Source organism: Artemia franciscana, chromosome 5, assembly GCF_032884065.1.
Source record: "Artemia franciscana chromosome 5, ASM3288406v1, whole genome shotgun sequence".
NCBI classification, from domain to species: domain Eukaryota; kingdom Metazoa; phylum Arthropoda; class Branchiopoda; order Anostraca; family Artemiidae; genus Artemia; species Artemia franciscana.
The window spans coordinates 10,202,650-10,346,828 of NC_088867.1; the positions used below are offsets into that span (position 1 = coordinate 10,202,650).

At 34.7% G+C, this 144,179-nt stretch overlaps 1 protein-coding gene across 7 annotated transcripts; it reads left to right on the top strand.

Annotated features, from left to right (window-relative positions):
* Positions 1-30,822: 30,822 nt before the first annotated feature.
* Positions 30,823-93,946, top strand: LOC136026965 (E3 ubiquitin-protein ligase NRDP1-like). 7 transcript variants are annotated; one of them, XM_065703831.1, is made up of 5 exons: positions 30,823-30,905; positions 40,092-40,329; positions 55,490-55,632; positions 78,306-78,696; positions 93,678-93,946. In XM_065703831.1, exons 2-5 carry the CDS (start codon positions 40,240-40,242, stop codon positions 93,759-93,761), a joined length of 708 nt encoding a protein of 235 aa, XP_065559903.1. In that variant the 5' UTR covers positions 30,823-30,905; positions 40,092-40,239; the 3' UTR covers positions 93,762-93,946. The 7 variants fall into 7 exon arrangements, 6 of the variants coding, with proteins under 6 accessions (XP_065559903.1, XP_065559902.1, XP_065559904.1 ...); XM_065703830.1 differs by having other exon boundaries at positions 40,101-40,329; XM_065703832.1 differs by having other exon boundaries at positions 30,836-30,954; positions 40,101-40,329.
* The last annotated feature ends 50,233 nt before the right edge of the window (positions 93,947-144,179 follow it).

Below are 144,179 nucleotides of genomic sequence, written 5' to 3' on the forward strand. Positions count from 1 at the left end.
TTCCAAAGCCCTATAGAGCTGACTTGTGATTATCGACGAATTGTATACATGCCACCCACTGATCCCCCCCCCCCCCTTGCAAAGAAATCCATGTTATTCTAGTTTGTAAAACGGATTGGGTTCAAATTTTTGCGTTAAAGGGTAAGTAAATTTTATGTGAAATTATGTTTGTTGATGTGTAATTGCGTATCATCCATCATAAAAGGGAGGGCGAACCATTGTGCAGGGGGGGGGGGGGTAGCTGGCCTAAAAGAACATATTTGAACACCAAAACTGATCTTTATGAGCCTTAAAGAAAGAGGTAAGGGGCAAGATAGGAATTAATTAAAATATTTCTGTATCTAGAATAAAATGTTACAATTTAATGGTTAGGCCTACTTACATAAAGGCACACTGTCTACATTAAATATCAGTTCTGAATTTTCTATGCGTTTTTCAAATTCCCCCTCCCCCCAATTTAAATTTAACAACCTAGGTATTATTATTTACTTTTCTTGTAAATATAGTGGATGCCAAATGTTCACCAATTGATAAATACTTCGAAATTCCAAAGCCCTATACAGCTAACTTGCAAGGATTGAAAAATTGTATGCTTACCCTCCTCCCCCCTCCCAAAAAAATACATGGTAGTTTCAACTGAATCCCTCAGTTTTAAAATAACACAGGGTGATTTTATTCAAAATGCACATAAAACTTGTCAGATTTCTAACAGAATATAATATAGAATCTATGATATTTATTAAATAAAAAAAAACTATAAGTAAGGAGTGACATCAAAACTTAAAACCAACAAAAATTATTCCATATATTAAAGGGGTTGTCTGCTCCTCAACGCACCGCTCTTTACGCTAAAGAATTTATTGTTTTGAAAAGTAGAGTTGTGAAGAGCGGGGCATTGAAGAGGGGACAACCCCTTTTATCTACGAAAGAATTTCTGTTTGTTATTAGTTTTAGTGCCGCTCCTTACTTGCAGTAAAAAAAAACTTTTTTTTTATTTAATTTCTGACAGTTTTTGGATTAATTCAGATTTTGATTTTGGCTCAACGTAGATGAATAATTAAAACGTGATTTGCATATTAATTTTACTTTTTTGGACTAACTAGCTGACTCAAAGCTTTGATCGGACGGATTTGAGAAAAAAAGGGGCGGGGAGGCGGCCTAGTTGCCCTCCAATTTTTTGGCTCGCTTAGAAAGCCCAATAGAACTTTTATCTTATTTACGAACGTTTTTCTTGGAAATAAATATATGTAACTTACAAAATGAAAGTTACGTAACAAACTTCTATATTTGTATATTTTTATTACGTAAATGAGGGGGGTCACCCCCTCGTCAATACCTCGCTCTCTACACTAAAGTTTATTTTGTTCCAATTCTTTAAGAATGGCCCCTGAATAACAAAAGCCGTTGAAGAAGAAATAGCTCTTTTGAAATTACTAAAAAAAAATCTTTGGCGTAAAGAGCGAGATATAGAACGTTTTTGAATTAATGCAAAACGTTCTGAAACCATACTGGTTATGCATGACGTATGAAAACAAAGAAAGGAAATAATAAATGAAAAGAGAAAATTCAAATAGGTGAAAAACGAGGATTTTATCAGCCAGTAGCAAAATACGAAAAACAAGCAAATATTTCGACAAAGACCTCCGCCAAGTCGTCCTCAGAGCAAAAAAAAAATAAGAAAGAGGAGAAAGACAAAAAAAAGAAACAAAGAAAAACAACAACAAAATCTAACCTTCTTAAGTGAACTGTACGAGAGGAAAAAAAAGACACTGAATCACACAACAAAAACATACTTGAAATCAATGAAAGAGGAGTTACCAATTAGATTGAAAAAGTATCCTTTGCCTTGCAACAGATTTTGCCTATCCACAATTTCTGTTTTCATTAGATATGCGGACAAGTTGCTTTAAATTAGACTTGGCAAAAGTATTCATAGAGTCTTTTAATGTTAAACTGTTATAAATTGGGCTTAAGGAAATATCTCCCGTGTCTCTATTTATAGCCAAATTTCTATTTATATATATTTTTTTTTCTCAATTGCCTCTTTAAAAAATTGCGGTAGGCCATTTACGGTAGATATTAAAGTTGCCTCTTCAAAAAGAACTAAGTGGTCAGGATTTTCGTATATATGCTGGGCCAGAGCTGAATCAAAGTTGTCATTTTTATTTTCCAATCTCAGTGACTTATCTATTGAAATTTTGTGATCATGCACTCATTCCCCTAGTTGTTGATGGGTCCTACCAATGTAAAACTTTCTATATAAATTGTAGACAGGCGAAATCTCTTGCAAGGCAAAGGATACGTATTCAATCTAATTGGTAACTTCTCTTTCATTGATTTCAGGTTGGTTTTTGTTATGTGATTCAGTGTCTTTTTTCCTCTCGTACAGTTCACTTAAGAAGGTTAGATTTTGTGGTTGTTTCATCTTTGTTTCTGTTTTTTTTTTCTTTTTCCTCTTTCTTCTTTTTTTTTAGCACTGAGGACGACTTGGCAGAGGTTCTTGTCGAAATATTTGCTTGTTTTTCATATTTTGCTACTGGCTGATAAAATCCTCATTTTTCGCCTATTTGATTTTTCTCTTTTCGTTTATTATTTCCTTTCTTTGCAATCATACAGGAATTAATGCATGTTTTGATTTTTGCTCACCACATATGAATAATTAAAATGAAATTTGCATATATTTTTTTTGCTAAGGCGCTTTCTCATAGTTTTGATTGGACGGTTTTTATTTAAAAAAAAAGGGGTTGGGGAGAAGGCCTAGCTGCCCTCCAATTTTTGGTTATTTAAAAAGGCAACTAGAAATTTAATTTTTTTACGAAAGTTTGTAATAGTAATAAATATACTTAATTTACGATTTAACTTACCTAAAGAACTTCTATATTTGTATGTTTTCATTACGTATATGAGGGGGTTTGCCACCTCGTCAATACCTTGCTCTTTACACTGAAGCTTGAATTTTGTCTAAATTCTTTAATAATGGCCCCAGCATCTCAAAGGCCCTAGAATAAATTGTTAAAATTGCTAAAAAATATTTTAGCGGAAAGAACGAGGTATTGAGGAGGAGAAGAACCCTGTTATATACGTAACAAATTCTGTCCGATTTAATTTTTAATGCTGTTCATTACTTCCAGTTGAAAAAACTTTTTTAATATCTATTTCCCCATTTTTTAAATAGTGCTAGAAAATCCTACGCCCCCAAGGTTTTCAAGGTTCAAGGTTCTTTTAATATAACCAAAATATACAAAATATTAGGTAACTCAAGGCTGAGAGTATAGCTTGAATGCAATTGAGCTACCTTTAAACAACACTAAATATGCAAGAAAATTAAAAATAAATAGTTCTCTTAACCAATCTTGGCAGAAATAAATAAAAAACAAATCCCGTGCCGAACGATACCATTTCCATCCTCCGAGCACCATTTTGAGACACAATTAAAATTACAACTTAAAACCACGTGAGTCATAAGACATCTGGAGGCCTCATGGGCGAACCCCGGAGACCAACCCAATACTCAAAAAAATAATAATCATCCTCAAAAAAAAAACATTTTTTCATATTATTTAGATTTATAACGTTCAATCAGCACTCTTTACAACTTCCGTCTTATAGTATCTATGCTTACATTAAAATCAATCTCATTTTTCAATCTTTCCTAATGTAGAGGAATCAAATATCTCAGGCAAAAACGCGACCTCTCTGTAACTACCTTAGGAGTCCGCAGATTATTTTACCACGGGTTTCAGCTTGTGAAGATGAAGGAGAAGAAATAAGACCCATCGATGCAAAATATCCGGGGAGCTTTTCTCGTTCAAGCTTAATCTTAAACATAACACTTAAAAATTGGATACTTTGCCGAACAGGAAGAATATTATGAAGTGAAAAAAGGGTCTCTGTTGTGGATTTTAAGGGGAAGTTTGATGGCGATGGCAGAAAAGGTTTAAGGATACGAACCGCTTTATTTTGGATAATCTGTAAAGGGGTAATATTACTTTTAAAAGTGTTCAAAAAAATAATAGATGCATAATCAAAATGGGATTGCACAAGGGAAAGGTAAATGGATTTAAGAGCGAAATATGGAAGAAGGTTTTTCAGTCTTCACATTATACCATCTCCACAGGCAGACTTTGCTCTAACCTGATTAATTTGCTCTTTCCATGACAAATTCTCATCAAACACAACTCCCAAATATCTTATAAATATCCCCTTGGTGGAATTTTACTGAAAACGTTCTGAGACCATACTGGCTATGCATGACGTATGAAAACAAAAAGGAAATAATAAATGAAAAGAGAAAAAACAAATACGTGAAAAATGGGGATTTTATCAGCCAGTAGCAAATAATGAAAAACAAGCAAATATTTCGACAAAGACCTCCGCCAAGTTGTCCTCAGTGCTAAACAAAATAAGAAAGATGAAAAAGAAATAACAGAAACAAAGAAGAAACAACAACAAAATCAAACCTTCTTAAGTAAACTGTACGAGAGGAAAAAAGACACTGAATCACACAACAAAAACCAACTTGAAATCAATGAAAGAGAAGTTACCAATTAGATTGAAAAAGTATCCTTTGTCTTGCAATAGATTTTGCCTGTCTGCAATTTCGGTTTTCATTAGATATGCGGACAGGTTGTCTTAAATTAGACTGGGTAAAAATATTCATAGTCTTTTAATATTAAACTATTATAAATTGGGCTTAAGGATATATCTCCCGTGTCTCTATTTATAGCCAAATTTCTATTTATATATTTTTTTTTATCTCAATTGCCTCTTTAAATTTTGCGGTAGGTTATTTACGGTAGATATTAAAGTTGCCTCATCAAAAAGAACTAAGTGGTCAGGATTTTTGTATATATGCTGGGTCAGAGCTGAATCAAAGTTGTCATTTTTATTTTCCAATCTCAGGGACTTACCTATTGACGTTTTGTGTTCATGTAATCATTCCCCTAGTTACTGATGGGTCCTATCAATGTAAAATTTTCCATATAAATTTTAGACTGGTGAAATCTGTTGCAAAGCAAAGGATACTTATCCAGTCTAATTGGTAACTTCTCTTTCATTGATTTCAAGTTGTTTTTTGTTGTGTGATTCTGTTTCTTTTTTCTCTCGTACAGTTCAATTAAGAAGGTTATATTTTGTTATAGTTTCTCCTTTGTTTCTGTTTTTTTTTGTCTTTTCCCTCTTTCTTATGTTTTTAGCACTGAGGACGACTTGGCGGAGGTCCTTGTCGAAATATATGCTTGTTTTTCATATTTTGCTACTGGCTGATAAAATCCTCGTTTTGCACCTATTTGATTTTTCTCTTTTCATTTATTATTTTCTTTCTTTGTTTTCATATATGAATTAATGCATGTTTTAATTTTTGCTCACCGCATATGAATAATTAAAATGAAATTTGCATATTTTTTTTTGCTAAAGCGCTTTCTCATAGTTTTGATTGGACGATTTTTATTTAAAAAGGGATTGGGGAGAAGGCCTAGCTGCCCTCCAATTTTTGATTACTTAAAAAGGCAACTAGAATTTTAATTTCTTACTAACGTTTTTAATAGCAATAAATATACGTAATTTACGATTTAACTTACCTAAAGAACTTCTATATTTGTATATTTTCATTACGTATATGAGGGGGTTCGCCACCTCGTCAATACCTGGCTCTTTACACTGAAGCTTGAATTTTGTCTAAATTCTTTAAGAATGGCCCCTGAATCTAAAAGGCCGTAGAATAAATAGTTAAAATTACTAAAAATATTTTAGCATAAAGAGAAGTATTGAGGATCAGAATTCTGTCCGATTTAATGTTTAATGCCGCTCATTACTTCCAGTTGGAAAAAACTTTTTTAATATCAATTTCCTCATTGTTCTTTTTAAATAGTGCTAGAAAATCCTGCGCCCCATTAGTGGAAATTTTCTTCTCTCATGATGAACTGTCTGAAAAGGGTTTTCACTTGTGTGCATTCTTCGGTGCTTATTCAAATAGCCTGATAAGAAAATTTTGTATCACACCTCATGAACAGGATGGTAAGTCATTGTGCAGGGGGGCCCAAAATGCTCTTTATGAGCCTTCACGTAAACAAAGAAGGAAGTAGGGGGACGAGTTAGAAATTAATTAATATATTTCTATGTAAGATAAAATCGTGCAAATCCATAATTAAGCCGAATGATACAGAAGCCTACTGGCTGCATTATATATCAATTTCACACTTTTGATGTGTTTTTAAAGTTTATTTTGTGCCCCCCCCCCAAGTTAGCACCCTATGTATTATTATTGGCTTTCCTTGCAAATATAATGAACACCAGATGCTTACCAACGGATAAAATTTATTTCTAAGTTTCAAAGCCCTATATAACTGACTCTCCCAAAGAAATCAATGGTGATCTAATTTTTAAAACGGATTGGCTTTATTTTTTTGCGTTGAAGGCTAAGAAAACTTTTATATGAAATTTTGTTTGGTGATGTATAATTTTCTATCATCCATCATGGAGGGAACGGGAGTCATTCTGCAGGTGGGCATGCCTAAAAGAGCGTATTTTAATGCCCAAATGTTCTTTATGAGCCTACAGGTAAACAAACGAAGATGTAGGGGGATGAGCGAGATAGGAACTAATTAAAATTTGTCTCTATGTAAGACAAAATATTAAAATTCCATGATTAGGCTACTGTCTAAATTAAATATCAATTTAAGACTTTTGATGTGCTTTTTAAAAATCTTTTGTACAACCCCTCCCCAAAAAAGGTCTGGGATACGCCCCGGTGGACTATGCATCAATTTCTACCTCCACCCCATCCCCCTAGTCTCTTCCTTAGAATTAATTCTGTATCTATTTGAATGTTCACTGAGAGTTGAAATGTTTGGTATTAAAATGCAACCTTTGAGATATTTATCATCCTCCCTAGCTACCCAGCCTATTTTAAAGATCTAAGGAAATTCCCTGTCTTAGGGTTTTTTCGTGTTGTTTTATAATTCCAAGTATTTACATATGAGGGCTTTGATCCTCTACAATGAGATTTCCACGGGGGTATTTTTTGGGGGCGGTGTAAACGCTGGTTCTCATCTATATGATTCATAATACCTATAGCTTATATAGACAACAGTTGCGCAGAGTCGTATCTTGCCCATAGAAGGATTTAAACTCACATCTTTAGACTATTAGTTAGCCTTGACGCTCCTACAGCCAATCAGTGCGGAAAGATCTTGTCTCTATTCCGGGAGTGAAAACGGATATTTCTCTTGTGACCACCGTGGGTGTGAAATGTTATCAGAAGAAAGCAGTAAAGGTCTTATATTTATTGTAAAGGCATGCGAAAAGAATAAATGAATTAAAGAGCATGGCTTTTGTTGTATTTTTTGCGACTGTCATCTGAATTGTCAAGCCATTTTATACTATCACGTCGCACATGATGCCTCTTCTGAATCCAGTTTCCAACTGCGAGAATGTTCTGTTTTGACGTAGTGCCAATTAATGTCGTGACGTTTGAAAAATGTGTGTTACTTTTGAAAAATGTTTGTGCAACTCGTGTTTATATAAGCTGTGAGAATACCTTTCTTCGTCCACCTAAAATCCTGCATTAGAAACATTATTAAGAACTTGTTGAACAAGATGCTACTGATCGGAAATTTTAAAGTACATCCAAATTTGTCCAAAATTTCATTTTCAGTCCAGCATTTTGAACTTTCAAGCAGAAGAAAAAAAGATAAAAAATTAGGGTGAGATTGATCGATTCGCAAATATTAGTATTACATATTACATGTAACAGCAACTAACCAGTGGTTTAAGGGGCTGGTACCCCACACTATATTTAGGTAGGCCTTTGAATCATTTACTCTGTACTTGTACCTGGGTCACGGTCGAACCTTGTCCAGGCCCATCGGGGTATCCAGAATTTGTCGATAAGCGTCCCTCTATGGTCCTCTTTCAAGTGCGACTGGCTGGATCAAATGAATTCATTGTCTGTTCCAGTAATACAAGTTCTTCTTGAAACCTCTTATTAGTTTGAGGTCGGCTCTAACTGTCGATAACCATGTCTTTTTCTCTCCTCCGGACGTCTTCTTCAAGTGCGTAAGGGCTTGGCATTTCAAGCACTGTTTGCTGAACGAGTCACCCGGTCGACGCAGTGTTTACCTGACCCACTGTAGACGTCTCGCTTTGACAACATCTGAGACAAGTGGCTTATCACCACATCTTGTTTTGATGATATCATTAGAGACGCGGTCATAGAGATGCAGGCCAAGAATACAGCGCAGACACTTGTGGAGGAAAATGTTCAGGTCATTAGCTTCCCTAGCTCTGAGGGGCCACGTTTTTCAACCATAAAGAAGTACAGAGAGGACCGACGCATTATATATCTAGAGTTTTGTTCGACGGGAGATTTTATTTCGTAACCAGGGAAACTTCTGAAGCTGAATGAATGCTGCCCAGGCTAAGGAGATACGGCTTTGTATTTTGTTTAGAGCTTCACCCTTGATATATATTAGGGAATGGATCTCCTCGATTGGGACGCCATTTAATGTAATCAGAGTTTCATCTAGCCCAGAGGTGCGCATTGATTTTGTTTTCAATTGGCTGATCTTTAGTCCGGTAGCAATGAATCTAGCAGCAACGTCGCCAATAATGAGCTGTCCTTCCCCAGGACAGACTCAGCCAAGATATCTACATCATTGGCGTAGTAAAGGTCTGTTATTGATAGTATTGGACTTATTGCCACACCTTTGTATTTGTTAAGAGTCTTCATGATCTGGTCCATGACAAATTTAAATTGAATGGGTGATAGGGCACAACCCTGTCCTACTCCTTCGTCAATTGATAGTCCTCTAGAAATGTCTCCGTCTCCTCTTACAAATACCCTCGTTCCCTTGTTATAAAGCTTAATTAAACGAACAATTTTTCCCGGCACTCCATCATCCCTCATTGCATCCCAGATAGCGCTTTTCTTCACCGAGAAAAATGGCGTTACAAAGTCGATAAAGACTTGTATTGTTTCCTGTTTGTGTACAAGGTGGCGTTCCGGGATCTGTCTCAGGCTAAAAATGTGATCGCAGTATCCCATACCAGGTCTAAATCCTGCTTGATTTGGTCTCGTCCGACTGTTCCTTATATTTCTGAACCTATTTAATAATTTTATTTTTTTTTAATTTTGTGAAATTCGGTATCCGGGAAATTCCTCTATAATTTATACAATCGACTCGATCCCCTTTCTTAAATGCAGGAATTATTACAGAGGTCCTCCACTCTTCAGGAATGTATTCATTGAACCAGACATCCGTAAGTAAGTTGTGGAGCTCATTGATAGTCACTTCTGGAAGGGCCTTGAGAAGTTCAGTTAGTAATTCGTCAATGCCAGGGCTTTTATTATTTTTCATTAGTTTTATGGCATGGAAAATTCCTTCTTTGCTTGGAGGGGCGATACTGCATTCTTCAAACACGGATGGTGACTCAGAACTGTTATGAGATGGAATGGGCTTGCTGTGGTCATTTTCTGGTGGGTGAAGGAGATCCTGGAAGTGAGTACGCTAACGTTCGATACGATCTTCTTTGCCCGCGAGGAGCTTGTTGTCCTTATTAAGTAGCGCGGGAGTAGATCTTTGCTTCTTGTTCCCGGTTGATTCGCCTAGGAGCTGGTAGAGTTTCCGTGAATCATTTTGGGTGGCAGCTTTTTCCGTTTCACAGGCTACATTAGAACAATATGCTTGTTTATCTGCCTTAGCAGATTTGTGACAATCTTTGCGGAGTGCTTTAAAAGAAGCAGAGTATCTATCGGTCTTTTATTTCTTCATTGAAGAGAGTTCTATTGTCTTCTGTGAAATACATCTTTTGGTTTTTTGTCCCTTACGCCGATAATCTCTGTAGCTGCCTCTTTCACTTGATTTCGAAACTTGTTCCAGCACTTTTCTATATTTAGCGATGGGATAAAATTTTCTTGCACGATCATGGCTCTTGTCTCGGTCTAAAAAATTTCTTGATTGGTCTTAAATTCTCGGTCATTATCTCGCAACACGGTAAAACGGTTTGTGAGTTCCAGCATAAATTTCTCTTTAATTTCAGGGATTTTGAGTCTCTCTTTGTCTAGGATACATCTAGGTGCAAATATTTTTTTTATAGCTGAGTCTGAATCTAACTTTAGCTTTTAATAAAATTGGTTGGATCCACTTTTTGATCCAGTTTCCGCCACTCTGTATACTCTTGAGTCTTCAATTATTGACTTCTACTACTACTACTACTACTACTAATAACTCACTGCAGCACCAAGCCGCCTGAGGCCAACACAGCTACGCACGCTCCTCCTCCAACCTAATCTATTTAAAGCCTCCCTCTTTACACCCTCCCAGGAAGTTCCCATTTCCTTTAAATCCTTATTTATGACATCCTCCCAACCCAGACAAGGACGACCTGCTTTCCGTGTAGCCCCAGACGGTTGGCCAAAAAGGACAATCTTCTGTAATCTGTCATCCTTCATCCGTAGAACGTGGCCTAGCCATCTCAACCTTTCTTTCATTATAGCCCCAGAAAGCGGGATTGAACCACACTTTTCGTACAACCTACTGTTTGAAATACGGTCAGTCAGCCGGGTACCCAGAACAATCCGTAGGCAATTTCTCTGGAAAACATCTAGTAAATTTTCATCTGCTTTTCGGAGTGTCCATGCTTCAGAGCCATATTTGACCACTGTCATCACTGTAGCTTCCAATATTCTAATCTTGGTTTGTAGGCTTATCTTTCTATTCTTCCAAACTTTTTTTAACTGTGAAAAAACACCCTGAGCTTTAGCTATTCTACTTTTAACATCTTCACTGCTCCCACCATCTTTACTAATAATACTACCAAGGTAACTGAAGCTCCCAACCTGATCAATCTTTTCGTTACCTAAGGTCACCTGTTCATCTTCACTTATTCCTAACCTTAGTGACTTAGTCTTCTTAACATTAATTTTCAAGCCTATTTTAGCACCCTGAACTCGTAAAACCTCTAAAAATTCATTCATTTTGCTCACACTTTCATCTAATATGCTTAAATCATCAGCATAATCTAAGTCCAGGAGCGTTCTTCCTCCCCATTTGATTCCATGGTCTCCAATTGCCTTTCCTGTGCTCCTTAAGACGAAGTCCATCAAAATGATCCATATAAAGGGGGATAGAACACAACCCTGCTTAACTCCTGATTTAATACAAAACCAGTTGCTAACCTCATTTCCTACCTTAACCGCAGCAGTATTATTCTCGTACATAGCGCAAATCACTTTAATGTAAATTTCTGGTATACCATATAACGATAAGACCTTTGTTAACGCTGTTCTATCAACAGAATCGAAAGCTTGCTCATAATCGATAAAACTAAGGACCAAAGGTGTTTGACAACGAAGGGACTTCTCAATTATTAACCTAAGAGTGAAAACATGGTCGACACATCCTCTACCTTTTCTAAAACCGCATTGTTCTTCCCTTAAAACTTTGTCTACAGCATGTCTCAGTCTAAAAAGTATCATATTACTCAGTAATTTGCTACCTACAGAGACCAGACTAATGCCTCGATAATTCCGACATTCACTCTTGTCACCTTTCTTATACAGTGGTTTAATTAAGGTTTTCCTAAAATCATTGGGTACTTCCCCTTTTTCAAAAATCATGTTCATAATCTTCAGTAGCTTATTCCTAACCTCAGAGCCACCATATTTAAGGAACTCATTAATCATACTATCAGCACCTGGGGCCTTATTATTTTTTAATCCTTCTAGTACTGTCGCTAATTCTTCCTCACTAAACAAATCTTCCTTCACATCCAAGGTATCACAAACTCTAGTGATGAGAAACGAGTAAATAGTCAATTTGGGCGCAGGCTCTACTATCGAGGGATCTCAAAGTTTAAGTGTGGCACGGTTTGTATTTAAACCATGTATTCGCCACACTGAGATTATTCAGCATAGCAAACATGATTAGTCTAACTCCATTAATACATCGGTCACCCAAACCGTGGTTGATAATGGCCCATTCAGAATCGTTTAGTCTCGTGCCAATCCTCCCATTGAAGTCACCACCAATTACGAGGATATCCTTGCGAGGAATTTTGTTCAGAGTCAGTTGGAGGTCGGCATAGAATTTGTCTTTCAAGTGGTCAGGGATGTCATGAATATGGGCATATACAGATAGTATTGTCAGGTGACCTTTTAAACGGGCCAACACAATTCTGTCAGACACTGCTTCATAGTCCATGAGTCCCAATGCAATCTTGGGTGTTATCATTATTCCCACTCCTGCGAGGCCGGATCCATCCATTAGGCCAGAACCGAACACAATGGCATTTTTACCCGAAGAGGCTAGTATTTCAATTGTCCTTCGTCCATTCAATCTGGTATATCTAGGTTATATAGATAAAATTCTTCAGCTACGAATGCTTGCGTTAGTGCACATTTGATGGAGCAGAGGCTCCAGCTGCCGATTTTCAGGCCTTGTCTCCTTGATAAGATGGTAGCTAGATCTCTTTTCGACGAGGTCGCCAGCCTCGACGCATCGCTTAAAGCCGGGAATACTGTAGCCAAATTCGCTCTCATTTTAGACATATTTGACATAATTCTGGATATTTCTTGGATACGATTAACCGCAGGGGCCTCAGTCTTACGGCTCTTCCCGAGCACGTTGGCTGTCACGTCACCTGGCGTGAAGCTAGGTGACGTTTACACCCTCTCACGGCTATGAGTTGTGGTGGTGGGTTTCCTCTAGTGCCTAGGGACGGAAGGGGGAGAATCCTTGCTTGTAACGCCACCACCGCCCTGGCAATTTACAAGCTTAGATTCCACCTTTGCTCCCACCTAGAATCAGCAAAAAAATCAGATTTGTAAAAACTCTGAATTAAAACTTAAAAGCTAATTACATTAAATGAAAGTAAGGAATAGCTTTTAAACCTATTTAAAGAGAAATTATTCGCTATATCAGGGGGCTGTATCCTCATTACCTCGCTGGTCTTTGCTTTAAAGTTTTGACTCTTTGTCCCAATATTTAAAGAAAATTTACTAAAACACAAGGGCCGCTGAATTGGAAAAAGAAGGTTTTTCAAAGCACTAAAAACTTTAGTTTAATGACCAAAGTATTGCGAAGAAGGGAGTCCCCCTTGTTTACAGGTAAATTTCTATAAATAAGGGCTGAATCCAGGATTTTGTTTGAGGCTATTTTTTTTACCGCGGAGGAAGAAAAAAATTACTTTTAGAACGAATCACAAATTTGAAAATTATATTAAATCCCTCTTGATTTCTGTGAATATTTCTAGTCTACACTGTCATCATAAAAATAAAGACTAGCATTAAGCCCCAAAATCAGCAGTGTTTATTTTAAATAGGATTGGGACTTACCCTTATTCATCCCCAAATCCACCTTATTGTTGCAAAAGCCATGAAATGATATTTAAACACTTTTTTGAGAATATTTCTGGGAACATTCTTTTTGGAAATATCTAAATTTGAGACTATTTCTTGTCTTCTCTGTCATTAAAAAAGAAAAGAATAAAATTAAACCCTAAAATCAGCAGAATTTATATTGCATAGAATAATATATATATATATAATTTATATTGTATCATTTTTAATCCCAACCTCCTCCTCATGGTTGAAGAAGCCTCAGAAGTAGTGCTTCTACTTTCCCAAAATTTCGGGGATTTCTCCAAATATCTAAAAAAAAACCTGAAAATGGCGTTCCACGAATATCTTCTTTTGCCTTAATCTACAGGAAAATAAAGATAGTGAAGGCTTACTATTCAATCCACGATTTTTAATACTGTTTTGCACCTTTATACTATGGTACGCTGGCGAACGTATGAAATGGAAATCTATAAAACGGAATTGAGTCGGGAATTCAAATCTTCTAAGCATTGGAAAGCCGTCACAAGAAAGGCTGTGCTAAACCACACTGGCCTGCTGCTGTTGCTGCTGACCTATCTGACAAGGTAGTTTAAAAGGTAAATTTATAGCAAACAGTATTACTGGCTTTCGTATAAAGTGAATATACCACTCAATGCCATTTTTATGCTCTTTACAAATATAATAATCGCTTCTACCGGAAATTCAGATTTAAGCACTTTTTGATCTCTTAAGAACGACCTAAATATGGGTATAAAAAAGACTTAAAACATTGTTCTCAAACTTTGTAACTTTGGACTCAAACTTACCGTTTCATTATGAATTTATTTTTTCTTAAATGTTATATTATCTACAACCACTGATTTTTCACAATTAAATTGGATAAATAAATTTTTATCAATGTTATGGCGTTTTCTTCTTCCTTGTTGCCGAAATTTTAATCAAAGCATGCGTTTTCGGTCGTTTTGTTACAAAATAATAGGATATTTGAAATCGCAAATCTGTAATAGTTTAGAAACAAATTTGGGCTATATATTCGCACATCAGGGGGGTGGGAGTAAAGCATAGCATATATTAAATATGTAAACTAACCATTGCTGTATTTAATATAGTTAAAATTAAAGCAAACAGTACAACTGGCGTTTGTAATAGCCAGCTTTCATATTTTTATTTACCCAATTTAATTGTGGAAAATCACTGCTTGCGGATAATATAACATTAAAAAAATGGATTTATTACGAATTAAATAAAAAAAAAAACTAATTTTTTTAGCTGAAAGTAAGGAGCGACATTAAAACTTAAAACGAACAGAAATTACTCCGTATATGAAATGAGTTGTCCCCTCCGCAATCCCTCGCTCTTTACGCTAAAGCTTTTAATTGTTTCAAAAAGTAGAATTGTGGCAAAGAGTCAAACTTTAGCTTAAAGAGCGAGGGATTGCGGAGGGGACAACTCATTTCATATACGTAGTAATTTCTGTTCGTTTTAAGTTTTAATGTCGCTCCTTACTTTCAGCTAAAAAAATTAGTTTTTTTTTATTTAATTTCTGAACGTTTTTGAATTAATGCATGTTTGGTTTTGGCTCTCCGCACATAAAATATTAAAATGAAATTTGTATATTAATTCTTTTTTTGGCTAAATGGCTTTCTCTTAGTTTTGATCAGACGATTTTGAGAAATAAGGGGTGGAGAAGGAGGCCTAGTTGCCCTCCAATTTTTCGGTTACTTAAAAAGGCAACTAGAACTTTTAATTTTTAACGAACGTTTTTATTAGTAAAAATATACGTAACTTAAGAATTAACTTACGTAACAAACTTTCATAATCTTATATTTTTATTATGTATACGATGGGGTTTGTACCCTCGTTAATACCTCTCTCTTTACACTAAATCGTAGGTTTTGTCCCAATTCTTTAAGAATGACCCCTGAATCAGAAAGGCCGTAGAATAAATAGTTGAAATTACTAAAAATACTTTAGCATAAAGAGCGAGGTATTTATCTCCTCCTAAATACCTCGCTCTTTATGCTAAAGTATTTTTAGAACCCCTAATATGCGTAATAATCTTTGTTCGTTTTAAGTTTCAATGCTACTTCTTCCTTTCATTTGAAAAAACGTTTTCATGTTTATTTTTCATTGTTTTCTTATAGTGATGCTAGAGAATCCTGCGCCCTTGTCATTGAATTTTTCATCCCCCATGACAGATTCTTCCAAGGAAAGATCCTCCAACATAGCCTCCTCTCCTCAGCCCCACCCCAAAACAAAATAAAATCCCCCTGAAAACGTCTGTACGCTTCCCAATAACCATTACTTTATGTAAACACTGGTCAAAGTTTGTAACTTGCAGCCCCTCCCCCAGGGATTTTGGGGGAGCAAGTCATCCCCAAAGACATTGTTATTATGGTTTTCGACTATGGTGAACAAAATGGCTATCTCAACATTTTGATCCGTTGACTTTGGGAAAAAAATGAGCGTGGGAGGGGGCCTAGATGCCCTCCGATTTTTTTGGTCACTTAAAAAGGGCACTAGAACTTTTTATTTCCGTTAGAATGAGCCCTCTTGCGACATTCTAGGACCACTTGGTCGATACGATGACCCCTGGGGAAAAGAAAAATAACAAAAACAAATTAACACGCACTCGTGATTTGTCTTTTGGCAAAAAATACAAAATTCCACATTTTTGTAGATAGGAGCTTGAAACTTCTACAGTAGGGTTCTCTGATACGCTGAATCTGATGGTGACATTTTCGTTAAGATCCTACGACTTTTAGGGGGTGTTTTTTCCTATTTTCCTAAATAAGGCAAATTTTCTCAGGCTCGTAACTTTTGATAAGTAAAACTAAACTTGATGAAACTTATATTTTTAAAATCAGCACTAAAGTGCGATTCTTTTGATGTAGCTATTAATATCAAAATTCAATTTTTCAGAGTTTTGGTTAATATTGAGCCGGGTCGCTCCTTACTACAGTTCGTTACCACGAACTGTTTGAAAGGCAAGTTTGAGTCCAAAGGTTTAATGTCTGAGACCAATGTTTTAAGCCTTGTTTTAAGCCAAATGTTTTAAGCCAATGTTTAAGTGCTTAAATCTGAATTTCCGGTAGAAGTGATTATTGTATTTGTAAAGAGCATAAGAAAAGGTATTGAGTGGTATATTCACTTTATACAAAAGCCAGTAATACTGTTTGCTATAAATTAACCGTTTAAAATAGCTAGAGGCTCATAAAATCACAGGTATAGGATGTAGTGTGCCATAAATCGTTGAAATTCACAGTAATATTTCTTAGTCGGAGCAAAGCTGTCATTATTATTTCTACTAGCTAGTAGGCTATTCCACTAAAAATTGTTTTAAATATAGTATTTCTTCAGGTAACTCTCTTAGTGGTACTGTTAATCATGTTATTTGCCTAGTTTTAGCATTATTCTTTTGCATTTAACAGGTTTGATTGGTTTTACAGTGCTGTAGGTTCACACCCAGAAAACTCAACTTGACTGGTCAGGGCTCTCCTGCACCATTGCGCCATTCCTTAGCGCTGGAAAACAAAACAATTGGCAACTTTCTAACAATAAACTTTTGCTGCTTTTCAGAGTGGATAATAGAAATATCAAGTCTTCTTAATACTTTGAACTGTGCACAGGTGTGTCATTATAGTAGGGGGGCAGTAGATTGGGATTTCCACTGTCTTTCCTTGATCAGCTGATCAGAAATCCTAAAATTTCCAGGAGATTTCCAAGCAGTTTAGCCTATTGGCTAACTTGCATGACCTAATGGCTATATTTCCAACAAAAAAATTAACTACTTTTACAATTTGGTCTTTAAATTTTAGTCTAATGCCAGAGCTGTGTGCACTCATCCCCATAATTTCTCCCCCACTCTAAGAAAGAAACATTAACCGTAAAAACTACTGTGAGTTCATTTTTAGTCCATGGACTGTTTCAGGCTTCAAGGTCAAATGCAAGTAACAAGTACTAGAGATAAGAAAAGGGCATAAACACTGGCAGATTTCCCCCCCCCCCACCTCACTGAAAGATTAAGTAACTTCCGTTTTAACAAAGTATTAATTATAAATTTTATGTCCTGACATAAAACCAATCAGTATTTTGCTAGTTTGCTTGGCTTACTTTGCTAGTTCATGAAAGCCTGTTGTTTCATTTTCATTTGATTCCAAACATGCAGAAAGTGATGAAGGAAAAATAAATGGTGTAGATATCATCAAATTACAAATATCAACTTCATACAATTGCAAGGAGTCAGTGAGTGAGGCTGTCTTTTTTGCCTTCATTCTGTGATACATAAACAATTAGGATTGTAGTTTAGGATAATTGTTATGGATAAGAAATACCAATCAGCAAGATAAATGAGGATATTTTTGCTTATATTTAATACTTCTGGGATCCAATGCTACAGCAATGTAGGGAATAATTTCTGTCCGTCCATCTGTTTGATTTTGAAAGTGGGTGAACTACCAAGGGGATTTGAATGAAAATTGGAAAAAAGATGCCAAACACCCTAATGCAAGATAGAGAAAGTTTTAAGAATTAAAAAACAGTAGAGTCTTTGTTTGATTTATTATCACTGATGAAAGTGTCCCATTATTATGGAAGTTTGCAAAAATATACATAGCAAAGGGCTGCTGCATTGGATCCCACTATAAATTGCTAGACTAATTACTAATAGAACATTTTATAGCCTTTAAGACTTATTTTGTCCAGAAATTCAGCGTTTTTGGACCTTGGCAGAATTTTCCAGGATTTTTGAAGATCCAGGATTTTAACAGGATTTCTGGACTCATCCAAATTTTTTTTTTATCTCGAGTCCTGTTCGCAGCGAGAGTTAGGAACTTTTCATGAAATGTAACCATAATAAAAGCTGGTGATTGTTTGTCTGTTTTGTCTGTATCCCTAAAAGACAGTGGAAAAAATCCAAAAATCTGTGAATTACCTGGACTATTTTACCACATAAAAAAGCTATAAGCAGGAGGACTCTAAGTAAAAATAAAATACAGCAATACTTACTTTTATTTTATTTTGAGCTGAACTTTATGTCAAGGTTGTATAAGAGAGAAAGATTGTCTTAACTTTATTTTCGTTTGCTCATCATAAGCATTGCTGGCACATCATATAAGGCCTAGAACCTATTTTTTATGTATTGCCAACTCTTAGTCCATTTGTTGCATTTCTTAAAGCAGACAATAACTGATGTTTTGATTTATGAAATTTTCCCATTTCTCATGGGTAATTCCTGGCTATGAAATAAAATATGATATTCTTGGTAAGACCTTAGTTGAACAACTGAGCTATTAAATTTCTGTAAAAGAAGAGTTTTTACAGGATTTTTAGAAGAATTTTCAGATTTCTAGAGCATGATCCTTTAGAGTCCTGGCAGGATTTTTGAAGAGGAAAAGTGGAAGCACTGCCTTTAACAGCAATAAGAATCTAGATTACCACTTTCATAAGCTTTGTCTTTAAGCAGCACGATTTGCTTTTCCTTCCAATGCACACAGTCACACTATCAATTTCCTTGTCTGTTTCATCATTTACTTATTTTTTTTTTGTTCATTCTTCTTCTTTTTAATTCATTGTACTAAGCAACAATTAAAGCTCTCTGTCACTTCCAAGATTGATTTGGTTTTGATTCACTGTAACGGATGAAGAATGTGAGAGCTGGGATGGGAATATGTCAGATTTGAGTGAAGGAAAAGCCCTGTTGAGAAAAAGAAAGGCTGTACCAGAGTTTGTGTATATTGAAGGCAGTAGTGGCAAGTTCGAAAGTGTGTTCGGCCATAATAGATATGCAACAGCTTTGAGTACTGCTTCCTTGAAAGTTTCATTGAAGAGTTCCAAGAAGGGAAAACGCTGAAACAACTGGTATGTTCAGAAATATCTTAAATCCTGGGAAATGAAGATATGTTTAAGAACTGGCTAACCAAGAAACCATATGAAAATTTAGCCATATGCTTGTGGTGCAATGCTGAACTCACCAACAAAAAAAGAAGGAACAATATAGCAAAACATGCAGCTTCCAAAACTTATAAGACAAATGTACTAATCCTTAGCAATGCAACAGCTGCTATTAGTGAGCTTTTGAGTAAAGATAGCTCCGCGAAAGTTCTCGAAACTGAAGCCAGAATTGCTTTGTTTCTCATCCAGTGTGACCTACCCTTTGCAAATGTTGACTCCCTTGTTCCTTTCTTTCAAACCTTCTCCCACCAGAATGTCCTTAAGAGTGTCTTCTCAGGTCTACTTATTTTAGATGGTAAGGTGAAGATGATTGTAGGACAGTAGCTGGAGTTATTTGTGGATTCTTACTTTGGGCGATAACTGGTTGAATAAGATGTTTTATTCAGCCAATTTTCGTCGGTTGATCAATCATGATAGTTGTTTCTCAATTCTTGACCATGACGCATCGTCGGTTAATGCCAGAGTGTGCCAGTTTCTGTAATAAAAATTTCTTGGCAGAATCATATGGTTAACTAACGAAATAATAATAACATTACGTAATTATAGAAGCATTGTTATAACATATATAATTTCGCTTGTTTCAAAGGATGATTAAATTTATGATAAATTTTTAGGTACATTAGAGGTAACGTTAGAGGTATATAAGGTCATATAGCAAATAAGAATATTATCTTATGCGTTACTATTCTAACATTATCTGTGCATCATTATTGTGACATGTACATATAAAAGCACTGTTCAAAACGGACGGGTAAGCACATGATTACTTTAGAGTTTTTTTTTACTTTGGATTGTAATTTTCTCCAATTCTTTAAACTTCCAATGCATGTTTTCGTCGAAAAGAAACACAATCAAAGAAGAAACACAATCTAAGAAAGAAATAGCATCATAGCCTTCTGACTATAGTGCATTTGGAATATTTTTGCCTTGGGAACAAAATATCAGAATTTACAAGAGATAACCTCTATTCTCTTGTATATCTATAAAAATGGACAAGTATTCTGCACTTGTTAGAGGTCTAGATTTTACTTAAAATTTTTCTGTCAAATGGTTTATATTTGTCATGTAATACGCTAAAAAGAAACACAATGCATTGCATCATAGCCTTTCAGCTGTCATACATCAACAATATTCTTACGCTAGGGACGGAATATATGAATGTACTGGAAAAGACCCCTCAATTTTCCTGTATTATTATATCCTCCCAGTTATTATGGCTTAAATATCATCAGGGGCATTAGGGTTCAATTGATGCATCTCTTGTGCCTCAATTATATCATTTTTCGTCCTTATTTACTTTAAAAGTTTTCCATAGTTTACTGTTAATAGCGCTTTTATTGTTAGTGAAATAAGAAATACCATAAATATGGTTATTATGATATTGTACCATGAATTTGACGAGAACAATCCGTACTGAATTTCCACATATTTTAATCTTTGATCCTCATTAGTGAATAACAGTATTTGTAGATCTAACGCCTCTTTAATTTTTGTTAATTGCATTGTACCTTTAATTTTTCTATCTTTGGCTATATTGATGTTTCTGATTCTTTTTTGTTTATATTTGGGATTGTGAAAGACAAGTTTATTCCTTGAAAGTTTATTATTTTTGGGCTCATGATGTTAGTGCTAGTTGTGATTAAAGATGTTTGCACAGTTGTGTCTTTAGTTACAAGTCAGAAACCTTGTTTAAATGTAATAGTTCCAACGTCCTATAGCAATATTACGGTTCAATAACGTGGGTCAATTTTCTCCGTATTGTTGTAGAAGGACAGAGTTCCTACCATCTTTTTCGGTACTGTAAATAACCATAAATCGTTTCGTAAGTTAATAAAGGTTTCTCATTTTGTGCTTCCTATCAGAGCATCACATGAGTTAGGAATATCTTGTTGTTTTGATTCCTTTAGAAAAAGAACTAGCATCCCTGACCCTATTTTCACGTTATATATGGATAATTTAAGTTGGCAGACTAAATTTTTAAATGACACACATTCCTTTAATTCTTGGGCATTTGCTAGTGCGTATTTTCTTATTTCCTGATATATTAACATATATTCTGCTTCTGGGATGATGCTCATGATGGAGTTTGTCTTTTTTATGTTAATGGGGAAGGTTGATATTTTGTAAAGGTCATATATGGACTATTGATTAATTAATGAAATTGTGACTGCTGCAAAAAGTTTTTCATTAATTTTGGTGATATGCTCTTTTAGTTTGGTATATTATAAGAATAGGTTAGTAGCTTCTGGTTCTACTGGCAAATGGAGACCAATTGTTAAGTGGGTTTCTATCTCGTTTAGAAGCATCACGGCTGTATTCACGGCTGTATTTAGTCTTTTAACATTATTTCTTAATATAGTTAAATACCGAACAAGCGAGAAGCAAGTTTTCCAATTACTAGAATTAAGCTTGTCGATCTTTTGTATTTACTTCTACGGAAAAATACTTCAAATATACGTGTTGTACTTTATTTAAGTTTCCGTATTTCTGCATTAAATAGTTAAAATAATGCTTCTAGCCTTTCCCTGTACAATATCTGGAATTCTTGATGAGTAGATATCTTATAGGCATTTTCTATAGTTAATTCCGGGAAGAGTTCTAACTCATTTTTTGCTGCTTGTCAGCCATGGCCAGTCGTGCACAAGTTTTCTTACCATCAATTGTCCAAAATTCTCTTCTGTAATAATATTCTTGACAATTTTGTCTCCATCTCTGCATTGCGTCCTACCATAGTCGGCATCAACAAAGGGGATTTGCACTCTCATATTTACCCTTCCTTTTCTTGTAGAAGTTCACGTCCAACTAGTAGGTCTTACTGGCTGTCTTACTGTTATCAAGATTTCATCGTTGCTATTTAGTATTAATACGTTAGGGATAGTTTCGTGGTAATTTCTGATATCGAGGTATATAATGCCATTGGTTACGGGTCAGTAGTCTTGGATATTGGTGTGGGGAATGTTTTTTCCACTTCAGTTGTTGGAGTATATTCTGTTTTGGATGTAGTTCCTTCATTTTGGGTACTGGATTCCCAGAAGGTAGTTGTTTCATATTTCTTCGATGTACATTTTGAGGTTTCCAATACTTTGTTAGTGGTTACCTCTATATTATTATTATTAGTAATATTCAGAATATGGGAGGTCGTGTTGATTTTTGTAGTTTCCGTTGTAATATTTATTATCCTACAGAAGTACTGACATTTAAATTTGTGTTTCGGTTTGGCAATACCTTTAGTAGAATTGGATGTTACTTCTATGTTTTCTATACCCTTTATTGTTTCTGGTATTTTATTTTTTCGTGTTACAAGGTTGGACTCAATTATAGTTGTTTGGATTTCAGTTGGAGCAGTTTCTTGTGTATTTACAGGAATATTTGCTACATGTTTTGTTTGAACCTCTGCTGGTTATATTTCAGACAAATTGATCTCTTCTTTTGTTGGTTTCTTTTTAGCTGTATTAGCTGATTTTGGTCTATTCCATAATTCTTTGAAGAAATTCCATTCTGTGGGTAATTCGTTTAATAATGCGTATTGTCCATCATAATATTTCCTTTGTCTAAATTGGGTCTTAATTGGTTTATTTATATTTGGGGTCTCTATATTACTGATATTTGGGTTTTGGTTTTCATAAGTCGATCTTTTTCTTCTCTTTTCTATGGTTTTTCCAAGTCCTATGGCTTTATTAATGTCAGCAATTTTTACGTCGGAATCATCTATTATTTTCTTCGTTTTGACTTTGGGTTAATTAAGGGATGGCGTATCTTTTTTCTCCTTATGGGTACTTTTGCTTGATTGTAGTCCCTTGTAATGAAGAAAATAGAGCTCAAGAATTTGGGACAGCCCTCCAACGCATCCAGCGAAATGATACGTTGGCGACTTAATCCAGTCCCTTGTAATGAAGAAAATAGAGCTCAAGAATTTGGGACAGCCCTCCAACGCATCCAGCGAAATGATACGTTGGCGACTTAATCCCAAACCCTAGCCGAAAACAGAGTAGAATCTTATGCCGTGGGGGGGGGGGTTCATATGACAGGGATAACTTACCAAATTAGTTTGCAATAAGGAAAAGACAATTGAAAATTACTGGATAAACAAATTGAAACATATTTGGTTGCTCAACAACGGCTCGTGAAGGCGCTTGTCGTCACCTGACTTCTTGAATCTTTTAAGCATAATAATAAACTTTAATTAAATATTTGTTAGACGATGATTTCGATAGGTCATTTTATTTTAAAAAGTTATAAGGTTATGTTAAATGACAAGATTGAAATGCCTGTTGGGCCGGTGTTAGTTATAGAGGTATTAATAAGCTTTAACGGTAAGGAATCATTTTTTTGCGGTAGAATATGTTAGTAGAAACAGGTTTACTTTATAATTATATTCTTGTTAGAAAGAGATGATCCGAAATTCCTTTTTTGTAAGTTATTTATATTGACGGAACTTACTTAAAATATTGAATACCTTTGTTGACAAAGTTTTTTTCTCAATCTGAGCTTTTGCACACGTCCTGAAAAGGACTCTTTTTAAGGATCTTTTATCACGGAATTTTTCCTTGATGACAAAAGAGTGTCTTGATGAGTCATTTCTTTGTTTTATCGGTAGATGATTTATTCATTGTACCCCTGGCTGATCAACAGCTTATTAAAATTCTAATTTATCTGGCTTTTTGACTATTTGGCCTGACTTGGTTGTTACCTTTTCCTCTTTAGGTTGAGTATCCTTTTTCTTTGGTTTTGCTAGCGATAATAAATCGAATTTTTTATATTCTTTTCTTGGGAACTTTCGACCTTTCAGCTCTGCCTTTTTGGTCTGGGTAGTAGCACTTTGTGGCCACGCTCTTTGTGAGTCCTTGAGCTTATATGCGTCTGATTCACTTTCTGTTTCTGAGGGACTCGTACTTGTAGATTTAGTATCTTGTTGTTTAGAAGAAGACGTTTGAGATTTTGGATTTGACCCTCCTTGACCTACAAAATTCCTTCTCCTCGCGAAGTAGAGGGTTTGATAATTGATTCATCTTGTTGATTTTTTTGCTCGGGGGAGTTGAAGGATTCTTGGGAGCTAGGGAAGGAGTCAAACTTTTTCTTAGGGTGTCTAAATTGTTTAAAAGCCATGTCCTCACGAATATGGGGAATTGATTGCATCATGGTTACTTTTCAGGATAGCCAGTTCTTTGGTTTTGCTTAGAAACGGTTATATCATAGTACTAGTGTTTACTGGTGGCCGGGCTTGCTTCAAATGTGCTTTGTCTGGCCTCACCTGGATAATTAGTAAAATCCATGGCTTCTCGCAACGTCTATCTTTGGGGCTGGTTGACCTGTTCCGCCTTTTGTCACTGGGTGTATGTATGGCCTTATTTAATTCATCATACAATGTTAAGGGCCTATGGGTGTGATAGGGGGTACTGATTCGTCAGGGTATTGTTTAGGGGGGCAAAGAGTTGAAATCCTTTCGAGGAAGACCTGGGTTTTTGGGGAAATTGTATAGTCCAATTCATCCGACTCTTCGCTTGAGGGTGAATCGCTTTCTTTGTATTTTCTCAAGATGGGAGCTATATCCTTGGGAGTAATAATATTGTTCATCGTTAGAAATTCGTGAAATTTTTCCTCTTTGCTGCTATTTTCAAAATATCCTTGTTTAAAATTGTTAGGTTTAAGTTCACTCAGTCTCGATTGCGCTGGTTGATTTTCATCTTCTGAGGAATTTGATGTTGACAGGTGTGGGGTCCATGTTTCTGTGAATTTTGCTCTTGTCATACGACTAATTTGAGTTTTTTAGGTTTTTCCAGATTTAGGTTTTAAGAGTTTAAATGTAACGTTATTGTCATACTTTTTATTACTCTAAAAAGTCCTGACTATCGATCAGAGAGCTTTTTGCCGTCGACCTTTGTTCCATTTTTAAGTAAACGCAATCTCCTATTTGAAAATTCAGTCCCCCTTTAACATTTTGAATAGTTTTGGCTTCTTGTTTTATTTTTGATTTTTCGATTTCTTGTTTTACAAGTTTATAAGTTTTTCTCATTCTATTGATAAATTCTTGTTTATATTCTTTGGAATTATTATAGTATTGTCTTGACTCTATAATTTCATCATACAGGATTCGAAAATCTCGTCCAAATAATATATAAAATGCATTATCACGTATAACTGGGGAGAAAGCTGTATTAATCACATTTTTTACATTTGCTAAATATTTTGCAATTGGCTTGGGGGTTGGTATGGGGTTGTTACCAATGTATTTATTTGAAAGAGTGACATTAAATCCTTGGTTACTTTTGATATGAAATTAGCACCTTTGTCACTTAAACCTGTATTGGGGATCCCGAAATTAAGAAATATTTTAGCGAGTACTTTGCTTGTGGTATAAGTGCTTTGGCTTTTTAACGGCTTAGCAAACGTGAAACCAGAAAAACGATCTTTTACTGAAAGTACGCAAGTATGTCCTTTGTTGGATGTGGGTAATCCACCACTAGAACCATACAAATCAAAAGAAACTATATCGAATGGAAACCTGGCCGTAGGGGGTTCTCCCTATTGTCAGATTAGGGTAGATTCGAGGATTTTTCTTAAATTACATGTTTCATAACTATTAACATAATTCTCCAACTTTAAGTAAATCTAGACCTCTAACAAGTACGGAATACTTGTCCATTTTTAACAATATGCAAGAGTATAGAGGTTATCTCTTATAAATTCTGATATTTTGTTCCCAAGGTAAAAATATTCCAAATACATGATAGTCGGAAGGCTATGATGTTAAAGATTGTGTTTCTTTTCGACGAAATCATGCATTGTAAGTTTTTTCCTTGCGTCAGGTTAGATACACAGTTTGCTTTACGTCCAGAACATGTCCGGTTACGCTTGATAAATTGGGACCTATATTACTCATTCGTCGTTTAATATAATTGGGCAATTTGTTAAATACGGATGTGTTTACCAAGTTTACCGTTGCCCCTGAATCTATAAGGGCTGAAAAATAAATATTCTCGACATTAAAATTTTCGAATATTGGTAACATTTTATTATTATCTAAACGTAAAAATGGTATAATTACTGGCGAGGACCTATAGGAGCATCTCCCACCAAATTTTGGTCCTACGAATTTTTGAGGCTTGTGTCATTTCCCTGTGATTCCCAAATGTCAGGTGTAGAATTTTTATTTGTTCCACTTTGGTTTCCTTGATTATTATTAGAAGTAGAGTTGTTATATTGTTGCCGTCGGCTAATATAACTACCTCTTGTATTCCTATTCCAACCGGTAATAGGTTGGTCTGTTCTCCCGCGATACTGATACGCATTGCGTTGGAAATTTTGGATTCGGAATTTGGGAATTACCTCTTGTTAGTAAGGTGTTTCCTCATTTACCTCTGGTGGCGTGCCCACTTTAGTTTGTCCCCCTGGACAAACGGTTGCTCGCTCCCCTAAAGTTAGGTTGATAATTGTTGTTTACAAAAGAATTTCTGGCTATGTGGCCTTGTGAGTTACAGGTGTAACATCTCAGTGTTTCATTATCTGTTTTTGATCTCAATTGATTATTGGGGGCGAAACGTACTTGTCTTGGAGATGCTTGGGTTCTATTTTGATTTTAAACGGGTTTTGGCAATGATTCTCTGGAAAAAAAATTGCAAAGAAGAATCTCTTTATTTTATTTGGGTTTTGTTTTCTACCGCATTTATTGATAGTTTTGGTGTTGTAGGACGATGGAGTCTATTTCACAGGCTCTTCCTACCTCCTGAACTGCCAGTTCTAAGTTATCAATATTTTTGGAAATTAATAGACGATATAATTTTGGGTTGAGTCTCTTTTTAAATGCATAAAGTATTATTTTTTCGTATAATTCCTCTTCACCTGGACCGTATTGTGCTTCAGTTGTGATTCTAATCTTGTGTAAATATTCCCTTACGTTTTGAGTCTGTTCAAATGTTACTAGTCTATGTTTTAGTTTATTCAAGGAACTAGGTTCAATGAATCTTTTCTGGAAGGCCTGTTGCAATAACTCTATTGAATTAATTGTTGAAAAGGCTTCTGTGCCTATGGTATTTTCAATTTGTTTCAAAAACGTCAATGCCTGTCATTTCAGTCTTAAAATTAGAATGTTTTTTAATACTTTTATGTCAGTTTTGTCATTTCTACAAATTTTACTAGTTGGAAGTTAAATTGATGAACATCCATATTCCCTTCATATTCTGGTAATTATTTGCAATTTCTTCTGAAGTTGCAATTATTTGTTGTGCTTTTATTAGTTCATCTTGTTCCTGGGCCATTCTTATTATTTTATTTTGATTCTTTTTAAAATATTACTGAAGGTATTCATTAAATTACAGTTTATAATTTGTATTAGCTTGTAAATTTTACTGGTATCTCATTTTTAAATATTAAAGATTTGGATTATTTTGGAATAGAGTACATATATAAAGAACATGAAATCAAAATAAAATTGCACTGAACTAAAAATCAAGAAGTAATTTGTAAATAATCATAATTGTCTATGTTAGTAGGCAGTCATATTGTCAGGTACCTAAGGTTTCTTTTATTGTATTTCTTTTGAGGACCGCGCCAACTGTTACGGTGGGGGAGTTTGAGAGATTAAGTTATGGGTAGGTTTATTCAAAGTAGGATCGTCGGGGGTTTAAAACTATGAGGTAATTTGGACTTTTGTTGGTAGTTTAATATCGATATTCAAATCTAGATATGGGAGCTAAGTGGCTAAGGTGCATAGAATAAGAGAGCTCCGTAAATAAACCCCTATGACCTTGGAGACAGGATCATCGCAATGATGTTCGGATCTCCTGAGTTGTATAGATTCCCTTGGGAAAGTACCGAATGACTTTAGGAACTTTACCTGACAACTCGGTTCACAGACAAAAACGATTAATGGACAATAATTTTATTTATTTACTCACATACAGCTATAGATAAGACAAATTCAATAATCTCTGGCATTGAGTGGCATACATTGACGCCTGAACTAAATTGCCTGCTCTTGCTGCCTGCGTCGAGTTATATTCAGACTAAAACCGGATTTCTAAAACAAAAACTGGGCAGGTGACCTACCTAATGACCTCAACTCAAAATGTTGCAATACCACTGGTATTTCCTAATCATGATACATTGCCTAGCCTCCACTCCAAAGTGTTATTTTTATAACAAGGATTTTCCCTTTTTTGTTCGCTGAGTTCAAATAAACCAGTAATAGAGATTTGATTTTGATTGGCTTATTCAAAAAGTAGCATTTCTGCTTGCAGTATCGTTTTTGCTTACTGTAACAACAAATAACTCGACTAGTGTCAAAAGAACGTATCTTACGGAGTATTGAATTTAACTTTAAAACTTTTAGATGCTTGAAAGATTCTTATTTTAAAATTTGTTAAAGGGTTATGAATGAGAGATTTGGTTCTGAATTCTATAGGGGGGTTGCTGGCCTGTATGTTACAGAATGAGCCATCCTCATGATGATATTCCAACTGACGTTCATAGCCTAAAAGTTTGAAGTTGAATTACACACTTGAAAATAAAATTTTCTTTGAATTTAGGTGATTTTCAAGGCGACATTTTTTCAGTCCTCCGTTATGATGGTAGTTTCTGCTGATAATCTAGGAGTTTACAATTTATTCAAGTGGGTGTAAAGAATATTTTCCTGATTTTATTTTGTTTCTCATGAGACATTTTTCATAGATATTTCTTTCCTTCAAGCAGGATCAATATAAGATACTAGGGTATACTGGAGTGCGGTTATTAATGTTAAAAGTAAAGATCACCATCCAGTGGTATCTAGGGTTAATTTAAAGATGAAATTTCGGAAGGGTAATTTCCTCCCGGGAAGTTGTGATATTGGTAGACTCCAGGATGACAATTAAAAAAAAAACTTTCTAGAAACAGTTGAATACTAAACTTGGGAGTTTGAAATTTGATAATTTGGAAGAGTGTTGGAAAAGTATTAGAAAAACAAGTTATTAAATTGCTGATGGTGTCTTAGGGAGGAAAGTTGAGAATGCAGCTAGAAATATTAGTGAAAAGGCTTTATGTTTGATAAAGAGGATAAGGGGTTTGTGCAAGAATTATCTGAAGGATAGATCGTATGAACACAAAAGGAATGTAAAAAAAGTGGAGAAAGTATTAGAATATAAACTAAGGAGATGTGAAGTGGAGGCAAAGGATAAAATTGCCGAGAATCTGGAAGATGCAGCTAGATTGAATAATAGTAAAATATTGTACTGACATGTTAATAAATTGAGAGGGATTAGTCAATCCAGACTTGTCCCAGTAAAAGATAGGAATGGGGCCACACTTAGTGACAAGAAAAGAGTTAAAGAGAACTGATAAGTGAAAAGATAAATTAAAGCTTAGACCCAGCAGAATTAAAGTCATAAGATAGTTGAAACTTAAAACGAACATAATTTCTATGATTCATTAAATGAACCTCAAAAATTGAAATGAATAATTAAGTGAAAATAAAAAGAGCAGATACTTGTACACGGAAAAAGGTAATTTTTTTCGTGAAATTCTGATTGTTCTCTTTTTATCTACTCAAATCGTGAACTTCTTTACAGCTGTAAAATAATAATGACATAAGAAGTTTTAAAGCCCTCCATCTTTCAGTTCCAATAAACAGAAGAAATTCCAAAGCTGAAGGAAAAATATCGTGACTTACAACAAGGTTTAGAAGAAAAATAGCGGAATTTAATGAAGGCCTCTCTAAAAAAGTACTTCGTTGAAAAATGAACACAATTCGGGTCAAGCGGTGGAAGCTGAGCATTCTTTGAAAGAAGACTTACAGCAAGAACCGGACCAACTATCTGTAACGGTCAAAGACAAAGATTATTTCTGACAAATAAGTAGCCTTGTCTCATATCGTATTGAAAAATTTGAGTACACTATCTTTTAGACTGTGTTAGTTGAAACAAAAATCTTAGGAAATGATACTGGTTTATTGGAACTTATCTTTTCACTAGTTCTTGAACTTATCTTGCAACCTCTCCTCTTAAAACCAACAAAATCCTTCGACTTTGCTAATATTTTTTTATTTCGGAAACCCAAACTATTCGCATAATTTAAGTCTATGACGGTTTTACAAGAATGATAAAAATGATAGGTAATGGGATGGGGAACTAATTTGCAGTTTTACCAGGTAGTATGGAAGAAACCTTAAATGGAAAATAAAGGGTTTTGAGCCACTAAGGACCGTGTCCATTTGTTCTATCAGTATCAAATCTTCTATGGAACCCTTCAAAACTGGGACCCTAATGTCCTGGCTTGATAGGACAAACAGTCAAAAAGTAAATTAAAAAAAAATAGTTTTTTTCTACTAAAAGTAAGGAGCATAATAAGAACTGTGTTTTGTCAACAGGAGCTCGATAAGGTATATTCTAAATATTTGCCTAGGTTGTAGTTACATATAGGTAAAGCTATTCTATCAGATATTAATAGTTCATAGCCTAGGATTATAATAAATACCTCCTTTGTGTTCTGTTTATCAAACAAAGGCTTATCACGAAAAAACATCTTGCTATACTGATAAACTTTTTATCTAGAAGTCATTCGTTCAAAACACTTAAACCACTAGTTTATCGCAGAGATTAAAAAAAGTATCAAAAGAAACAACTCGTTTTGAATTCTATTGAAGGTATTATTTTGACTATGCAAAAATTAAGGGTTCTCGCATGGAGTCAAACGTGAGTTTATAATAAATTATTAAGGGAGTCTACTTTTAAAATCTTTGCAAGGTCACTGTATTTCCAACCCAAACTCTTGAAAGTAGGAGGCTTAATTTTAATTTTATTTATATTCCGTATGTACTTATAACCGTTAAAAAGGTTTAAATAAATTTCCAACGTTATATCTACAGTCAGTTTGTGTATAAGTATGCTGGTAGTTCAAATAAAAGATAGCTTAGTTCATAAAATCTGTGACAAGATAATAATGAAAAAAGTTGCATCTATATTACAGTATAATCTGATGGTTGCACTTCTTAATCAAAGTTCACAATTAACTCCGATTCTAACCATATGTTAGGTGTATTGTTAGTATGTTTCAACCGTAAAACTTGTTGTTTATAACTAATTGTAAGTGTAAATGTAGGTCTCAAGAACCTCGTAAGATTTTGTGATTAAGATTTTTTCTACCACGTTTAAATTTTTTCTGTGGATCTCGTCGCAAGTTTATCTCACAACTATATCGAGCATTAATCTGCAGATGAAACTAATTTTTTAATGAAATCTGAAACAACCTTAGAATTACACTTAGAATATGGTATTTGTCTAGAACAAAAGGGTAATTTTTTCCTCTCCATGAAAAAAATAGTGTATAAATTTATTATCCCTTAGAATAGTAATTCGCCAGCTGAATTGTCAACTGATAACAATTTTATAAGGAATACCAGTTAATTTTTTTCTTACCAATAGACCAAGCAGGTTCATGGCTTAGAAATGATGAATAAATTTGTGGTAATTAAAATTAGTTTGTAATAATATATAGCTAAAATAATCAAATTGTTCTTCAAAATTCTGTATTCCTTCTGAAAAGAACAAAAGTATAATAAACAGCCTTATAGCTGCAAAAGAAATTCACAAATCATAATCCCCTGAACGGTTTCGAATAGGAAAAGAACAATCTTGTTTCCTTTTTGTTACTTTTTGTTTTATTTTTTCATCCTTTTGCCTAACAAAATATAGCAGATCACAGTAGATATGGCTCATCCAATTACAAATTTCGGTCTATGGAAATTTTTAAGCAATAGAAGCAGTATTAGCAGTAGTTGACCTAATGGTTGTGTCTATAATAGCGTGCCGTAGTAACTACCATTTTGGTCGATTGATCATCTCTCTTATTATTTCCTGAAAGTTCCAAATTAATATTCAACCTTAAAGTTTCAACCTTCTAAGTTTCACCCTTTCGACAACCCATAAACCCTACATATAAAAGGTTTTAATTTAGTTTAGCACTCCCCTAATTCATTTTATGAACAGCTCACATGAATACCATTCATCTTCTTAGCGAGTGATGGTCAAACATACAAACTTTTCTTAATAGCACATATACTATATAAACAATTAATAAATTACCTAAGTAACAGCCCTTTCCTTGATAGTTAGTGGGAGAGGGTGAGATTTGCCATCCCTAAAGGCTTAATTCCAGAACCTTTCAACAATACTGAAAAAATAGATGCATCAAAATCTTGATTGGCTGTTTGTATTGAAAAATTATGGGCGCAGAAGAGAAGGGCTGGCTGCCCTCCAATATTTGACTCTTAAAAGGGCACTATAGCTTCAAATTTCCAATCATTGCTACTACTGCTATGATAATACTACTATTAAAGTTCCTTGTATGAAGGTGAAACTTTGACAGGAGTTTGAGGGAGGCTTTGAATTAAATAAAATATACTGTATGCATACTATAAGCATCTATTGTTTTTGCTCATACTACCACTGCTTCCGCTACAACTACTGCTACTCGTATTATTGCTTCCAGTACTACTAACGCCACAAAAGCTTAGGCTACTATTATTAATTTTACTGCTACTGCTACTGTTGCTATTGCTACTACTGCTGGTAATACTATTGCTCCTACTTAAAATAAGAGAATTAAGCAAACAAACTGCGAATTATTGAAACTGTATTGAACTAAATCAAATCACGCTACTCCCAAACAAGTCATCAAGAGGATATATCAGCAATATTTAAAAGCGGTTGATGCTTTTAAGTTAACATTTTCGATATGTATTGAAGGGGATGTTGATGAAACCAAAGCTGCTAGATGCAAAATACCACGAGCACTTTTACTGTTACTGCTCAGAACAAGAGCTAAGAGCTCAAATGGCACTTGTGACGAGTCAAAAAGGGCTAAGAGCCAAGAGCTCATATGGTATGAGCTCTAACAAAATTCTTAGAACCAATAGATTGATTTAAAAGGAAAGTCAGAGGCTTAATGCCGGTCAGGATTTAAAATAAAAGCTCTGAGTCACGATGTCCTTCGAAATATCAAAATTCATTAAGGCCCGATCACCCACTCGTAAGTTATAAGTACCTATTTTTTCTAATTTGTCTTCTCCCTTTAGCCCCCCCCCCAGATGGTCAAATCTGGGAAAAGGACTTTATCAAGTCAATTTGTGCAGCTCCCTGAAATGCCTACCAATTTTCATCGTTCTAGCACGTCCAGAAACACCAAACTCACCAAATCACTGAGCCCCTCCCCCCAACTCCCCCAAAGAGAGCGAATCCAGTACGGTTACGTCAATCACGTATCAAGGACATTTGCTTATTCTATCCACCAAGCTTCATCCCGATTCCTCCACTCCAAGTGTTTTCCAAGATTCCCCCCAACTCCCCCCAATATCAAAAGATATGGCCGGGATTTGAAGTAAGAGCTCTGATATACGAATTCCTTCTAAATATCAAATTTCATTAAGATCCGATCACCTATTCTTAAGATAAAAATACCCCAATTTTCACGATTTCCAAGAATTCTGGTTTCCTCCTCCAACTCCCCCCAATGCCACAGGATATGATCGGAATTTAAAATTAGAGCTTTAAAGCACAAGATCCTTCTAAATATCAAATTTCATCAAGCTTTGGTCACCCTTTCGTAACTTACAAATGCCTCAATTTACAAAATTACCCACCCCCAACTCCACCAAAGAGAGCATATCCGGTCTGGTTACGTCAGTGAAGTATCTCTGAGACATGAATTCCTTCTAAATATCAAATTTCGTTAGGATCCGATCACCTAATCGTAAGATAAAAATACCCCAATTTTCACGTTTTCCAAGAATTCCGGTTTCCCCCTCCAACTCCCCCCAATGTCAAAGGATCTGGTCGGAATTTAAAATTAGAGCTTTAAATCACAAGATCCTTTTAAATATCAAATTTCATTAAGATATGGTCACCCTTTCGTAACTTACAAATGCCTAAATTTCCAAAATTACCCCCCCCCCCAACTCCACCAAAGAGAGCAGATCCGGTCCGGTTATGTCAGTCAAGTATCTTAGACAGTTTTTTATTCTTCCCATCCAGTTTCATCCTGATCTCTCCGGTTTAAGTATTTTCTGAGATTTCTGGTCCCCCCCAACTGCCCCCCCAATGACGCTGGATGCGGTTGAGATTTAAAATAAGAGATCTGAGTTACAAGGTTCTTCTAGATATGAAGTTTCATGAAGATCCGATCACTACTACGTAATTAATAAATACGTCATTTTTTCTAATTTTTCATAATTGACCCCCCCCCCTCCCAATAGAGTGGATCCATTCCAATTATATAAATAACGTATATAAGACTTCTGCTTATTTTCCACATCAATTTTCATCCCGATCCCTCCAATCTAAGCGTTTTCCATGATTTTAGGTTGCTCCACCCCAAACTCCCCTCAATGTCACCAGATCCGTTTGGGATTTAAAATAAGTGCTTTGAGACACGATATGCTCTAAATATTACATTTCATTGAGATCCGATCACCCATTCGTAAGTTAGAAGTACCTCGTTTTTTTCTAATTTTTCAGAATTAACCCCCCCCAACTACCCCAAAGAGAGTGGATCCGTTCCGGTTATGTCAATCATGTATCTAGGACTTGTTCTTATTTTTCCCACCAAGTTTCATCCCGATCCCTCCACTCCAAGTGTTTTCCAAGATTTTAGGTTTCCCCTCCCAACTCCCCCCCCCCCCCCCAATGTCACCAGATCCAGTCGAGATTTAAAATGAGAGCTCTAAGACACAATATCCTTTTAAATATAAAATTTCATTGAGATCCGATCACCCATTCGTAAGTTAAAAATACCAAATTTTATCTAATTTTTCAGAATTACCCCCCCCCCCAACTATCCCAAAGAGAGCGGTCTTTTTTTGGTTTTGTCTATTTATTTATTGTAATTTTTGGTAGTTTTAAATCTGGAACATTATTTAACTTAATTTTTGCCAATTTTCGGCTGATCGAGCTCTTTACTTCTCTTTAACAAACTCGTTTTGTGGAATTTTTTTTTTTTTAGTTTACTCTACACTAACAGGAGAGCTACTAACTAGCAGCATCCATATTAAAAGTTCAGTTTGAAAATACCCATGGATATAACAGAAAATTATATATTTACTTGTATCCTCATCTACTCCTTCTTCAATATCTATAGTTTCTTAAGATCTTTGAAGGGACTGAGCCTCAAAATTTATTTTTCGAGGCTTCAAACACTCAATTTTCTGTACTGAACAAAAATGCAACCACATCTCAGTCTGAAATCCCTCTTTCCAAGAATCCAAATGGTTGATTCACAATTCTTTACTAATGCATATATTTTGATACATATTTAAATGATTTAACTCTTTTAGAAATGCTTTCAAATCGTAATCTATTTCAGATATTTATTTTACATGGACTACGTGTAACCTTTTGAATGTGCACAAAGTTATTTTGAAGGTTTTAGACACTAGTCCCCAAACATAACAATCCTCGAACTGAAATAAAATAATAAACTTGCCCTAATTAATACCATTAAAAGATCGCCTCTTGAAGGCTAGAAACATATTTACTAATTTAGTTTCCAAAACCGCCCAATTTTACTGAATGGCTGGGAAAATGTTCACAAGATCTTGGTGCTAGAAGACGATATTAGGCAAAAAATTTTATTTATAAGGCATGGACCGACCAAAAATTGGCTAACAATTAATTTTTTAATCAGAACTGAACCTATTTATATATCTTCCTTGGTAACAAAGTAAAAAAAAATAGATTGATATTAAATTTTTATTGGTCCAGTAGATAGACTCAAACTCTCTGAGCAATTAAAAAACTAATAAAGTAGGCAAAAAACAAGGCTAAGATTGAACTTTTGGCACAACCAAGATCCCTAAAGCGACTAATAAGAAAAAAGTTAAAGAATGAAGTTACTTATGAAAAGGTTGAAAGTGGAATTTTGAATTCCTATTTACAATTTTTTTTTATAGTACAGAGAGGCGTTTTTCTAGAAACAAACTTTTGAATTGAAAACTTCCCCACAATGGGGTCACAAACTGGCCACGAAAACTTTTATTTGTGAATAGCTGTAACGTTTAATTTACATGTGCCTATGTGAAGGAAATGCCAATACAAGAAAAAAGCTGAATTATCTGTTACCGGAAAATGAGACCTATAAGCGATTTTATTAAACGCATAGGAAGAAGATACTGATCAGTAAAACTCCTTAGTAGGTAATGGACATCTTTTAAATAAGTTTCTACCAAAAGACAGAAATAATTATCAAGTAAAAAAACAAGCCTAGACATTTCATCTTTTTGAGTCAAGCTCAAAATTCAGTTTTTAAGTTTTGAGTCAAGTAAACCTTGGGTTTGGGAGAAATATTGAATTCAGTTTGGCCGACTGACTCATATAGTTTGAAAGTGGACAAAAATTTTTGTTTCTAATCACTTTTAAAATAAAAAGTGTTAAGATTATCTAAGAAAACCCCAGAATGATAATGTTCGAGAAAAATCTCGGTTGTATTTAAACTTGAATCTTTAATAGGCTTGCAAATTGAACGGCATACAGGCTGAGAATAAGTAACCACGACCATAAGAAAATATTTGGTCTATTAGTAAGTTAGCTGTTATATCTCTTCTATTCATTATGTTCAATCTTTACTATTAGTAATACCTTCTCCATCCGCCGAAGTTTTTGACTTTATGTTATTGGTCACATTGAACAATTTCACTTTATTTTTAAAAGTATTGGTTTATATTATGAAATTTTTCATATCATTGTAAAGCTCAGATTTTCAAACGTCAAGGAGCTATTTTGTACATGATTTTTGTAATTTAAGAACGCCGACAATCATTCTGGTTTATTAGCCTTGTTTTATTTAATTTTTACTATTTTTCACATTTCTTTCAAATGTATAAATTTTATTTGGCGAATTCCTTAATGATCCACCAAATCACATATTGTTCCCATAAACTAATTGTTTTCAAAAAATAGCAATTCTTGTGTAAGAAGTTTTACTTTGATGTCAATTTCATACACTTTATAATGAAGTAAACTTTAAAAAGATGGTAAAAACTAAGATTTTGGAATTTTGTTACAAGCAATTTGTGCTCTAGGCTAATCTGCAGGTAGAAATGTGTATTTTTGGAGAGGTTTTATTCTGTGAAATGGCAGTGTTCTTTTTCAACTGCAAAATATTTAGGACGGTAGAGATTGTCTAAACAATAGAAAATATAGCTATAAAATTTGTAAGACTATCCAAGTAAAAATGTCAAAATAAAATATTAATTTTTGAAAATAATTATTTAGAATTTTTTTTTATATAAAATGAAGAAGAATATAATAATCCAAGAACATCAGAAGTAAAGTCATATAGTATATCAAATTTAAGTTTAAACTATCAAACTGTTCGTGGCAACAAACACTAAGTAAGGAGTGACCCGGCTCAAAAGTAACCATAACTCTAAAAAACAGGAATATTCAAGGAATTGGATTTTTATGGTAGTTTCAATTATATACGTTTCATTAAGTTAGGTCTTTCCCATCAAAGGTTACGAGTCTGAAAATATTTCCCTTATTTTCCAAAAAAGGGGAAACATCCCCTAATAGTAATTGACTTTAATAGTAGTGATTTTCAAGAATCCTTTTGAAAATCACACCCTCAGATTCAGCGTATCATAGAACCCTGTTGAAAAGGTTTCAAGCTACTATCTGAAAAAATATGGAATTTTTAATTTGTCAGGAAAAAGATCACGGATGCGTGTTTATTTTGTTTGTTTTTTGTTTGTTATTTGTTTCCCAGGGGTGATTGTATAAGCCCATTAGTCCTATAACATCACGAGAGGACTTACTCATACGGAAATTAAAAGTTCTAGTGCCCTTTGTATGTGACCAAAAAGATTGTAGGGCAACTAGGCTCCACCACCACATTTTCCCCAAAATCGTCTGATTAAAATTGCTAGATAGCCATTTTGTTCATCATAGTTGAAAGTCGTAATAACTACGTCTTAGGAGATAATTTGACATCCTCCCCCCCCCCTCAGCCGCAGGGGAAAGGTCTTTGAGTTATAAAAATTGTTCATTGTCTACGCATTGTATTTATTATTGTGTTGCATACATTTTGCAGAATGGGGAAATGAATTTTCTGCTTGATTTTTTTTATTGGGGAGCTTTCCAGGGAAAAAAAACTTTCCAGGGGCTGAACTTGTCAGAGTAAATGATACACTGGGGGAATTTGCCAGAATTCCTATACAAAATTCTGTTTATATTTCTTGCTTTATCTTTTCGGTCTCAATATTACTCGTGGATTTGTTAAGGGTAATTGCCCTAGGTAAATTTTCACCGGGATAGAGTTATCTATTAGATATATCCGTGGGGAGGGTATTTCTTCGTCGTGGTGGGGCCAGATTTTCTTGGACTATTTAAAAACGATCAGAAATTAAATAAAGAAGACAACTTTTTTTTCAACTGAAAGTGAGAAGCAACATTAAAACTTAACACGAATAGAAATTTTACGTATATGAAAGGGGTCGCCTCCTCTTCAACACCTCGTTCTTTACTCTACAGTTTGAATCTTATTCCAATTCATTAAAAACGACTCCTGAAACTCAAAGGTTGTCTAATTGTAACAATTAGAAGCTTTTTTCAAAAGTACTAAACAACTTTAGCGTAAAGAGCGAGGTGTTGAGAAGGAGGCAACCCGCTCTCTATTACGTAATAATTTCTGTTCGTTTTAAGTTTAAAGGCTGCTCCTTACTTTCAGATGAAAAAAACTTTTTTTTATGTAATGTGTAGAATGATCCAACGATTGCCACCTAATACAAATAGAAATTAAAATGAACACCCAGGAATACTAAACAACCTAAAAACACAGAATATCGAATAGTGTTAAACCGAAATGAACTGAAATTAGCATAAATAGTCACCTTTTTTAGTCCTGTAATTATCATTGATTCAACTACGCTCTAAAACAAACAAAATATTGAGATCATAATATAAGACTGATCAAACTTTCAGAATTTTCTCCACTATCATTTATGATTATTTTCAATTCTTTTCTCAATTATTCTCTAACAATCATTCTGGTTTATTAGCCTGGTTTACAGTCAGGACTAATCTACACTTTCTGGGTATTATATAAATTTTGTCCAACTAATTGCAAATCATCTGGTAATTCAGTTAATAGTTGATTCACTCCAAATATTGTTTTAACAAAATACACTTCGTCTTACAAAAGGTCAATATTATTTTTAAAAGCATTATCTATGAATACATTTTTGCTTCTTTTGAATAAATTAGAATTACAATAAAATTATGACATTTCATTCAATACGTACCCTCCCTCTTCAGTGTCATATCATAAATACTTCGACACTCGTGAATTTTAGAATATTTGGTGGGCATTAATCGCCAGGCTATGGTTGTGGTAATTTCTGTTCGTGACAGTTAATTGTGTTATTTCTGAGATTGAAATATATTACTTATTTCATATCTGTCTGTCTTTGGTTTGATATATGCAATTTATTCCCACTTGGAAATTTTTTTTAAGCTTTTTAAAATTAGTATTATTTAATAAGTTTTTACCATTTTCAGGTACAAAATTGTTACTGATGTAAAGATCATCCAAGAAAGAGGCATTTATTTTCAATCTATTTTGAGCCAAGTATTTTAGTTCAATCGAGCAATTACAAATTTGCATTCAGCAGAACTTTTAAACTGGTTGTATATTAAGATGGGAATAAATATTGATAGATTTACTGGAGATGTTGACATAAATCTATGATATATTATATATGGTTTGATATATGCAATTTATTCCCACTTGGAAATTTTGTTTAAAGCTTTTTAAAATTAGTTTTATTTTAATAAGTTTTTAGCATTTTCAGGTACACAATTGTTACTGATGTAAAGATCATCCAAGAAAGAGGCATTTATTTTCAATCTAGTTTGAGCCGAATATTTTAGTTCAATCGAGCAATTACAAACTTGTATTCAGCAGAACTTGGAAACTGGTTGTATGTTAATATGGGAATAAATATTGATAGATTTACTGGAGATGTTGACATAAATCTGCTCTGTTCAATATGCAATGATGTTTTAGAAGGTCCACTACAGGTTTGCTTATGACAATTCCTGATTTGTAGCAAATGAAACATTCTCAGTTTGAAAAAATGGTTATATATATATATATATATATATATATATATATATATATATATATATATATATATATATATATATATATATATATATATATATATATATATATATATATATATATATATATGTATATATATATATATATATATATATATATATATATATATATATATATATATATAAATATATATATATATATATATATATATATATATATATATATATATATATATATATATATATATATATATATATATATATATATATATATATATATATATATATAAATATATATATATATATATATATATATATATATATATATATATATATATATATATATACATATATATATATATATATATATATATATATATATATATATATATATATATATATATATATATATATATATATTATATATATATATATATATATATATATATATATATATATATATATATATATATATATATATATATATATATATATATATATATATATATACATATATATATATATATATATATATATATATAAATATATATATATATATATATATATATATATATATATATATATATATATATATATATATATATATATATATATATATATATTGGTTTTTTCTTTTCACCTATTATTTAGTTATCTTAAACATGAGTTTACCTTACATCTTTTTCCATTTTGTATAAATATTTTATATTTTTGATTATGGCTTCTTTACATTGTATTTGGATAAACAACCCTGTTCAACAGTGGAATAATGTCAATTTTTTCTTTCAAATAATCGGCTTCTTAGGCTACTTTAAATACATGATAAGTTTACCATTGAATACGAAATTGTTTACCATGATGAAATCTGTATATCCTTAATAAATGGTGTAAGTTGCAAAACAAGATTTGAAATCTGGAGAGAAACTGTTCCACAGAATGCTACGTGTCCAACATTTAGCATTATATATGCAAAATTACTAACAACATTTTCTTGGACTTAGGAAAGTATTTTAAAACATTTTTCAAAAAATGTTTTTCAAGGAGAAGTAAGAAAATTATTGAGACTAAACGTGAATAGGACTAAATTCTTATGATAATTGCAACTTGAAACAAATAAAAATCACCATGAATAAATAACTAATTGCCTTAGACGAAAACAAACCAAAGTTAATGATCTGGTCAAGTTTAAAAATATCCAGTTTTAATATAAATTATGAATAATGCTGAAAATGAAGAATAAATAGAAATAAATAGTCAAGTTGAGAAATAATCCTCCGTGTTTAACTGAAAAACGTGCATACTGACCCAAAATTATATTTCTTAGTTTTTGGCACTCAAAACAAAAGGATTTCTTTGAGGGGGGGATTTCATTTCTTGCGTGTATTTAATGTTGTTTTTGTTTATTTCTCTATATCGTTTTTGTGTGTGTGTGCGTTCATTTATGTTTTGTGTTTATTTAATGTAAAAATTTCCTATAGTTATTATTTTTCGTTTTTTATATGTTTTGGATTTTTTTGTGGGTATTTAATTGTGTTTATGCCACATTTTTAATACTTCTATAATCTTTTTTGGGTAAGAAATAAATTATCATTATTATTATACACTGTCGTCTATACTATTCGTTGGTGCGCAGCATTGATGTATTCTCTAACTACTAAATCTATTGGGGAAATGATCTGTAAAAGTAATTTCTCTTTTCTTACCAATTGAATATTTGATTATGAATAGATTTACTATCACAATCGTAGTTTACCGACATTAAAAATAGAAATAGCCATAGCGCTGCCTAAGTAAAGAATGACGTGTGCATAACATATTTTTGACGTTTCATTTTATTTTATTTTCACCAAAGCACTTCAGATGGAAAGAGGGGTTATAGAGACTGCAAAGAGGGCTCCTTCAATTGAAAATTATAAATTCGAAATCCCCTTTTTAAGAGTCAAAAGTGATTGGCCATTCAAATTAAGGCCATTCATTTGAAACTATCAGGGGATGTTGAGGGGAGTGTTGAACTAAAAAATAAATAACTATGTGCTTACGGGTTTTCAAAGGGGTGTATCTCATGAATAACTTAAGTTATAAAAGTATAAAATTGTAACTTATAGGGAATAATAAGAGAGTAATAGTGAACTAGACCTACGTTGCCTGAGCAACCTGAAGTGTTGCGGCAACCTTTGTCCGGCTTCGCCGAATAAAGTGTTGCGAGAGCAACACTTTGGTTTTTGTTTTTTTGCTATCGATTGAATGTTGAAGTTGTCAGCCTATCAAAGCTTTTAAAACGTTATGTTCAAAGAATAACGCAATCAGTAATCACATTATCAAAGGCTGTTCCTCAGCGTTGAAAAAACAAGAATAACCAAAGAATATTGACAAAAGGGACTAAATTGACTTTGCAGCGAGTTGAACTTTATCCTTTTCAATCGTAGACATCGTGACGGATGAAAGTTTAGAACAATATCCTATATAGTCCAGTTGGTACTATAAGGCTATCCGTAACTTTTCAGGATCAAAATACCATAGATGACAATCTATTAATTATTACGAAACTCCCTCGTTGTTTTACGTTATCGTTTGTACCCGTTGCGTTAACACTTAATTTTAGGTTACAGTGAGTATAGGTACACCAACTAGCAAAAGTTATAAACCCCTCAGTGCTTTCATTCTTTTACGTTATCGTTTGCACCCGTTGCGTAAACACTTAATTATAGGTTACAGTGAGTATGAGTAGGCTACACCAACTAGCAAAAGTTACAAACCCCTCTTCACTGAAGATGATTGTAGCCTAACAGACGATTATTTCTTACAAGTCCTCTGCAAGTCTTACCGATGAAACCAAATTGGTCTTACCATCAAATTCACCGGAAAAAATATAGGTACACCAACTAGCCAAAGTTGCAAACCCCTTATTGCCGAAGATGATTATGGTCTAACAGCCGACTGTTGCTTATAAGTCCTCTACTTGTCTCACAATTAGTATTGGCCTATTTTTGGTTTCAGTGTGTACCCCACTACTGAAGTTGTCAACCCCTTGAAATTTTTAAACTGGTATATCTCATGAAGGAATTTTTCTACCAAAAAATAGATGACATATACTTTGAACAGCACATCAAGAGCTATCGATTGCCGTCGAAAAAAATTCTATCTGTCTTAGTTCAAAAGTTAATTTTTGCCGTAGGCCAACTTTTTAACGTCACTACTTAGAAAGGAGCAAAGGACAAGCTCCAATTTCTTTAACAATGACAGAACTTTTAAAGTTTAAGAGGTATATCTGATAACCTTTCTCTACCTCAATCCCAGGTCCGAAAAAAACAAATGATAAACCCAGCCGAAATCACGGCAGCACTTTCGGACCCGTGGGAAGAGTCCGCTTTTTTGCTTCTGTAAATTCTTTTATTTATCACTTAAAGAAGGTATATTGGCTGTGGGGCCGAGTAACTGCCGCTTATATTTAACACTTATAGATTTTAGTCTATCTTCAATTTGAAAGTGGTGCCTACCTGCTTGCCTACTAGAACGGAGCTTTCCACTGGAAAGCAGAAACATAGTTTGATGAAACGAAAGCTTGGCTGCACAACTTCAAAACTCCTCTCTGACATAGCCTATATAACTCCACTTCACTTTGCACACCATAGGCAATGGCTCGTAGACAAGCATAAACCAGCTTTTTGGCCCCAGGCAAGAGTTCAGCGGAGCTTTCCAACATGTAATGTCATATTCATCAATCCTGCCTGAGGTTCACACTTTCCGTAAAAACCATCCAGGTTAAACCTTTACCAGTTTCCAGGAATAAGCTGAGATCGGCGGCAAAGGAAAAAAAAAAAACAAAAACAAAAAAACGGGACAAAACTGAAGTATTGCTCTCGCAACACAATTAACCAAAAGCCAATACGTACATTCTACTACCAGCATCACCACCATGCTATTACTACCTTTGCGGTTACTACTCCTACAACAATGACTGCTACTACTGTCATTACAACTACTATTTTAAGCTGATTGCTACTTAGACTAAAGGTATTAAGGTTGAAATCTCAGGAATTTTAGGGGAAAGATCTACTAAATCAAAACATTTTATGTCCATACTGGTTGTTAAAAGGGTACTTGAGCAGTATTGCAGAAACAACTTGATGTACTACGTTGCAGCTTCCATGGTATAGTGTTGGAGATATTCAACTGAACAAAGGGCAATATTTGCAAAATACCACTGCTACTACTATTACTATTACTAGCACAGCTATTATTACTACTGCTGTGACAAAAACTATTATGGCTCCTGTTACTACTATTAAGTCTTAGGGTATGCTACTACTGCTACTACTAACAACTCACCGCAGCACCAAACCACCTGAGGCCAACACAGCTACACACGCTCCTCCTCCTCCATCCCAATCTATTCAGAGCCTTCCTTTTTACATCCTGCCAAGAAGTTCGCATTTCTTTCAAATCTTTCTTTATGATATCCTCTCACCCCAGACGAGGATGACCTGCTTTCCCTTTAGCCCTAGAAGATTGGCCGAAAAAGACAATCTTCGGCAGTTTGTAATCCTTCATCCGCAGAACGTACCGTAACCATTTCAACCTTTCTTTCATTATAGTTCAAAAAGTGGGATTGAACTGCAGTTTTCATACAGCCTTCTGTTTGAAATATGATCAATTAGTCGATTACCCAGAACAATCTGCAGGCAATTTTTCTGGAAAGCATCGCGTAAATCATCATCCGCTTTTCGGAACGTCCATGCTTCAGGACCATATCGGACCACTGTCATCACTGTACCTTACAATATTCTAATCTTGGTTTGTTGATTTATCTTCCTATTCTTGCAAACTTTTTTAATTGTGAAAAAACGCCATGAGCTATGGCTACCAAGGTAAATGAAGCTGCCAACCTGACCAATACTTTTGTTGCCCAACGTCATCTTTTTATCTTCACTTTTTCCTAGCCTTATAGGCTTATTCGTCTTGACATTAATTTTCAAACGTGTTCTACCACCCTGAATTTGTAAAACCTCTATAAATTCATTTATTTTGCTCAAAATATCATCTAGGATGATTAAATCATCTTCATGTTCTACGTCCAGGAGAGTTTTTCTTCCACATTTGATTCCATGGTCTCCCATTGCTTTTCCTCTGCTCCTCAAGACAGCGTCAATCAAAAGAATCCATATAGAGGGGGATAGCAAACAACCCTGCTTAACTCCTGATTTAATACTAAACCAGCAGCTAACGGAATTTCCTACTTTAACCGCAGCAGTATTATTTTCGTACATATAACCTATCACTTTAATTTATTTGTGTAGCATACCATACAAGGATAAGATCTTTGCTAAAGGTCTTCTATCAACAAAATCAAACGTTCGCTTATAATCTATAAAACTGAGAACCAAAGGTGTTTGAAAACTAAGGTACTTCTCTTTATTAACCTAAGAGTAAAAATTTGTTTGACACATCCTCTACCTTTTCTAAAACTGCATGGTTCTTCTCTTAAAACTTTTTCCACAGCATCTCTCAGTCTAAAAACTATCATATTACTAAGTAATTGGCTACCTACAGATACCAGACTAATGCCTTGATAATTTCAACACTCACTCTTATCACTTTTTTTATATCGTGGTTTAATTGAGGTTTTCCTACAATCGTTAACTACTTCCCCCTTTTCAAATATCATACTCATAATCTTCGATAACTTATTTCTAACCCCGGAGCCACCATATTTGAGAAACTCATTTACCACACTATCAGCACCTCGAGCCTCATTATTTTTTAATTCTTTTAGTACTCTAGCCAATTCTTCCTCACAAAACAAATCTTGCTTCACATCTAAGGTATTACAAACTTATTCATTTTCCGTTATATATTTTCCTGCAACTGCATCTCCGAGTAGCTCATTTTCAAAATGTTCCACCCATCTCTCTTTAACTGTTTCCTAATCACTAGTTGTGGCCCCATTCCTATCTTTAACTGGGGCAAGTTCGGATTGACTATTCTCTCTCAATTTATTAACAAGCCAGAACAATATTATACTATTATGCCGTCTAGCTACATCTTCCAGATCCTCGGCGATTTTATCCCTGGCTTCCACTTCTCACTCCCTTAGTTCATATTTTAATGTTTTCTACACTTTCTTTACATACCTTTTGTTTTCATATGATCTATCATCTGGATAATTCTTACACAAACCCCTTCTCTTCTCTATTAAATATAACGCTTTTTCACTAATATTCCATGCTAAGGTCTACATTTTGTAACTTCACAAATTGTTTTCAAAAATTATGCCAACCATCTTCATTATTGTCAAATTTTAAACTCTCAAGTTTAATATCCAACTGTACCTTGAAAATTTCTCTCAAATTATCATCCTGGAGTCAACCAACATCATATTTTCTTGGAGGTAGCTACACTTCAGCTTTAAATTAACGCTAGACACTACTAGACGGTGATCATTACTTTTAAGATCAATAACAGCACTTATATATACCCTAGTATTTTTTTTTTATCCTACCAGTTATCGGTTTACTATAACACAATCTATAAGGTATGCTGTTTTTCCATCGCGTGAATACTTTGTCAACTTATGGGCTATTTTATGACCAAACACCGTATTTCTTATATCTAGATTGTTATACCTACAAAATAGCAGAAGTCTGTAGCCACTACTGTTTTCTCTTCCCATACCAAATTTACCTAGGCTAGGATACAATTTACCCTTATTTATATCGACCTGGGCGTTGAAATCTCCTAGTAAAAACACCATATTTCTACCTGGGATCCTGTTTATTTGCTCCTGTGACTGTTAGTAACATCTGATTCACTAGTATCTTTGTCAGTCGGTTCAACAGGGGCATTTACTACTGGAACTGATACCCTGAACTTTTTAGTCATAAAATGAGCAATTTGAATTCTATTATTATTACCCTCCCAACCTAAACAAGACTTAGCAGCTTCCTTTTTCATCTTGAGCCCTACTCCCCTGTCTATGTACCCCATCCTTCCTGCCTGAGTAAACAATTTCTATATCGCCTGATTTCATGCTTCCTACCCCTGGGATATAAGTTTCTGAAACTCCTAACAAGTCCAGTTCAAATCGTCTGAATTTTTCAGTCAAAATGTCAATACGATAGTCATTTTTTTACCGTCGTGACATTCAAAGTTCCAATTTTCATGTTCTTTTAATTATTGAAATTATTTTGGCCTCAGGCAAATCGATGATCCCAGATTCCAGTGCAGGACGGGGAACAACAATTCTTATCAAGTCTACACAGAAGCACTTAAGCTGGTCTAAAGTCCCAAGCTTATTACCTCTAATTCATTATACAGTCATTCCTACAAATACTATGCTACTACGGGGAGGCAACCCATAGTAGATAAAATAGCTGGGAAGAGGTTTTCAGCCCAAAAATGCCCGTCAGAAAAAACCAATCCAGGAAGAACTATCCATTAATCAGAATCCCTTGCGAAGGCTGTATCATTTAATAGAATATAATTTCCTCGAGGGGCTCCACTCCTCAAATGGGAATAGAGTTGACTGCAAGGTTCCCAGTCTTGCAGGTTCCTCAAAAGAGTCAAGGCAGTGCTTTCCAAAGGCCGTTGTCCATAGATCTGTATCTTCGCCCTGCCGCAGTTGTTCTCCTATAGAGGATCCTCCCACGATGATGTTCTGCGTCACCATGCAATTGAACCCATTACTGGGAGACGGTTTGTAACCCATGGGGTGTCTGGAAACACCTTTGGGCACTATTGAGTGTACATTTGAGGGGCTTTCTTCCTGCTTTACCTGTAATTATGGCCCTGGGTGAGAGTACAGCAGTTTCTATTATGGATCCCCGGGACAAGATCTCCCTTGGTCCGTGTCTCCCATGGAGGTATTCTAGAAATCTGTTGGGCACTCCCCTATCGCCATCTGGAGCCATGCCGAATGGCCTGGGGCTAACGGTATGAAGAAAAAACTTGAGAAATACTGATGTAAAAGTTAAACTTAATCAAAACACAATGCGCTCAGAAGGTTTGAAAAATGCTGTATCTCAGGATTGTCTTAGTGTGTCAATTTGCAAATTTCAGAAAATGATGTGGGGGGTTATCAGTGGACGAAAAGGCATTATGCACAACCTACTTCTAATACTACTGCTATTAACACTAGTTTTACCTTTACTTCTACTACTACTACTACTATAACTACTACTTCTATTTTTACTACTGCTAAGGCTTAAAGGCATTAAGGGGGATATATCCAAATTATTAAAGGGAATTTGAACTAAATTAAAGGATACACGTTGCATACAAGTTGTCCAAATGACGAATCAGCAACATCTCAGAAACAGAGCAAATGATTAAGTTTTCCAGGATATGATTAAAGGAATATTCAATTTACCAAAAGGCAATATGTGGATACTATTCCTGCTACTAGTCAGGATTGTTACTTATGGGGAGAGGGGGGACGTCCCCAATTTTTTCAGCCACTTGGTAAAAAAATGAGTTGGTAAGAAGTGGCGTGAAGAGCCACGATTTTTTGCTCCTTTAAACAAAACCTGGAAAATACTTAAAATGTCATCTACAGAAATCTCAAACTTGGTTGGTAAACACAACAGTTTTATCAACTGCTTGTGTGATTTTATGGATGGTGCAACAATTTTCCATTTTATTGAATAGGGAACATGAAGATACAGACATGACGTATATCCCGAAATATTTATCTCGGTTGGTAAATGAGCGGTTTTACCAAGTCGTGCTGGGATTTTATGGTTGGTGTCACTGTTTTTCATTTGGTTAAAGAACATAAAATACAGGTATGATATCTAATAAAACCTTAAACTAGGTTGGTAACTGTAGTAGGTTTACTGACTCGTATCGTGAGTTTGTATACTGTACCAAAATTTTTCCTTCGGTTACATAAAGAACACAAAAATACTTATATAATACATACCATAATTTCAATCTCGGTCGGTAGATCTATTGGTTACACCAACCTGTACAGGGATTTATTGGATGGTGCTACTATTGTCTATTCGGTTAAATAATGAACAGAAAAATAGTTACGTGACGTCTACCAAAATCTCAATCTTGGTTGGTTAATGCAAAAGAAGAAACCACAAACGTGGCTTTGGCATGGTCAAGATAGCTAATGCTGTTAACATCTTCACCAAAAAGGGATTGCCCAGCTTAGCCTCCAAAAAAAAAACTTTTATGAAAACTTTTGTCTAAGAGAACAATCTTTTAGTGATAGGGATTCAAGAAAATCAATTAGTGCTATGTCAGAGGAAAGGGAGGAGCTTCCTGAAAAGGGTTTGGGCCTGAATGACGTTGCAAATTATTTAATTGCTAAGTGACGGGGCAAATTTCTGTTTTGTCACTGCATCAAATAATGAAAAATAGACCCTGGCAACTAATATTTACATTATTTGTGAAAGTGTGGGTAAGAACTTAAATAACTTGAAGTTTTGCCAGCAGCGACACTCAAAGTCGAAACACAAAGAAGTTGAAACTCGAAGTTGAAACACATAATTTTTGAAAATCTGCCTCTTGATTGTCGAGTCGATCACTACCCCAAACAGCAGCCATTCCCACCTAAAGAGAATCATAAATATTATTTTCTTAACATAGGTCCTGAACAGCCGAATCTTGCCAATTTTCCAGGTCAAAAACATGAATCAACGAGCAAAAAAACGCCAAAAGAGAATGAACGCTGGTTTGTATGAAAAATACAGTTAACTTGAGCATAACGTTAGCAAGGACTGTGTGTACTGCTTTGCGTGCACGCTTGACTAAAATACGAAACGAAAGAAGATACTTTTGTTAAAAAAGAAGTATGCTCCTTGAACAAGATGATGAGCCGAGGGATGGAGAACCCTGGTAAAATGAAAGAATATTTTGAAAGTGCTGCTCGTCCATCAGCAGTAATTTATGTGGCAGTTTATAGCAAACTCCAGTACAGTATTGAAAACATGTTGGATGAAAATACTAAGGCCTTGAAAGGAAAGCAAGAATATAAATCAATTGAAAACCGAGGAGGGGTCAAGGTTCTTATGGATGTAGTAAAAATACTAGAAAAACAACACTTAGCTCTTCGTGGCTTGGCTGGTGAAAGCAATGATAATATCCATCAAATTGTTAACCTTGTTGCTCGTTGCGATTCACATTTCAGTAACTGGTTGTGTGAAAGAACTAAGAAAAGGAATACGGTGAACTAACTTGGTGCTGTTTTTGCAAAACCAATTCGTTTAGGTACTGGGTAGTGATATCAAGCGCACAATTATAACTGATGTGAGCAATAGCAGCACATATTCAATTATCGCAGATACCACTCCAGACTGTACGAACAAAGAAAGGCTTGTGAGTTGTGTCAGGTACACTGACTGTGATGGCACCATCCAGGAGAGACTGCTAGCCAGGTTACCAATTGAATCAAAAAAAGGTAAAGAAATTGCCAATAAGTTTCTAGAATTTTTAGAAAAGAAAAAGACAATGCAAAGAGGCTCTTATATTTCAGAGCTATAATTACGCAAGCAATATTTCTGGTGTCCGACAGGGTGTCTAGGAATACATATCAACCGAACTTGGGACACAAGTACCCCACATCCAATACATAGCTCATAGAGAGAACCTTATCGTGGAACACACGTGCAGAAACAATCCTATAGTCTGAGATCTTACAAGAACGAACTGTACATCTTGGAATAAAGAGATTTACTGCTTACAAACAAGCACTGTAGAGGGCTGAATCAGTACTAAAGCTAAAGAATTTGTCAATATCAAAATAGACGTCTAGATCGGATAGTTTATGGCATTGTGAACCAGTTCAGCCACCAATGTGGAAATCTTCGAAGAGCTAAATGAAAAAAATAAGGAAAAAATAAAAAAATAAGCCAAAGTTCTCTACCGTCGTATAGCCGGCTTTGAATTTATTTTGACACTTATTTTCATGCATCAGGTAGTGTTTAGAACCAAGGTTCTTGTGGAAAAGTTTCAGGTTGAACACTTCAATCTGATTACTGCTAACGAAAAACTCAGGGTGACGCACAATATCTTAGTATCTCTCCTTGATGACCTGGATTAGTTGGGGAGGCAGATGGAGGCAGCGAAAATAGTAGTGGAAAAACTTAGTTCAAGCCGATATCAATTTCCGACTTAAATACCGTCCTAAACGTCCATCTACTCGTTATTCAGAGGCAATTGCTAGTTCTGGAGCCAACCCACTGGATGACTGAAAATTATTCTATGGTAAGGAGCTCTGTGGTCTCCATAGAACCCTAGTAAACGGCATGGATGATACAATCTATGACAACTCATCTTTTCAGGGGCCAGCATACCATAGGTTACTGGGCAAAATGGATGACATCTATGAAAACCTTTCCAAACTAGTGAAGGTGTTTTCTGGTTTAAGCTAAGATCCTGCTGAAATAATGTTAGACCTAAGGCATTTCAAACACTTTTTGACCAGGACTGAGGTTGACAGCAAAAAAATCATAAATTGTACCATCTTTGAGGGACTATTCCGTGAAATTAACACAATAAAATCGGTGTTCACAACTCTCAGATCAGTTTGCCAGTGGGTTCTGATAGAACTACCAACTATGGCCACAACAGAAAGAAGTTTTAGAAAACTGGAATGGGTCATAACGTTTATGCACCACGATGAACGATGACCGTTTGGACCACCTTCTCGAGATGTGCTGGTGCTGTGAGACTGACGTTACGGACGACCTGAAGCTCGACGAATTACTTAAAGTCTGACTGTCTTCGAAACCGGGACATATGAGTGTTTAGCTGAAGGTATATATTTGTATTTTCTTTTTGTGTTTAAGCAGTGTATTTTAATTTAAATTTGCCAATTTTTCTCTTCTGAGATATTTTTGTATATAAATCAAACTGTCACTTTTATCCTCATACATTACTCTATTCCTTACTAGGTCACCATGTTGTTGTTCATACACTTCTTATGGAAAAAGAACTAAGCAGCTATTTTTTCACATTATATGATTGTTTAGGCTGAATGGCCATCCTAAGTTCCGTATTAGAAATGGACATTATGTTAATTTGTGGTGAAAACTGTCAGTTTAAATGATCGGCCAATAGGTAAAATCAATCACTCTCCCCCCCCCCTCAAAGATTTTGGCTAGTAATGCCCCTGCATGTAGTAAAGCTACTATCAATTTTCTTTTCCTATATTCACAGTGGCAGGCACTTAAAAGTATCTAATATACCACTATCCATTTACCTTTGAAGTTTTCCATTTCCATTTACTTTCAAAACTTCGAAGTTTTAAATGTCTGTTGAACCCATCTTTTGAAGGAATTAAGAGAAGGATCTTCAGAAATAATATCCTCAGGGAACTGTTCCAGATAAAATTACATTATCAGATGAAGTTCATTCTCAAGTTCTCGGTTCTTAATGTGTCGTCCTTCATATAATTAGACCGAGCTATGTGCCTCTGCGTCTGCCTTGTTGGTTGGACAAAGGGGAGAATAATGCGAGAGAGCTCATCTGAGGGAAGCAAATTTATGTACTTGTAGAAAACAGCTATTGACACTACATCAAACCTTTTGATAAAAGGCCTGAATGAGTCATGTGTGGAAGCACAATTCCTAAAGTACTCATTTCTTGGCGTGTCCTCTCTCAGATACTCGGACTGGCCTGTATACCTTTGCGTCTGCCATGTCGGCTGGACAAAGGTGAACAATGCCTGAGAGCTCGTTTTAAGGAGGTGAATTCATGTACTTGTAGAAAATAGCCATCGATACTATACCAAACGTTTCATTTAGAGGCTGGAGAGATTGATGTGTAGAGGCACAGCTTGCCCTATTTGCTCTATTCTGGATCTTCTGGAGTGGTGCCAACAGCGTTTTTGGGGCACCAGCAAATAGCAGGTATCCATATTCAGCTGTGGGTCTGATGCAGGACTCGTAAAGTTGGATAATCAAGTTGGATTGAAGAGTGTTTCTGCAGCGGAGAGTAACTGCAAGTTTTCTTTCGCAGGTGGTTTTCACTCAATCAAGGTGGTTATTCCCGAATAGAACAGTGGGAAAATGAGTCCCAAGTAGACAGAGCTCATCAATTCTCCTTAAAGTTTCTTTTTTAAAATGAAATATGGGTGTTCATATGGCATCTTTGATCAGGTAGTAAGAAACTCTTTCGATGCAATAAAATTGATCATCCATGTATCACACCCCTTTTCGATTTTATAAGGATCCGTCTGAAAGGAAAGGAAGGCTTGTGTTGGGTCTTCGTGTTTTGGGATGGCTGAGTATGTTACGGTATCGTTGGCAAACTCATGCAAGGGGACTGAAAGGTTGTCTCCTATTCCATATATGATAAGGAAAAGTCAAGGTGCAAAGAGAAAGTTGAACTAAATCAAAAGACACTATGTTCATACAAGTTATCAAAAAGGCGTATCAGCAATATCATAGGGACGACTGGAGCATGAAGTTGAAACATAAAGGGCATGTTTGGGGGGGGATTTTGAAGAAAAAGATAATATATGAATGTTAGTACTACCACTACTGCTGGTGCTGCTATTATTAATGATAATGCTATAAAGTTGAGGGAATTAAGGCAAAAATTTTATGGGATGTTAAGAGGAGTTTGAACTAAATCAAAACATAACCTATATATGCAGGTTGTCGAAAAGATGTATCAGCAATATTCCAGGAATTTCTAAGGAATTAAATTGGAATTTTCATAGCATTATGGAGTGGATATAAAAAAAAGGTAATAAAATTGTAGGAAAATATTTGTGGGATGTTGAACTTAATGATAACACATTATTTGCTTGCAGATTAAAAAAAATTACCTTAGAGCTTAGTTCCTCCTGTGCCACTAGAGGCATCTTGGGCACCCAAAAGGAGCCCTCAATCATTCCTCATATTTGCTGTTGCCTAGACGTCTTCCCATTTGGGTTGGACTGTCGAATTGATAAACTTCAGGTCCTGCTGGTAATATACGACAAAGTATTCTTTTTGACTTTCCTCTTCTTCGGTTTCTTTCTGGTTGCCACTCGAGTACCGTTCCGGAGAGTCTATCCTCTGCCATACAGATAACGTGTCCCAAGAAGCGTAATCTTTGTTGGCGTATGACATCAGCTACCAGGGGCTGATGTTTGATAGAGCAAACTGGCTGGTTAGTTATGTGGTCCCTCAAGTTAATATTCATTATCTTGCGAAGACAGTTTTTTCTCGAAAACGAGATTTCTTTTTTCTTGCTGTTAGTTCATTTTCCAGCATTCACAGCTATAGAGGAGGGCAGAGAGGACGTCACTGTTGAATAGCCTTAATTTCAATTCCAGGGAGTACTTTTTTTTTTATCTCCAGACTGACTCTAGTCGATTAAAAGCTCCCCTGGCTTGTCTAATCCTAGACTCTACCTCATTTTGCTTGATCCAGTTCGTTCGGCTATACTTCCGAGGTATGTGAATTCCAATACTTGCTCTACTGAATTATACCCGCACTTTATGCCAGGTGGTAATTCACTTGTTGCCATGCTTTTTGTCTTGTCCGAACTAATCTTCTATCCCAAAGGACTTGTTTTCTCCTGTATGATATCGAGAAGCTCCTGGATCCTTTCCTTGTTTGCCTTAATCAGGGTGATGTCGTCGGCGAAATCTAAATCTGCTATCTTGGAGCACATAAACGATAACAAGGACAACAAATTAAGTTACATTCCACTGTCTTATACAAAAATATCATTTTTATTCTCCTTGTTGTTTATGCAGACAAATGTGTATGTAAATAGAATGTTTGGTGTTTACTTGTGATTTTTGGCCAGTACAAGGAAGGGAATCACTCACTATTCCTGATTTTATGAGTAAGGAATAGATATATTTTTGTTCGTTTCAGCTCTAATTTTGCCAATTAATTAAATTCCCAGCATAGAATGGTCTGATTAGTTTTTTTGGTGATAAAGTGTCTTTTATGTTTTTTGCTTTAAAAAGGTCCCGGAAGTCTTTGACTGAACATATATATTGCGTGTCTGTGTATATGTGGTGTATCTACTGCAATCGCTATTTTGCTTGTAAGGTTTTCTTTCTTCAAGCTGTGAATTTTTTTGCTGTCAACAAATATGTCACAAAGGTTTCCATTCAATCTAGCATGCTTGACTGTAACTATATTTAACGGTTGTATTTATATTTAAGGCTCCAATATGTGAACATGCTTTCTGTAGAGAGTGTATAGCACCATGGTTAACCAGAAATTGTTCTTGTCCTCTGTGCAGAGAGCCACTAACTATGGCCGATTTGAAGCCAGTGTCAAGGATTATGCGATCTTTTCTTTCGAGGTATTTGAATTTTTTCTTATTTCAAGCTTATGACAGCTTTTCTGAAAAGCAGTTAGTATATATATTCAATCATTGCTGTTTATTCATTTTTAGGAACTCCTTAGGTTTTGAAAGTTCTATAGAATCTAAAGTTATTTGTAGCGCTGCAGTATTTGCACTGTTTTAAAATGTTCAGCTGCGATGACTTTTGTTTTGTGTATTTCCTGGATTCTTTTTTTCTTTTCTCTGTGTTATCTGATCTTAAGAGTCTAAGATCAGTTCAACTAGTCCTTTAGACTTAGTAAATTACGCAGCTACCTCAGATTGATATGCTAATCAACCCTTCTCCTCTGGTCCACACTCCGTAAAGCTGATTGTGTCATGTCCTTACAGCGAATTCCCAAAGTTGCGGGCTCTAAAGAATTTCTAATCCAACTAGTTGAGCCTGCCAGAAAATGTTGATGAGATTAGAATTACAGTTTGCTTCTTTCATTAGGGTTCAAAATAACTATTCTTATCTAGATAAAATAGTAAAAAAAAAACAAATCAAATAGTCAAATAGTCAAGTCAACAGTCAATAGTCAAGTAGTCAAAATAACTACTCTAATTCTTATCCTTAACCCAGTCTTCATTTAGATCTTGACCTGTCAAGATGTCTCGTTTTTTTAATAAATGACGCTTGTGATTTTTTAACTGAAGATGCGAGATCAGCCTGGTTGAACTTTTCTCTAGCAAGTACCAGTGCTAATCCTGGCTTAGGCAACAAGGTTTTAGTTGAAGATATAGTTTTCAATTCAAGGTCTTTGTCTCGTTATTGTTTCTTAGCCTAGAATGTCCCATCTTTATAATGAATGCTACAGAAAATGTGGAACTGGGTCATTCCAGTGTTCCAAGTGCAATGCTTGGTTGCACCTAGCTTGTGCTGGCGCCACAAAAAGTAGTCACCTTAAAAAACTTAAATGGTTATGCATAGAGTGCCAATTATCAATGGTTGTAAATGACAAGATTAATACCATCGATAATCGACCTGAAGTGATCCAACCACTCAAAGCTTAAAAATCCCACCTTATTCCTAATGAAAAAACCATTCAATGAAAATCCAACTAATTCCAATGATAATCAACTTGAAGTGATCGTTCCAATTGATATTATAAATTCACCATATCTATATTGTGTTTCGAATAATAACAAAAATAGATCTCCTGGATCGATTGATTCTGTAAAAATAACCACCTACTATTAACCCCAAATGACCCCACAAATTTCTTGCTCCAGTAAAGATGAATTGACGCATAAAGCAAAAACAGCTATTGTTTTTGAGCCCCATACCTGTGAAGATTGCCTAAAAACAGATGCAGAAATTGTCTATCTCAAGAAACGGATTATTAATCTTGAATTTCTGTATGATAGCTTTTCTCATCTTTACGAGCGCCAGAATAGTGATCTCTTCAAGCAAAAAGAAATCAAAATGTTAAAAGTCAGTTTTCAGCTCGCAATTGTTGAAGCTATACATACTTTAAATAATCAAGCAAGTGCTGGTGAACTTCCTTTGTCAGAGATTTCTCAAAGGGTTAAAAGGGTTACGCAAACTAATCCTACTGACCTCGTTTCAACCAATAACAATTTATTGTTGAAATCCAGTGTCAATGACACATCTTTAAAAAGTGACAATGTAGTTGAACTGACAGGCGGAGATTCTCATCCAATGCAATCAGATAATCAAAAAAATGAGCTCAGTGATTTTACGTGTATTGAACCTAATGTGGTGAGCTTTAGCTTTTTAGAGACTAGATGTATGTCTAGTAATTGTAAATATCTATACATCTGTAAATTTTATGTTTTTAGCCGTTGTACAAATAATCTGTGTAAGTATCCCCATGTTGATATCTGTAAAAAAAAATTCAAGTGGAAGGTGCTTTGGCTGTGCTAAAGCTCATAGTGAATTGCCAATAAGGGGTTGTAGTAAGTTCGACAAAACTGGGCTGCCCAGAAGCCACCTTAATTCTGCTAATTTTAGCAAGCATTTTAAGTCGTGTAATTTTACTCATATATCATCAGGGGAATATATCAGGGGGTATAAAACCCAACCATTTTTAGGGCAGTGCCGAAAGCATTCACGACCCCTTCCTCCCCTGGGCAGTGTGCCAGTCGACTTCCAGTCTTTTCCCCCTGCATTTTCGGCTCAACCATTAATAAACCGTTTCCGATTACGAAATCCCCTCCCTTACCCCTTGTTACCTCCTCCTCCTCCCCAGATACAGAAATTCTATTTCCTCCCCCCTTACAGTATGCCACCCTATACCCTCCCTACTCTGCCACAAACCAGCAATTTCTTGACAGACATAAATCACCATCCCCACCGTGGCAATTACCAAGAAACAGCCGTTTAACAGATCATCTGCATTCTGCTGCGATTTCCAGCCAAGCTAACAATATGCACGTTAGAAAAGAGTGCCCTCCTTCCCAGACCCACGCTCCTATTACTCCCTTCTGGCTCCTACAATTAGCAAACAAACAACTGTTCGCTTTAGTAACCGTTTTACTTTTCCTAAGTTCCTTGTTACGAATGCTGAAAGCCTGAACTTTGACAAAGTGACCGAACTAGAGGCCCTCTCCCAACTACACAAAATTGATATAATTGCTGTAACAGAGATCCAGGCACAGTACCCTGACCTTTTAAAAATCAATAACTGCTCCCAATTCATTAAACCTTGTCCTCATGACCACCCCCCATGTAAAAAGGGAGGGAGAATATTAATATTTGTAGGCTACTATCTCTTCCCTAAATTAATCCATACTCCCAACCTTTCAGATTACGATGGTGAGTGTGAGACCCAAAGTCTTGCCTCACCCTTTTAATTTGATTGTTTTTTGCTGCTTTTATTATTCCCCAGAATCAAAACGCTGCACAAAGACAGTGAATTTTTCAGCAACTACCCTCAATTTAAAACTAATAGTAAAAATACCAACAACCAAAGAAAATAACTCCCTTGATCTGCTTTGCACGGATATGCATACTTTTATTGCTCACCTGTTCCTTTGCCCCCTTTAGGAGGAAGCTACCATTTTTTTTATTAATGAAGCCTCTTTCCAAGTTTAATCATACATTTTCTGTTACCCAATTCTCTTATCATCCAATTTCGGATGAACGCCTCTTCGAGTTTGGATCTTGGATTACAAATTAAAACTGGCCAGCTCTTAAGGGAAATAATGACATTAATGTTAAAGTGTCTTACTTCTAAAATCTGATTAAAGCCAAATACTTAGAATCCTTTCTTGAGAAAAAGGGAAAATCGTGTTCTAATGAGAAACCTTACATTACAAGTCAGTTAAGCAGCTAATTAGGCTTAAAATTAATCTTTTTCACATTGGTAAAACATCTGAAGCTAACTCACTGCGTAAACATACAAAAAAGAAATACCTAAATCTACTTCTGCGTATTACAAATGTAAAGTCAAGGATTTTCTTTTCGACTAAGCCAAAACAGTGGTACAATAGTATAAAAAAATGTGTGGGAAAACACATAGTAATATAGATTTTCATTTACAAGAAGAATCCCTTGCTACAGCCAATGATCTGAATAAATTACTTTCTTCCTTAGTTCAAAACCTCCCTCCCCTCTCTATAAGTACTGATTATGATCTATACTCTTCCAATTTCCCTATTATTTTGCCCTCAGATGTTGAGGCAAAAATTAAGAACATTAAAAAGTGCAGCACCTGTCCACTAGACATCCCAATTGTACTAATTAAAGCCTTTACAGACATACTTTAAGAACCTTCGTCAGTACTTTTTAATGAAATTACCTCTACTGGTAAGTTCCCTGATTATTACAAATTAGGTTTTATTACTTCCGTAAAAAAAGAAGTGTGGCAAACAAGATTTTGCGGGTTTCCGGCCCATTATTCTTATTCCGGTATTTTCCAAGTTATATGAAAGCTTTTTAGCTGATTGGTTGAAAGTAAAAATAATCCCAAATGTTGACCAAAGGCAATTAGGAAGTTTGCGCTTTACCTCTACCTCACACTATCGAGTTCACCTTTTTGACACTATATGTAATAAACTTGAAAAACCCAATACCTGGCTAAATGTTATCGCAGTTGACTTACAAAAAGATTTTAATTTAATTAACCATAATACATTCGTAAAAAACCTAACTATTGACTTCCTAGTTGACCCATATTCAATAAGAATGATTTCGTCCTTCCTTTCTAATAGAACACAAGTCGTCAAATGCCTAAATGCATACTTCGATCCCCTCCCAATTTATAATGTTGTACCCCAGGGAACCCTGTTAGGTCCAATTTTATTTCTTACCATGATAAATAGTCTTGGTGTCGATTTCCGGGACAGGTGGAAACTCGTTGACGATTTAACTGTCTTGGAGACATGTTTCAAAAATCTAAGAAGTAACCCAATGGACATCTTGGAGTCAATGTCAGATGAAGCTGTTGCTAGTGATATGCGAGTCGAACCCTTTAAAGCCAACAGTTTTAACAATATGTTTCCTAAAAACTCCCCCTTCTTTCTCCTGTCCTATCCCCCATGAAAGGTCTGTTAATACTATGAAATTACTGGGTGTTACCATCTCAAGTGAATTACTGTGTTTTCTCTCCTTAAACTCCTTAATAAATTTAAATGTCCGAAATCACATTGTTTGAGGATTTTAGGAGATTTCTCATTTATTGATGGTTGTCATATTAAATATGTAATAAAATAATTAAAAAAGGCACGGTAAACACAATAATAAAATATAAAAAGAACTACATTTAAAATCTTAAAAATTTACATCTCTTGTATCTAATTCACCAATCCTAAGTGAGAAATTTACGCAAATTTTTCGTAAAAACAATATTGAAATTTACTTTGAGTCAACAAGACCTTTGAGTAGTATTCAGAAATTCTGGGTAATATTAGGTTCTCTTAGAATTTTTTAGAATTACTCTTTAGATTTTTGAGACCTGTTTCAAAAACAGTTAAAACGTCATTGAATCTCCACCTGTCCGGGAAATCGACACCCAGACTGTTTATCATGGTAAGATATAAAATTGGGCCTAAGAGGGTTCCCTGGGGTACACCATTATAAATTGGGTGGGTGGGATCAGAGTATACATTCACGTATTTAACGAGGCTCCCGGGACTTTAGATAGTGGTGTTTGCTGCATCATTCCTCGTCCTTTTGGCAAATTTTAAATTGGCTTTACTCTCCGGCAGTCCTAGGAACGGTCTATTGAGAATCGTAATTATTTGATGTGGCTCACAAGCTTAGACAATCTTTTTGCATAGTTTGAGATCAGAGTCATTTTTAACGAAAAAGTTTAAACAAAATGAAAAAAAGAAGCCCTTGAACTAAAAGGGACCTTTTTGCTAATCTTTCAATAAATAAAGAAACGAAAAATTTATATATAAGTTTTATCTATAGCTATACTCCAAAAAAATGAACCGATGGTAAATAATTGTAATAAGGTCTTGCAAAACCATCAGGAGACTAATTTAAACAAAATATCCTGAAGAATAGCAGCATTGAATTCCACTAGAAGAATCATTTTCCAATAAAATAGCTACTCGTGTGTCAAATTAATTTTTTTCTTTTAAATTAAGTTTTTCGTAACTGAGAGCTACTCAGTTTTCTTACATACACTCTGTGGTGAACTATAGAGCATTAATTGTATAGCTAGAATTTGGTATGTGTCTTTTTTTAATTTGTCAGAACCTTATTTTGAGACGTCGGTTTTTTTAGGAAGAGGTTTGTTTTAGAAGGAAAACTGAAAATGCTCAGATTCAAAAACAAAGAGATTTGTCTCAAGGAGCATGATATGAAGACTTTCCTATGCAATTCCTAGATTTAAAGAGTATTCAGAGATTTGAGTATTCAGAGTATTCAGAGATCTAGAGTTCAGAGTATTTGTTCCAATAAGTTTATATATGCATTATCCCTTTCCATCATCCCAGTTAAATTTTCAAGTTGATAGCTCCAACAGCTCTTGATATATTAATTATTAATTTTTCATAGCATTTATAGCCCTTTGAGTCCTGGGGAAGAGATTCAAAATTTCTCGTAGGAATTATATAATTCTGTGGAAAAGGCGTTAGTAAATCTAATTATCCTGGGATTCCTGTCAAGATCTCAGTGTACGACTTTAATAATTTGTTCACTAGGGCATGATATCCATTACTTTCATATACCTACCCGTACAGAGGTGGAAAAGTGGAGTGAGCAATAATGAGAGGGCACAAAAAATCTCTACGAAAGGATGTATTATCAATTTCTACATGAAAGTTCAAAATTACCCACCCCTAATGACAATCCAATCCTTGCTTAAAATGCCCTTAGAAGAATTCCAGCGGTCAATGCTAGCAGGAAAAATTCTCAAAGATTTTACCCTCTGGTAAAATCTATTCGGATATCCATCCTTCCTTCCCATTTTTATGACATATGCATTATTTACATTTTTGAAGGAAATACTTTATACTATTTTTAAGGTCCTAAGCTTAGAAATAAAGTCCCTAAATCTTAGGAAGAATCCAGACGAGTGGCAGTATAACTGCTACTACGAAAAACTCACTGAAGGAAGTTGAAGCCCCTCATCTACTCCACTGTTCAAAACTTCCTTGTTTAATTATTCTGAATATGGATACATGCTGAGCACCAACCTCCTGCATAGGGATACCCGCTATATGCTTGTGCCCCAAAAGCACTGTTGGTACCACTCCAGAAGATTTCGAATAGGGCAAATAGGGCAGGCTGCGCTTCTACACATCTGACTTGCTCCAGCATCTAAATTAAAGGTTTGGTATAGAGTCGACGGCTATTTTCTATATGTACATGAGCTTGCCTCCCTTAAATGAGCTCTCAGACATTATTTCCCTTTGTCCAAACGATAAGGCAGATGAAAGGGCATACAGGTCGGTATAATTTTCTAAATAAGGACACGTCAAGAACTGAGTACTGGAGGAATTGTGCTTCTTCAAATGACTCACTTCAGCCTCTTATAGAAAGGTTTTCTTTTCACCAGACTATCATGAAATTTTAATCGGTTGTCATGCTTCAAAGAACTCTTGAACGATGTTAAAAAAAAAAGATCCTCGGATCCCTAAATCTACTCCCTATTCACATTACCATTATGCATTAAAAACAAAATAAATGAAACAATTAAATTAGTACATGATCTTTGATCTCATTCCTTACGATTTTTTTATATTTACTTACACCTTCTTAACAGCATTAATAATGAATAAAAGAGACACAGATATAATATGCTTTTGAAAATTACATACACTGAAAAAGGAGGGGATAGAGATCAGCTAAAAAGATAACACACTGGATCATTTATTGTCGAATGATTTTTTGACAGGATGAACGAATTTAGGAATATCATTTATTCAAAGCAGAAAATAGAAGATAATTGTTACTTCAATGCCATTTACTTTGTCAGAATTATATACCTATTTTGACAATCTATCCCGCTTAAATCTATTCCTTGGTAATCTATAAACTTAAAAAAAAATATTTTTATTCGTTTTTTGACTTAAATTTAAGGTTTGCGACACAACCAAAATTCGGTTAGTTGAATCGATTCAGAATTCGTGACCATGCGTAAATGGTATTGAAACGGAGATATGATAAAACCAAAGGGGGGAAAGCAACAAAATGAAAAACGAAACAACAGGCCTGAGGCCAGTACAACGAAAGGAAATAACAAAATAAACGATAGGTATTTCACTTGTATAGAACTAAGCGTCTTCAGTGATAAATATAGAAGAAACTAACTAACTGAATAAAGGTAAAGTCTGGAAAAGTCCATAACACGGGAAATTAAAATATAAAACTCTAAAACCAAAAATAAAAAAAAGAACCAAACCTATATATATATACAATTACTATAGTATGCAATGAATACTACTGCAATTAAACACCACAGAATGTTGATAAATAATTATGAAAACAGCCAGATGAATAAAAAATTAAATATTGTGTTGTGAAATAATCCTTCGACTAACATCTATTGCTACCATTTTTCTAGATCTTGTATTGACTTAAGACTTTGAGGAATTTTACAAGACTTACCGTATCTCTGTATACAGGAAGATTATCAAAAATAATGTGTTTTTTTTTATTTTAATGTCTTCTCTAACCTATTGTGCTAAGCCTTTATTATAAGAGATTAGTATGGCCTCCTTACATTGTACAAATGTATCAGGGTAGTGAAAATTTGTTTTGCCCAACCCACTAATGGTTTGTGGAACCTTTTATTGAGCATTAATATTCAATCGATAAGGATAAAATAAGGATAAGGATGGATAATGGATCGATAAGGATAAGGAAGCATAAAGAGCGGGGCGTTGATGAGGAAGCAGCCCCTTTCATATACGAAGTAATTTCTGTTCGTTTTAAGTTTTAGAGTCGCTCCTCACTATTATTTAATTTCTGAACCATTTTGAATCAATGCATGTTTTGATTTGGGCTCTCCGCAGAGAAATAATTAAAAACGACATTTGCGTATTGGCTTTTTTTAGCTAAATGGCTTTCTCATAGTTTTGATCCAATGATTTTGAGAAAAAAATGAACGGGGGAGGAAGCCTAGCTGCCCTCCGATTTTTTGGTTACTTAAAAAGGCAACTAGAACTTTTAATATTTTACGAATTGTTTTTATTAGTAAAAGATATTCGTAACTTATAAATCAGCTTACGTAACGAACTTTTGTATTCTCATGTTTTTATTACATATATGAGGGGGTTCACCCCCTCGCCAGTACCTCGCTCTTTACACTAAAGCTTAAATATTGTCCCAGTTCATTAAGAATGACCCCTGAATCACAAAAGCCGCAGAATAAATAGTTGAAATTACTAAAAATACTTTAGCGTAAAGAGCGAGGTGTTAGGAGGAGGTGAGAACCTCATATGCGTAATAATTTCCGTTCGATTTAAGTTTAAATGCTGCTCCTTACTTCCAGTTGAAAAAACTTTATCATATTTATTTTGTCATTGTTTTTTTTAAATAATGCTAGAAAATCCTGAGCTTCGTTCATGAAAATTTTCTTTCCCCATGACAAATTCCTCCATGAAAAGTTCCCCCAACATATCCTTTCTTTTCAACCCCTCCCCCAACCGAAACATCCCCCTGAAAACGTCTGCACACTTCCCAATAACCATTACTATGGGTAAGCACTGGTCAAAGTTTGTAACGTGTAGCCCCTCCCACGGGAACTTTGGGGGAGTAAGTCGTACCAAAAGACATAGTTTTAAGGTTTTTTGACTACGCTGAACAAAATGGCCATCTCAGAATTTTGATCCGTTAACTTTGGGAAAATAATTAGCGTGGGAGGGGGCCTAGTTGCCCTCCAGTTTTTTTGGTTACTTAAAAAGGGAACTAGAACTTTTCATTACCATTAGAATGAGCCCTCTCACAACATTGGTCACTTGGACCACTGGGTCGATACGATCACTCCTGAAAAAAAAAAAAAAAGAAACAAAAAAACAAATAAACACGCATCCGTGATCTGCCTTCTGGCAAAAACTACAAAATTCCACATTTTTGTAGATGGGAGTTTCAAACTTCTACAGTACGGTTCTCTGATACGCTGAATCTGATGGTGTGATTTTTGTTAAGATTCTATGACTTTTAGGGAGTGTTTTCCCCTATTTTCTAGAATAAGGTAAATTTTCTCAGGCTTGTAACTTTTGATGGGTAAAACTAAACTTGATGAAACTTATATATTTAGAATCAGCATTAATATACAATTCTTTTGATGTAGCTATTGGTATCAAAATTCTATTTTGTAGAGTTTTGATTACTATTGAGCCGGGTCGCTCCTTACTATACAGTTCGTTACCACGAACTGTTTGATCTATATCTATAGCAAAATAAATTAGTACTTTTTCCAAAGTCATAAATCAAAGTCATAAATATTTTTGAGCAACATGACTGCACAAAATGAAGCATTCCAAAAGTTATCTTCTTCTTACTCGAAAAATATCAACTTATTAGTTAATGATAGTTCTACACATAAACTAGGACTATAGCTAGTTTCAACGCAAAGGGGTAGATTCTCGATAATGACTGAATATATTTTACAGCAGTCTGTTTTCATCCTCAACTTTACTTAATCTAACGAATAGTTATAATCTTTATCTTAGCAAAATACTTACTTTAGGAGGAAAGAGGCTCGTAGATTAAGTGAGTTTTTAAAATCCTCTAAGGCTATGAATTTTGTGGCATCCCTTCAAAAATGAAATGACATTTCAACTGGTTCTTTTTCATGTCAAAATGAAACTTGTTACTGTCTAAATTTATCCTCCGGTACTTTAACCATATTTGATGAAAAAAAATAATTTCTGTTTCTGTGTCATAATTCAAAGACATAATTTCTGGATTTTTAAACTACATTTTACAAAATGACGGTCACAAAATTTTGATTGAATTTGTCTGGGAAACCAGTGGGTGTGGGAGGGGGGTTATTCACACGTCAATCAATTTTGACTATTAAAAAGGGCACTAGCCTAGCAAGTTCTAATCAATGAGCCCTTTTCAAAGTTTCTGCGACAATATCAATAAATAATGCATTGTCCCCACATCGCTCTTTACTTAGGCAGCGCTTTTGAGCTGCTAATGATTAATAGATTTAATCTAATAAAAAATAAAACTTCTTTTAAAATTTCCAGGTATTTCTCTAGTTGCCCTCCAATCACTTTTGAACAATTAAAAAGGACACTACCCCTTGCGATTTAAAATCGAGTGAGCTATTTTCGAAGTTTCTACGACAACAATGGCCATCTCAAATTTCTATCAGATTTATTTTGAGGAACTACGAAGTGTGTTGTGGGAGGGGGGGGTGCTATCCACCTTTGGTCACTCTGAATCTCAAATTCACTCATCACTCTGATTAGCGATCCAATGAGCCCCTTCCATGTTTTATACGATCTCCCTTTCTATATAAACCTTAAATGCCCCGGGTATAACTTACAACCCTTTTCCTAAGTGCTGTGGTAGGAGGGGGGCTGCTATCCTCAAAGACATAATTTCTCAATTTTTCGCTAATTTTAACAAAATGGCTGTCTCAAAATTTTGATTGAACGTGTTTGGAGAAACGGTTAGCGTGGGAGGAGGGTTAGTTGCACGTCAATCATTTTCGACTATTAAAAAGGGCATTAGCCCTGTCAATTTCCAATGAATGAACCATTTTCGAAGTTACTACGACAACTGCTTCGATGCGAGTGCCCTGGTCTAAACAAAAACAAAAAATGAATAAATAATACATTGTGCCCAGATCGCACTTAACTTAGGTAGCACTTTTGTGCTGCCTATGATAAGTGGGTTTAATGTAATAAAAAATAAGACTTCTTTCAAAATTTCCAGGTATTTATCTATTTTCAGTTAGAAAAATTGTTTGATGAAACACCATAAATGTTTTTGCAGCCTACATATATCATTCAATCACTTGTTTTTTGTTTAATTTTGCCTGCATAATAGACACTTAAAACGATACCAGCACTACTGAGGGAAATATGACGTATGGGGGCTTTTTGACTGTATTCATTAATATGACGGCATTTAAATGAATACATTTTTCTATAAATTAAAGCTCTTATAGAATTTTTTCAAACTTTTGACATATCTAGATCGTTTTTTTAGGCGACAATATCCCAGAATACACATTTTTCCGATATAGTATGGAGCTGGTTTCGAGAAAAAATACACACTTATTGCTCGTTTAAAAAACCTTAAAAGAATTTCAATTACTATAGATAAACGAGTCTTTTATTTCTTACGTTGATTTTGACTTTAATTAAACATTTTCTGAAAGCTTAGTAACATCAAATATTACTCAAAAAATGGAGAATAGATTGAGACAGTAACAAGTTTCATTTTGATATGTAAAAGAACTAGTTGAAATGTCCTTTCATTTTTATAGGGATGCCACAAAATTCATAGCCTTAAAGGATTTTAAAATTCACTTAATATACGACCCTCTTTCCTCCTAAAGTAAGTATTTTGCTAAAATAAAGATTAGAGCTATTCGTTATATTAAGAAACGTTGAGAATGAAAACGAATTTCTGTAATATCTATTCAATCATTATCAAGACTCTCCCCTTTCTCATTGAAACTATCTACAGGCTTAGTTTATATATAAAACTATTACTAACTAATAAATTGATATATTTTAGTAACAAGTAGATAACTTTAAGAATGCTTCACTTTGTGCAGAGTCATGTTGCGCAAAAATATCATAGCACTAGTTTTATCTATAACTTTGGAAAAAGTACTGATATATTTTGCTATAGATAAAGATAGTAATATAGATCGCATAATCTGCTTGCATTGTGCAATTTAATTCTTTGTTATTATTCTTGATGACATAAAAGAGTTTGATCATATCTTTTGGCAAAAACAATAAAAGACCTAAATTTGAACTTGCCAGCCATGACAAAACCAAAGAGAGAAAATTCTCAAAATGAAAAATAAAACCACGGTTTTAAGAACGAAAAATAGGAAGAAAGAAAAAGACAAACTAAAAAAGTTCATATTTTGAAAAAATAAAACCCAAGTTAATGAAAACTATAACAAACAAACCATGAAATTCTCAGAAACAATGGGTTGCCGGAACGGTGCCAAAAAATTCCCCAGAGAAAAGATCGCCGAAAAAATAATCATGTTGATCCATCTCTAGCTCTTGAAAATCTCATTGAACTGTCATTGAATTTGAGCAAAAGTTAAAAATACATCGGATTTCATATTTGAAATTTCAATAATATTTGATCACTTAAGAAAATTGAGTTTTAATTATCAGAAAAAATGAACGTGGTTATAATACAACTTATTTTATTGAGAATATTTGGGCGTTTAAGAAACTTATTTTTAAGTTTTCGGAAGTAAGACCATACACGGATAAAATATATTTGATTTTCATTAATAATATTTGATCATTTAAGGAACTTTGGGTTTAGTTTTCATAAAAAGAAACGCATACGGTTAGAAAGCATCTTGTTTTATCAATAATTATTGATCGCTTAAGAAATTTGGTTTGTTTTCAGAAATAAGAACACAAAGAGCTAAAATAAATCTCATTTTATTAATAATAATAATAATAAGACTAAAATATACTTATTTTAATATGAAACTTGCACTTTAGTTTTCAGAAATAAGAATACACAAGGACAGAATATGTTTGATTTTCATTAATAATATTTGATCATTCAAGAAACTTGGAGTTTAGTTTTCATGAAGAAAAACACATTCGGTTAAAATTTTTTTTTTTTTTTAGAATTATTTGAGTATTTAGGAAACTTGGGATTTAGTTTTTTGAAATAAAAAACAGAGATTTTCTTATCAGATGTAGACATAGGAATACATCTGATTTTATTAATAATATTTGATCATTTGAGAAACTAAGGGTTTGGTTTTCATAAGAAAAAAGGAATGCAAACGGTTAAAACACATCTTCTTTTACTACAAATATTTTAGCATTTAAGAAACTTGGGCTTTACTTTTCAGAAATAAGAAAACAGACGATTAAAATACATCTGATTTATTAATAATGTTTGATCATTTAAGATACATGGGATTCAATTTTTCATACAAAAAAAGGGGAAGCGGATAAAATAGTATATATATATATATATATATATATATATATATATATATATATATATATATATATATATATATATATATATATATATATATATATATACATATATATATATATATATATATATATATATATATATATATATATATATATATATATATATATATATATATATATATATATATATATATATATATATATATATATATATATATACTAGCTGTTGGTGTGGCGCTTCGTGCTTCTTGCCCCAAACCCAAGCCCCCCCACGCGCGTAAGTCGTTACGTGCCATTGTAGTTGTGTCCCAGTGCCCCACCTGTGAATATATATATATATATATATATATATATATATATATATATATATATATATATATATATATATATATATATATATATATATATATATATATATATATATATATATATATATATATATATATATATATATATATATATATATATATATATATATATATATATATTATATATATATATATATATATATATATATATATATATATATATATATATATATATATATATATATATATATATATATATACAACATTCTTCCCTGTCCCATTGTCTGTGCATATAAATAGATTGTCAAGTTTACCGACTCTTGAACATGCAACATATAATTGTCCATGGGAAAAACAATCCGTATTCAGATCTATACCGCATTTTCCTAATGATTGTGCTTAGCTTTGTTGATGGTGATTGCCAATCGAATGTTCCCTGTGTCCCCGTAGTCATTTATATATCCCCCCTGCCCCCCCTCCCCGACGTCCCCGTTTTAGTTGTGTTCCTGTGCCCGGTCGTCATTTATATTCCCTGTGTCCTGGGCGTTATTTGTGTCCCGGTGTTCCGGTCTGTAATTTCTCTTTGAGTGTCCCGGTCGTCATTTATATTCCCTCTGTCCCGGTGTCCCGGTCGTCATTTGTGTCCCAGTGTCCCGGTCTGTAACGTCATAAAGTCTTCAATGGCTCTGGTGGTGCAGGCAGTTGAGGAAGTTTAACTTTTCCTGAGGCGCAACAAATTCCCATTGTTTCACCATTAAATTTCAAGGCCTTACAATAGGGACAAATTTTAGACATAGTCCCGATTTGAACACATCTACTCAAGCTATAATCATCGACTGGGCTGTACATGAATGCCAGGTGATAATTTTCAAGTCGCTCTTGTGATTCCTCGGCACACATTCTTTTGGCATTATCTCTTTGAGTCGCAGGCCTGTTTTCATGCTGTTCTTGTGATTCCTCAGCACGCTTTCTTTTGCCATTTTCTCTTTGAGCCGCAAGCCTGTTTTCACTTTGTTCTTGTGATTCCTCGGCATGATTTTTTCGGTAATTTCTCTTTGAGATGCAAGCCTGTTTTCACGTTGCTGTTGTGATTCCTCGACACGATTTTTTGGTAACTTCTCTTTGAGCTACAAGCCTGTTTTCATGTTGTTCTTGTGATTCTTCGGCAGGATTTCTTTTGTTTCTTTCTGTTTTAGCCGCAAGCCTTTTGGCATTATCTCTTTGAGCCGCTTCCTCGGCTGTTTCTTCTGCCATTGTAGGATTTATACTAAAATTTCTCTTTGAATTAATTCTTTGAGCAGCTTCCTCAGCTGTTCCTTCTGCCATTGCAGGATTTATACCGAAATTTCTCTTTGAATCGCCTCCTTATATACTTATAATGACGTCACATACAAAGCCTTATATACTTATAATGACGTCATATGCGTACAAACAAACAAACATACAACTTATTTTTATGAAGTCACTAGCTGTTGGGGTGGCGCTTCGCGCCACCCCAACACCTAGTTGGTGGGGCACTTCGCGCCCCCCCCCAAGCCCCCCCGTGCGCGTAGGTCGTTACGCGCCATATTAGTTACGCGCCATTGTAGTTGTGTCCCTGTTTCCCACCCGTGAATATATATAGATTTATATATGTGTTCCAAACTACGTAAAAATTGCGAATATACTTGCGAATATACAACATTCTTCGCTGTCCAATTGTCGCTGCATATAAATAGATTGTCAGGTTTACCGACCCTCGAACATGCAACGTACAATTGTCCATGGGAAAAACAATCAGTATTAAGATCTATACCACATTTTTCTAATGATTGACCTTGAGCTTTGTTAATGGTGATTGCAAATGCTAATCGAATTGGGAATTGCAATCTTTTAAATTGAAAAGGCAGATCCGTTGGAATCATGGGAATGCGAGGAATAAGAACAGCCTCACTCTTAAAAGGCCCTGTCAAGATTGTGGCCTCTATTAGGTTTTCCATTGTTTTTTTTACAGCAAATCGCGTGCCAGTGCAAAGCTTTGGTGGGTTGATATTTCTTAAAAGTATTATTGGTACGCCTATTTTTAGTTGTAGCACGTGTGGTGGAAACCCTGAAAGATCTATGGAATTTAAAAATTCAGATGGATAATTAACCGCTTCATTTGGTTCCAAAACTGTGTCGACTGACTTGTAAAGGACTGCCTGGTCTCGAATCCTGGTAAAACAAAATTGTTGATTTCGTGGACGTCTATATTTTTGGGTGCGAGAATCGCTCTTTCACTTTGCCATTTATTATTTTTATAATTTTTTAGAATATTCGGAAATACTTTTTCAATCAATTCCTTTTTGGACGTTACTAAATTACAGAAATCAGCAGGTAGTTGTATACGTCCTGAAATTGAGTCTACTGGGAGCTTTCCGTTTCCAATTGCCAGCAATTGATCTGAAAATGTTTGACCAGAGTCATCGTTTTGCAATTGGACACGCATATTTGTAGTTAATTTTAATATTTTTACGTGTGCCCATAAATTAGAATTTTTCAGGCAAGCATTCATTTCGTCTGCAGGAGTTAATCTAGGTATTATAGTTAATGTTTGCCTGAAATCTCCCGCAAGCAATATTAATGTGCTGCCAAATGGTTTCGACTTCCCTCTCAAATATTTCAAGCATTGATCCAGAGCCTCGAGCGATTTTTTGTGTGCCATTGTGCACTCATCCCAAATAATAAGTTTGCATTGCTGCAATACTTTACCCATCCCAGATGATTTGGAAATATTGCACTTGGGAGTTTCTGTAGAATGCAAATTCAGAGGCAATTTCAAAGCGGAATGAGCAGTTCTTCCACCAGGCAGCAATGTTGCGGCTATTCCGGACGACGCAATTGCCAACGCTATATCATTTTTTGATCGAATTGATGCCAGAATCAGTTTTATCACAAACGTTTTACCAGTACCTCCTGGCGCATCCAAAAAGAAAATTTCTCCAACGTTGTTATCGACACAATGCATTATCGTATCATAAATGTCTTTTTGTTCCGACGTTAACTTGGAAATGTTATTTTTTACATACGACAATAGATCACTGGTACTGTAACTTTATTCACGATACAATTCTACATATGTCGAAACAGCAGTGATACGGTTAGGTGAAGGCACTCCCAAATCCTGAAGAGGTTTGTTTGCCATACGTACGCACAAATCTTCTATAATAACTAAAGTGTAGTTATAAATTTCTGATGTAAAATCAAAAGTCATATCTGACGTCTCTAACTGTTTTCGATGGAGTATATCTTCGGACATTTTTGACTTATATTTTTCCCATAACTCTGTAGGAGCTGATGGAGAGCAAGTTGTTAAAATGATTCCAAACAATGCACGAATTTGACTTGGGGTTGACGTTTCGCACGCGTCATTGATGCAGTTATCCCAGTGTTGGTCATTCTCCAATAAATTCAGAGCTTGGCATGCACTACGGTAAGTGTCATGTATAGTACCGTTTACAGTTCTCAAATACTTAAAGGATGTCGGACCGGGTACATTCACCAAAAGCCGGCGTAGAAAGAAGCATTCATATTGATTGGGGTGAACGGTGTAGAGTCTTCCTATCGTGGTATCTTTGAAGATGGTAGGTTGGCCGTCGACTGACTTACCCTGTTTTCGACGTTCAAATACTTTATTTTTAGTATTCCACGTGTAATACGAAGGCACTTCAGTATACAGCAGTTTTTTTTGCAAAAGAATCATTTTTGCAAAGCTAAAAAAAAGCTGTTAATTTTGTATCCGGTGGATTCAGAGCTCTTTGTTGCACGTTGGTTTCCGAGAAATAAACACGTTGACCATTCTGTAAATGTACCGCTAAGTGAACAACATCTGGACTACGTTCATGTATCGGAAATGAAAGAATTCGCCAAACAGCTTCATTACTGCTTATGTATCTTCCAGCCTGATATTGTACGATTTCGTCGAAATCTTTGATTTCGGGACGCAAGCCAAAAACTGCCATGTCACTGCCTTTGTTGACGTATTTACATATGTATTTGATTGCCTTTACGGAGTTACAGTATTCAACGTTTATATGTGCATTAAATGTTTTTGATAATAATGGGGAATATGGAACAACCCACTGGTTATCTACTTCGATGGTGGTACCGTTACGCTTCTTTATTATTGCTGTTTAACCGCCATCTTCAGTAGATCTTCTTCTATATTGTGGGTAACCATCATTGCCAGTAATTGTGTTGGATACTAAAAGTCGAGGATATTGCTTAGTGCACCTTCCTTTGGCCATGCATAGTGAATTTTCGTTCAGTGCACCGCAAGGTCCATGTATCATATTTTTTTAAATAATATCATGTAACCCCTTATCGACATTTTTATCAGGTATTTCAGCGAAAATCACATCATCAATTTCGTTCGAAGTAATTTTTTTATGTAGCCAGATTAGTATATGGGCTCGTGGCAAACCTCGTTTTTGCCATTCCACTGAGTACATCCAGCGTCGCACTGACCCAAACACTTCAAGTTTTACTATGTAGTTTATCAGTGATTTCAACTTTTGCCGGAAGACACGGGCCGTAATGTCTTGCCTATGAACCGCCGATTGTCCTTGAAGTAAAAGCTGCAGTATCTCGTCCCAAGATTGATTACATATAAATGTAATAAATAAATCTGGACGACCATAGAGACGAACATACGCAATAGCATCTTGAGCATATTCATGCATATGACGGGGACTGCCAGCATATGACGAAGGTAAAATTGTTAATCTTCCAAAGTTTGTGGTATTACCGTCATTTATAACTGCATCTCGCAAATGAATGTATTGTTCAGAGCGGAGCTTGGTCTGATTCAGGCGGATATATAGCAAACGTTCTGATTCAATTTTAGCAAACATATCAACGACAAATTGGTGAAACCATTCACGGCATTTTAAAATATAATTTTCTTCATCCTGCCGAATCATTAGTCTATAGGAATAATAATGCGTTGCACTGCATTTCTTATTCATTTCTTTGTTAGTGGCTGGATTTATCAATTTAATATTAAAGTGATAGCCGTCGGCTCCATCCTAAAAAATGTTAGGATATTGTAGGGTATCGTAGCATCGATGAGTTTCAGCAATTCTTAACAACTGAGCGTTTCGCTTATGAAGAATAATATCTCGAGGTAAAAACTGATCATCGACCATAACGATTGCCACTTCGTCGATAGTTGGAGCATTGTATCTACGCACATGTTGGCCAGGAGGCGTTTTGTCAGCGGAAATAACAATTTTATGCGTATCAGTAGGCATCAAATCGATGGCTGTTTTGAACAGACGCACTAAATTATTATTTTCGTGGAAAAGATGTTGCAATTGGGAAACGATTGTCCTTTCAGCGTTGGGAGAAATTTCGCAACGTGCATTCAATTCAGAATTTCTATCACTGATGAAGTACAATTGTAAAAATTTATGATTCTCGCCTGAGAATGGTAGAAGGGACCCTGCTCTATGATAAATTCGCCCTTTTACTTTGAAAGTAGACATAAATTGATCTGGATTTTCGATTTGGGCTCCAAACGACGTCATTTGGAAACATGAGTTGTATTTTCTGATTTGTGACAAAAAACGCTTAGATTCTGACGTAGTTCCAGTAAGGAAAGTCTTCAATGGCTCTGGTGCAGCCAATAGAGGAAGTTTAAGTTTTCCTGAGGCGCAACACATTCCCATTGTTTCACCATTGAATTTCAAGGCCTTGCAATAGGGACAAATTTTAGAAATTGTCCCGATTTGAACACATCTACTCAAGCTATAATCATCGACTGGGCTGTACCTGAATGCCAGGCGATAACTTTCAGGTTGCTCTGATTCCTCGGCACGCTTTCTTTTCTTACTTTCTCTATCAGCAGCAAGCCTGATTTCTTGCTGTTTTTGTGATTCCTTGGCACGCTTTCTTTTCTTACTTTCTCTATCAGCAGCAAGCCTGATTTCTTTGTGTTTTTTTGATTCCTCGGCACGCCTTCTTTTTCCACTTTCTCTTTTAGCAGCAAGTCTGCTTTCGCGTTGCTCTGGTAGTTCCTTGGCACGCTTTCTGTTCTTTTTTTCTCTATCAGCCTCAAGCCTGTTTCCTTGCTGTTCTTTTGATTCCTCGGCACGCTTTCTTTTCTGACTTTCTCTATCAGCAGCAAGTTTTTTGGCATAGACTCTTTGAGCATCTTCATCGGCTTTTGCCATTGTAAGTTCATCAGTCATTTTAAACTTAAACATTAATAGATTTCTACGTGAACATATATGTCTTAAATATCTTTAATGACGTCACCGTCATAGCAAAAATGACGACAACTAACTTCATGACGTCAGTCGACACAGAAACATGACGTCACCTGACAGACAGACAGACAGACAACTTATATATATATATATATATATATATATATATATATATATATATATATATATATATATATAGATATTTATATATATAAAAATAAGTTATAATTACAAGTTAAAATATATAAATTATAAGCTAAAAAATAATATATATATATATATATATATATATATATATATATATATATATATATATATATATATAAAAAGGGAGATATCTTAAAAAGGGAGTTATGCACAACTAATGTTTATGAAAAGGTAAATACAGAGGATGAGAATTTAATTGAAAAGACTGAAGAAATACTTTTTAAAAATTTTAATATTAAAATAAATGACAATGATAAAAAGTTCCCTTTCCTATATTGGACTGTAAAATTTCATAAGAATCCCCCTAAACCACGGTTTATTGCTGGAGCAGCTAAATGTCGAACCCGCATTGCTGCTACTGACCTCTCTTTAATTTTAAAGGAAATTGTAAATAAACTTAAAGCCTAATGTTCTGGTATTAAAAAATTTTCGAATTTTAATCCATATTGGAGTGTTAATAATTCACTGCAGGTGATAGATTCTTTAACAATGGTTTCAGCTAAAAAAATTGAGTCTTTCGATTTTGCGACAATGTATACTAATTTATCACTTAATTTAGTGTTTGATAATTTAAAAATTGTTATAAAGAAATCTTTCCTCTTATCTAGTAAAAGGTTCTTAAAAATAGACAGTTATAATAAAAAAGCCATATGGACAAACTGCTTTAATACTACAGTTAACTTGAGATGTTACGGCTTGGATATGATTTTTGAGTTATTGGAATTTGTTTTATACAATACTTATATAAGATTTGGGGGTGATTTGTACAAGCAAATTATGGGAATTCCCATGGGGGGAAATGCCAGCCCATTTATAGCTGACTTGTTTTTCAGTCAACTAGAATATAAATATATGATGGATAAGAATAATCCAATTAATTTAAAACATGCTTTGTCAAATAATAAAAGATATTTAGATGATATTTTGGTCTTAAATTGTAAGGATTTCATTGATATTTTTAAAAATATACATCCATCAGAGCTTATTCTTGAGCCTAGTCATGGCGCTGGTCATGAAGATCATTTCTTAGATTTAAATATTAATATTTGTGATAATAATAAATTAAGTTTTAAAATGTATAATAAAACGGATGATTTTGATTTTAAAGTGATTAGTTTCCCATTCCCTGAAAGTAATATACACTCAAATATCACATATTCAGCGTTTTTCTCACAGTGACTTCGTTATGCAAGGATTTGTAGTAATTATATTGATTTTAAAAATAGATGTAAAATCTTAAGCCAAAAATTGATATCAAGAGGTTTTTCTGCAAATAAATTAACTTGGCAATTTAAAAAATTTAGTTTTCATTATAACGAACTTTTAAATAAATATCAAAAGAATTATCTAGAAATACTTAAAGAAATTTTTAACTAATTTCGGAGGTTCGAGAAATGTTGTCACAGCGCCATTTATTTTGAATTGTTTCTAATTGAGCGGATTTTTTAAAAACTTAGCCACATGGTAAAGATGAATTTTATAATTGTTTAGTTCATTCAGGTTTTTTGCAATGTGTTAATATTTGTGATTTGATAAAATTTATAATATTTAGTTTACCTATTGTTGCTAAAGGGAGGGATATATTAACAAGATAAGCTTGTTTTGGTTTTACTTGGTTCTTTTACATTTGCTGGTTTTTTTTCATAGGTATGTATTTTGGGGGTGATACCTGACGCGGGGATGCCATGGATATTCTGTGGTAGCCACAACACTGTGCTGGGTAGAGAATTTAGAGTGGCGAAACCCTATATAGGCCAGTGTATTCTCCTGATGAGCCCTTATGTTGGGTGTTGCCTCTGAATTATTTGTCTATATTATTTTTTCTATTGTTCGGTAAATGACGACTTATACTTATTGACGACATGACTGCCTGTCCATGGATTATTCTTTATGGTTGATTGTGTGTGGCTATGCTGTTTGACCTATGTGATTGTATGGATGAGTAGGGTTAAGGCCTCATTCAAGTGCTGGTCTATATTAATCACTAATTTAGGAAAACAGTCTTCCTTTTCTCCTTCTGTCTCTTTTTTTTTTTTTTTTTTTTTTTTTTTTTTTTTTTGTGTTTGTGCTGTAGCATTGGTGATTTCTCTTTTCATGATATATATATATATATACATATATATATATATATATATATATATATATATATATATATATATATATATATATATATATATATATATATATATATAAATATATATATATATATATATACATATATATATATATATTTATATATATATATATATATATATATATATATATATATATATATATATATATATATATATGTATATATATATATATATATATATATATATATATATATATATATATATATATATATATATATATGATCTTCTAGGTTGAACCTGACGTGTAACTTCCAAACACTTGGCTGTTCCGCAATTTTGACATTAGAACAACTGAACACACATTCCAAGGAATGCAAATTTAACCCAAAAAGACTTGTCACTTGTGATTCAGGATGTGGAATAGCTATACACTTTCAAGAGCTTGAAAATCATAACTGTGTTCAAAGATTAAGAACTGATATTGAATCTAAAATATCATTTTTGGAATCCAAAATGTCTTTTTGCCAAAAAAAGAATGGAGACGAGATATATAAGTTAGAGTCTAAATTATCGAAGCTCGAAGCGGAAACTGCTGCATTGAAATCGGAGAATGTTGCATTGAAGAAGGCAAGCTTAGAGATGCAGTTAAATGTTTTGCCCCTAAAGTACGATGCAAGTAGGGTAAGTATCAACTTTTTTAACCCATAATACATAGTAAAAATCTTTCAAATATTTCTAATTATAAAGCATTTTTAAACTACCTAATGTGAAAGTGAACAGAAATTATTTTTGAAACATTTTCCTAAAGAGAAATCCATAGAAGAAAAGTAGAAAGTCATGTTAAAACCAAAGACCAGATAAATGATGAATCGATATGAGTACGAGAACCAGTGGTAATATGAACGAAAGGTGTCCTATTGTTACCATTAGCTCCAAGTTTTTCCATTGCCAATGTAACAGAGCTAATACCTGTTGTTTTCGAACACAAAGTATTGCTGAAGTGAGATTGACAGTTGCATCAGGTGTTGCAGCAAGTGTTTTTCTCAAAATAATCAACCTGGGACTAGTTGTAACTTTATGGCAATCTTAATGTTGGGAGGCAGCCATTGAGATATATTAAATATCTCATAATTTAGTTTACCGACTAAATGATACTCTTTGGTCACTGCACCAGTTGACTCACGATCAAAATCAACATTTGATTTATATTCATAGCCGAGGGCCTTTCCTCTCAGTTCTTTGTATGACTTTGGATTCATAAAAATAAATTGGTTGTACCGAGCAAAGCTTTATAAATTATTGCCAGTGTTCACTAACGCTCTCTGAATGTATACGTTAATTGCCTGAAAGAGCTGTGTAAAATGCAGTTTTCATAGGATAGACCATAGTTTATGGTGAGAGTTTGATTGTCAGACTGTTCCTTCACCGCAACGTTTAAATCAATAAATGCTGATGATAAATCGATGAAATAATCTCAATTGTTAAATATTCGAAAGTGTATATTTTCCGAAAAGAGTTGCTGAGGATGAAATCGTCCATAATAGCCATGTTTGACACTGACTCAACATTTTCAGCATTGATAAAATTCACTGACAAGGTAATAGAAGGATGTGATTCATTGTGAGGAATATAGATCATCTTATGAGAACAGATCTTTCATTGATCCGAGAATCTTTTACTTCATCTTATTGCTCTTCTTTTTTTCTTGATAATTTTCGAAGTCGTCGTTGCTGTTTTTGATTGTTTTTTTCACGCCCCACATGGATAGAGACATGAATGAATAATGACCACACACCCTTTTTAACCCTTTCCGTTTTTGCTGAAATTTTAATTGTCCTCCAACAGCGCTTGCTGAAGATCTAATATTTTCCTTAAGACTCTACTTGAAGTTTTTACCAGAGCCCATGTTCTGTAGTGCTGAGGCAGTAAAATTTATTCTAGCTGGTACAACATTTTACTTGACAAGGGGTAGTATACAGGGAAATAGCCTTGCACACCGATTACCAAGGCAATAGACAAATATTTTACTACGCCGTCGGTAATGGTCTAACCCCATGACCTCTTTGATTAGAAATTAGGGTAGAATTTTTCTACTACTCATCTTAAATGGGTCGAAAACGGTACGTAATGACATACATAACCTTTGTTACAGCTAAAAGATCTCAGAGTTCATTTAATAGTGTTAATTGATAAAGTTTCATGTATACAATGTTTACAGGAACATACCGGAGATGTCTTATATCGTAGTGGTTAACATTGTTTTCTATACTCTTTCTCTTTAGAGTACGCAGAAGGGGGAAATTTGAATGACAAATTCTCGACAGTTCCACAAATGAACTTTTAATAAGTACACAACTGTCCAAGGAGAAACTAAGTGCATAGCTTGCATAGAAAACATGATCCTTGCCACTGATTTCTTTTTCCTTTAATAAAGTAGTTTTAAAACCTAAAGCCTGCGTAAATCATCACTGAGGAAAATTCTTTCGTTCTCAGCTAGATTGGTAATGTAAATTCTCCTCTGTTTTGTCGAACATTTAAATGTGAGACTATCCTCTTTCGACTCGCAATTTTTTGTTGATAACTCGACACAGCTCATATGTATTATTGTATTCCTTGTAAGATATTGTGAAAAATAAATAATCACTAGAGTCAATATCAGTCACCAGACCTTCGTTGGGGAATTCAAAGGGTCTTGCTTTAATCTCTCTTAGTGTCCTCTTTCATAGAGCGTCATATATATATTTTTGACAATACAATTGACAAGATCAACTTCACATCTACCATCAATTTTAACGGAGGGGAAGAGTTTGGTCCAGAAGTCATTTGTTTATTCAAATAAACATAGAAAGGATCGGAAGAATCCAACATGAATGTCACATAGAAATCATTGGGAATTATCTAGGTCTTCAACACCTATTCAAGAACCAAATTCAGAGTTGTACCCAAACCAGCGAACTAGCAACGGCTTCTTACCATCTTCTATTCAAGATTTTAATTCTTTTTCGATTTGGTAAATATCACTGTCTTTAACTTTTTGCAATTCATAGTCATAAAATCCCCACAAATTCTCATCATTTTTGCTATTTCCTTGTTGATATGCCACGGGTTTACTCTTTAGAACATTTAACAGTTTAAAAAGCTCAGTAGACCATAAGTAATTCCCTTTTCCTAAAAATATTGCTTTGACGATTGATTCAAACTTTATCACTCACAGAGAATTTGGCTTTTGTTACTCCTTCATTAGAAGAATATTGTTAGACATATTTCAAGTGTTTTATCACCGTGATGAACTTCAAGAGGACTTAGATTGGGCAGGGAGCGATGAGAACATTGATGGTAAACACGGATTTTACTATAGGAAGCTTGGTTAAGCATTGTTTCTGGAGCAATTACGATCACCTCCCAATCTCCACTTAAATTTCAATGGCATTGGCTAGGAGTAGTGACTAAAAATATTAGTCCCAAACAAAATGTATTTATAGGATTTATCGTATTGTTGTTGCATCTCATTCAAAGCTATATTTCAGGAAATATTTTAGGATATTTGCGTCAATAGATAGAGTTTTCTTCGTTTTGAGACACAATTAACTATTAGATGTAGGATAATAATAGTGACGATACCTAAAGGGATTTGCTTACTTGTAACTTCAATTTAAATATCACTGCTTTCACTCAAATAACTTAACAATCTTCTACCCTGTTCCCAATAGGAAACGGGTAATAAATCTAATATTTTTGATAAATGATCCTCCAATAGTAATGACACTGACGCAGATGATTTTGAAACATTGTACAATTGCCTCTTATCTGCAAACAACAAAACGCTAATGGGTTTTAATTGATATGGTTAATGTTTTTCAACACGTCGAAGTGTTATTTCAAAAATCAAAAATCTCTGGTACTCAGATATGCTACGATCATTAAAGAAATCTGTTAGATTACCATCAGAAGTTGGCAGTAGAGACAGGGCCTGATTGAGTGCAATGAATTTATAATTTTAAGTCATAGTTTTTCTTGTGATTGAGATGGAGAAAGAAAAATATTACTAACAAGACCGGCAATTACTGACAATAAAACTGTGAAAAATACTTCCCCCGCCTGAACTGAATGTTTTCTTTTCTGTATTTGACTGGGTTTTCTCATGGACCAAGCACGAATAATGGATTGATGGGGTCTAGTATGATTCTCAAAAGCATCTCGTTGTTCAACAATGCCTGAAGTTAAATTTAAACGAAACTCGAAAATGAGCTTATTGAATTCCAAATCTACCTTATTCACTACAGGTTTCCTAGGCCGTGGTTTTGAACTACTCAATAAAGAGAACAAGTGTCTATTTTAATGTAGCTTCTTCAACATCATAGTTACATTTATAATCTTTTCCTAGCACCCACCAGCAGATATACTGTTATGTCTTTACCTTAGACCCTTATTTCCTCCTCTGCCACCAGAGGCACCCAGGACATCCAGAAAGAATCACTAGTCATCCCTCGTATGTTTTTCTGCCCAGGCGTCTTCCCATTGGGGTTGGCCTGTAGAATTGATAAACACCTGGGACAGTAGTGACGTTGTACATATTTTTTACCCTGAGACAACAGTCAACTGACTGATTTAACGGGGACAAAGTGATCATATGAGTTTACATATTTGGAAGGCTCATAGACAATCCAAACCAAATTTTTTACATTATCTACTGGCGATGTCCTGACTGAATATAAAAGCCCTTTTTATTTGGTTTCTTTCCCCCATTCAAATATTTTGTCTCATATTAATAATAATAATAATTTATTTTTGACCCGCTACAAAAAAATCAAAGTGGAGTATCAATAAAAGAAACAAAACAAACAATACACAAAACAGAAAAACAAGAAACTAAAGCAAACGTGTAAGGCCTCCGTGGGCGGGCAGATACTTATAAGTAGACTGGGGTATTTTGCCAGCAAGCTCTGTGAGCTTCGACCCAATATCCGGGAAACTATAAATAGATATGAGGCTCCTATTCCTATACCATGGAGGTAGATACAATAGAAAACGGGAAAACTGGAAATAATAAGAACGAATTGAACTGATATCTTTTTTATGAAAAATATGGTAAATACCAGAAAGAAACAAAACCGAATGATCTGTAAAAACCGACTATAATTTAGCAAGAGACTTTCTATTGTATCTACCTCGGTTAGCAACAATTTTAGAGTAACTTAATTGGATTTTCTTCTTGCAATCAGCAACAGTGAGAGTCCGTAAGGATTATAGAGTTTTACTAACATTAATTCCCAGCCACCTAAATGAAGAAACCAACAGGATAGAAAAAGATCCACAGATTAGAGGAGTAGTGATATTGATATTAAATGAAAGATATTCACACTTTGAAAGATTAAGAGAAAGTCCAATCGCATGAAGTTTAGATGCTACTGTTGAAACAGACAAAGAGAGCCCTTTTTTAGTCCTACTGATCAAAAGAATATCATCCGCATAGGCAAGATAAGAAATATTTACAGAATTAAGGATGCAAGTAGGTGGGATAGAGGAAAGGACAGATGATATACAAAGTTTGAAAATAGAGGGGCAGAGGACAGCACCTTGCCGGAATTTTACTATCTGAAACCCTCATATCCATTTTATTCCACAAAAAGGAATTTGAATACTAATATCTAAGAAGAAAAATTACCGATATGTTGATACCGCGACTAAAAAGGGAAAAGATAGCTTGGGAATGCGTAACATTGTCAAAGGGTTTGGAGAGATCCAAAGCACATAAATGTAACTCGAATCCCTTTTTAGTAGCCTCAGTAAGAACAGTAACCAAAACTCGATGAGCCTGCTGGCAACCTACCCCAGCTGAAAACCCAATCTGATTTTCACCAAAATATGCCGAAGAATTATCTGATGGGAGGAGAAGATACTCAAAAATTTTACTTATATTGCAGGAAACCGTTATTGGCCTGTAAGATGCACACTGAGTCGGAATCTTTCCTCTTTTCAGGATCGAAGTAACTGTTCCACACAAAAAAATTTCAGACACAACCGAGGTGCATAAGCACATTTAAAACAGAAGTTTTAAATGTTGGACTAGAGCTGGACAATCAACATTTAGGTGTTTGACACTTATACGATCACAGTCAATAGAGCTAGACTTAAGCTTCTTTATAGTGTGTGCCACCGAAACTAAATTAACTGGGAGGATCTGGTTCTGGCGGAGTGATATGGGAAGCGCAGAAATAAGAAACTTCATAAAAGTAGCATGAACAAAATGGTTTATAGGGTTGATAATCTGTTCGTAATATTTGCACCAAGCAGCAGGGCTAATTGGCCTACTTGTTGACGAAGAGTCATCGTTTTTATTTGAATTTACCACATTTTTCCAATTGAATAACCACCATCCCCAACCTGAGATTTTCATTTCTTTTTTAATCATGGCTATTTCTTTTAAAGACACCAGATACTTTCCCCCTAGATAATCAAAATTTACTTGGGAAAATTATATCAACCATAACGCGTGAATTAATTGAGCTTTTCATCGTGGCTTCTGTTGCAGAGGCTTATGAGATGATGCCAAAAACACATATTTGAAACATTTCAAGTCCGTGTCAAATCTTAAACTTTGAATCTCCATGATAGCTGAAAAATCTGGTTAATATTCTTTGGTTGGGTTTTTACTCCCTTTAAATAGTTTTTTGTTTCAATTTATTGAGATGCAGATACATATGTTTGATATATAAAATAACAGACCCACTACCCTGCGTATTATATGCGTCCAAAGTGGATATTCATTTATTTGTCCAGTTAAAAAAATTACCCTCAAATTCTTAGAATCCAGGGTAGAATGTTAGGTTTCCAATTAAAAAATAAAAATATCTCCTGACTTTCCTTTTGTAAGTAAATTTTTGACTAACTGAAAGACTAACTAATCCTGCCCAGACCACCCCATTCTGAATCTGAGTCTCAATAAGTGCTCGAATTTTATCCATGTAAGTGTGGAGAACGTTGACAGGCTTCGATAATTCCAACAAACTAAATTCACGCAATTTAGTGGATGTTTTGGTATTTTCAAGCCCTGAATCAATTTGCACAGGATTCAAATCACTAATAACATTGTTCCCGGAAATATCTTCGTCAACAATTTCAATAAGCCCGTTTAGCTCTTCTGTTGTAATCTAGAAATCTGGGGTAATACTAAGTGAAGTACCTTAACTAATATCATCATTGTCATCCTTTGAAAACTGACCCAGTAAAACAGGATATTTATTTTTAAGAATTGTTGACACCCTACCCTGACAGGCCAGGAAAGGTGTTCGATGATCCTTCCTGAAACAATAACAAATGAATTGATTTTTTTTCCTTTGAGGTAGGTATTATCAAAGTTACATGTATATTAAACTCCTCCATTTTGCTTTGCTGATATTTGATTTTTATTCATATTGTTTTCAAAACACGAGAGACAGAGAGAGAGAGAGAGAGAGAGAGAGAGAAGACAAATCGAGTTTTTTCTTAAGTTTCCAAGAGAACAGTTGGTTAATTTCCAAGGACTTGATCATATTTAACAGCATGTCCATGACACTGCTATCTATATGTCCAGGAGACTGCATTTCATCTTCTCCAACATCAGTTATATGACCCATTCCTGAAGAAGCTTTGTTGGGCACGGCAGTAGATTGAATTGTAGTATTCAAGGGTTGGAAAGTGTAATTAAATAGGTCAGCAAGCATTCCCCACCACGACAGTGCTATTCTAATGGGCTAACCACCTGCACAAGTCTTCAGTCTTTTCGTTGGAAAATATAACATGACTGAATTGTTTTTAAGTTTCATCTATTTTTAATGTCTTTTTGAGACTTCCAAGAAGAAATTATTAGTAAAACAAATGAAATAAAAGGTTGGGGGTATGGGGCTCAGTCATATTCATTATGATAGTGTTTGTATCCACTTCTAGAATATTAACAAACAAAAATTTAGAGGGGTGGCACTGTCACATTCATATTGTGTATTTTACCCTTAGTAATGACAGCTTTTCTAGAGACACTAGTTTGACTATCCTGTATTGTTCACACTCTAAAGAAAAAATTCTAAGTAGAAAAGAAAGGAAAAAATTAGGGAACAGGATTAGGGACCTCGTCATATTTATTAGGAAACTGGCTTTTTCCGTTTCTTGAATTTTCACAAAAAAGAACATTTTTTAAAAGGGTGGGTCTGTCGTATTAATAATGCGCAATCTACTATTAGTCTAGTGTTGACTTAAACAATTGCTTGTATTCTAAATTCGTAATTATGAGAGTAGTCAATCTTGAATGCTCAAGATTTAAATGTATAATAGACATTTATGATCAAAGTTCGATTAATGTCTGGTGAAATGATCTTCCCCTTTAAGTATTCTCTGAAAGTTCCGACTTAATACCGAAATCAATTCTTAAGATACGCTATTTTGACAATGTGCATGGGCATAGCGTCTTTTGATTAGTTCAAACTTCCCCTTAATACTGTAAATGGAGTAGTTTGGTAATAGCAGCGGTGGTAGTTGTAGTAGTATTGGGAGCATCAAAATTTTGCCTTCTTGATCATCTCCCTTATCATTTTCTGAATCTTTAAATTAATATACTCAGTTGTTTCTGTGTTGCACCCTTTTGACTATCCGTATACACATAAAGCGTTTTGATTTAGTTCAACACTCTCCTCAACATGAAAGGCTCACCTGAATATCCTTCGTCTTCCTTGAAAGAAAATTTCAAACATAAATACCCTTTTCAATAGCAGTACTATGTGTAAACCATGAAATAATTGCCTAACTTATGTAGTAAAGTAGATTTTGTGGTAGTAGTAAAATTGTTATTAATCTCACCCTTGGACAGAGTGTGGGTATGGTCCTAAGGGTGATTAAAACATTGGGTACCATTTCCTTAGGGTTGGCCCGGCTAATCATATGAGGCTAACCTTCTTCTATAGATGAGAAGCTTATATGATGTTATAGAAAGGCTTGATATAATTATGATTGCTTTTATTAACATCTCCGCAGACAACAGAACAAGACTTGAAGTCGAAATTAGTTATAACTAGTGCAAAAATATGTAAGAAAATACCGTAGCACTTGCTATATCAAAACGATCCAAAGTCCAATAATAATAAAAACAGTTCAAAGATTACAGTCGCGTTGTCGCAAAGACAGGGCATAAATATATACTCTATGCCCTGACTGCACGTCCTGTTTAAAACAAAGAAGTGGGTATTACAAAATCCCGCGGCTCCACGACAATTCCGTCAGCTCTTAGTTTGGTGGTCAGTTCAAAAACACATTATCTTGGTGGAAACATTTAGTTTGAAACTTTTATTTTAGTAAAAAGTGGTATTTAAAAACTTTGAATTTTGTATTTTGCATCTTAATATTTTTATTTTTTACTAATATCAATTTCTGACTTAATTAGTCTGTTTACTACAGTACTACCCCCTATAAGAAGAGCCGTCTTGACTCTTTATATTCTTGTTTCAAAGGACAATTTTGACTCAAATACTTGAACAACTCTATACCTGTAATCGCTGTGTGTCAGAATCATTTTCTTACAGAATACTTTCATTTTGATTCTTTGAGAGGTACTTCCAAAGGCAGAAAAAAAAATGCTCCAATAGCTTCGTAGTGGTTTTAACTGTGACTTTCTATTCATGTATATTCCTTTTGGTTACCTTTTTTAACCCTGTGGATTTCTGTGCACCGGGGGGCTACTTTTTTCCTTTTTTATACCGCTGAAGGAGAATACATGTTCACTCATTTATGGATTTTAAGTTGTCTCTGTGATGAGTCGCATCCTGATTGAAGCAAAAATTATACCTGACAAATGAGCAAGTGTTAAACCAGAATAGGTTAAAGTTGTACACTATGCAGAGATTAAGCCCCCTGAAAAGCTGCCCATGGCTTAGAAATAATCCAAAAGTACTTGAAATAGAGTGTATGGAGAAAGGAGGTCCCTCTAGGTAAACAAAAATCATGGTGGTTGGGGTTTTTTAGGCGGGGCTTCCACCTAGTGAGAGGAAAATCACTAGATTAGTGATTTTTTGGTTTATCTAGTGATCTTCTTCAATAGTCTAATGATATATGTGCTGATTTAGTGATTTTTGGGCAGCATAAAAATCACTAGAAATAAGGACAAATTTCTAGGGATTTATCCATGGCAGTAGATCTGGAAACGTCACAGAAGGACATGAGTTGTTCAAAAATAATAAAACAAAGATTTTTTATCATTATTGTGCTGCACGATTGAAATTTGTAAAAAAAGGTAAATTTGTAAAAATTTGTAAAAAAAAAAAGAAAGATGACGAGTAGAAAAAGAAGAATGATGAATCGGATTTTGCGGTCCATAGGCATAATCAAAAACTTCCCTTGAAATCTTGCAATGTCAAAAAAAATGAAATTTTCTTTTCTTTATCCCCAAATTAACTGGTCGCAACCTCGACTCCCCTGCAGTGGTTAACCAAAGGGTGGGCTCTCCAAGACGGCCAGTTAAAGGCCTGGGACCCTAACTGGTACTGGCTGATAGGTTTATAAATTAAAAAAAGTGGTCTATTTAGCTCGCAAAAAGTGCCACAAACCCTCTAGTGGCACTTTTGGGAAGAAAAGAAATCGACCCAGAAAGCAGTTCTACAGAAAAAAAAAGTAAGGTTGAGAGTGAAAGTAAAGCTTACGCTCTGTATAGAGTAACCCCACTGAAAAGCTACCCTTGACTTGCAAATAATCAAAAAGTACCTTATGTAAGAGTGTTGAAGGAGGGTTCTTCTGTAGTTCCAAAACTAATGTTGGTGGGTTTGAAAATGTCAAAGAAGAACGAGTTGTTCAATCATAATAACAGTGAAGATTTCTTATAATTATAGTATTGCACAAGTATACAAATTTGTAAGAAAAAAAAAGCTAATGAGTAGTAAAAAAAAGAATAATATTTCACAGTCCAAAATTGTTTGATATAGAGCAATGGAAAAAGCTCTTTAGAATTCTAGAACGTAAGAAAATAATGAATGGCAATCTGCTATAGGATATTAGGAGTGGGGTGCAAAATGTTAGAAACAATAAAGGTTAACTTTGGTGGTTATTGATCGCGATGACTATGGTATTAAGCATAAAGGGGGTGGGGTTACCCCTTCGTTTACAGAAAAATTGCTGTTAGATTACTTGTTTTTACATTATATAGAACTTGTTTTTACATTAGTTTTTTGGACCAACAATATGTTTTAAATGGGTAGAGAGCATCTAGCTAAACTCTTTATGCAAAATAATAAGGTCTTGTCTCCCATTTTCCAATAACACTAAACAAAGTGGTTTCACAATATGTAGGGTAAAGTAGATGAATTCAATATGGGGTTCCGACTTCTGAATTATATAATAAATGGGGATGTCTGTTCTGTGGAGCATGCTAAAAGCTTGAAAATACTAGGATGGTTTGTTGGTAAATGTTATAGTATCTGAAAACAATTATTGGAAATCTAGCATTGTTTTTACGGATAAGGAGGATAGGAATTGTTATTTTTTTGCATTAAATATTAGGATGATACTGGTGGGTAAGTTACTTGTAAATGGTTAAAACGTTGAAAAATAATAGAGAAAAATCATTGAAAAACTGTATATTTGAAAATTTTTGGTGCAATTCTCTGCTTAAACAGGACCTCAATAAATTTCAAATTTATTGGGCTTGTCAAAAGTGAATCTGTTAGTAAAAGTAAAAAATAAAAGTAAGAAATCTTTCAGTGTTATTATTTAGTATGCATTACCACTTATAACTATGGAGTTTGACAAGGTTGCCTGTTTGCACCGGAAGGCTATTTATAATAAGCAGAACTATGATCGAAGACTGTGGGGTTCTGTATTACCATATATGAACCATCTGAAATTTTATGCCCATGTAATTCACCCGTATGATAAAAGCATTAAAGATATGAATAGCATCAATGATGAAGTGAAAGAAATATGCAGCTGTTTTGGAGTTGGAGCATAGTTTCTGAAGCCTTATGTACCCACGGATAAACTGTCTACAGATTGTTCTTGTTACCCGAACGACTGACCGTATTTCAAATAGAAGGACACAAGAAAAATGTTGTTGTATCCCGTTTTGTTGGGCTATAATGAGAGATAGGTCGGGATGACTTGGACACATTCTAAATATGAAGGATGACAGATTGCCGAAAATTGTCCTTTTTGGCCAAACGGTCAAGAGCTAATCGGAAAGCTTACCGTCCTTTGTTCGGGCGGGAGGATGTCATAAAGAAAAATTTAAGGGGAATGGGAACTTCCAGAGTGGCTGTAAAGAGTGAGGCATTGAATAGATCGGGATGAAGGAGGAGCGTACGTAGCTGTTTTGGTCTCGGACAACTTGTTGCTGAGGCAAAATGTTACTAGTTGTAGTAGTTGGGTGTCGTAAGTACCCAGATAAATTACAGAATTCTGAAAATGAAGTAAGATTTCTTAGTAAGTTGAAACCAAGAGACATGCATCCTCGTGAAAAGTGCATTCGACATCCTAACAAGTATACCAAAACTAAACCCTTGAGATCACTAGCACAGGGATCAGTACTTTTGAATGTTTTGAGTTTTAAGCATTATTTTATATAAAAAGGTGCGTTTTTCCAATTTTTATTCTTCTGAATAAAATCAATTAATAAACATGTTTAAACTTCCTCTGTGTTTTATGTTTGAATAGATGAGATCAACTTATGGGATCACCAACATGGAATAACCATTTGTGAATGTTCAATAATAAGCTTTTCTGTAAAATCTCTTCTGTAATCTTTTCTGTAAAATCTTGCCTTGTTTTCCTCTCATTCCAGGCGATCTAATGATCCTACATTAATTTTAAATCCAGATGAACCTGACTGAGACTCTAGGCAGGCGTGGCTTGCTAAAAGATACCAAACAAGTATTGGTCTAATTGTAGAGGCACACTTTTTCCGCTTTTTACCCGTGCCACTTAACCAAACACTTGGAAAACTACAAGTTCTAGGACTATCTACCTTAGTTCTACAGGCCCTAGGAATGACGCATGGACGGATAATAGATAGATATATCTATCTGTTAACAAATGAACTGATTTCGGCCTCAAGAAAAGCGTTGGCCAGGGATCAGTGCAGGACGGTGACTAGCACATCTCCTCAAGTCTATATTGAAGCGTCTAAGCTGGCTCAGAACTGAGCAGTAGGAATAACCTGAAACACTCAGTATGAAAGGAGCTTTGTGCAATCCCTGGCCCATCCTTCTCATAACATGGTTTTCAGCATTTGGCGAAAACTTTTTTATCAACAAGATTCAAAATCTTGCACAAAGCCCATTACCTCAAACACATTATATTTTCATGCCTACAAATATTATGCTACTATGGGGAGATGAGGAAGAAGTTTTTACGCCCGAAAACGCCAGGTAAAAACAAACCAAACCCAGAAGAATTATCCATTAATTAGAAACCCATGCTAATGCTGTGTATTTATTAGGCTATAATTTCCTCGAGGGGTACAACTCCTCAAGTTGGAATAGGGTTCACCACTAGGTATCCCAAAATGGTCGATGCCCTTTGTGAGTACTTTGGGGGGGAGGGGCTGTTGTCCTCCCATAGAGCATTCTCCTGCGAAGGTGCTTTTTGTCCACGTGCAATTTATAACATTGAAATTTTCAACTTAATATCCTCAGCTGTTCCTTATATATATATCGCTGATGTTCACAATAATCAGGAGAAAAGTGCGTTGTGAATGTGTTCACCATCTCTGTCAACATTTCCTTGAAGTTTCATTGTAAGAATCATCAAATATCAATCATTTCCCCTTATCTTGACTAAATAACATTGAGCAACTTGCAGAACTTAAACCCCTTGTCCTGAGGGCTGAAAGGTAGGGGGGTCTACACCCTGGAACCATAGTTAGATTGAATATGGACCATTTTGAACAAAATGGCTATTTCAAAATCTGGATCAGATCCATTTGGGAAAAAGGAGGCTGGAGGGAAGGGGTGGTTTAGGCTCTGATCACTTTTGGCTTTTAGAAAGGGAACTAGAGTGTTCCATTTTCATTCCGATGAGCCTCCTCCACATGCTATACAAAGTAATCTATCCATAAGAAATTTACGTTTTAGGAATAGAAAACTTGTATAGCTTACAACCCTTGCCTCCCAACTTTGGGTTTTTTCAACCCTTGAGGTATAGTTATTTGACTTTTGCGCAATTTCCAATAAAATGGCTATCTCAAAATATAATCGGAAGCATTTGTGGAAAATAAGTGTTGGGGTAGGGGCTACCTGAACTCGGACCACATTATACTCTTAAACGGTACTAGAACTTCATATTTCTTGTAGAACGAACCCCCCTCCAAATTTAACACGGCCAACCCTTCTATATCAAGTACTTCCATAAAAAAAGAATTACAATAAATAAATAATGAAATATTGAAGCCTCGTGGCTCTTTACTATAGACAATCCTACACTGTTGCCTCTGATAGAAATAATTCACCTCGAATAAGGATTTCTTTTTAGTCAAGTGATTATGTTTTCTGGTCTTCAAAATTCACGAGGGGCGTTAACCCTACTCGTTGTAGTTCCTGGACGTTTCGGTTTTCGCTCGGCTATATATTGCAAATTAATGCTCGTTTTTGGTTCTGTGTATTTATTGGTTGTGATATGAGGTAGTTTCAAGGATATAAAATTATTTTTTTTGATTTCTGATCAGTTTCTGTTTAATTTGTAGCTCCTTACTTTTCTTTCAAGAACTTATTTAAGAAATATATTTTAGGGAATTATAAGAGATAAAATTAACTAGGAAGTTTCATGGACAAAACTCTGTTGTGTATGGTTTCAGAATCTCTTTTTTAACATCTAGTATTGTTCAAACTACGCATATCCATAGGTAACTAAGGTTTTTTAATTCAATGAAAAACAAATGATTGTAAATGCTTACACTTGTAAGACTGACAGTTTCTGAAGGAAAGACGTAAGATTTAAGCCATATATGTGAAGATAAAGTAATGTTATATAAGCATTAGTCTGAATATGACAATTTGAAGACTCAAAATAACATTCAGGAGTCCTTGAGTTCACAAGTTGATGAAGAGATAACTATATTTGAATGACCAAAGCACCGAATTTTAAGTCATAAGTTTAAGATTAACTCTGGGGAATACTTTATTTCTGTTGTGATCCAATTCAGTTAACTAATTGAGAAATGTGGTTCTGTTGTGCCAAATTTTATTTAGCTGGTGTGTTGTGTGCTGAAAAGGCAAAGCCATGTATGAAAGTCTTTAATAAAAGGAGCAGAGAAAAACTGCTGTTTGTTTAGGATCCACAACAAAAACAGCTTAATCTACTAATCTTTCAATACGGTAAGTATTATGTAAGTAAATCTGGGAAGTAATGTAATGGTAATAGTAATGTAATGTTGATGGTAAGTAAATCTTTCAAGATGGTAAGTATTATGCTCTTGAAGTTCTTAAATTTTTTCATCCCCATTAAATTTAAAAAAAAAACTCAGATGAGTATTTTTAGCTTGTCACCGAGGACATGTTCTTCTTTTTTCTAGCTTCCAATATTTTTTCCTCTTGTCTCACACCGTTGAGGAAATAAGCCTTGCAGTGATATGATGGGCTTTAAATAAAGGAATTTATTTTAGTTTGTGATATACTGTACGTACTTGAGATAATCTAAATTTGAGACTTTTATTGCAGAAAGGAGCCCAATTTGCACATTTCAAACTAAAGAAAGAGATTGAAGAACAATTGAAGAAATTACAGAATGATAGCCATCACTAATCCCTAAGGGCCAACTTCTATTACTATCAACATTATTTTTTACCTATGGACTTGGATATTGTGAATCGTCTTTAATTTCATGTACGTTCCTGTTTGCTTATTTTTATTTTTGCTTCTTGTATGTTTTGCACCATCGAGAATATTTTATAATTGGTTTTAAATAATAAACAAAATTTTTATGCTCATTTGAAATGTCTCTAGTCTTATATTGCAGATCATATTTGTCATCATAAACCTTATAACTTTGAAACTAGGAACCAAATATGATTTTCAAGAAAAAATCATGAACTGTTTGGGTTTGGGACGGTTAAAAAATATTATTGATGATTTTAATGACTGCAACTACTTTTATTTTGTCTGACATACTACTACTACTAACAACTCAACACAGCACCTAACCGCCTGAGGCCAATAGAGTTATACACGCCGTTCCTCTATCCCAATCTGTTCAAAGCCTCCCTCTTTACAACCTCCGAGGAAGTTCCCATTTACGTTAACTCTTTCCTTGCGACATCTTCCCAACCCAACCGTGGACATTTTGCCCTAGATGGTTCACCTGAAATACAATCTTTGGCAATCTGTTATCCCTCAACCAATGAATGTGCCCTAGCCATATCAGCCTTTCTTTCACTATAGCCCTAAAAATTGGGGTTGAACAAGAGTTTTTTGTACAGGGTACTGTCTGAAATACAGTCAGTCAGTCGGGTACCCAAAAAAAGCTGTATGCAATTACTCTGCGAAGCACATAGCAAATCTACTTCCGTTTTTCGGAACTTCCAGGCTTAAGAACCATATTTGACCACTGTCGTCACTGTAGCTTCCAATATTTTAATTTTGTTTTAATTGGGAAAATGCCGAACATGCCCAGAGAATAGTTTAAAGAGAGTTTTTTTGACATAAAAAATTGACATATTGACATAAAAAATTTAGTATAGAAAAAGAGTACTAAGAAAAACGGGAGAACAGGGAAAAGAGGGGAGAAACGAGAAAAATACAGGGTAGGGGTAGAAAGCGTTTTGATAGATATTTTCTGGGGTATTCCTATCTGGTGATTACGAAATTGAGAAATAAAATGATATAAAATAAATTGATTAACATAAAACTGAGAAATGGGGGGGGATATACAGGGTAGGGGTAGAAAGCATGTGGAAATGTGTTTTCTAGGGGTTTTCTATCTGCTGATTGTAAAAATTACATCTAAAACAAAGTTTGATAGCAAATACAGGAGATCTCTAAAGGTTCGGCTACCCTATAGGTTCAGAAAAGAAAGAAATACGGAGAGATACTGAAATTAAATTATTCCGTGTTCCCCGTGGTTATCAATGAGCGCATGGGTCAAGATAATCCTGTTCTAATTCGACAGTCAGTGAGAGAAGCAAGGTATACTAGTCATCGCAGAGTTCCTGACGGAATGACATCTAGCGGATCCAATATCTTGATACTTATGATTCAATCTGTGACAGCTATGTTAGTTTCGTTACTCGACACTCTACCTCCCCTAATGGTGTCTTCGATGGATACAGTGCTGGTTCAACCACGAAAGATGCTACGTACAACTAACGGTGTGAGGGAAACCAGCATCAAGTGATCGATTTCAATTTAGGGATGAAGCTCCAGGAAAAGAAGGAAGAGTTTTTGAGTAACTCTCAGAAAAAACAGCGAATTATAAGCTACATCGGGGGAAAACTCAGAGCCAAAGGATTTGAAGTCGTCCCTGCGAAAGACGATGCTGACTATCTAATCATGAAGACTGCCTTAATGAAAGCAGAAAACTCTGAAACAATAGCTCTTGGCAACGACACTGACATTCTGATTCTATTTTTGTATCACCTCCTGCCTAATGCAAAAACACTTTACTTCGAATCGTCAACGAACGCAAAAGAAGCGATAACACGGTTCTGGTGCCTCAACGAAGTGCAAAAAAATGGGAGAAGCATCAAGGCTGTTTCTGGTAGGACATGCACTCATGACCTCACGAGCCTTAGGACTAGGAAAGCAAGCTGTGCTACCTCTTTTGAAGAAGAGCGAAGTGTTCAGAAAAAGATGCAAAGTGTTTCTGGATGAATCATCGTCCAACGATGAAATTGTGAAAGCGGGTGAATATCCTCTACTTAGCTTGTATAAAGCACGACCATACGAAGATCTCACTAAGCTGCGACATCAAATTTTCTTGGAAAAAGTTTCTTCGTCTAATACTACGACGTTTGTTAGGTCTGAAAAGCTTCCACCAATCGATGCTGCAGCTTCATTCCACTCCCAGCGACTGTGCCTCCAGGTATCCCGATGGAAAGAGGAACAAGCTGACCTCAGCCCGGCTGACTGGGGTTGGGTCCTCAGAGACAATAAATACTCCCCTATGATGATGGACTTGTTGCCCGCACCTCAGACTCTTTTGAAAGTCGTGAGATGCAACTGTAAGACAGGCAGCGAGAACTCGCGATGCAGCTGCAAGAAAAATGGATTACCACGTACGTTCACGTGCGGGCAATGTCAGGGTATCAATTGTTTGGACAGGGACAACGAGATTGTCGAAGACGGGGAGCTCGACTAGTGATATCAACGCTGTGCTTTTCAAGTCAACTATACTCCCTTAAAAAGTACTGATTTGACCTATAGTTACTGGAGTTCTTTTTTAGTATTTTGTTCAACGATGTTGCGTTCGAAAGTGCAAATTTTGGCTATAATAGTTGAAGTTTTATGCTGTGACCACTGCCAAGTGGTTGTTTTCTTTATGTTTAGTAATTCAAATGGTTGTGAGATATATCTTTGATTCAAGAAAGTAAAAGTTTGATACTTAAGCGAGTTATTTTGTAAGGCCTACTTATTAGAAATTAGCAGCTGGCTCAGGAGTCAGGCCTCCCTTCTCCTTTTCCGTTGTGTCCTCCAGTTTTGTTTGGTTTTCATGGTTTTTCTTTCCTTCCTTTTAGGTGTCAGTTTCGTGATCAGCAGATAGGAAAACCCCAGAAAACTCATTCAAACTGATTTCTATCTCTGACTTCAATTGTCTCTTTTCTTCCCCTCTTTCCCCCTTTTCCCCCTTTATGTTGAGGCTCATGTTCTTTATTTAATTTTAGATGTCAGTTTCAGCAGATGGAACGACTCCATAAAATAAATTTCATAGTCCTTTCTAAACCAACCCTGTATTTTTAAATTTTTTCCTCTCTTCTCCCTGTTTTCCGTAGTACTTTTATTCTATACTTAATTTTAGACATCAGTTTTGTGATCGTCGTATGGGAATGCCCAAGAACACTCAATTTGAACTATTTTATGGGTATGTTAGGCAGTTTTCCCAATTTCCACGCATTTCCCCCTATTCTCCTGTTTTTCGGGTACTCGCCCCACTCGGATTTACGGGGACTTTTAGTATATTGTACAGAATGGTTTTCCGATCATTCTGGTACGATTTTCTTTTATATTACAATTTTTCCGGGTCAAACCCTAAAAGTCCTGGACTGGTAAGTGAACCTGTCCACTTGATTAATCTTGTCGTTAGCAAACGTCACCTTTTTATCTTTATTTATTCCTAGCCATGGTCACTTATTCTTCTTAAAATTAATATCCAGACCTATTTTAGCACCCTGAGCTAGTAAAACCTCAAAAAGTTCATTTTGCTCACACTTTCATATAAGACGCTTAAATCATCGGCACAATCTAAGTTCAGGAAGGCTTTTCATCCCCATTTGCTTATATGTTCTTCTATAGCCTTTCCTATGTTCCTTAAGACGATATCAACTAAAACGATCCATATTTATGGGGGTTATCTGAAATGATTCAGGAATGGTCAATATTGCTTTGATTAGTCATGAAAGCAACAGTCTGTTGCGAAAACATATTTATCTTAATTCCGAAAAAAGCTTGAAACCCCCTTTAAAAGGGCATCAGATTACAATGAAAAGTGTTCATAATATAGTTTTCAGCATTTGGCAAAGATTGAAAGGACTAGTGCCCTTTTTAATAGTCAAAAATGATTGCAGGGCAACTAAGCCATTTTGTTCAACGGTAATTGAAAAGTCTAAAAATTAAGTATTTGAGAATGACGACGCCTAAAGCCCTCAGGGCAAGGGTTATAAGTTATGCCCTGGGGACTTTTAAGGTTTATATGAAAAGGCTGATCGTGTAAGCTTCGTAGGGGGCTCATTGGACTGTTAATCAGAAGTTTTAGTGCTCTTTTTGAGATTCAGAATGAAGAGATTTGAGATTCCAATGAAAAGTGCACTATTGGAATCAACATGGTCAAAAACCTGAAATAGAATAATTACAGTCCTCCGTCTTAACAAAAATGGAAATCACTTTTTTGCACTAGCATCAGTTACGTGTCTATTTTCTCCTTCCAGGGCAAGGGGGAACACAAAATTATAGATTTTTCTTTGTTTACCTTTAATTAGTACTGTCATTGAACAAACTTGTTCTGTCACGCCCTTTCTCGGTAATTCCCTTTCGGTAGCATTTGCATGTATATCCTACTAGTTGCTTCTTGGGCTGATATGGCGTATAGCCTCTGGCTACAAAATGATTTACTCATTTCTTAACTTTTCTTATTCAAAGATTGAAACTTTAAAGTTGTTTCGAAAAAAAATTTTATGACTCCGTTTTCTTACACTATGCATGGCACATTCGTATAGCTGCGCGTTGAAAGACTCTAAAGTATCATGGGTGGTGCATTTCCAACATGCATAGAATGTACCACATGTTGTACAAGACTTCTGAAGGTTGGTAACTTCTCAATTCAAGGTTTAGCCCTAACGTGAGATTAAACTTGAAAAGAACTGTTTTTGTTATATACCCTATTGAAGAATAAACCATAAACCATTGTAACCAAAAGTTGAAAACGCTTTTTGAAAAAAACTGCCCAGTAAAAAACAGAATGTCATCTAACACTGATTCAGGAAGAGTAACTATTATTTCATTCGTCTTAAAAGTAAAAGTTTATTGCAAAAAGAAATTTATTGTAATTTCAAAAAAAAAATCAAACAAAATGGGCGTCAGATTAAAATGAAAAGTGCATTATTAGAATCAGCTTTGTAAAAAAAAAAACTTGTGCAGGGAAATTACAGTCTCCAACTTTGAACAATAAGGAAAGTGTATTATTCAAATCAGCATTATAAATAATCTTGTGCAGGGAAATTACAGTTCCCAGCTTTGAACAATAAGGAAAATTGCTTTTTTTGAATGGGTAGCACTGTCTTATTTCTCCTAAATCTGAGCTGATTAGAAATTATATAGATAAATAAGTTTAAAATTAAAAGTAAGGGACGAAATTAAAACTTAAAACGAACAAATATTATTCCTTGCAGAAAATCTAAGTATAAAACAACAAGAATGATGATTTAGGAGTCAAAAGTGAATAAGTAGCCTCACAATATCAAACTAATTCAGAACACTTTTCATAGCCTTACAAGAGTTGTGATATCAGTAACTTTCAATATACAATTAAAATTATCTTAAAAACTTAAGTTTAAATTTAAATATCATCTTATTAAGTTTAAAGTCTTTAAACAGCATACAAATATTATGGATTTATTTATCAGAAGACATATTTGTCCTAGTATTGATTGGTTAAAGCAATTATCGAAATGAAGAACAAATAAACCGTAATATGAACTCTGAAATCCCAAAATTTTTCTCTATGCACCGGAGATTATAAAGTTATGATACGTTATGTTATGATTTCAAGTATGATAAGTCCTAATAGTACCAAGATTGCTTTACTTTAAGCTTGTCTACAAAATAACCATGACAAGATCATTACAAAATGATTAAATGTGTGACATGTTACCATATGATCACAATAACTGACATGCAGGGTGGAAAATTGATTACTGAAGTGTGCTTACATTTGAAGCACACCTCCTTGTTGAGTAATGCTTTAGAAAGTGTTATCAGACAATATTGCTATCAGAGATGAAATAAAAGCAAGAGTATCATATGGCTAGAATATGCTACACCTTCATACATGATCAAAAGTTTTTCCTTTTCCTGATTACTACACAGAATGTTACACTAATATTACGGGCATTCTTGTATCCTATGTGCATAGGCTACAAGATTCATAAATTTCAACAGTGAAATATATTGAAGTTTTATCCTGGATCAATAAATCGAAAGGATACATTTTTGTACAAATTTTATCAATAAAAACAAATTTACAGAGCATTATTTAAACACAGGAAAAGCAGATAAAACTAAACAAACAAAAATAAAAACGGGAAAAAACCTGATATGGGATAAAAATATGAGCAAAAACAAGCGTGTATTAAAAAATTACTAGATCCTAGCAACCAGTTCAAAAGGAAGGGGGGGACTTTTTTTACATACAAATTTTAGCAATAAAAAACAGCAAAGCATTATTTAAAAAAAAGAAAATGCTGTTAAAATTCAACAATGGAAAAACAAAACGTGAGAAAATCTGACATAGGGAAAAATGTAAACGAAATGAATCATGGATTAATAAAAGGTGGGGTCCTGGCAAACAGTTCCAGAGGGGAGCTTGTTATCAGAGATAAATTTCACCCATATTAAGAACTATTTCTGAGAGCTTTTAATGAAAATACCACGTTTCATTGAGATAAGGCTATGAACATTCACACCACCGTGACAATGTGTGGTTAACCGAACCTAGCAGGAAATTCCAACTGGGAAGGGTTGTTATTAGATATAAATTTAAGCAATATTAAGAGGTATTTCTGAGAGGTACTTGTGAAAATCCCTCATTTCTATTAACTGAGTTTTAAATAGCAGTCCCCCAGCCACTGAAAAATTCATTTAATACCTCCAGTCTTAACTTTAATGTGTAGAACAGGTTAGTCCAAACGATTCACGCCACCAAGGTAATATGTGGCTGCCCCCAATGACACCACTGAGATAAATATTATCATTGCTAAGACATTTAAACAGAAATTTTCATTATAAGAATATGATTTAAATCCAATTATTCATGTTTTTTGGCAAGCCATCGCTCCGTGGTATACCAGGTAAGTTCAAAACTTCATGTCACAGCATGATTAGCCTCCCTGACATCCCTGTGACATATATCTTTATTCCTAAGACATTTTTCCAAGATTTTTCATGATATAAATATGATTTAAATCCAATGATTCGCGGTTTTGTGCAATACACCCCTCCGTGATACACCAGGTCAATTCACGATTCTATGTCAAAGCTGGATTGTTCCCTCTGGCACCCCCTCATCAATCCTAAGACATTTTCCAGATATTTTATCGTTGAAAATTATGCTGAAAGCTCATCGATTTGTGTTTTTTGAAATCCATTCTGCCTTGATACACCATCTCAATTTGTACCATCATTTCACACTATCTTCACACTATCATTTCACACTATCTTTCACACTAGCTTCACATCATACTGATCTTCTGGCACAATTTCGACCCCTCCCCCCATCATTCATAAAACATTTTCCAGATATTTTCTTGTAAAAATATGAATTAACTCGAATAATAAATTTTTTACACAAGCAAACAATCCATGATATATCATCTCAATTGACGCCACCAAGGCATACTACGAATGACCATCTGGCACCTTCTACTCTCCCCCCCCCCCTTCACTCATAACTCCTAATACCTTTTCAAGAATTTTTTTGTTGAAATGTGATTTAAATTCAATGGCTCTTGTCTTCATGAGCCAACCCTCGGTGATACACCATCTCAATTCATGCCACCGTGCCACAATACGATTCATCATCTGGTATTTTTTAAACTCTCCCCCACTCTTCATTCCTAATACATTTTCCAGGTATTTTTCCATTAAAAATTATACATTAAATCCAATGGTTTATGTTTCCACAATCCACCCTTCGCGTGATATAACAGTCGCAATTCACGCCATAGTGTCACACTATGACTGGCCTTCTGGTAACCTCTATCACTCTTAATCATTCCCAAGACATTTTTCAGATAGTTTTGTTATTCAAAGTCATACATTATATCAAATGGTTTATGTTTTTCGCAATCCACCCAAAAGATGATGCCCCAATGACAATTCACACCTCTCTGGCAAACTATAAAATGGCAAACGATAGGGTGTATGATAATACACCCTTCTGGCGTATTATCATACCTGGGAGTTTGAACATTATGTGTCTCAGCAATAAATTTATAAACTAAAAATTCACCGCTGTTCCTATTTGAACAGTGAAAAATTGGCATTTCATTGCTAGACTGCGATGTTTTATTGCAATCCCCATCCTGTGCAACTCAATGGCTGACACAAGGCACTCTCTAGAAAGAAATTCACACATGTGACATTTGTTCGAGCATTTTCCTACAAAATATTCTTTAAACTAGAACCGATTATTAAACTTAATGAAGAAATCCCATTAGTATTTCTTCTGATGACTCCTAGTAATTGAATCCAGCACCGCACATTGTACCAGCCCCGATGATACCATTCTGACAGATATTATCATACCTAGGAATTTATCAAACTTTTTCTCTCGAAATAAATTTATGAACTAAAAATGACCATTTTGTTTATTTGAATAGCGAAAACTTGCCAATTCACTGTTAGATTTTAATGTTCCAAGACAATTACCAGCCTGTGAAACTAAATTTACCAGTCCCGATGACACCATTCCAGTATACATTATCCAACCTAAGGGTTTTTCATCCCTTTTCGCTCAAAAAGAATATCAACTAAAAGTGACTAATGTTTTTATTTCAACAGCGGAAACTTGCATTTTAATTGCTAAATTGTGATGCTCAGTGGCATTTTCCAGCCTGTTACACTAAATGGCTGATACGATGCAGAATTTACAGTATTTTTTGAATAACCCTTTTCCTTATCACCAAAGCATCTGGAAACCCAGACCAAACCATAGACATCATGAGCCGGCCGTAAAAATTCAGGCAAGCTGATAGAAATCTTAACCAAACTGCATATATTGAGAGCAACTTCTAAAATCAAGACCAATGCATAGAAATCATAACCATTGCATAGAGATGCACATGGTTTAAAAAAATCAGGGTCAGCCATAGAAAGTCAGTCCAAATCATAAGCATCAAGACCAATCCGAAGTAATCAAGAGATAAATATGTAGAAATTCAGAACAATCCTTAGAAATCAAAACCAACACATAAAAATCAAGACCAAACTTTAGAAATCCTAACCGGTATATAAAATCCCAGATCAAACCGTAAAATTCAAAGCCAAACTCTAAAAATCAAGATCAACCTTTAAAATCAAGACCAATCCAAAGAAATCAAAGGAAACATCTAAAAATCAAGTTACAAACATAGATGGCCACCCAAGTTAATCTAGCCTAAACGAGCCTAATTTAAAAGTAGTTAACTTTATGCAACCCAATATACCCAGTTATGCTGCCATTTACAACTATTTAGGAGTAGATGAGAAAAGTTGAGTTGTAATTCAGACTTATGTTTTTCAAGCTTTGAAAAAATCCGAGGGACAGCTGAATGTTGGCTGCAGGTATCCAGAGTTAATTTATGCAGCCCAATATTTACGTTCCAGGATGACGTAATCTCGTGTAATTTGTTTTGGTTCTGAGGGACTTTTTTAATCTAACAACAACACGTTTTGAAGATCAACGAAACGTGGCTTGATAGATATTACGATTCTCACGCTTCAGTATTGAAAATGAGTTCAGTGTGTCAACAAATTTCAGCAGTTATTTACAGTTGTTAGTTGATTTTTTCAACAATTATTATAATGTACGGTATGATTAACTCAGAAAATGTCAGATTGAAGCATTCCTCATGTAGTGCCATTTTTGAAGTGACATCCCTATTGTTAGATGAAAAATTTCTTGAAGTTTATAGCATTAAATGGAATCTGAAATGCAATATATTTAAGTATAATAAAAAACGATGGTGAACTCTAAATTTTATAAGCCGCAATTATTTTCATGATAAAATCATAAGACCATGCAATAAAAATTGTAATGACAAAAAATACAAGAGGAAGTTCGAGAAATATCCAGTTTATTTAGTGTAGAAGCTGTTTATGTTAAGTGAAACACCCCAACAGATAAGCTCTTAATAGCGGAATGTGAAAAACACATTCCGCTATTCAATTTAGAAGGGTTCAGTTGTGAGAAATACCTGTATTCCAATCACTAACCCGAAGATGAAGTTTACTATTTCGCTCAATAAAAACTATTTCGCCAAAAAAAAAAAAAAACCTGAGAAGATACCTGATAAAGAAAAATACATCAGCTATCTGAAGATGTAAATATTTCCTCCTTCTAACAAAAGAGACTGAAAAAGCAGCAAAGGCTTAAGTGAATCTAACCTTAACTATTGGGTAGAAATTACCCAAGAGGTCTTTCAAGGGCTTAAAACTGTTTTACACTCATATCAAAATTTTCTGTATAAACATAATTTAGAGCTGAGTTGACTGAAGGATGAAATTCTTCATTTGGGAGAACTGGCATTTCTAGGGAAAAAATCGTCTGGATTTCTTTGGTCTGGTCATGATTTGCATGTATCCATCTTGATTTGTAGATATTGCCCTTTATTTGTTCCAATTGATCTTGATCTTAGAGTTTGACCTGGATTTCAAAAGTTGGTTCTGGATTTTTTTTAAATTTGGTCTAGATTTCAATGCACCGATTATGATTTTTGATGTTTGATCTAAATTTCTATTTATTGGTCTTGATTTGCAAGGATTGTTTTGAATTTCTACATGTTGATCTGTTGATTTTGGGGAGTTCTTCTGGATTTCTAAGCATTTGTTATGATTTCATTGGGGGTGCTATAAATTTCTGTATAATGAGCTCTTGATTTCTTCAAATTGGTCTTGAATTTTAGAGATTGGGCATGATTTTTCAGTTTGGTCTTTATATTTATGAATTCGTCGAGATTTCTATAGTCTGGTTATGACTTGTACCAACTGTCCCTCATTCTTAGATATCGTTCTTGATTTCTTTGATTTGGTCTTGATTTTTAGAGGTTTACCACGATTTCTAGAGTTCGGTCTTGGTTTTTAAGGTTAGTCTGGATTTCTATGCACAGGTCATGACTTCAAAGGATTTTTCTGAATTTCAACATATGGACCTTTTAAAATTCGCAAGTTGGTATGGATTTTAAAGCATTAGTTATGATTTGCATTGGCTTGCCCCGGATTTCTATATATTAACCTCTTATTTTGTCGGATTGGTCTTCATTTTAAAAGGTTGGCCTTTTATTCTCTTGAGTCTTCGGATTTATTTTTTTAGAGATCGGCCTTGATTTCTGAGAATTATTCTATATTTCTACATGTTAATCTCTCGAATTTTGTAAGTTTACCTGAATTTTTTAGCATTGGTTATGATTTTTATGTTGGTTGATCTGGATTTCTACGTGTTGACCTCTTGGTTTTTCGGGTTGGTCTTATTTTTAAGAGGCTGGTCCTGATTTCTTCAATTTAGTCCCGATTTTTATGATTAGTTGGGATTTCTATTTATCCGTCACTATTTTTAGAGGTTGAAACTGATTTCTACATTTTGTTCTTCATTTTTTAGGGTTTGGTCTTAATTTTCACGCGTTGTCTCGATTTGTACAGTTTTGGCCTTGATTTTTAGAGTCTGGTTTGATTCTATGTATTGGTATTGATTTTTAAGGATTGGATTTCTCCATATTGATTTTTGGGAGTTCGTCTGGATTTCTTTGAGTTTGTCATAGTTCATATGGGCTTGTTCTAGATTTCTACACATTAATCACTCGATTAATCAATTAATAATCATTATAATATATTATAATGATTTATGGATTGATTAATATATTAATCAATCAGTATTGATTTTTTGATGTTGGCCTTGATTTTTTCGTTTGGTTTTGATTTTAGAGAATGACTTTGATTTTTAAAGTTTGGTTTTGGTTTTTACGGTTAGACCTGGATTTTTATGCTTGGGTTATGATTTCTACATTTCTGTATTGATTTATTTGCATTGGTTTTGATTTCTACGGATTGTTCCAGATTTCTACACATTGGTCTCTTGATTGCTATAGATTGGCCTTGATATCTTCGGCTTGGTCTTAATTTTTATGGCTGACCCTGATTTTCTGAATTTGAATGGATTTCTATACATTAGTTATTATTTCTGTGTATTGGTCTTGATTATAGAGGTTTCCCTCGATTACTACAAGTTGGTCATTATTTCTATAAGTTTTCCAGGATTTCCATGGCTTCGAATTAATATCTATGGTTTGGTCTGGGTTTCCACATGTTGTGGTAACAGGAATAAAGCTTATTCAAAAAATGTTTTATTTTATGCCGTATGTCACCCATTTAGTGAAACGGGCTGGGAATTGCCATAGAACATCACAATCTAACAATGAAATGATAATTTTTCGTTGTTCAAATAAAACAATGGCAATTTTTAGTCTAAAAACTTGCTTTTGAGAGAGAGAGGTTGAAAAACCCTTAGGTGTGATAATGTGTACCTGAAAAATGTTACCATGGCTGGTAAATTTAGTGTAACATGCTGGGAATTGCCATGGGATATCACAATCTAATGATGGAATGGCAAATTTCCGCTATTCAAATAAAAACAAGGGTAATTTTTTAGCCTATAAATTTGTTTTCCGAGGAAAAGGTTGAAAAACCTTTAGGTGTGATAATTTGTCAGAATGGTATCATCGGGAATGGTATATTGTGCCACGCTGGCCTCACTGCTAGGAGTCATCAGAAGAATCTTTAATGTAATTTTCCCATTAAGTTCAAACGGTAGATTAACTAATATTTTATAGGAAAAACGATCAAAATGTCATAATTGTGATATCGAGAGTGCTTGGCTGCTAGAGAGTGCCCTGGGTCAGCCATAAAGTATCACGGGCTGGGAATCCCCGTAGAACACCGCAATCTAGAAATGAAATGGCCAACAACTTCCGCGTTCCGCCTATTCGAATGCAACTTCCGCCATTTGAATGAACGGTAATTTTTTAGTTTATAAATTTATCTTTGAGAGAAAAATATTGAAAAGCACCAGAAGGGTGTCGTTTGCCATGTGTAGTTCTCCACAGTACCTCTTAAAATGTATTCAATTTATCTCTAAAAATAAGCCCCCCCCCCCATTTTTTAAATTGGATGCTAGGACCCCCCCCCCTTTATTTAACTCATGGTTCTTTTGCTTATATTTTATCCTATGTAAGGTTTTTTCACGTTTTGTTTTTCCATTGCTGAGGTTTAGGTGCTTTTTCTGCGTTTTAATAATGCTTTGTAAATTAGTTTTTAATCAATTTGTATGTACAAAAGTTTATATCAATTTTCCGTCCTGCATATCAGTTATTACAATCATATGGGAAAGCGACATACACTTATTTATTCTTGTAAGTAGGACATAGAATTTCTACATGCGTTGAATAGGCTATCATATACAAAGTTTTAATCCAATCAAAATATTAGAAAGGGTTTCATGGTTGAGGTGTCAGAGGAACACTTCATTAGATGGATACGGCCCTTTTGAATCCTAATGCGGACATGCAATCTTTAGAATATAGGGGTTCCCTGCGAAAAATGCCTTGAAGGAAAATGAAATCCTGGAGAAAAATACGCTTTGAAAAAAAAAAAAGATATCCTGAAGAAAATGAAATCTTTTTCAGTATCACGCAACTTCCCATGTGTACATCGTCATTAAGTAGCACCCACGTTTGCGTTGCCGTTACATAGCATCTCAGGTGTGGGCTATCATTACTTATCATCAATATGTGCGACGACAGTAAGTAAAACCTACATTTCTTCCTCCCCCGTCACTACGTAACATCGACGTGTGAGATTGCGTCAAATCCCCCTTGCGCACCCTCATTACGTAAAAACCCTCGTGTGCGCTGTCATTACGCAACATCCAAGTGTGAGCAGTAAATACATAACATCCACGTGTACACCGTCATTACAAAACACCACAAGTTTGTGCCCTCCTTTGTTACAAGTTGGGATTTTTCCACGGGCCTCTGATGTCGAGCATGTCACGCGAGATTTGTGTCAGTCCCAAAAAATCTATTCAATCACGTAAGATTATATCATCCTCAATAAATCTGTCATGTGACACAAGATTGCGTCACATCTCATATGTGAATAGCTATCCACGTATTTGCCTCCCTCAGTTACAGCTGGGACTTCCCGGTGGAGCCCCTGAAGAAACAGGTCACGTGAGAATGCGTCACCCTTAACACTGGTAAACATTCCCTACCACATAAAAACTAAAGCAATCATGATGAAAAACTTCGAGAAGAAAATGTCTAAAAAATATCTTAAAATATTTTGAGACGTTTTGAAAAAAACTACTTAAAAACGCCTCGAAACGTCTTGAAACATCTCAAAAATGTCTTGAAGAAAAATGTCTCTATAAAACCACCCGCTTGACTAGTCTATAAGAAGTGTGACTTTAGCGTGCTAACTAGCTGTGACGCCATATTTAAAGCATAAAAATTCTTTGTTATTGTGAAAGCCGTAAATAAAACTTGTTAAGCAGAGCTGTTTATTGGTTGCATTAGTGTTGTTGATGCAAATAGGGTTTGGCAACTCGACATCAGTGAAAGTGTAGCCAAAAATGAAACGATTTTGATGTTTTGTTTCTCCAAGAGCGTCTTCTACCATAAGTTAGTATCAATTCATTCCGCATATGTGACTATCACAATGTCTATACTAGAAGCACTCATAAAACCCGAGCAAGACCCTCGGGTGGACTAGCTTGCCTAGTTAAACGATCCTTGCCGCTCACTCCTGTATTGTACTACTCGGTTGATGATTTTTGGCTATAACAATTAGTAATCTTGTATTGGTGAATGTTTACCTTCCTCATAAACAGAATTCACTGTCTTCCCTGACAATATTTGCAACTGTGTGATCCTCAGTCAACAGTTTGGTCAAAAATATTGAAAGTTATGAGTACGATTGAGTTCTCGTGGGCAATTTCAATTGTGATTTATACATGAAGTCAAGTCGTGCTGAACTTGTTTTAGAGGGACTCTGCATAATATTGACCATTGTGTATGCTCTGCCACAGTGTCTTTCTTGGATATACATGTGGACGACAATGAGCGTGATTACGATCATCTCTCGACATCTTTCAGCGCGTCAATTTCTTTTTCACAATCCCAGTTGTCCGTAGCTGATAGCAGGCTTGATAAGAGGTGGTATTATAAAAGTGAATGAAGGAAAATTGACCATCCATTATGCATTTCCACCATTGCTGCTCTCCTCTTAAATATTCAAATCCCGTTCAGCTTGCTCTGCACTAGTGTTTATTTGCCAAATCCCTGCTCCCTGTTAAACATTTACTACTTTCAAATCTTTGCCCGTTTGAAACAAGCAGAAGCTGCTGCCGTCCCTCGTCTCTGAGTTCGTTTAGAAGCTTGTAGTTCCAATGGAAAGATACCCCCCCTTAATTAAAAGGTATTAAAAATAAATCCAAGTTGTGGCTTCGTATCTGGATCGCCGGTGGTCACCCAAATGAAGGCCATGTTTTTGGTATTAAAAGGCAGACCAAAGAAGAATTCAAGCGGCATCTAGGTAGTGTACGGTATAATGGCTCTGATTTTCCCAAAACTGCTTCTCAGTAGAGAAAAGTGACCAAGCCCACTAGACTGGAACTCTCTCCTCCTAGTGATGTTATTTCTGTGGCTTCTTCAATTTAGTATCATTCTAGTATTTTCACTGTCATTAACTAAGCTGTACATTCCCGTTTCTCGTATCTCCTTAGTGATTTAGTTTCCTTGAAGCAGAATCAGATGTAAATGGTCCACTGGTCTCCAGCAAACAAGTGCATAAAAGTATTAAACAACTGAAATCGAAACCGGTTGACCATGGCGGTATTGCTGATTCCCACCTTCGAACGGAGTCGCGAGATTTAGGTTTCCACTTGCAGCAGCTTTTTCAAATGGGCTTGGCGTAATAACTGTGCGATAGCATGGAAAGGATGCTTTAAGTTGTGATTACAATAGACCCATAACTGTGGCCTGTAATATTTCCAAAGTTTTGAGTATGTTTTGTTAACTTTTGTAATAGAAGTTATAGATATCAGTTTTGATTCAGATGGCGTATTGGTTGTCAGTACGCCTACCGTCTCCTAGCTTTTGTCTTTTAAAGGCTCCAGACAGTGGCTCTGAGGTCTATTTTTGTACCCTGGACCTCCCTAACGCATTAGACAGTATTTCTCAAGCTCAAGTTATGTTTTCCCTTGTCAGTCCTGGAGTAAGGGTCTCTTTCGTTCGGGCTCTTTAGTTTTGGTATAATAAGTGCGGTAAGATTATCACTCTAATTTTTATGGGAATGTTCCAATCTGTTTGGGAGGGGGTAAGGGTGGTATTATTTCACCGTATTCTTTCAGCATTTGTATCCACAGTGTGCTATCCAAAATTATACCCCCTCTCTTTTGTGATTTGGCAAATGTCTCTTACATTTAAAAAAATTATATTTCAAAGTCATCTATTTTAAAATATTTCTAAGAGGTTGGTCTGTCACTGGGGCACCTGTGATCACCAAAATGAAATTCCTGGTGATATTATAGAGGCAATGATAACTTAAAGTTTGAGATAGGGGGCTGCAGATGCTATAAGAGGGATCAAGTTTTATCTTTATGTTTGTATCTTTACAGACACTTATAAGCTTTTAGTAAGGAAAATAATTTTTTAAATGCAAGTAAAAGAATTAATGGCCTAAATGGGTCTATTTAAATTACATTAGGGCTCTGATTAAAATTTAGTTTTGGTTTGAGAGAGCCTCGAGAATGCATCCAACGTCTAAGAAAGTCTGCAAAAATATCAGGACAGGAATACTCAAATTAAATATTGAATTTTGAATTTTTTCAATCATTAAAATTTTTTTATACATTCACCTTCTTGGTACATCTCTCAGACCTTAATTGAATACATAAGATTACACTCATGAATCGGATATCATATGAGTTTATAATTATGTGAGCCTTTATTCTAGTATAAAGAAAAAGTCCTTTACTCTACTATTCTAGTAAAAATAAAAGGAAAACTTTTCATCTGAAGTTAAGGAATGCAATTGATACTTAAAATGACCAAAGTCATTCCATATTTCAGGGGAATGCCCATATTTTTAGTCCCACACTCGTCATACTAAAGTTTTTTGGTCATTTAAAGATGCTAAATAAATCTATTAGCTTGTCTGTTTGTCTTGACTATTAAGCTACTTAGCTATATTAGGTTAAATTAAGCTAAATTAATAAAATTGACGATTATAAAATTTAAGTACTAATTCTGCCTATAATATCTTTATTCAGCATTTGTCAGAAATTCAATGCATGACTTTTCAGGTATGAATTCATTATTCTGCGCCGCCACTTCCTCCGCAACAGTGAAGTTCATTATATACAATTTTGGCACAATTTTTACTATCATTAAAAAGGGCACAAGAACTTTTAATTTCCGATCGAATTTCCGCTCTAAAGACCTCCTAGTGTTATTGAACTTATACAATCATCCATGGAAAAAACACACGCAATCGTGATCATTCTTCTGGCAAAAAAAAATCCATTTTTTTACTTAGGAAGTTGCGACTTCTACATTAGATTTCTCCGATATCTTGAAACTGATGTTGTGATTTTACTGAGCACTGTCTAAATTTCTGGGTGTTTAATTTTTTCCAAAATAGCTTTTTTTTTATAAATATGTCCCTCCTAAATTGTTCAAAAGCTTTTGACGAGCATCATTAAAGTTGGAAATTTTAGATATTTGAAATCAGTTCAAATTTTTAAATAAATACTATTATTTTTTACTCTGTTTCAATAAACAATTAATATCTATTCTATAAAATTGGAAAATTATCATTTTGCAATTAATTGTTTTTATATATTTTTAATTCACAAAGCCTTTGAATGGGTGCTCTAATTCTATAACTTTTAAACAAAAAGTGAAATGTTTTTGTGACTGAAGAATAACCTATGTACATCTTATATTCATAAAACTTATGAATTATAGTTGCATGATTAGTATTTATTCTGTAAAATCACACCATTATCTTTTTGGAATGGATCTTTTCTTATAGTTTTATTGATATAGGCTTTTGAATGAATGCTTTAATTTCTGTCGTTTCCAACAAAAATTGAGCTATTTTATAACTTAAGAGTAATTTCCATGCGTCTATTATTTAAAAAATTTGCAAGCCGCAAATTTGTATGGCATAAGTTTTCATCGAACAACTTATATATCCATCATAAGAAGTTGTAAATTCGTCTTTAAAATCTTATAAGAAACAAATTATTTAAAGCCTTCCTAGCAAAAGAGCGACTATTCTTCTTTACAAAATAAATTCTAATCCGTATCTCCAAACCCTCATTTGCCTCAAAGACCTTTGGAGAAAAAATTTACAGGTTTGCTGCTTTAAACCCAATAGAATCTTTAAACCCAATAGAATTTATAAGGAATATAATATGTAAATCACTTGTTCTCGCGGAGGGAAGTAAGTGCTATTAACTTAGGATCGTTCTAAATTTTATTTTCTTAACATTTTCCCTAGACTTTGCTGTTGAAGAGGCACTCACACAATACCATAGCCACAAAGTCTAATGAAGTCAATTACTAGGCTGTCTTATAGTTATACATTAAGTCGAAATCAAAATTCTCATGAGAACCAATCGGAGACATGGGACTAATCTGAGATACCTTAGCAAAGATAAACTCAATTAAAAAATACATGAGATTTAATGGGTACTTATATAAAAATGACAAATGTACACTCAATACATATATGGACACAATACTTCCAAAATACGAGAATAAAGGGTTTAGTAAGTTTTGGTAAGTTGTAAGTTTGTTCCCACTGTTGTAAAAAAGTCCCGCTGACCCAGATAATGCAGAATACACAGGAACAAGTTCCCGCTGTTGGTAAAGTTGTAATATAAATGTTGGTAAGTTTATTCCCGCTGTTGTAAAAAATTCCCGCATACCCAGATAATACAGAATACACAGGAACAAGTTCCCGCAGTTCGTAAAGTTGTAATGTAAAGGTAGTAAGTGTTGGTAAGCTGTAAGTTTGTTCCCGCTGTTGTAAAAAAAACATAAGGAAATATGTGCAAAAAACAAAAAGGAACAGTAATAGCTAACAGTGGCATTCAGGGACTCGTAAATAAGCTGTATCTCCAATGAAGTATATGGGATCATTTTCACCATTCCCCTGGTTTAGTTATCGGTAACCTTTTCGGTTCAAACAAATGTACAATGAGTCTAGTAAGTACAAATATAATATCACTTTGATATTATATGAGCAAGCGTAATATCAGTATGAGCAAGCGTTCGATTCTGTTGATAGAAGAGCATTAAGCAAGGGTATAATCCTTATATGGTATAACAGATCAATACATTAAATTGATTAGTGCTATGTATAAGAATAATAATGCTGCGGCTAAGGTAGGAAATCAGGCTAGCAGTTGGTTCTACATTTAAATCAGGAGTTTAGTAGGGTTATGTTCTATCCCCATTTATATGGATCAGTTTGATATAATTTGTCTTAAGGAGCACAGGAAAGCAATGGGAGACTACTTAATCAAATGGGGAGGAAGACCCTCCTGGACTTACTTAATACTGATGATTTAAGTATATTAGATGGAAGATGGAACAAAGTATGTAAAATATTAGATGTTTTGCAAGTTCAGGGTGCTAGAATAGCTTTGAAAATTAATGTTAAGAAAACTAAGTCACTAGGGCTAGGAATAAGTGAAGACAAAAGGGTAACGAAAAGATTGATCAGGTCGGCAGCTTCACTTACCTTGGTAGTTTTATGAATAATGATGTTGGGAGCATTGAAGAAGGTAACAATAGAATAACCAAGGCTCGGGGTAATTTTTCAGAATTAAAAAAAGTTTGGAAGATTAGGAAGATTAGACTGCAAACAAAGATTAGAATATTGGAACCTACAGTGATGACAATGGTCAAATGTGGCCCTGAATCGTTGGCGCTCCGAAAAGCAGATGGCAATTTACTAGGTGTTTTCCAGAGAAATTGTTCTGGGTACCTGACTGACTGACTGACCGTATTTCAAACAGTAGGCTGTACAAAAATGTCGTTCAATCCCAATTTCTAGGCCTATAATGAAAGAAAGTTTGAGATTGCTAGGCTACGTTCTGTGAATGACCGATTGTCAAAAATTGACCTTTTGAGCCAACCGTCTAAGACTAAATGGAAAGTAGTTCGTCCTTCTCTAGGGTGGAAGGATATCATAAATATATCTTTAAAGGAAATGGGAACTTCCTGGGAGGCTGTAAAGAGGGAATGTTTGAATAGATTGGGTTGGAAGAGGAGCGTACCTAGCTATGTTGACCTCAGGCAGCTTTATGCTGCGGCAGCTTTATGCGTTATCAGCAGTAGTAGTAGTAGTAATTGTTTGCTTTACTTTGCCTATTGTTTTTTTTTTATTATACGTGCTTGGGTCTGAATAAAAGAATTGTTCCAAATTCTAAGCTTCCCAAGATAATATCCCTGTAGAAAATATACTCTCCCCTCATGGATATATCAGCAAACAAATAATTATCTACGTCGGTGATCAAGCCAATTTCTTCTTTGCTGATTTCTAAAATTAAATCCAACAGCAGATGAGGAGCAATAAAATAATAGCCCAAATCAAACACGAATTCTTGATGGATTTTGACCATGTTTTTACAGAACATATCCAACAACGTCAATACGTGACTTACCAGGTACATTTTGCAATAATCGTCCCCATTTTTACACTCTCCTTTTGCCCAAAATATTTTTAGCAAACTCGTTGTCGGCAGTGGTGCATTGACGGTCGTGAAATGAGTCATAAAACGATTCCATGGACGATAATTTTTCCTCACGCAGACTCGAGATGAAGTCGCAATACTCACACAGGTACAACCTTTTAAAAGTTCATAAATCATACATATCACCATTTGGAAAGTGCTGTTTAAGGAGGGAGAAGCTATTAAAATCGTTGCTTTTCTGTGCTTGAATCAATTGACATCGGGATTTGTGGAAAAAACTATAAGAATCTAAACACGGATTTCATTCAGGCATATATTACCATTATTTATTGTTTCCATAACATAACTAATACTATTAGCTTCTTTAATGATGTGTGTATCATATTATGTGAAAAAGAACCGTCTACCCATGCGCCACCTAAAACCTCACCTTTCTGAAACGTGTCAACGCTTGTACAATGAATTTCAAATCGTAGTTGGAATTTTGTATATAAACAGATAGAAAGTATTGTTGTTTAGCGTTTAAGAAACATGATTTATGAGACAGCCCACGAAATTTGCTACCCCCGATGGAATTGGATAGCTAAAATTAACATGATTACGTACTGATATCCTTTTCCTACTACCCTCAATAAATTTACCCTTACCAAACCAACACGTTTTCTGATTTTTAATTGCCGAAAGACTTCTGAGATTATCTAAAGCTTGGTTCAAAAGTCTAACATTTCCCTGAATCCAAGAAAAAAAGAAGTAAGTGCAGCGGAATATCAGAAGGCCAATATACGTAATCAAGATAAGTAGTAAAGGTCTAAATACTGTAACACAATTTATAAAGTCTACAAAAGGAGTTCCGAAGTGATATGTCTAATTATTAAGTATAGTTGAAGCTCCATTAATATCAAAAATTTTACCGGAGATTCGAAAAAAAATTGAGGATTTTGTTGATTAGGGGAAATTTTTTTATCTCAATCGTCCTTTCTTTCCAAAATTCAGACAAATTTTCTAGAACAGATGTGGCAAAATGCGAAATTCCTTAACTTTAAGTTTTAGTAGCTTCGGCAAACCAACCCAATATAAACTAAGAAAGTAAAATCTATTTCTGAACAGAATAAATTATTTGCTTATTGAACATACTAATTTTGCACTTTTTTACTTACTTTATTTTTCATCTTGTTTCGCAAACAAAAGATCGAATTAGGAATTGTGCATAAGAAACAATTGGCAGAGCTGCTGTTGAATTTTTAAATTGTCAGTATTATAGGTCCATCCTCGAAAGTTACTTTTCCCTTCTTAATTGGATTAAAAAAAAAGTGATAAGGGTCCTGTACAACATCGTTCTTGGTAAGGGTATCCTTAAAAACCCAACAAATCGATCCTAATTCTAGGGCACATTTTTTCCCTAAAATAATAGTATGGAGTAGTGGATTTGGCACAATCTGGAAATAGACTTATTTGCTGTATTGATTAATTTCGCCAGTGTTTTTACTGTGCTACCCACCTCACCAACAGTCTAAAAAGACTTTACCATTAGCAATTTATTAGCTGAATCCCCTCGCCTATGCGCATAGAAAACAGCTACAAGTTTATGTTGTTTGACTACATTTGGCTTTGATGCCAAAAATTTGTAAAACATAAAAAACTAAAAGCCCGCTACAAATCATAAGCCCTGCCCCCCTAAGCTCACAACCGGACATTTTATTCATTGTTCACCCCCACTGCTTAAAATGGAGTATTTTTTTTTCAATTTAATGTGATTTGGATTTAGTACAGTGGACCCGCTCCCCCAATCGTTAAATTTGTCCAATGTGGATCTTAATTCATTAACCCAGTTGAAATGATTACCTTCAAATTCGTGTATGCCAGGGTAGAATGTTTGATTCCCGGTTAAAAACAAAAATAAAATTTCCTATGGCTCACATTTTTGTAAATAAAGTCTTGACTGATTAATGCTTTATTTCCACCCTTTACACCCCAGTTCTGAATCTGAGTCCCAATAAATGCTCTAATTTTGTTGATGTAGGTGTGGAGAACATTGACAAGGTCCATGAGTTTAAACTCCCATAGAAAAATTTAAGTCAGGAAGATTAAAACTAGCAAGGGAATGTTCACACTCTGTGAAAGCTCTATAGTAGCACAGTAATTCAGACGACATAGTGTGATGGCAGATGGTTAGTTGCGTGCAACAAGGTAGTGTGCAATGCTGCATATTGCCAGTGGATACTTACTTTTTGTAAGGGGTTTAGCAGTCGTAGTATCGAGACAACCTAATTTAATACCAAATGGCTAGCAACAGGATACTCACTCTTTTTAAAGGGTTATAGCAGTCGTAGTATCTAGACGACACATTGTAACACCAGCTGGTTAGCTAGAGCATACTCACTTGCTGTGAAAGTTTTGTAGCAACACGGTAATTCATTATGCAAATTTTAGTCAGGAGCATTTTTTTTTTCTTTTTTCCCTTGGTGTGATAGTACCAAACCAGTTTCTGTAAAATATCAAAAGATTACTCTTTCAACCGCAATTCATGAGTTCTTCTTTTTTAAGAATCAAAAGACATTGCATTTCAAAAAGAGCAGATTTGCTTAGAGAGATTTTAGAATTTTTTAGAGAGATTTGCTTAGGCAGCGTTATTGTGCTGCCTAAGCAAATGGATGGTACCATAGACCTTAGTCACAAAAATCAAATTTCTATCCCTTCTCCCCATGTTCATGAAGAAGATAAGCCTATTGGTGAAGTTGATTTTTATGAAAGCTTCACGTAATACTCTGTGTCAGAAGAATTGGCAAAAAGAATCTTGTTCAAACCTTCTGAATTAAGAAATGAAGTCTTGCGAGCTAGACCTAAAAAAAACTTTTATGGTCAAGACTTACAAAGGATACATTTTCCATATACACAATTTTCGCTTCTTCCACTAAGCGATGGTACATTATTAGTGAAAATATTAAAACAGCAATACTAAATCAAGTTTGTAATTAGGTGTGAGGTAGGGATAAATTAAGTATCCTTTTTTACCAGTATAAGAATCACTGAAGCACTGGAACCACTGGGTGAACAATCTGATGTTACGACAATGTCGTCAAAGTGAAGTACATCACAAGCAACATTGGCTTAAGAAGACTAATCGTATTTGCAAATTGACTGGGATAGGATCTGTTGCACTTACTGCTGCCAGAAGAACATTTAGCAAGGTTAAGTTTAATTAGAACTTACTGAGAATTGCCATGGCCGACTCTCCACTGGGTTATCTCGTGTTGTTGGCAAGAGAGAAGAAATTGAGTTAGAAAAGATTGCCAATCACTGCCCCACTTTGAAGAAGATGTGAACACAGATTTAGTAAATCTTAGTTGCGCAGTGGCGCATTTGGTATTCCATTTTAGGTTCTAAATCGTTCTGGTTTAGGTATCCAGAGATAAGTATAAATGAAAAAGAATTATTGTGTAAAATTCGTTTAGAGAATTCGTTTTTCGTATAGCTTGATCTAAAGAGACGTTTAAAGAAAAAAAATTTCCCTCCTCTGGCCAGGTGCTTCAAGCCACCCAAGGATAGACCCCCTGGCAACGCCAGTTTTTTGAGTTGTAATACGTAACATTTAGGAGTAACGGTGGCAGACCGTTGTGCACAAATCATAAATTTTTGTGTGCCTTCAGCTGCTCCGAACTTTTCTTGTTTGAAAGGAGTTTCAAGTATGTTTAAAACACTCCGAGTTACATATCATTCAAATATGATTAAACAGAAACGTCTTTTAAATCCATTCTTGTCTCAGAGGACGTGTGCTCCATAATGTCTCAAGTAAATTCGATGATAATGTGACACAATCAACAACGCTCAAAAAGCTGTAGAATTCAGATAATTTTTTCAAACTTTTTAATCTCTTGTTTTTTAATAAACGGTAACAGTCACTTCTCTCTCTGTTCGTGCATTAATGATACAAGTCGTTTTACTCAACAAAACCCAGCAATCACAGTATCATACCTTTCTACCCAGTGTATGTCATAACAGTGAAGCAGGTTTTGTTTTTTGTGTGGAAAAGAACAAGAAAGAATTTTGTGCTCAGTTCATTAGGAGAAAGAGGAAGAAAAACAACAAACAACTGAAACACAACGGCAACAAAAAAACTTTTGAGCTTATCTAAAGCTTGGTTCAAAAGTTTAAAATTTCCCTGAATCCAAGAAAAAATTTAGTAAGTGCAGCAGATTGCCAGACAGACCAATATACGTAGTCGAAATAAGTAGTAAAGGTATAAACTTCTGTAACAAAGTTTATAAATTCTACGAAGGAAGTCCCGAAGTGATATGTCTAGTTATTAAGTATAGTTGAAGTTCAATCAATATCAAAAGTTTTACCGAAGATTTGAAAAAATTTGAAGACTTGGTTGAATTGGGGAAATTTTTTTATCTTTTCCCTCCCCTCTTTCCAAAATCTAAACAAATTCTCTAAAACGGATGTGGCGAAATGCAAAATTCCTTAACTTTGCGTTTTCATAGTTTTGCCTAATCAGGCCAATATAAACTAAGCAAGTAAAATCTATTTCTGAACAGAAATAGGTTATTTGCTTATTGAATATATTAATTTTGCACTTTTTTACTTAATTTGTTTTTCATCTTGTCTTATAAAACCTAAGCACTGAGCAATAAAATAAGCAAAACATGGCCGTGGTCCCAAGAGTTAAAGAATATATTTCTAACTCGTGGATTCTCAAAAATATTCCTAATTTATAATAGTTTACCTGAGGTATAGTTTTCATCTGTGTTAAAAAAAAACGAAGGTATTCTCCGTCAAACCCTTGTTTTAGCGTGCAAAATTCAAAGCAAATTGAAACAGTCTTGGAGTTTTTAATGTTACCATAGATTCAAGTAGTTTGAATCTTTTGTTATCACATAAACATTGTGAAACCATTTTATGAGGGAAAAATCAAGGAGATTGACATTGTAATCTTCAAATTTCCCAAAATTTTGCCACTTCGCAACATACCGAGTCACTTCATCCAAAATTTAATTTTGAAAAAAGAAAAATATTTTAAATTCACTGCACAATGAAGCACACTTGAAACTAGAGCAAAATCAATTATTCAACAAGGGAATGACAAGTTATGGCTAATGATAAGAAATAGATGTTTAAAATGAATTCCTCTGGACAATTCCATCCTTGCTGAAAATAACCTTTGGGAATTTTCATCTGACCATTCTCCCAGGGAAATTCTTCCAAGTTTACTTTCGTCAAGAAAAGACTTTTGATTGTTTTGATTGTTTCTGATTGTTTTTTGAATCATGCCGAAAAGCCCCCTTTTTGGAAATTTTCCTGGACAAAAATCTTAGGAGATGGAAATGTTCTTTTGAGAAAAATTCTCCACAGAGAATTATCCTCTTTTGTACTATGAAAACGACAAAACATTCCAACTACATTAAAAATCATAAAAAAACAATTCCCTCGCTCAAGTATTTCAACGTTTAAAATTGAGTCACCAAAAAGAAGATATGACAAATAAAAAGAATTTCCTGCAACAGCTCTGTTAAAGATACCCTGATTAAAATTTTCCTTGGAAAGTTGAGCCTGGAAACTGCCCTCCCCATGAAAAGCTTCTGTCTTGGAAAACCTCCCATCCTGTTTAAAATACCACCCCCATCTTGAAAACATCAATGCGCTTAACAAAAAAAATATGTAAACAATCTACAAATCCAACAGCTTACAGCCCTTTCTCCAAAGGATAGGGAGTATATCATCCCCAGAGGCGTAGTTACAGGATCTTTAAACTGTGTTGAACAAAATCGTCATCTCAAAATTTTGTTCAGATGACTTTGACGGAAAAGGAGGCTTGTAACAGGGAATGGCCAGTTTTCACCTTTTCTTTCTGGTAACTTAAAAAGATCATATGGACTCTTAACATTCGTTCGAAAAAGGCTACTCGCAATCTTTTAGGACAACTGGAAAAAATAAACAAGGATCCATGACTGTTCTTTTGGCAAATAATACACGCTCAAGATCTTTGAAGATGGGAGCTTCAAATATCTGCCATAGTGTTTAATGATACGTTGAACCTAATTTTACACTTTTTTGAAGATATTTTGACTTTTTGAAGATGTTTTCCCGTTTTTGAGAATCTCAGAAATTTTCTAAGGCTCGTAGTTTTTGACAGGTAACAAGAACATATTGAATCATATATATTTTGACTAAAGATAAAAAGACAATTCCTTTGATGCATCTGGCTTTATCGAAACTCTGTCTTTTAGAGGGTTGGTTACTATTTTGCTGATGTCACTCCTTGTTTACAGCCCGTTATGACGAAATGCTTGTGAATCCTAAAGGATGTATAAATATAAAATAAGGTCTGTAAAGGAGACAAATTTTATTTCTGCTTGCCTTTTCTAAAAACCTATGAAACTATTCTGCAAGAAATCAAGAGTATAACTGGAAATGAAAAAATAAAATCTTTACAGAAAACACCCTTAAAAAATTGGAGAGGGCCAAGGCTCGCTGTCCTCCCTTTGAATACGCCATTACTTAAATTTCCTGTAAGCTTTTACTTCTATTTTCTGGTGATAGATCAATATCAAGAGAATTTGAAAACTTTCTAACCTTAAATACCTATCATCAATCTTGGCATCAACTTATGTAGCACGATTCAAACACTATTCAAACATTTATCCCATCTTGTGTTTTCAGGCACCGGGTTTAAAGCATGTATTAAGTGGGTTCAACAAAAATTGTTTCACGGTCCTCCTGTTCAACCCAGCAAAACTATAAAACACTTTCATTTTATGGGTTCCAAGCATTCTGGACACAGATTTCTCAAAACTGTAATACGCCAGAATAGCAAGGATGAACACAGGTTCTGAGTATTCAAAACTAAAATCCGCACAACCCCTGTCAAACTCCGTGTTAGATGCGGATCGTCTGAAAACGAGGCTATAGAATTCAGTCTGGCTCAAATGGGCTAAATTTTCAGGTATTTTAATATCAGTTCCCTGATTCAAGTGGCCCATTCCCTCTTCCCCTCTTTGCAGCCATTGTAATTAAAAAAAGGAACAATTGACCATTGCCTTTTGCAATTCAATATGCTGACATGTACTGGTAAGGTGCTTCAAACACATTAGAATCTTGCTATCAGCTAAGAGTCTAGCTGACTATACTTCTACACAGAGCACGGAGCTCAGTGTCTATCTTCTTATATTTCAACTTATATAAGCAAAATATATATTAAGAGAAATTGAAGCAGCTTCTTGATAAAGAAGAAGCAGCCTATTAAGTAGCGTTTTTAAGATTACAGAATAAAATGGACAGAATTACAAAGTTAAAATGAATAGCTGTGGGCATCAAGTAATGCCTCATTGTAATAAAAAGCCAAGAAAAACAGTGCAATGGAGGGACATGCAATTCTGGCATTAATCACCCCTTATTAGGAATGTATAAAAATAGGGTTAGTTCGTTTGTTCATAGATATGTCTATCTATTATCCGTTCTTGCGTCATTCCGACGGCAGTAGAGTGATCAAGAGGAAAAGAGATGTATAGTCTCCTCTGAAAATCCCACGTTTGTTGAAACAGAAGATGGAAAAGAAAAATTTGTACTTGCCGCTTTGCAACACACTGAGTCACTTCTTCCAAAGCTTAAATTTGAAAAAAAGAAGAATATTTTAAATGCACGGCACAATGAAGTACACTTGAAAATAGAGCACAGGCATTTATTCACCGAGGGAATGACAAATTAGAACTAATGACAAGAGATAGATGTATAAAGTGAGTTCCTCTGGTATATTCCATCCTTGCTGAAAATAACCTTTGGGAATTTTCATTGGACCATTCTCTCTGGAAAATTCTTCCTAGTCTACTTTCGTCTACCTGCTTTTTTCTGATTGTCTTTTGAATCATGCCGAAAAGCCTCCTTAATGGATTTTTCTTGGAAATTAATCTTTGCAAATGAAAATATTCTCCAGAAAAAACATCCCTAAAGAGAAATACCATCTCTTTTATTAAGAAAACAACAAGACATTCCAACAACATTGAGATTCGTCCGAACAGTTTCCCCACTTTTCTTGACCAGATTCTTACATGGGCTTCCAGTATTTCCACGTGTAAAATGGAGTCATCAAAAAGAAAATACGACGAATAAAAAGAATTTTCTACAATAGTTCTGTTAAATTTCCCCTGGTTGAAATTTTCCTTGGAAAGTTGAAGCTGGAAACCCCCTCCCCATGGAAAGTGTCTAAAATACCACCTCCATCTCGAAATCATCTATATGCTTAACAAAAATAATGTGTTAACAATGGGCAAATCCAACAGCTTACAGCCCTTTCTTCGGAGGATATAAAGTATATCATCCCCAGAGGTGTAGTTATAGGATCTTTAAACTATGCTGAACAACATGGCCATCTCAAAATTTTGTTCAGATGACTTTGAGGGAAAAGAAAGCGGTTGACAGGGAAGGGCCAGTTTTCCTATTTTCTTTCTGGTAAATTAAAAAGAGAATAAGGACTTTTAATATCTGTCCAATTAAGGCTGCTCCCAATCTCTTAGGACCAATGGAAAAAAAAACACAAACATCCATAACTATTCTTCTGACAAAAATACATGTTCAAGATCTTTGGAGATGCGAGCTTTGAACATTTGCCATAGTGATTGACGATACAATGAACAAAATTTTACAATTTCGTAAGATATTTTGACTTTTGGAGACGTTTTCCCTTTTTTGAGAATCTCGAAAATTTTCTAAGGCCCGTAGATTTTGACAAGTAACGTAAACTTGATGAAACACATATATTTGGACGAAAAATTAGAAGCCAGTTCCTTTGATGTATCTAGTTTTATTAAAACTCTATCTTTTAGACGTTTGGTTACTATTTAGCTGATTTCACTCCTTATTTACATTTCGTTATGATGAAAGGCTTCAGAATCTTAAAGGATGTATAAAAATAAAATAAGGTCTGTTAAGGAGAAAATTTTTATTTCTGTAAGCCTCTTCTAAAAAAAACTATGCCGCAAGAAATCAAGAGTATAACTGTCAATAAAAAAAATATTATTTTTACAGAAACCCACCCTAAAAATTGGAGAAGGCCAAGGCTCACTGTCCTCCCTTTGGATACGCTATTGCCTGCATTGCCTGTTAGCTTTTACTTCTATTTTCCGGTGACAGATCAATATCGAGAGACCTTTGAAAGCTTACGTGCCTTAAATACCTATTATCAATTTTGGCAGCAACTTTAGTAGCACGCACTTACTTGACTTAGGCAAGTTAACTTGATTAACTCACCATAATCAACAAATCAATGAAAAACATTGCACACTGAAATGAACAAGTCACTGCGAAAATCACTACCAATGCTAAATACCTAAATTCTAAATTCTGGTACTGAGGGCTCTGATAGCATATTGTTGCTAAAGGCACTGTCAGCATGCCCGTAATCTTTTGAATTTTTTCTCCGCTATCATTTCTCCACCTCTTTTATTCACTGCACGCTACCAATAAATCGATAAGGTGGTCAGGGTTTACCTGATTCTCTTGACAAAGCATTCCCGAGCAGTGCCAGAAAATCCACTGCTCGATAGTATTTTAGAAATAGGTAAGTGTTTTTAGAAGCTGTAGAAGATCTGGTTTTACTTATATAAGACTAATAAGCAATATTCTAAAATGTATTATATGTTGTGTTTTCAGGCACTGGGTTTGAAGAATGTATTGAGTGAGCTCGGCAAAAACTGTTTTCACGGTCATCCTGTTCAACCTAACAAAACTATAAAGCGTTTTGATTTAACGGGTTCTAGGCATGTTGGACACAGGTTTCTCAAAACTGTAACGCACCAGAATAGTATGGTTAAACACAGGTTCTGAAAATACATTTACCCGTCTTAAACAAGGCACTCAAAACTATAACCCGCACAACCCCTGCCGAGATCAGTGTTGGATGTGGATGGTCTGAAAACGAGGCTATAGAATTCAGTTCGGCTCAACTGGGATAAATTTTCAGGCTGTTTAACGTCAGTTCCCTGATTCAAATGGCTCATTTCCCTCCTCCCCTCTTTGCAGGCATCGTAATTTAAAATATTGATCATTGTCTATTTGAATGTAATTTGCTAACGTCTAAACAGTATACCCTGCAATGTAAACTGTCAAAGGGTTTCAAACACATCAGAATAGCACTATCAGCTAAGAGTCTAGTTGAATATACCTATGCACAGAGTGCAGAGCTTAATGTCTATCCTCTTATATTTCAACTGCCAGAAGCAAAAGATTTACTGAGATAAATTGAATCAGATTCTTGATAAATAAGAAGCAACCTATTAAGTAGCGCTGTTTAGCTTACAGAGTGAATCCAGAGGAAAAGGGCTGTATCAGTGTTTCCACTTCACATGCTTCGAAAATCGGTATGGCGTGCCTAAAATTCGGTAGAAAATCGGTAGATGGCGTCACGCTGTCGGTAGAAAAATCGGTAGGGAATTTCTAGACATGTCCAAACCCTCTAAGTGCATGTTAAGTTCACAAAAATGCTCAATTATCTGCTGAAGTACCAAATCAATTCAGAATGAGACCATTCTACAACGGTCTATCGAATTATGATTGATCATACAACGATTTAAAGCAATCTTTTCTCTAAAATTGCAAAAGAGTAATGGGGCGTTGTTTGATCTCGTTGTAATAACGACGGTTACGAAATGTTGCAGTCGTTGCAAATGCAGCGCTTGCAGTGGTTCTTGAAAATCGCTAGTATACTAATATGGTATACTCTTGAGCTAGCGGCAATTCTAAAATGTTGCAAACGTGGCATTTGCTGTAGTTGCTGCAAATCTGCAGCGCCTGTGAATCCGAATGCTCACACAAGGAAACAACGATTTTCATGTATTAATTAAATTGGCAATTGGTTTTTATGCCTACGTGGGAACAGGATACGTTTAGACACGAACGACACGCGCGTAATCACAGATGCCTAGCTAGACATGCATGAGAAAGGGGCTTAAAAAATGCACTTTCAATATCCTCAGTTATTATTGATGGAATCCTATTCTACTTAATCAGGTACTGTTCATCACAGTAAAGCACTTAAAATTGAACTTCAAACAACAAATCAGATACTGGATTCAAATGATTAAAGCAACTGATACAAAACTGCAAACGAAGGAATCAAGCCTAGGATCGCATCGGTATAATACTTTGATTAAGTTCTAATCTACTTAATTAGGTATTTTTCATCACAATAAATCAACAAAGCACACTTTGATCTTCAAACAATAATTCAGGAGCAGCGGCAGTTTCAAATATATAATTCAACTCAAAACAGAAACTTTTGCTCTTCCACTGTAGACACACATCACTAACACTCTGAAGCCTTGGCCTAGGATCGTATCAATACATACATTGATTGAATTCTTATCTGCTTAATTAGGTATTTTTCATCCTAATAAATCAATAAAGCACACTTTGGTCTTCAAACAACAATTCAGGAACAGTGGCAGTTTCAAATATCTAACGAAACACAAAACAGAAAAGGTTTGACTAACTTCGATCACTCATATAAACTCTTCAACGGTCGCAGATGCTCGTACTTCCTTTATCCGTTTCTCTAATTCACGATCAACTATCAGCGAAGAAGAATGCATATTCAACCTCTTCGTCCCGCATCTGGTACGCAAGATGGCAGATAAGGTCAGCGTCGACAATATTTCGTTTATCAGTCTTCACCTCTTTTAAAGTGCTGAAAAGACGTTTTGCAACAACATTCAAGAAAGGCAATGAAAAGAAAAAGTAAATAACGTGCCTTAGATTTGCCAACCTTGGTCGGCCACTTGGGGTAACAATGGACAAAACAAATCTCCAATATTCTACAGATCCTTTGAAATATCAACAGAGCTTTGTTCACGCCATTCCGAGTCAATTGCAGTTCTAGGACATGTAGGAGGGAAATGCTTAACTAGAAGAGGTGCGAGACTAGAAAGATTGAGCTTAGCAGCATTTAAAGGCTCTATAAGACAGGACATCTCATACAAATCATCATCAAAAACGAACCTGGTTTTGATCTGTTCAATTGCTTCCTTGTAAAATTCTTTTGCTGTGAGGTATACCTTCATCACTTCATTATGGTCTACCTTAGGGTTGGGCTCTACAAACTCTGAAATAGCGAGCTGGGCATTCAGTCCAAGATAAATATTTTTGGATAGCTACATAGTATTTGTCATCCATCACAATCTAGTGGATTCTTCAAACTATTTACATATTCTACCTCAAGAAAGTTCTTGGAGGGAGTTGCAACAGGGAGTTTCTAATTTCAATGTTATGGAAAAGGGGGGGACTGTGATTGGAAAAGAGCATTGAAGTCAGCCAACATGCCCAAAATATAAGCCATGAACATCATCATTATTTTCATAAAGGGGTTTTTCAAGCCACCAAGAGCTAAATCGTTTCCATGGGTGGGATCGTCAAACACAGCCTCATCAAAATATAATGTCAAAGCATCCCATTGCTCAAGAATCCTTCTGACGCAGCTATGTACAGATAACCATCTAGTTTGTCCAGGGGACAATATTTTGTGATTGTCAGTTTCTAAGAACTCTTGGAAAGCTTTGAATGAATTCACTCGTTTTGCACTATGACTGAAGTGGCTGTGAATATTTTGAATCAAGTCCTCAAGAGTTTTGGGAAGTTTCTTGCATGCATATGATGCAACGAGTTGGATCAAATGACATGCACACTTGATTATGAAGACCCATGAGTAAGTTTCTTTTATAAGCCTTGCAACAGAGTTTTGGGGCCCCATCATCAACTTAGTTGTGTCAATACAGAAGCCTATAAAGTTACAAACCGGAACACCATGTCTTACAAGACCATCCAAGCATTCCTTCCGTTTAGCAAAAACTGTGACTGCTGTGCCATCATGGCACTCAATTAAGTCCAGCAAGTCAACTTCCATCTCATGCTTTTTGTTGGAAAAATACAGCACACAGCTAATTGCTTTGTTGTTCCAATATTGGTAGTCTTGTCGATTATAATCGAAAATGGTTTTTCTTTCAAAGTATCAACTACCTTGTCCTTGAAATAGGGTGCTAGACCTTGTCGCACCAAATTCGTAGCTTTCTGCTTGCCAAGTCTCACTTTTTTATTCACATTTTTATGGGGCAGGCTTTTCTCAGAGCGAAACCAAATCATCAACTACTGACAATGCATTGTCATTTTCAACAAGAAAAGTTACAAGCTTTGCTTCAGTCTGGTGCGGAGTGATATCTGCTGTGGTAGTTGAAAAAAAGCTGGTTACAGAACTTGGTTTTTCCTTGGCTACAGCCAACCTGCTTATGTGTTTAGCTGTCTGAGCATATTTTTTTAGCGCAATCTTGCCTTCTTTATAAGAAAGCTTCACCTCACAAAAAGAACAAAATGCAAATTCATCATTTTCTTTCATAGTAGGCCAGTCTTTGAAAGGTTCTTCTGTTTCCCATTCTTTCAGGTATTTCTGAGAATATTTGATTAGTCTCTTGCTTACTTTCATTTCAGTTGATTTGCCACATTTTCTTTTCTTTATTGATTTTCCTTCAGCTGAATTCAGCTGGAATGAAGGAACAAGGTCAAATAAAATGGCAATAAGCAGAACAGAGAAATGGACGAGAAGAAAAGAGAAACAGTGCCAAATCCAAACTAAAGGCTTTTTTTGCGTCAACCAGCTGGTTTAACCAATGACAGTTTTCGTTTAACCAGCTTGAATGTTTCACGCAAAAATGGAAAAAAAAATACACATGGTTGAGCTCAAACAAAACTGCTTCGCAAAAACACTCTTTTTACTTGTCGGATCGGGCGAAAAATTTCAAACATAAAACATTCGTAAAGTGTTAAGAGTGTCATTCTATTATAATTAAATAATTTAGCACTGGCAAAATTTCATCCGGATTTGACATTTTTCACACTAATTTGAGGTAAGAGTGAATTGAAAAATGATCTAACATACTCTCTGGTGTACTTGAAGAGAAAGGAAGGGGCTAAATTAGTGGAATCTCTGGTTAAATTGTTCAGGTAATATCTTGGAAAATGTTGTATTCATACTGTAAAAGCAAAATCATCTATAAAAAGTCCCAAATGATAAGAATTTGGCTTTGTTGAGCTACCCTAAACAGAGGGGAAAAATAGAGGAAAAAATTGCTATGTAGGGTAATTGGAAGATCACTTGTACATGATGCTGTCCCTTTTGGTTTTAGTTGGATAGAAAAAATCCAAAAAGAGTCCCCTTTGAAAAGATAGGAGCCCCAAAGTGAGATTGTATTTGCCAAAGCTTGGAGGTTTGTCCTGTCTGTCTGTTTGAGCAAAACAGATTCTTAATTGAAGCTTTGTTCATTTCTATCTTAGGGGTGCCCAATAATTATGATATAAGGTACTTTTCTTTATTCTTTTGTCTTCTTTGTTTTCTAAAAGACTTTTTTTTTAATCTAGATGTTTCACAAATTGCTCATTTTTACCAGAGGTTCATGTGACATACTTTGAAATCCCTGGTCTCAAAATTACATTTGACTTTGTTAAAGCTAGAAGACGTAGACCTTGTGTTTGTTTAAAGAAAGTGAATAAACATTAGTATGTTGTATTACACTAAAGCCCTAGGACCATGACAATTCAAAACAAAAAGAAAATTCACTTTAGAATATTCAACATTGTCTAACATAACAGAAACAAAGAAAAAAATTACAAAATTTTACTTCTGTGCTCTATTGTCAACATGAGAAGTTGTCCAAAATTTTTAAATTTTGCATTCATCTGTCTTCACATTTACCAGCCATCTCTCATCAAACCTACACTTCATTTCTCATCTCGCTCAATTCTACACATACATCAAATGACCCACACTCTCATTAGTACTTCCACAGATATGGCCAAAGTAAGGACCATCTTGCTTACATTTTATTATATCTAGAAGTTTTCTGTAGCTAAATCAGTACTTAAATATTTTCTTACACCTTTGTAAACCTTAAGATGGTAAAATAGGTTTAAAATAGGTTTGTGGTCACAAAATTTTTAGTGACCACAATATATTTCAATCATTACTGTGTGTAATATAAAGGGCATTCAATGATAAAGGACCTGAATAAATATTTTAAGGTAATTAAAAAGGTTTATTACCCAAAAACTTGATAAAACTAAAAGGGACTTCTTAATGATTGATTACTTTAAAATATCTACATTATACACAACAATAAATTTTGCTATAAAGGGAAAGTCAGCAAGGCCCAAAAAACTATTCAATACTAATTGCGCTTTGAGACTGTTAGCTGATTGCCTAAATGATTTTGGAAATCAATGAAGATAAAATGTGTGCAAACTCAACACCAATATGCAAGTAAGTATGGCAGCACTGACACATCAAGGTCTAAACTGGCAGTGCTAATTTCCACTTTGTTACCCTTTGGCCAAGAATTGCAATGAAGGGCTGGGGTCCAGAAATCCTGTGTTTTTGTACACCCTTCCTGCTTACCTTTCCCATATTTCTCCATTTGCCCATTTAGAGCTGGTTTAAATCAGTCTAACATCACTGACCCCCATTCAACACAAATAAACTGGCAATACCAGGAATCAAACCTGTACCCAATGGACAAAAGATTTCTAACTAAGAGCACTTAGCCAGGAACACCACTATGACCGGAGTAAAACAACTATTTAAAAAAAAAATATTGAAAAAAAGCCAAGATGGATTTACAGCCATTTTCACTAATCTTCTACACACATTATATTTTACTTAGACAAGTTATTTTAAGGCAGGTGTCAACAAAGCTCCAGCAGGGGTTGCATTTACTTAAGATGCAAACTAGAATGGTGAATGCTTAGCTGGTGAAAACCAAAGAAACTAGCAATGCCAGGAATTAAACCTGTACCCCTTGGACAGAGGATTCCCAACCTAGAGTGCCAACAACTTAGCAAGGAACCCAAATGTGACCAGAGAAATATTATTTGAAAAAAGAAATATTGAAAAAAAAACAACTCCATTCCTGGTTGTTGTCATTTTCTCTACTGTCCCAAAACAATATATTTTATTTAGACAAATTAATTTTAAGACAGGTATCAACAAAACTCCATCTGGGATTGTATTTAATCAAGATACAACAAGCAATGTTATTGCTTAGCTTTGTGATATTCTAGTCTTGAATAATAAAAAAAAAGCAAATTTACATTTACTATTTGTTTTCCAAACATTAATTTAAGCAAAACAATTTGCAACAGCAATACACCCATGGTTAGATTATTGTCTATCCAAAATACTTTACAACAGAAGGGACACATTTCTTGCAAAGCAAATACTCAGCTTTGATGCTATTCTGTGTCATCTCCAAAGAAATAAACTGTATCAGGTGTATTTTTATATAAGATACTTCTAAGACTTTTATCCAATTCTGTTAAATAAGGGGCCAGACATTTCTTCACAATTTATACAATGTGTAAAAGAGCACCAGGGGGTTAGATTATATATAAACTTTTAGGGATGGGTCTAAAGGCTAAAGTATTTCCTGGGAAGGTCTGCTTACATGAAGTACAAAGAAACTGGTTTCAGTTTCACAACTTTCCTCAATCCCACTTTATAAGGTTTTAAAGACTTGCAAATACATTTCCTGAATTTTGAAAAAAAACTATTGATATGGCTTAAAATGCTACTCAAATAAAATGAATTGTATTTTAAGAGCTAAAGCCAGAGAAAAAGAAACTGACAATTGAAAATTAAGGTAAATCTTGTTTTGTCAAAATTTCAATAGCTTAGGTATAGACCTTTTGAGTAAGCAATTTTCTAAGACTTAGAAATTAGAAAAGGGTAAACATAGAAGCTTGGCAGTACCTTCCCAGAGTATGTTTTTGACCCTGGATTAATAACTGAGTTTCATTCTTCTAACCTAATCCCTTTCAAAGATAGTGAAAAGTAGCTACACTAGAGTTTTACCTATTTTTTGCCCTGGATTCATTACTGAAAGTTCCATTTTCCTGACCTAACCCATTTCCAAGGTAGCAAACAGTAGACAAACTAGAGTTTGGCCTGAAAATTTATCCATAGCCCTATAGGGTAAGGCTGAAATGTAAAGAGTTCTGATGAAGATGCAACACATCTTGAAGCATCTAATAAGAATAGTAATTGGATTAACAATGCTTTGTGAACACTAGGGCCCTGCTTCATCAAGGTTTTATCTCTGATCTCAAATTAACAAGCTAAGATCAAGCCTAGAGCATCAAAAGGATGAAACAAAGATTTCCAAGTATCTAAACAAGTTTTCGAAAGGAAATCCAAACTCTTGACTTGCTGTATTAAGGTCTATGTGAATCAAACTGCAGGATATAACCCAACATTTATCCAAATAGCCCTAATATGAAAAAAACAAAATCAAAACTTCCTATTGTGTGGCTACAATTCTATTTGTCAGCTTATAATTCTTATTTTAAGCCTACAATTTCTTATTTTTGAAATCTATGCCTGAAAAGTTCAACCAATAATTATAAATAGTAGAACCCTATGGTTAAAAACAATGACAGTTCTGGTTAAATCAGAGTTCAACCAGTCAATTGTTTCACGCAGAAACACTTTTCATGACAAGTGGTTTGTCACTGTTTCATGCAAAAACAGCGGTTGAGCTCAAACAGTCTCTTTGGTTGATGTAAAAAAGGCCTTCAGCAGGTATCAGATAGAACAGGTCTTTAGTTTAAAATGAGTGAACTTGCACATATAGGGTTTCACTGTGATGTTTATTTTCAGTGATACTTGGTGGATGATCATGAACAGTATTTTCCCTGAGTGGATATCTAGAGAAAAGATTTGGGTTTTGAACTTTTGCAAACTTTTGGTCCTTGGTCTTCAGTATTTGCAAGTTTTGGGTCCTTAGTCTTCATTGTGGACAGTAGGGTCTATAGCTTTTATATGAAGCAATGAAGATCGTTTATCACCAGATTCAAGGGACGAATTTTCTTTGACCTGGAATCTAGCAATCCCTCAATTAGCATGATCACTAAATTTAAAATTCAATGAAAACTCAACCCTTGAATCTAGTGATAACCAATTTTGACCTTCATTCCTGTCTTAAAAAAATTATAACCCCGCTATATCAGTTAACTATTCCACAGATTAAAAGTTTCTTTTACAAGTCTGTCCTGATAAACTTACCTCCGTAATTATGGCTGACCAGTCTTTAACAAGCTCTGTTGGGCTGTTGAGTAATGACTAAGTTTAGGGAAATCAGCCTACATTGTTAAGACCCTTCAAAATAAAGAAAATATTTGTAAGATCAATTCCACCTTGGTGAAATTGTAGTGATGGAAGATTCAAATATGAGTGCATTACTTAGTGCAACTTCTAAAACAGTTGCTCTAGTTCTGAAAAAAGAAGCATGTGGTTCTGGAACAACACTGGGGACCTTGTTTTTTTCTGGTACTTGAATAAGTACTTATTGTAAGTATTTTTAAGTGCTGTAAACTACTAAGTGTTGCTTATCGGGGTTTAACCCCTAAAAGATAGCAACAAATACCTGTCTGGCCACGTGTCACTTAAAACGGCAAGATTAATTGCAAGAATAACAACATTGGTCACGTGTAATTATTGCTTTAATGCAATGTGAAGTTCTGACAAGGAAGAGGCTGGGATTTTGGGTCTGTTTCTAATTTTACAGGCAAATACACCTTCAGCAATTATTTCAGAGCTGAGTAGCCTAATACAATTTGTGTGGCAAGAAGTTTAATTGTAAGATTTCAATTTGTGGTTGTCATTTGCCTTTTTAAGTCATTCCATTCAAGATGCTTTGGATATTTTTTATTGTGATAAATTGTCTTAATGCTCTGAAAGGGAAAACTATTTCAATTGCATAGGATAGGAAAATTTTGGTAGGCTAATCAATTCAAAGTCCTAAATTAGCCAGGGAAGTGTTTTTTTTTTTGTTTTTTTTTCACTAAAAAATCACCACCTTCTTTGAACTCCAATTATATAGCCCTGTTTTTGGTCCCCTTGAGCCAGTATCCAGTTCCTGATTGTCATGTACACTAAATGTCACTTTTTCTGTTACCTATATATGTTTGCACCAGTTTTACCATTGGGTAAAACTGGTGCAAACAGTATTACTGGCTTTCATATAAAGTGAATATACAACTTGATGCCTTTTTTATTTACAAATATAATAATCGCTTCTGCTGCAAATTCAGATTTAAGCACTTTTTGACCTCTTAAAAATGACCTATATATGGTGTCATTACAAATCTGTAATAGTTTAGAAACAAATTTGGGCTATATATTTGCACATCAGGGGGGTGGGGGTAAAGTATAGCATATATTAAATACATAAACTAACCATTGCTGGATTTTTTTATGTGTTTGTGCTGTTGCACTGGTGATTTCTCTTCTCATTAAAATTTGATGTGCACAAACACATAAAAAGAAAAAAACAGCAATGGTTAGTCTACATATATAATATATGCTATGCTTTACCCCCACCCACCTAATGTGCAAATATATAGCCCAAATTCGTTTCTAAACTATTACAGATTTGTAATGACCCCATATATAGGTCATTTTTAAGAGGTCAAGAGGTGAAAAAGTGCTTAAATCTGAATTTGCATTAGAAGCAATTATTATATTTGTAAAGAGTGTAAAAAAGGCATCAAGTGGTATATCCACTTTATATGAAAGCCAGTAATACTGTTTGCACCAGTTTTACCCTCATTTCTTGTTAATATTACTAAGCAGTCATAGTTAAGCACTAGAGAAGTCATTGTTAAATAACATGTGCTTATGTATATATAGCTTTTTTGCTACTTATTCTTCTCTGGTTATATAATGCTTGATGTGGTATAAGCCAAGAGAAAGACCTGTAGACCTATAGAAGAAAACCTGTTAAAAAAAGATGATTCTTTGTTATTTACATAATAATTATAGCTAACACATTCTACATGCAGCCCTGCTCTACTTTAGCCCCAACCCTCCTAATATGGAAATCTATAGCTGAAATTACATATTTTCTATTGGTTCTGCCAATCTATCCCTCGACTCTAGTACCTGTTAATTGAGGCAACTATGGCAAAACAAGAACTGGAAAAACAAGTAAAAGGTGGCAGAAAACATTGGAAATATATAATTTGGCCTATATATTTGCAAATTAGGCATGTTAGGGGTGAATTTTTTGTTGTTCATATTTTGATTTACAAATAAAATGAATATACCACTTGATGTCTTTTTGTATGTTCTTTACAAATATAATAATTGCTTATCTTGCTAGTTCACGTTTAAGCACTTTTTGACCTTACTTAACCTAACAAATTTTGGCAGTGAAAAACATACATTATTTTGTCAAAAATGACCAAAAACCATACCTAAATTGAAAATTTGGCATCAAAGAAAAACAGATACAGCATAATATTGTAAAACTTATTAATCCAACTTAATTGTGGAAAATCAGTGCTCATAGATTATACAACATGTAAAAAATTGATTAATAATGAAACAGTAAGTTTGAGACCAATGTTTTAAGCTTTTTTATACCCAAAAACTATTTGAATATACTTTGGTCATTTTTAAGAGCTCAAAACTTTGCACTTGAAGCACTTATTATGTTTGTAAAAAACATAAAAAAGGCATCAAGGAGTATGTTCACTTTATTTGTAAATCAAAAATATGAACAACAAAAAATTTACCAATTATTAGTATAGCTGCACAATTTTCCCCTGGGTATGTAGGCTTAGTGGAAGGTCACTTATACCTGATCATGTCCCTACTGTTTTTACTTGGTTGAAAAAAATCCAAAGAAAGTTACTATTGAAAAGGAAAGAGACCAAAACTGAGATTGAATTTGTCATAGCTTGGAGGTTTGCCCCTTCAGTCTGTTTAAAGAAAACAGATTCATAATTAAAGCTTTGTTCATTTCAATCTTAGGGATGATCTACATTTGTTACAGTTCATTAAATGGTTGTAAAGGGATACTTTTATTTATTTGTCTTGTTTGTTTTCTACATAATTTTTTTAAATCTTTAAGCTGATATACATTTCTTACGAATCAATTAGTCATACTGTAGTTACATTTGCAAGTTTTGACCTACTTTGTAACCCTGGTCTCAAAATTACATTATTGAAGCTAGGAAACATAGAACTCCTCTCTGTTTAAAAGAAAATGGATGGACATAAGTAGGTTTTAATACACTAAAGTCCTAGGGCCATGGAAATTAAAACAAAACAATGAAGATTAACTTTAAAATTCTGGACATGACATAAATATAACATTCACAAAGAAAAACCATTCACAAAATTTTACTTTTGTGGTCAGTTGCCAACCTGAACAATTGCCCTAAATTTTTAAACCTAGCAAAACATTCACCAGCCACCTCTTATGACCTACACTCTTGTCTGTACATCAGCAATTCATTGAAAAGGAAGGACCACCTTACTGGCATTTCTTCCTATGTACTTATATTTAATGAGTTTAAAAGAAAGCTTCTATAGCTAAGTCAGAAGCCCAGAAAAGGACCAGGTGATCCTTTAGCCAGGCAGTGCAATAGGAAGCTAGGGACCATTCATCTTATGCTTTTGCACGCCCTTCCTGCTTACTGACCCCAAATTTCTCTAGGTACCCTGTTAAGTTTGGGCCAATTCTGGCTGAACTTAAGTCACATCACTGACCTTTGTCCCAAACCAAATAAACTGCTAATGCCAGGAATTAAACCTGTGCCCTTTGGATAAAAAATTCTCAACCTAGAGTGCTAGCCACTTAGGAAGGAACACAAATGTCACCAGAGAACAAAAATTATTTGGAAAAAGAAAATATTGAAAAAAAAAACAACTCAAGTCATAGTTGCTCCCATTTTTCATTGCTGTCCCACAAACAATATGTATTTTATTAAGACAAATAAATTTTTGAACAGGTATCAACAAAACTCCATCAGGGTTTGTATTTACTTAAGGTACAATCAGCAATATGAATGCTTAGTTTTGTGACATTCTAGTCTTGAAATAATAAAAAAAGAGAAATTATATGTTCTATTTGTTTTCCACAAGCCCATTTGAGAAAAATCAGTTGTGACAACAATATACCCATGGTTGGCTAAGAATCTCTCTAAAATGCTTTAAACAGAAGGAATTTTAAAAACAATTATACTCATCAGCAAGAAGAATATTAACATAACTCTCTAAACTTGGCACTTTTTAAGACAATTTTTAGCAAAGCAAATGAAAAACTTTAATGGTGTCCTATGCCATCTAAAAAAAAAAACATTAAAATGTGTCAGATGAATTTTGATGTAAGATGCCTCAAATACTTTTAGTTGAATCTGGGAAATGAAGGGCCAGGTATTCCTTTATATTTCATACAAAATGCAAAAAGAAAAACAGTTCAAATTTTTTCAGAAAAGAAGAAGCTTGATGTAAAAAAATAAATACATTTTTCACAGAAAGCAACTGACATCAATGAAATCAAATAAAACAAAAATTCATGGAGAATAAATAATATAAATTTAACCTATAATGAGGTGGCATAAAAGATTATTTCTGAATTTAGAAAAAAAACAGTGTTATGGCTTAAAGTTCTGCTCAATCAACAGGAGTTGTCTAAGGCCAGAATAATTATGAACTAAGGCCAGAGAAAAAGAAACTGATAACCAAAAAATAAAGCACCAAAAAATTTCAGGACCCTCTAGAGGGAAAAGAAGTAGAAGTAGGTACTCCAAAATACCTTACTGGGACATACTTTAGCTTGTAGACACATCCCTGAAAGTTTCATTTTCCTAGCCTAACCTCTTTAAAAGATAGCCAAAAGTAATTAAAGTAAAATTTTACCCCTACTTTACCTTAAAAATCCAGTTTAAATAGCAATCTCAACAAATATAGACTATATAAAAAGGCTATAGGTATTGGCCTAATAATTCTAAATTTTTTCAACTAAAAATTATAGGATTGTTTAGAAACTATGCCTGTTTGATATAAAAACATTTGACTAACTCACCAATGTGATAGCTGTCTCCCTAAGAACCAACCTTTTTAATAACAAAAAGCTTTTCTTCTGACTCCTTGTGAAGCTTAGCCTATGCAAGACAGGCCTAGAACACCAAAAACCCTTTAGATACTAAGGAATATGCATAAGAATACTTACAGGTTACTGAAAAGCTAAGATTATTTCCAGTTTCCTTGTCTTTTCTCTAGACTTAACGATTTCACATGTTTATCCATTTAAAAGAATATGTAGCATTGACTTGACAATCCTGAGTTGCGTTTGATTCACTTTTCAAGTTGACTGAAACCAGCATTCCGACGTTTTATTTGCGATTCCAAGTTAACTTTTAGCGTTCGATTTGTAAAAGTTGACTGAAAGTTATGAAAAGTTGACTTTTAACAACTTTTACATTTTGTACGTTCGTCTCAAGTTAACTCGGAAAGAAGGCAGAAGTTTCAATTATAACTAATCATGGAGTATGTCTTCAGATGAATCCGAGATGAAGGCACCACTTTTGTGTACCAGTGTGGTGAGTTATTGAGCTTGATTTTATGTTGTTGGGTAGGTTGCACTAAAATAGACTTAAAAACTATGTTATTAGCCTAGTTAAAACTGGCTTTTTTCTTGTGTAGGTGGGTGGGTTTTTTCTTTTACTGGGTGGGTGGGATAGTTAGATAAGAAAATGGTTAAGAAAAATCTTATAAAGTTAATGCAATATTAGTTAAAGTTACTACTAAACTACTTGAGCAATTATTTCAGAGCTGGTTATCCTAATACAATTTGTGTGGCCAGAAGTTTAATTGTTAGATTCCAGATTGTGATTTTCATATGTCTTCTTTTAGTCCTTCCATTCAAGACGCTTTGGATATTTTTTTTATTGTGATAAATTGTCTTAAAGCTCTGAAAAGGGAAAATATTTCAGTTGCATAGGATAGGAAAATTTCAGTAGGCTAATCAATTTAAAGTCCTAAATTAGCAAGGGAAGTATTTACTTCACTAAAAAATAACTTGTATACAGTGATTTTTTTTTAAATTCACTGTATAATTGGAGTTCTTTGAACTCCAATTATACAGCCCTGTTTTTGGCCCCCTTTAGCCTGTATCCAGTTCCTAATTGCCCATTTAGCCTAAATTTCATTTTTTTCTGTTACTCATTTCTTGTCAATACTGCTAAGGGTTCATAGTTAAGCTCTTGAGAAGTCATTGTTAAACAACATGTGCTTATGTAGCCTATATATAGCTTGTTGCCACTTATTCTTCACTGGGTATACAATGCTTATGTGGTAAAAGCCAAGAGAAGGACCTGTAGGCCTATAGAAGAAAACCTGTTAAAAAAAGGTGACTCTTTATTATTTACACAATAATTATAGCTAACATGTTCTATATGCAACCCTGCTCTACTTTAGCCCCAACCCTCCTAATATGGAAATCTAAAGCTGAAATTACATATTTCCTATTGATTCTGCAAATCTATCCCTCAACCCTAGTACCTGAGAATTGAAGCAACTTCGGCAAAAGAAAAACAAGTAGGCTAAAAGGTGGCAGAATACATTGAAAATATATAATTTGGGCTATATATTTGCAAATTAGGAAGGTTGGGAGTAATTTTTTTTTTGTTTACATTTTGACTTACAAATAAAGTGAATATACCACTTGATGCCTTTTTGTATGTTCTTTACAAGTATAATAATTGCTTATATTGCTAATTCAAACTTAAGCACTTTTTGACCTAAGCTAACAAATTTTCAAGAGCTCAAAAAGCACTTAAATTTGAACTTGCAATTGAACAAAAAAACTTACCAATTATTAGCATAGAGTTGCATAATTTTCTCCTAGGTATGTAGGCTAAATGGGAGGTCACTTACACCTGATCTTGTCCCTACTGTTTTTACTTGGTTGGAAGAAAAATCCAAAGAAAGTTCCTATTGAAAAAGAAAGAGCCCAAAAGTGAAATTAACGAAATTAAGTGAAAGAAAGAGCTCAAAAAGCACTTAAATTTGAACTTGCAATTGAACAAAAAAACTTACCAATTATTAGCATAGAGTTGCATAATTTTCTCCTAGGTATGTAGGCTAAATGGGAGGTCCCTTACACCTGATCTTGTCCCTACTGTTTTTACTTGGTTGGAAGAAAAATCCAAAGAAAGTTCCTATTGAAAAAGAAAGAGCCCAAAAGTGAAATTAACGAAATTAAGTGAAAGAAAGAGCTCAAAAAGCACTTAAATTTGAACTTGCAATTGAACAAAAAAACTTACCAATTATTAGCATAGAGTTGCATAATTTTCTCCTAGGTATGTAGGCTAAATGGGAGGTCACTTACACCTGATCTTGTCCCTACTGTTTTTACTTGGTTGGAAGAAAAATCCAAAGAAAGTTCCTATTGAAAAAGAAGGAGCCCAAAAGTGAGATTGAATTTGTCATAGCTTGGAGGTTTGCCCCTTCAGTCTGTTTAAAGAAAACAGGTTCAAACTGAAGCTTTGTTAATATCAATCTTAAAGGTGACCTACATTTGTGACACTTCATTAAATGGTTGTAAAGGGATACTTTTATTTATTTGTCTTGTTTGTTTTCTACATTATTGTTTTTTTGAATCTTTAAATTGATGTACATTTCTTACAAATTAATTAGTCACACCACAGTTCCATTTGCAAGTTTGACCTACTTTGTAACCCCTGGTCTCAAAATTGCATATAAATTTATTGAAGCTAGGAAACATAGAACTCCTGTCTGTTATTCCTAAGGCAATGACTCCTGTCTGTTAACACTAAATTCCTAAGGCAATGGCAATTAAAACAAAACACTGAAGATTAACTTTAGAATACTTGATAATACATAAATATAACAGTCACAAAGAAAAACCATTTGCAAATTTTACTTTTGTGCTCAGTTGCCAACCTGAGCAATTGTCTCAAATTTTAAACCTTGCAAAACATTCACAAGCCATTTCTTATGACCTACACCCTTGTCTATACATCAACAATTCATTGAAAAGGAAGGCCCACCTTACTGGCATTCTTTCCTTTGTAATAATATTTAATGTGATTGAAAGAAAGCATCTATGGCTAAGTCAATAGCCCAGTAAAAAACCAGGTGGTCCCTGAGCCAGGAAGCTAGGGACCAGTCATTCTATGCTTTGCAAGCCCTTCCTGCTTACTCACCCTAGATTTCTCTAGGTAACCTTTCAAGGTTGGGCCAGTTCTGACTCAACCTACATAGTCACATCACTGACCTTTGTCCCAAACGAAATAGACTGGTAATGCCAGGAATTAAACCTGTGCCCTTTGGACAAAGTATTCTCAACCTAGAGTGCCAGCCACATAAGCAGGAACAGAAATGTAACCAGAAAAAAATTATTTGAAAAAGTAAATATTGGAAAAAAAAAACAATTCAAGTCATAGTTCCTACCATTTTTCACTGATGTCCCATAAACAATATCTATTTTATTTAGACAAATTAATTTTGAGACATGTATCAACGAAACTCCCATCAGGGATTGTATTTACTTAAAATACAAATAGCAATAAGAATGCTCAGTTTTGTGATATTCTAGTCTTGAAATAATAAAAAAAGAAAAATTACATGTTCTATTTGTTTTCCACCAGCTCACTTGAGCAAAATCATTTGTGACAAAAATATACCCATGGTTGGCTTAGAATCCCTTTAAAATACTTTAAACAGAAGGAATTTTAAAAACAATTATACTGATCAGCAAGAAGAATATTAAAATAACTCTCTAAACTTGGCACTTTTTAAGACAATTTTTAGCTGTGCAAATGCAAAACTTTAATAGTGTCCTAATGTATTCAAAAAAAAAATAAAATGTGTCAGTAGTATTTTGATAGAAGCTGCCTCAAAAACTTTAGTTAAAATATATGAAATGAAGGGCCAGTCATTCCTTTACATTTTATACAACATGTAAAAAGAAAAACAATTCATTTTTTTTCACAAAAGAAGATTGATTTAAAAAAAAATAAATGTATTTTTAACAGAAAGCAACTGACATGAATGAAATGAAATAAAACAGAAATTTATGGAGAGTAAATAATATCAGCCATATATTTAACCTACAATCAGGTGGCATAAAATATTATATCTAAATTTAGAAAAAACCCAGTGTTATTGCTTAAAGTTCTGTTAAATCAACAGGAATTGTCTTTTCAGAACTAAGGCCAGAGAGAAAGAAACTGATAACCAAAAATTGATGTAGCAAAAAATTGCAGGACCCTCTAGAGGAGAAAGAAGTGGAGGTAGGTACTTTAAACACTTTCCTGGGACATACTTCGGTTAATTTATAGCAAACAGTATTACTGGCTTTTGTATAAAGTGAATACACCACTTGATGCATTTTTTTTATGTTCTTTACAAATATAATATTTGCTTCAATTGGAAATTCAGATTTAAGCACTTTTTGACCTCTTAAAAATGACCTAAATATGGGGTATAAAAAAGGCTTAAAATATCAGTCTCAGGCTTTAAAATACTGGGCTCAAACTTACCATTTCATTATGAATTCATTTTTTAATGTTACACTATCCACAAGCAGTGATTTTCCACAATTAAATTGGATAAATAAATTTTATCAATGTTATGGTGCTTTTTTCTTCCTTGACAGCAAATTTTAAATAAAAGCATGCGTTTTTGGTCAAAATATGAAAGCTGGCTATTACAAATGCCAGTTATACTGTTTGCTGTAAATTTAACTATATTAAATGCAATAATGGTTAGTTTACATATTTAATATATGCTATGCTTTACCCCCGCCCCCCTGATGTGCAAATACATAGCCCAAATTTGTTTCTAAGCTATTATAGATTTGTGATTTCAAATATCTTATTATTTTGTAAAAAAAGACCAAAAACGCATGCTTTAATTGAAATTTCCACAACAAGGAAGAAGAAAACGCCATAACATTCAGTGTTTGTGGATAATATATCATTAAAAATAATGGATTTACAATGAAACAGTAAGTTTGAGTCTAATGTTATAAAGTTTGAGACCAATGTTTTAAGCCTTTTTATACTCCATATTTAGGTCATTTTTAAGAGGTCAAAAAGTGCTTAAATATAAATTTCCAGTAGAAGCAATTATTATATTTGCAAAGAGCATAAAAAACGCATCAAGTGGTATATTCACTTTATACAAAAGCCAGTAATACTGTTTGCTATAAATTTACCCATACTCTAGCCTCTAGACACATCCCTGAAAGTTTCATTTTCCTAACCTATCCTCTTTCAAAGATAGCCAAAAGTAGCTGAAGTAAAATTTTACCCCTACTTTATTTTAAAAATCCAGTTTAGACAGCAATCTCAACAAATATATATTATATCATATAGGCATTGACCTAACCATTCTAATTTTTTTCAACTAAAAATTATAGGTTGGTTTAGAAACTAGGCCTGTTTGATTTGGTAATATTTAAATAACTAACCAATGTGATAGCTGCCCTCCTAAGAAACAACGCTTTTATCAACATAAAAATATTCTTCTGAATGGAATTCTAAATTTTGAAAATCATAGAATGGTTTAGAAACTAGGCCTGTTTGATATAGTAATATTGGACTAACTCACCAATGTGATAGCTGCCTTCCTAAGAAACAACCTTTTTGATAACCAAAAAACTTTTCTTCTGACTCCTTATTAAGCTTAGCCTATGCAAGATGGGCCTAGAACACCAAAAACCCTTTAAATCCTAAGGAGTATGCATAAGATTACTTACAGGTCACTGAAAAGCTAAGATTATTTCCACTATTAACAGTTTCCCTGTCTTGTCTTTAAACAAAACGATTTCATATATCTAAATTTTTTGCTACTGAAGCGTTCGATTCGCAATTCTGTGTTGACTTTCTAGGTCAACTTCTTACTAAATAAAACGGCACCAGAGAAAAAAGTCAACTTTTAAGTTAACTTTTACGAGTCGATTCAAACGCAACTCCGAATAATTTTTTTATTCGGGGGTTAGAAAGTGCAAGCCAACGGACAAGTAATCCTGAGCGTTCAAGGGGGTAATCCGACTAACCTCTGACGTCAAGTGCGTCTCATAAAACGCTTGAATTAGTCAGATTAGTAATCAGACAAGTAAACGAACACGGGGTGAAAGATATGTCAATTCGTCGCCTGAAAGAATTTTGACATTTGTGTCTCGGAATTGTCTACAGCTAGAGCGTTGATTTTTGTTTCATAATTAAGAAGAAAAATCGCTTATATCATTGTGCTCATTTTTATTGGCCTAAGATGAGTCTTTCCTGAGATAAAACGGAATGAATATCAGTTTTGGAAAAACCGCCTAAAAATTCTGGAACATAGGTAAGATAAAACGGAAAACGCAAAACGCAAATTCCGCAAAACGGAATTGGCTCAGCATGAATTAGAAATGTGACTTGCGGCAAAAGGTATATCATCCGATAGACAAATTTTAATTTCGACTATTAACTGTGAATTATACAATAAAATTCAATAAAGATCAGTGGGAGATCTCACTTAGCAACAAGCTTCTTGGAATTTCTGGTTTTAACCTTCGGAGCATTAACGGCAGAGGCTGCTTCGGGACACGCTGTGATTTCAGCTGAAATACTACGTACCTCAGCTCTCTTACAACTTCTAATAAGACTTTTCACATATGCCACATCTACTGCTGGCATGAAACGGTAAAGCGATCCTACGTCTTTTATTTTTGCTGTTGGCAACTCAACTACTGTACTAGAAGGTACAGGAGGCAGAAACATTTCCACAACACTCACTGCTGACACATTGGGCAATGGCCTCCTTGGGCTAGCCTCTGGTGTAATCAGCGCTACAGAAGGAGTAGTATCCACAAACGAAGTTTTGTAGAACACTCTTTTGCATAGTCTTCGCTTAAACTGCAGTAACTTAACCTTTGAAAATGGAACTAAGC

Coding starts and splice junctions, on each gene's coding strand:
- LOC136026965 (XM_065703831.1), top strand. CDS start 40,240: ATGGGAATAAATATTGATAGATTTACTGGAGATGTTGACATAAATCTG. Junction 55,633..78,305: donor ATGCGATCTTTTCTTTCGAG/GTATTTGAATTT, acceptor ATGATCTTCTAG/GTTGAACCTGACGTGTAACT. Junction 78,697..93,677: donor TAAAGTACGATGCAAGTAGG/GTAAGTATCAAC, acceptor CTTTTATTGCAG/AAAGGAGCCCAATTTGCACA.